This window comes from Scyliorhinus torazame, chromosome 5, assembly GCF_047496885.1.
Source record: "Scyliorhinus torazame isolate Kashiwa2021f chromosome 5, sScyTor2.1, whole genome shotgun sequence".
Lineage (NCBI taxonomy): Eukaryota > Metazoa > Chordata > Chondrichthyes > Carcharhiniformes > Scyliorhinidae > Scyliorhinus > Scyliorhinus torazame.
The window spans coordinates 81520532-81664221 of record NC_092711.1 but is presented as its reverse complement, the minus strand read 5'-3'; the positions used below and the strand labels follow the sequence as shown (position 1 = coordinate 81664221).

The window sequence follows — 143690 nt, the reverse complement described above, 5'->3', positions numbered from 1 at the left end:
ACAGTCCCTCCTCCGGTGCTTCCGCATATTGTCTATCCACCCTCAAAAGTTCTTGCAGCAACCGCTCCCGTTCCTTACTCTCCTGCTTCCCTTTATGTGTCCTTATTGATATCAGCTCCCCCCTAACCACCGCCTTCAACGCCTCCCAGACCACTCCCACCTGAACCTCCCCATTGTCATTGAGTTCCAAGTACTTTTCAATGCATCCCCTCACCCTTAGGCACACCCCCTCATCCGCCATTAGTCCCATGTCCATTCTCCAGGGTGGGCGCCCTCTTGTTTCCTCCCCTATCTCCAAGTCTACCCAGTGTGGGGCATGATCCGAAATGGCTATAGCCGTATATTCCATTCCCCTCACCCTCGGGATCAATGCCCTACCCAACACAAAAAAGTCTATGCGTGAATAGACTTTATGGACATAGGAGAAAAACGAGAACTCCTTACTCCTAGGTCTACTGAATCTCCACGGGTCCACCCCTCCCATCTGCTCCATAAAATCCTTAAGCACCTTGGCTGCTGCCGGCCTCCTACCAGTCCTGGACTTCGACCTATCCAGCCTTGGTTCCAACACCGTGTTAAAGTCTCCCCCCATTATCAGCTTTCCGGTCTCTAGGTCTGGGATGCGTCCTAGCATTCGCCTCATAAAGTTGGCATCGTCCCAGTTCGGGGCATACACATTTACCAAAACAACTATCTCTCCCTGTAATTTGCCACTCACCATCACGTATCTGCCCCCGTTATCCGCCACTATAGTCTTCGCCTCGAACATTACCCGCTTCCCCACTAATATAGCCACTCCCCCTGTTTTTCGCATCCAGCCCCGAATGGAACACCTGCCCCACCCATCCTTTGCGCAACCTAACCTGGTCTATCAGTTTCAGGTGCGTTTCCTGTAGCATAACCACATCTGCTTTAAGTTTCCTAAGGTGTGCGAGTACTCGTGCCCTCTTTATCGGCCCGTTAAGCCCCCTCACGTTCCACGTGATCAGCCGAGTTGGGGGGCTTCCCACCCCCCCCCCCCCTTGCCGGTTAGCCATCATCTTTTTCCAGCTTCTCACCCAGTTCCCACGCAGCTGTATCTCTCCCAGACGGTGCCCTCCCCGCCCATCCTTTCCCGTACCCACTCCCCCCTTTCCCCAGCAGCAGCAACCCAGTAATTCCCCCCTCCCCCCCCTGCTAGACCCCCCGCTAGCGTAATTACTCCCCCCATGTTGCTCCCAGAAGTCAGCAAACTCTGGCTGACCTCGGCTTCCCCCCGTGATCACGGCTCACACCGTGCGACGCCCCCTCCTTCCTGCTTCTCTATTCCCGCCATAATTATCATAACGCGGGAACCAAGCCCGCGCCTCTCCCTCGGTCCCGCCTCCCATGGCCAACGCCCCATCTCCTCTCCCTCCCCACCTCCCCCCATCACCACCTGTGGGAGAAAGAAAAGTTACCATACCGCAGGATTAAAACATAAAACCCCTCTTCGCCCCCCCCCCCCATTCGCCCCACCACATTGTCCAAACGTTCATTTTCATAATCCAATCATTCCAATTTTTCTTCTACAATAAAAGTCCACGCTTCATCCGCCGTTTCAAAGTAGTGGTGCCTCCCTTGATATGTGACCCACAGTCTTGCCGGTTGCAGCATTCCAAATTTTATCTTCTTTTTGTGAAGTACCGCTTTGGCCCGATTAAAGCTCGCCCTCCTTCTCGCCACCTCCGCACTCCAATCTTGATAAACGCGGATCACCGCGTTCTCCCATTTACTACACCGAGTTTTCTTCGCCCATCTAAGGACCATTTCTCTATCCTTAAAATGGAGGAATCTCACCACTATGGCTCTGGGAGTTTCTCCTGCTCTCGATCCTCGCACCATAACTCGGTATGCTCCCTCCACCTCCAACGGACCCGTCGGGGCCTCCGCTCCCATTAACGAGTGCAGCATCGTGCTCACATATGCCCCGACGTCCGCCCCCTCCACACCTTCAGGAAGGCCAAGAATCCTCAAGTTGTTCCTCCTTGCGTTGTTTTCCAGTGCCTCCAACCTCTCCACAGATCGTTTCTGGTGTGCCTCCTGTATCTCCGACTTCACCACCAGGCCCTGTATATCGTTCTCATTCTCTGCTGCTTTCGCCTTCACGACCCGAAGCTCCTGCTCCTGGGTCTTTTGTTCCTCTTTCAGCCCTTCAATCGCCTGTAATATCGGGGCCAACAACTCTTTCTTCATTTCCTTTTTTATCTCCTCCACGCAGCGTTTCAAGAACTCTTGTTGTTCAGGGCCCCATATGAAACTGCCACCTTCCGACGCCATCTTGGTTTCTGCTTGCCTTCCTTGCCGTTGTTCCAAAGGATCCGCTGCAATCCGGCCACTTTCCTCTCCTTTTTCCATCCGTGTCCAGGGGGAACACCCTTCTGGTTTACCGCACGGTGTTTTTAGCCGTTAAAATTGCCGTTGGGGCTCCTATCAAGAGCCCAAAAGTCCGTTCCACCGGGAGCTGCCGAAACGTGCGACTCAGCTGCTCATCGCCGCACCCGGAAGTCATTTGACTTGATTTTTATTCAGAATTTAATTCCTTGTGACTGGATTAGAGTTCATGAACATCAGCAGCAACTGACCCCAATGAACATGTTCCAGTCCAGGATGTGATTAACAGCGAGCTCCAATCACTGAATTTACTTGTGAACTTTCTGGTGCATCAGCAGGTTGGATAACTGAGTGAATCCCCTCCCACACTCAGAGCAGCTGAACGGCTTCTCTCCAGTGTGAACTCGCTGGTGTACAGTGAGGTCAGATGATCGGCTGAATCCACTTACACAGTGAGAGCACCTGAACGGCCTCTCATCAGTGTGAACACGGTGATGGGACATCAGTTCCCCAGAACTCTTATAACACTTCTCACAGTCTGGACATTTAAATGGTCTCTCTCCAGTGTGAACTCGCTGATGTACAGAGAGGTCAGATGATCGTCTGAACCCAGTCCCACAGTGAAAGCACCTGAACGGCCTCTACTCGGTGTGGACACGTTGATGGGACATCAGTTCCCCAGAACTCTTATAACACTTCTCACAGTCTGGACATTTAAATGGTCTCTCCCCAGTGTGAATTCGCTGGTGTCTCAGCAGATTGGAGGAATGAGCAAATCCTTTCCCACACTGCGAACAGGTGAATGGCCTCTCCCCAGCATGAATGTGTTGGTGTGTCTGCAAGTGGTATGAGTGTGTGAATCCCTTCCCGCACTCGAAGCAGGTGAACGGTCTCTCCCCAGTGTGAGTGCGCTGATGGATTTTCAACTTGGACGGATAATCAAATCCCTTCCCACAATCCCCACATTCCCAGGTTTTTCCCCGGTGTGACTGCATTTATGTTTCGAAAGGCCAGATGATCGACTGAAGCCTTGTCCACACACAGAACACGTGTACGGTTTGTCCCCTCTGTGAACGGTGCATCTTCCTTCCATCTTCAAACTCCCATGATGTTTATGTTACAAACGTTTTGGTGAGTGTAGATCATGACGTGATGTTTAGTTTGAATTTCCTGACTGAAGTTCCTTCACTTCTAATACTCTGCGAAAGTGATTCAAAACAGAAAATAGGGAGTGAGAGAGAACGCACAAAAACACAAAGACAGGTTGCGAAATTGAGCTGAATGACATTTGTGGGGCCGGCACTGGGAAAAGGTGACCATGAAAACTGCTGGGTTGTCATAAAAAACAACTGGTTCACCTCTTTGGGAGGAGAGGGGGAGAGTGTGTGTGAGAGAGAGGGCGCTAGTGAGAGAGAGGGCGTGAGTGAGAGCGAGAGAGAGAGGGTGCGAGAGAGAGAGGGTGCGGGACAGAGTGAGAGACAGTGGGTGTGGGACAGAGAGCATTTGGGAGAGAGAGGTAAAGACAGAGAGAGGGAGTGCATGTGTGTGTGTGAGCGAGAGTGTGTAAAAACAGCGAATGGCAATGACCTGAAATGCAAACACTTGCGTTCAAAGGACAATAATGTTCACTTCCTGATGAATCGAGTGAAGCTGTCACATTGTGATGTAAGAGTTTGCTCAAGGTTCCGGTCTGTAAATCCTCTTCTAATACCCTGAAAATGAAATTTACAAAAGGTATCAATGTCAATCCAAAAATGGAATTCAGTAAATAAATTTGTGGTTTGGGTTTGTCGTGCGTAAATTCTCCCTTTCTAACTTCCTGTAAAAGGAGTTTCCCAAATCCACCGGTGTGTGGGGCGGCACGGTGGCACAGCGGTTAACCCTGCTACCTCACAGCACCAGGAACCTGGATTCAATTCCGGCCTTTTGGGTCACTGTCTGTGTGGGTCACTGTCTGCCTGTGTTTGCGTATTTCTTCGGGGTGCTCCAGTTTCCGCCCACAGTCCAAAGGTGGATTGGCCGTGTTAAATTGCCCCTTATGTCCAAAGATATGTTTGTTAGGTGGGGTTACGGGAACAGGGCGGTGGCTTAGGTAGGGTGTTCTTTCAGAGGATCTGTGCAGACTTGATGGGCTGAATGGCATCCTTATGCACTGTCGGGATTCTATGATTGTCAGTCTAGGATAGAAATTCCCAACATTCCCTTCTCCTGCTCCCTAGTCCAGTTCATGCTCCCTGCTGCACGTAAAAAAATTTTTTTTAAAGAGTACCCAATTATTTATTTATGTATTTATTTATTTCCAATTAAGGAGCAATTACTGATACTGCGCAGCTTTAATCACAGCCCGGCCCCACCCTTCATTCACTCCGATTGGTTAGAGGACCAGCTGCGCTTGGTCGGTCCTCCAGTCCCGCCACTCCTCTTCCTATTGGTCCGGAGCCGTTGCCGCTGTCAATCACCCGGGCATTGTGACAGTTCCAGGTGGTGAGAGCCGCCACAGGCTCAGGCTGATTGTCCAATAATTTTTTGAAACTAACTTTAGAGTACCCAATTCACTTTTTCCAATTAAGGGACAATTTAGCGTGGTCAATCCACCTACCTTGCACATGAGGGTGAAACCCACGCAGACACACAGATAATTTGCAAACTCCACACGGACAGTGACCCAGGGCCAAGATTCAAACCCGGGTCCTCAGCGCCGTAGTCCCAGTGCTAACCACTGTACTGCCCTCTCCACGCTTATACTTTGCCCCTCGTCGTCATCAGCAGTCCCTCATTTGAGGATGACGTCTACTCAGGGTCTTGAGTTTTTGCAATGGGTGGACGGAACCACAGATCTTGAGACCATCAGGTATTGGGATCGGAAGAGCAGGATGTATTTCCCTTTCTTTCCATCAATCCACCGCCCCATCATTCAGACATTGGGACTCAAAGGGTCATATAGTTTGGACAAGTTGTCTGCATTCTGAACAATGGGTAACAAGCTCCTCCCACTCATAGAAACGTTGCCCCCGACAAAGATGGGGACCACGCATGCGCCATGGTACACACTCAATCCAATAAAGATGGCGGCCGATAATCCAGGCTGAAAATGAGGGGATTCAGCTCCGCTCAGTACAATCTGAGTCCGGTAAACTCTTGTCAGAGTTTAATGACCCACACAATGTGGTTACGCGGCGTTTCCGACCTTCCCCGCGATCTCACGCACCCTACATATTGTTAACCGCGTCTTACAAATTATGGATGCACAGAAGAAGCCGCTCTCCATCGCCATTACTAATACTGCGCATGCTTCAATATCAGCTGGTCCCGCCCCTCATTCACTCCGATTGGTTGGAGGACTAGCCCCTCTCGGTCGGGCCTCCAGTCCTGCCCCTCCTCTTCCTATTGGTCCGGAGCCGCTGTCAATCACCCGGGCATTGTGACAGTTCCAGATGGTGACAGCCGCCACAGGCTCAGGCTGACTCGCTGATTGTCCAATAATGTTTTTAAAAATAACTTTAGACTACGTGGCCAATCCCCCTACCCTGCACATCTTTGGGTTGTGGGGCAAAACCCACGCAAACACAGGGAGAATGTGCAAACTCCGCATGGACAGTGACCCGGAGCCAGGATGGGACCTGGGCCCTCAGCACCGTGAGGCAGCAGTGCTAACCACTGTGCCACCGTGCTCCTTGATTCTCCAATAATAACAGTGAGAGTCTCAGTAACAATAATAGTGGAGATGGGGCCCAGAGGAGAAACAGCAAAGGATTCACTCACTTTGAGAGCAACAAACACTGTCTGTTCCCCTAACAAGTCAGGCTGCAGTTTGTGAGTGAAAACATCATTGGATCAAATGTAATGATGATACAGTAAGTATCTAGAGAACCAAAACTAAATTTGGTTTTCAAATAATAGTGAAGTAGTCATGGTTTGTTGACCACATAATATAATCCGCTTCTAGTGTGTGTTACTCTGTCCCATTAGACAATAACCTTTTTAAAAAATAAATTTAGTATACCCAATTCATTTTTTTCCAAGGGAAATTTAGTGTGGCCAATCCACCTACTCTGCACATCTTCGGGTTGTGGGGGTGAGACACACACAGACTCTGGGAGAATTTACAAACTCCACACGGACAGTGACCCAGGGCCAGGATCGAACCCGGGACCTTGGCACTGTGAGGCAGCAGTGCCATCGTAGCACAGTGGTTAGCACAGTTGCTTCACAGCTCCAAGGTCCCAGGTTCGATTCCCGTGTTGGGTCAACGTCTGTGCAGAGTCTGCACGTGTCCACATGGGTTTCCACCGACAGCTCCAGTTTCCTCCCACATTCCAAAGATGTGCCGGTTTGGTGGATTGGCCAAGCAAAATTGCCTTTAGTGTCCAAAAAGTTTAGATGGTGTTACTGGGTTACTGGGATAGGGTGGAGGTGTGGGGTTAGATAGCGTGATCGTTCCATGGGCCTGTGCAGACTCGATGGGCCGAATGGCCTCCTTCTGCACTGTAAATTCTATGATTTATGAATGAGCGCTAAGCACTAGGCGGCCACCATGCCGCACCCTTTATTAGACAATAACCTGCCTGTTATTCCAATTCTGGTGTATGTTACCACTGCAGGTCCTGGGCTGATTGGAGTCTGGTACAATAAACAGCCTGGTTCCAGTGCCTCTGAGGTCATTTGGCCTGCATGTAAGCTAACATTAATGGAGACAAAAGGTCCAGTAAATATCCAATTGTAATAGGAGGACAAGGTGTGAAGAAACAATGATATTTTGAGGTTTCTGTGTTGTGGTGAGTGTCACTGGGAGGTGTGTGATAAAATAGGAATGGAAACATGACAGAGAAACGTGTGACTGACTCCACCTGACTGAGAGCTGTTATACCCAAGGGGAGAGCAATGAGGACATGCGGAACTCCAGAGATTTCTGATATTCGAGGTATATCTGTTAGAGGTACTGAAAATATTCAGTTCCTTCTTGTGGTTTTCGAGTTACAGTCACACAGGAAATGTATCCGACAGCTCATCAAAACCAAAGTTTTAATCTTCTCTTTGAGACACGCTGATTGAAAAGGTCAAATGTTAAATCATCAGTTTGAGCAAAATTCAGAATGTCACAAAGATGAGTGAACTGTTCAAATAATCCCATTCACCATAACTCTGCCAATTTACCGTCCACATGAATTTATCCAATTCCCTTTGAAATTTACTGTTAAATCTGCTTCCTGCAGCGTGTCAGTGTGAATTCTAGATCACATCACATCACTGTGTAAAAACAATTCTCCTCAACACCTCCTTGGGTTCTGTTGTAAAATATCATAAATCTCTGTGTCCCCTGGTTACAAACCCTCTTGGGAAACAGTTTCTCCCCATCGACACTATCACAAATCTTTCCTCATTTTAAACACCTCTATTAAATCTCCCCTTCACTTTCCCTGATCTCAGAGGGACAATCCCGGTTTCTCCTGCTCTGAGTCACAAGGACTCGAAACGTTAACTCTGTTTCTCTCTGTACCGATGCTGCCAGAACTGCTGACTTTCCAACATTTCTGTTTTTCTCGCTCTTTTTCCTTCTTCAATCTATCACAAACACTTCATGATTTTGAACACCTCAATTACAAAGGAATGGGAGTGAAATATAGATGGAGAAAGAAAGACTGATAGAAGAACTGAGAGATTTAAAAAAACAGAAAGGTGAGGTGGCAAGAGATAAAAGCTGAGAAATAGAGGAAACAAGTAACACAGAAAGAATGATATAAAATATAAGGGAGCAGGTTATCCGTTCCCAGCTACAGAGAGCAGAGGGAACTCAGTGACTGATTCACAGACACAGCCGGTTCTGTCCGGGAATGGAGACTCTGAACAGAAATAACCGGCTCATTTGTAAATGTGACCACAATGTGATCTGTGTGACTCCACCCTGGCTCTGTGGACAGATATAGGCCGCCTTGACATGTTCTCACCAGATTGTGGTCCCTGGATTTATTTTCTGCTCAGAAGTGAGATGTGTGGTTTGGAACCGGCAGCAGAGAAACAGGAAGTTGTGTTTCCTGAGAATGAAACAGCAGGCGTCAGTTTCATGTTATCACCATGAACAGACTTCCTGCCTGTGATAATCTGAGAGAGAAGAGAATGAGAGACAGGAGAGCAGGTTCACACACCCGAGGATCACTGAGAACGATCAGAATAAGGAGATCACCCAGAAAACGGCCAATAGGAATCTTCAGCTGAACACATCACTCATTCTTAAAGGGACAGTCGGGGCTCTGACACTGCTCAGCTCCCAGTTAAAGGGGCAGGCACAGCTTCGCCCTTTTCTCTGGTATGTTTCTGATTGTTAAAGGCTGGTAGGGGTGAGGTTTATTTAAAAGGACAGAATGTGGGAAGCACACATCAATAAAACTGGGAATTCTTGGACACAAACTGGAGCTCCTTCTTTATCTGGGAATGAAACTATTGTTTAATTCTCTCTGCCGTTACCAGGTTCCTGTGATGTCCTCCAGCTGGTTTTTAATGCAAACTTCCAGCAATCTATTTTAAGTAGGTTTCAATTCAATGAATTCATTGTGACTGTCACACAAACACATTAAAATGTTTTAGACGGATTCCGATGCATTTTCAGCATGGAAACAAACCAGCTGCTTTACATTCAATCAGGAATATCACAGTTTTACACCAATCGCTGATTTGACAGCACAGTGGGCTAAACAGCAAGCGTGTAATGCAGATCAAGGCTAGCAGCGCGGGTGTAATTCCCGTACCGGCCTCCCCGAATAGGTGCTGGAATGTGGCGACTAGGGTCTTTTCACAGGAACTTCATTGAAGCCTACATGTATAAGCAATTATTATTATTACATTTCCAGCATTCACCATTGTTCTTCCCGACTCTGAACACAGTTGTCAAGAAGACTTCTGTTCCATGTCTAGGGGTTCTGAGATTTGGAGGAGAGCGGATGGAACATATTTCTTACACACCTCAGGATTAACCCACACGGGGACTTTGCTGACAGTGAAGAGTGATGAGAAAGACCAAAGTGTCATTTGTCCCTCAGTGTGACCCTGAAGGACTGTGTCCAGGCTGAAGTTCTGTTCCTGCCATATGATCCTTCCCCAGATTGTCCTTTCTCAGCTCCAGACAGGTGATGTTCAACACTCAGGTGGGAAAGACAAAAATCTGCAACAACGTTTCAAACAAAGCTGAATTATTTCACATTTATTCAGAATAATAAACCTCATCAGTCGATTAAGGCAGTCAGAGTGAACATTATTCAGTCCTGGACATGATTAACAGCATCAATGAGGGTATAATCTAAACCTTGTAGTCGCTTGTGAACTCGCTGGTGTGTTAACAGGTGGGATGAGTGAGTAAACCCCTTTCCTCAGACATTGCAGTTGAATGGCTGCTCCCAGTGTGAACCCGATGATGTTCCAGAAGATAAGATAAATGAGAAAATTCCTTCCCACATATGGAGCAAGTGAATGGCCTCTCCCCACTGTGAACTCTCTGGTGTGTGAGCAGGTTGGATGACTGACTGAATCCCTTCCCACACACAGAGCAGGTGAATGGCCTTTCCCCAGTGTGAACTCGCTGGTGATTCAATAGGTTGGATGAACGAGTGAATCCCTTCCCACATACTGAGTAAGTGAACGGCTTCTCCTCACTGTGAACCTGCTGATGTGTCAGAAGGTTGTATGAACGTGTGAATCCCTTCCCACATTCAGAGCAGGTGAACGGTCTATCCCCTGTATGAAGTTGCTGGTGTATCAGAATGTTGGATGTATTAATGAATCCTTTCTCACAGTCAGAGCAGGTGAATGGCCTCTCCCCAGTGTGAATTCTCTGGTGGTTCAGTAGGGCAGATGGACAGCTGAATCCTTTCCCACACACAGAGCAGGTGAATGGTCTCTCCCCAGTGTGACTGCGACGATGAAGTTCCAGTTGTGATGGGTAACTGAATCCCTTCCCACAGTCCACACCTTTCCACAGTTTCTCCATGGTGAGGGGTCTTTATGTCTCTCCCAGTTGAAGCTTTGTCCACACTGGTTTAGGACACTGGGCCAAATCGCTGGCTTTTAAAGCAGACCAAGGCAGGCGAGCAGCATAGTTCAATTCCCGTACCAGCCTCTCGAACAGGCGCCGGAATGTGGCGACTAGGGGCTTTTCACAGTAACTTCATTTGAAGCCTACTTGTGACAATAAGTGACTTTCATTTCATTTTTTCACAAACAAGCATTTAATTTATCCCTGATGTGAATGATGTGATACATTTTTTTGAGGCTGGTTAAAACTCTCTCCACAGTCAGTGGATTGGAAAACTCTCATTGGGGTGAGTCTCGGTGCTTTTGCAGTCACACTGCTGAAACAGAACAAACACTTCTCCTTCCAAATTCAAAGAATGAAGCTATTGAGCACTTAATGAATTGAGTGACTGTCAAATTTCGATGTGATGTTTGGTTTGAGTTTTCTGTTATCCAATCCTCCACTTCCAATATCCTGTAAAAGGAGTTTACAAAAGTCATCACTGTCAATCCAGGGTAGAAATTCTGAACAGACAATTCTAGTTTCGCTGGAACATTTTTCCCTCTCTTGTTTCCTCAAAGTTGTAAATCCCCACCCCACACACTCTCCCTCCTCCCTGGGCTGAAATCCAAACCCATCTCACCATCTGCATAATTTCTTTCCTCCACTCCCAGTTTTCTCCCTCCCTTTCCTCTGCCTGGACTCAGTTCTCCAGCTCCTGTCTGCAGACTGACAATAAAACCAATGGGTCTTATTGGGGGGGTTTGGTAAGAAGTCTTACAACACCAGGTTAAAGTCCAACAGGTTTTTTCGATATCACTAGCTTTCGGAGCGCTGCTCCTTCCAAGGAGTGATATCGAAACAAACCTGTTGGACCTGGTGTTGTAAGACTTCTTACTGTGTAAGACTTCTTACTGTGCTCACCCCAGTCGAACGCCGGCATCTCCACATCATGGATTGGCGGCGGATCTCATTCAGCGTCTGGGAGCTGGACTAACTATCACCGCGGCTGCGCTCAGCCCGGAGCAGCACCGCTCATGCTCCGCACAGAGAGGCGACTTCCGGGGGCGGGACATTCTGATGCCTACTCGTTCAGGCTCCTGTGATGGAGATAGGGCGTATTCATCCGCGCATGGCATTCCGGGTAGACTAATCCGCCATTGTTCCGTTACGTTCCTTAGAGTGATAACTTGGTTCCAGCACTTTTGATACAGTTTGGTGTTTGTACCGAATGGGGCGGCCGCATAGGTGTTTTTCTGTCTGATCGGCCCCTGTAAACGGCTGTCATCTGTTTTGGTGTTGATATGCCGCAGGGCGCATGCGCGGCCGCCATCTTTCTCGGGTGCAGCAGGGCGCATGCATGGCCGTTCTCGACCCGGAAGCCCGAAGAGAGACTCTTGTGAATTTCTCTGCTGGACTGAGAGTGAAATTCCTTTGGAAGCTCCTTTAGAAAGAGGAGGATTTACTAACGGGAATTTCAAACCAAACATCACGTCATTATCCGACAGACTTACTCCATTCACCAGGACCTGAATATCATTGGGAGGTAAAATGGTTTGTCTGTTCTGTCCGTGGATAAAGATTTCAGATAGCAGAGTGACTGGGAAAATTTAAATGACCATTCCAGGGTAAATTTGAGACTAATTACACCGATCACATTGGGGAAGTCAAATAATTAGCTGTTGTACTCTTATGTATGCAGGTAAATTTTAAAATTACCACATTAGCATACTTGGCAGCTAAACTGGGCAAACTGCTGACCTTGTTAGTAGTGAGAGTTACTATCCCGGATTTTGTTAAAGTTTGTTGTTCCTGTTGCATTTCATTCAGCTCACCGTGGCTACAAAGTAGGTATTCAGTCTCATCCCAATTTCCAGATCATGGTCTGTAGCTTTTTAAGTTACATCAATTCAGATGTCTATCTAAATACTTTTTAAATGTTATGAGGGTTTCTGCCATCATTTCAGACAGCATGACACAGGTCCTCACCACCCTCTAAACCTCCTCATCCTTCCCTCTCTGCCTCCTTTTATATGTATCCCTCAACCAAAGGGAATAGGACCTTCCTATCCAATCTATTTAGATCCCTCAGAAATTAAAAAAAATGTAAAGTTATATTTTTTTCCAATCAAGGGCAATTTAATTTGGCCAAGCCACCTACCCTGCATATATTTGGGTTGTGTGGTTGAAACCCACACAGACAATGGGAGAATGTGCAATCTCCTTACAGACTGTGACCCGGGTCCAGGATCGAACCCGGGTCCCCAGCACGCAGGCACACAACCACTGTGCCACCATGATCGCCCAGAATTTTATACTTTTAGAATAATCTTTATCGTTGTCACAAGTAGGCTTACATTAACACTGCAATCAAGTTACTGTGAAAATCCCCCAGTAGTGACACTCTGGCACCTATTTGGGCACAGAGAGAGTATTCAGAATGTCCAATTCACCTAACAAGCACGTCTTTCGGGACTTGTGCGAGGAAACCCATACAGACACTGGAGAACGTGCACACTCCGCACAGACTGTGTCCCAAGTGGGAATTGATTCCGGGACACTGGTGCTGTGAAGCAACAGTGCTAACCACTGCGCTACCATGCCGCCCATAAAACAGTTCAGCTCAATGTTCTCAGATTAAAGAAGCTGAAGCGCCCAACGTGGGTCTAACCCACGGCCCTGGGATTAAGACTCCCATGCTCTACCGACTGAGCTAGCCAGGCTGCTTTTCATAATTTCATTTTGGTTTCCCTTCAGTCTTTTCTGTTCCAAAGAAAACAGCCCCAGTTTATCCAAACTTCCCTCAGAGCAAACATTGTCAATTTCTGGCTGATGTTCGTAAATCCCCTCTGTACTCTTTCTGGTGCAATCTTTCTGTGCACAGGAATCTAGCTCTGGCCTACCTAGTCCTGTCCTGCCATTTATCATGTAATCCCTCCAGTTTTCTTCCTCACTATCAAGTGTTTAATCATTTTTGTGTCACAGGTAAACTTCTTATTCATGTTCCTACATTTACTTTCAAATCAATGATGTCACCAGGAGTGAAGGGGCCAGGACTGATTCCTTTGAAACCGGCACTGGAAACAGCCCTTTTATTTTCTCTATTCTTTATGGGATGTGAGTGTCACGGGCAAATCAGCTTGGTTGCCCATTCCTAATTGCCCTTAAACTGAGTGGCTTGCTGGGCAATTCAGAATAAACCACATTTCAGTGAGTTGGCCAGATCAGGTAATGCTGGTGCAGACTCGATGGGCCGAATGGTTTCCTTCTGCACTGTAGATTCTATGATTCATTGGACATCTTGTCCCATGTGTCCAAAGCTCTGCGGCTCTGTTTAGTCACATGATGACCCAGGGCAGAAACTCCCAACCCTGAGTAGACAACACCCTCAAATCGAGGGACTGCTGATGACAAGAGGGTCAGTGTGCAGCGGGGGGGTGAGCGGTCATCCTGGATCAGGGAGCAGGAGGGGAGAATATGGTGAATTTCTATCCTGGACTGATGGTGATTAATTTTGGAAACTCCTTTTACAGGGGATTAGTAGGGGAGGATTTACACACAGCAAATTCAAACCAGGAGAAATGTTTATCTTTCCTGAAGTTCATTTCTGGACCGACAGTAATGCCTTTGTAAACTTCTTTCACAGGGGATTAGAAAGGGATTCGCAGACAGAAAACTCACAACCAATCCTCACATCAAATTCTAGCACCACTGTTCGAGTTGCCAGGACCTGGAGATTATCAACCTTTGTGTGTAAGCATTGAGTTCAGGTCATTACCACTCACTGCGTAAAATCTTCTCTTTAGATCTTGCTCACAATCATAAATCTGTGTCCCATAATCCTTTTACAATCTGCTAATGAACAGCTTTTCTTTATCTTTTGCTGGGTTCGCTGTTGTCGTTTCCGGTGCCTGGGTCACTGCCGGGTGATCCGTCCGGTTTCATTCCCTTTTCCTGTTTTTGTAGCAGTTGAATGGGCTTGGACCAGTCCATTTTAGGATCCAGTACGCAATGCAGACTTGCTCCAAGAATCAATTGATTTGTATCCAGGTCTGGGATGAGTCCCAACAATTATTTTGCAAATGACACATTGTCCCAGTTAGGGGCAATGACCCACTGACCACCATGTATCTCCCATTACTGTCCGCAATGATCTTAGTGACCGAAAGCGGGACCTGTTTATCGAATAGAATTGCAGCACCTCGCGGGCAGCACGGTGGTGCAATGGTTAGCACTGCTTCATCACGGAGCCGAGGTCCCAGGTTCGATCCTGGCCGTGGGTCACTGCCTGTGGAGTTTGCACATTCTCCCCGTGTTTGTGTGGGTTTCATCCCCACAACCCAAAGATGTACGGGGTAGGTGAATTGGCCACGCTAGATTGCCCCTTAATTTGAAAAAATGAATTGGGTACTCTAAATTTATGAAACAAAATAATTGCAGCACCTTGAGCCCTTCGTCAAAGCCCGAGTGAAACACTTGGCTCACCCCTCCACAGTCTGGTCTGATCTCCAACCCGCAAGTGAGTCTCCTGCAAGAACACCACAGCAGCATTTAGATTCTTAGATTCTTTCGGTGAACGAAAACCCTCCACCTCTTCACAGGTCCACCCAATCCCCTTACGTTCCAGGTGACCAGCTGAATCAGGGTTCTCCCCATCCCCCCATCACGGAATCAGCCATGAGGGACTATCCAGTAAATCTTCAAAATGTACAGGCCAAGAGTCCACCCAAGATGGCCACCACAGACGTATCCATACACTCAGAGTAAAACAAAAACAGTTCTTTAGTCATCTGTCAGCTCACCCGTCTCCCTCCCCAACCCTATGGGTGCGATTCTCCACTCCCACACCTGTTGGGAGAATCGCCTGGGGCGGCGAAATTTCCGGGGACGCCGGTCCGACGCCCTCCCGCGATTCTCCCAAGCGGCGGGAACGGGCCAGTTGGGTTTCGCAGGCCGGAGAATCGCCGGAGAATCGCCGGAGACACCGAAAATGGCGATTCTCCGACAGCCCCCGATTCTGAGGCCTGGATGGGCCGAGCGGCCAGGCCAAAACGGCAGGTTCCCCCCGGCGCCATCCACACCTGGTCGCTACAGTCGTGGGCGGTGCGTGAACGCTGGGGGGGCGGCCTGTGGGGGGCGAGGGGGGATCCTGCACCAGGCTTCACCTGGAATGTGGGGCGGCCCACGATCGGTGCCCACCGATCGTCTGGCCATCCTCTCTGAAGGAGGACCTCCTTCCTTCCGCCGCCCCGCAAGATCCGTCCCCCATCTTCTTGCAGGGTGGATTTGGACAGGACGGCAACCACGCCTGCGCGGGTTGGCGCCGGCCAACCCGCGCATGCGCGGATGACGTCCGTTATGCGGCGCCGGTCGTGTCATCTAATCGGCGCCGCTTTTACGCGGGTGACAAGGCCTCGCGCGGGTAGATGACGCGGCCCCGATACTGGCCCATTGTCAGGGCATGAATCCGTCGTGACCGGGGCCGTTCCGCGCCGTCGTGAACCTCGACGGCGTTCATGACGGCGCGGCCACTTCGGCGTGGGGGTGGCGAATCCCGCCCTATATATCTACATTGTGCTTCATAAAGAAAATCTCACTTCATCCTTAAACAGATTTTATCAGAAAATACCAAAAACTATATAGAGGATAGCACAACACCCATCCCACCCCACAGGAAACGTAGATCTTGTCCAATACAGATAACTGGACTCCAGTCCATGCTTTACAATGAAGGCATTCACCTCCTCCAGTGTCTCAAAATGGTAGTCTTTAGACTCCTATGTAGCCGCAGCTATGCCGGGTATACCCCCCGAATCAAACTCCTTTCCTACACAGAGCAGCCTGAACCTTATTAAAAGCCACTCGCTTCCTCACCAGCTCGGCTCCCACATCCTGGTAAATCCTCACTGAGGGACTCCTTCCCACACTCAGAAGAGCTGAATGGTCTGTTACCGGTGTGACTACGGTGATGAATCTCCAGCTCACATGGGGATCTGAATCCCTTCCCACAGTCTCCACAATTCCATGGTTTCAGCATGCTGCTGGTGTCCTTGTCCCTTTCCACATTTGACGATCAGTTTATGTCTTGTCCCCACAGAGAACATGTGTACAGTCTCTCCCCGCTGTGAATGATGTGATGTATTTTTCAGACTGTGTAACTGGTTAAAGCTCTTTCCACAGTCAGTTCACTGGAACACTCTCATGCGAGTCGTGTGTGTTTCGGGGTTTTTTCAGTCACACTGTTCTTGATACCTTTTCCTACGGACAGAACAGACAAACATTTCTTCTTCCACATTCATAGGCCAATGATATTCAGGTCCTGATGAATGGAGTGACTCTGTTAAATCTTGAGTATCATAGATTACCATAGAATTTACAGTGCAGAAGGAGGCCATTCGGCCCATCGAGTCTGCACCGGCTCTTGGAAAGAGCACCCTACCCAAGGTCAACACCGCCACCCTATCCCCATAACCCAGTAACCCAACCCAACACTAAGGGCAATTTTGGACACTAAGGGCAATTTATCATGGCTAATCCACCTACCTGCACATCTTTGGACTGTGGGAGGAAACCGGAGCACCCGGAGGAAACCCACGCACACACGGGGAGGATGTGCGGACTCCGCACAGACAGTGACCCAAGCCGGAATCGAACCTGGGACCCTGGAGCTGTGAAGCAATTGTGCTATCCACAATGCTACCGTGCTGCCCTTTGTGAAGTTTGATTTGAGTATCCATCTGTAAATTCTCCCCTTGTAATATCCTGTAAAAGGAGTTTACAAAAGACATCATTAGGGGCAGGCACGGTGACTCAGTGGTTAACCGAGAACCCGGGTTTGATCCCGGTTCTGGGTCACTGTCCGTATGGAGTTTGCACATTCTCCCCATGTCTGCGTGGGTCTGGCCCCCACAATCCAAAAATATGTGCCGGGTAGGTGAATTGGCCACGCTAAAATTACTCTTTAATTGGGGAAAAAAAATAATTGGGTCCTCTAAATGTAATTTTTTTCAAATTTAAAAAAAAAAAGTCATCACTGTCAGTCCAGATAGAAATTCTGAACAGACAATTCTTGTTTCAATGTACCATTGTTTCCTCTCTTGTTCCCCCAAAGCTGTAAATCCCAGTCCCACACACTCTCCCTCCTCCCTGGGCTGAAATCCAAACCCATCTCACCATCTGCACCATTTCTTTCCTCCACTCCCAGTTTTCTCCCTCCCTCTCCTCTGCCTGGGTTCAGTTCTCCAGCTCCTGTCTGCAGACTGACAATAGAACCAATGGGCCTTATTGGGGGTTTAGGGCCTCCAGTCGGTGTTTGTGAATCCTCCCACCCACCTCCCAGGGTTTCCTTCCTTCCCAGAGATCAGAGTCCTCATTGATGATTTGAGCCCAAACTGGAGCCACGCTAAATTGCCCCTGAATTGGTAGAAAAAATATTTACGTGAAGGTTCACGGCTCCACAAAGTGTTTCCAACTCCTCCCACCCATCTCCTTAACACAGGCATTGTCAAAGTCGGGGGCCCGACCCGCGGGTGGGTTGTGGGCAGGTATCGGGAGGGTCATGGAGCCGTCCGTCGTGGCGCTCCCGAATGCGCAAATCCGTGCGCAACAGCCGCAGCAGCTGACTTTTAATAATGCCGGCTGCAAGCGGCCTTCAAAATGGCCACAAACATATAAAAACCATGTGGCCGCACTGCGCATGCGTGCTCGCTCACCGGTGCGCATGCTCAGCGTCTTGCACATGAGTTTTACGCACCGATGAGCGGGGCACGCAGGCGCAGTGCGGCCGCATTTTTTTAAGTCTAGTCGCAGCCTTTTGAAGGCCGTTCGCAGCCGGCATTGTTAAAAGCCGGCTGCAAAAAGTTTGGGGAGAATGATGTGATTGGTTGCTTTCTGAACTTTGATGCTGATGAAGTGGAAGTCTCTTACTCAAGAATGGCGAGTGATCCAACGATGGTTTCACCGCAGCTGTAACTTCAACCAAGAATGTCAGCGTTTTTAATCTTGATTTTTAAACATTCCAAAACAAAGTGCCTGCAGGTCGTATTTGGAACCTTTATCAATTAATTGATTGATTTTTAAGTATCTTTTATTTTTTAGCATTTTTAATTGTAATGTTTAGGTGAAATAAGAACATAAGAACTAGGAGCAGGAGTAGGCCATCTGGCCCCTCCAGCCTGCTCCACCATTCAATGAGATCATGGCTGATCTTTTGTGGACTCGGCTCCACTTTCCGGCCCGAACACCATAACCCTTAATCCCTTTATTCTTCAAAAAACAATGTGGTGAAACTCCAATTTCTAGAGGATGAAAACATTTTCAGTTTCTGCATTTTTTTCCTGTTAAACTTTATCAAATAAACCCCTCCCCCCCAAAAAAAACAACAAAGAGCTAGCTGTTGCCAGCGAATTTGCACAATCAGAGATGCAGAAGATTGAAAAAAAAATTTGATGTATTCTAGAAGGGAGGCAGCGAGCAGGTCTTGCCCCCTGAACATTGACATCACGGGCTTTGGACACGATTGCGAATCCTTCATTTTGTCAGCAGCAAACAAGGTAAGAGAAAATGGTGGGTCGCGAAGGTTGGCCGGCGTGGGTCACGAAGATTGGCCGGTTGACAAAAATGGGTCCCCGGAAAAAAAGTTTGAAAAACATTGCCTTAACCGGTTGACGCATTTATTTGACTGACTAAAAGCACGGTGCTTAGCACTGCTGCCTCACAGCGCCTTACCGGCTTCGATCCCGGCCCTGAGTCACTGTCCGTGTGGAGTTTGCACATTCTCCCTGTGTCTGCATGGGTCTCAGCTCCACAACCCAAAGATGTGCAGAGTAGGTGGATTGGCCACGCTAAATTGCACCTTAATTGCAAAAAAAAAATAATTGGTTACTCTAAATCTATTTCAAAAAAGATTGTCTCTTTCCTAATGTTCACAATTAAAGGGGTGGAGGTGGATTGGCCACGCTAAATTGCACCTTAATTGCAAAAAAAAATAATTGGTTACTCTAAATCTATTTCAAAAAAGATTGTCTCTTTCCTAATGTTCACAATTAAAGGGGTGGGTTCCCCAGGAGATGGCTGACTTTTCAGGGCAATTAAATTAATAATGGACAGAGATATCGCAAGTGTTGTTGCATGGTCCAGATTAGATATATTATTTAGTTTGTAATAAAGTAAATGTATTATTATTTCTTGTCTTGTAATATAAGACTGTAGCTACATTATAGATTTCCAGTCATCTCTTCCCTCAGAGGGTTGTTAGTCTTTGGATTTCTCTTCCACAGGGACCAGTTGTATCTGGGGGTCATTGAATATATTGAAGCACAAGTTTGACAGATATTTTATTAACAATGGAGTTAAGGTTATGGGGAACAGGCGAAAATAGAGAGAAAGCTGAGATGAGGAGGGATTTCTTCACTTGTGGATGTGGTGAAGCTTTGGAATTCTCTACCCCAGAGGAATGTGGAGCCTCAGTCATCAGGTATGTTCAAGACAAATATTAACAGGTTTCTAGATATTGAAGATATCGAGGGATATGGGGACCGTGTGGGGAAAATGGTGCTGAGGTAGATCGGCCAAGGATCTCATTGAATGGTTGAGCAGACTCAGTGGGCCGAATGGTCTACTCTTGCTCCTATTCTAATCTCTGTGTCTTGGACAGGAAGCAATGAGCTGATCTATCAATCAACATGAATCAGCACCTTCAGGAGAATTGGGAGGCTGAATATTAGATACAGCAGAGTGAGAATGGAGGGAGATTGTGTGGGATGGAGATTTACAGCTTTTCGAGAACAATAGAGTAAATAATGTCCATTGAAATAGAATTGTCCATTCTGAATTTCTAAACTGTACTAACTGATGACTTTTGTAAATTGTTTTTAAAGGATATTGGAAGAGGAGGAATTATAGACAAATCTCAAACATCACGTCTCGATGTGACAAACTCACTCGATTCCTTCTGATTTGAATATCATCGGGCTCTGGATATCATCGGCAAGAAGGAGAAATGTTTGTCCGATCTGTCGGCTTCAAAAGATTTTAAACGTGCATGTGATTGGAAAAGCACCGAGACCCAAACAACACACACCCGAGTGAGAGAGTTCCAGTGAACTAACTGAGGAAACATCAGTGTGACTGGAAAAGCACCGAGACCCACACAACACACACCCGAGTGAGAGATTTCCAGTGAAATTACTGAAAAGAGCATCAACTATTACACAGCCTGAAAAAACATCACACCATTCAGTGAGGAGAGACTGCACGTGTTCTGTGTATAGACAAGGCTTCCAGTGACTGTCCAATCTGGATAGACACGAGGAGACCCAAAACATGGAGAAACCATGGAAATGTGGGGACTGTGGGAAGGGATACAGATCCCCATATGAGCTGAAGGTTCATCAACGCAGTCACACTGGGGAGAGGCCATTCACCTGCCCTCAGTGTGGGAAAGGATTCATTGATTCATCTGCCCTGCAGAAACATCAGCGAATTCACACTGGGGAGAGGCCATTCATCTGCTCTCAGTGTGGAAAGGGATTCATTTCTTCATCCGCCCTGCGGAAACTCCAGCGGATTCACACTGGGGAGATGCCATTCACCTGCTCTCCGTGTGGGAAGGGATTCCATGATTTATCCAACCTGCGGAAGCATCAGCGAGTTCACACTGGTGAGCGCCCTTTCACCTGCTCTCACTGTGGGCAGGGATTCACTCAGTCATCCAGTCTGCAGACACACCAGCGAGTTCACACAGGGGAGAAGCCATTCACCTGCTCTCAGTGTGGGCACAGATTCAGAGCTTCATCCGCTCTGCTGAAACATCAGCGAATTCACACTGGGGAGAGGACATTCATCTGCTCTCAGTGCGGAAAGGGATTCATTGATTCACCCGCCTTGCAGAAACATCAGCGAATTCACACTGGGGAGAGGCCAGTCACCTGCTCTCAGTGTGGGAAGGGATTCATTGATTCATCCGTCCTGCGGAAACATCAGCGAGTTCACACTGGGGAGAAGCCATTCACCTCCTCTTAGTGTAGGAAGGGATTACAAAAAAGCATAGAAAATAGGAGCAGGAAGAGGCCATTTACCCCTGCCCGCCTACTCTGCCATTCATTATGATCATGGCTTGTCATTCAACTCAATAGCTTAATCCCGCTTTCCCCTCCATATCCTTTGATCAATTGTAAGGGGAATAGACAGGCGGTTCTGCGGACGCAATCGAGACTCCAGGATGGTATGTTGCCTCCCTGGTGCAAGGGTCAAGGATGTCTCGGAGCGGCTGCAGGACATTCTGGGGGGGTGGGGGGGGGGGGGGGAAGGGTGAACAGCCAGCTGTCGTGCACATAGGCACCAACGATATAGGTAAAAAAACGGGACGAGGTCCTACAAGCTGAATTTAGGGAGCTAGGAATTAAACTAAAATGTAGGACCTCAAAGGTAGTAATCTCAGGATTGCTACCAGTGCCACGAGCTAGTCAGAGTAGGAATGTCAGGATAGAGAGGATGAATACGTGGCTCGAGAGATGGTGCAACAGGGAGGGATTCAAATTCCTGGGACATTGGAACCGATTCTGGGGGAGGTGGGACCAGTACAAACCGGACGGTCTGCACCTGGGCAGGACTGGAACCGATGTCCTGCGGGGGGGTGTTTGCTAGAGCTGTTGGGGAGAGTTTAAACTAATGTGGCAGGGGGATGGGAACCAATGCAGGAAGTTGGAAGGTAGTAAAACAGGGTCAGAAATAAAAGGCAGTAAGGGGGAAAGTGTAAGGCAGAGAAGCCATAGTCAAAAATCAAAAAGGGCGACAGTACAAGGTACAGTGACTGAGGGGAGCTCAGTGAATAGGACCAGGAATACTAAAAGAAATAAAACGGGAAGTGAAAATATTAATGGTAAGCGACGCGGCAGGTTGTTACAGGAAGATATGGGTTCGACGACAAGGAAAATTAGGAGAAAGGTTAAGAGGAAATATAACTTAGGAGAGGTTACTGATCGAGTTGTTAAGATTAAGAACAGAGGTAAAAAAGCCAACATAAGTGTACTTTACCTGAATGCTCGTAGTATTCGGATTAAGGTAAATGAGTTGATGGCGCAAATCATCGTGAATGACTATGATTTAGTGGCCATTACTGAAACATGGTTAAAGGATGGTCACGACTGGGAGTTAAATATCCGAGGGTATCAAACTTTTCGGAAGGACAGAGTGGATGGTAAGGGAGGTGGTGTAGCTCTGTTATTTAAGGATGACATCCGGGCAACAGTAAGGGATGACATCGGTGCTATGGAGGATAAGGTTGAATCCATTTGGGTGGAAATCAGGAATAGTAAGGCGAAAAAGTCACTGATAGGAGTAATCTATAGGCCACCAAATAGTAACATTATGGTGGGGCAGGCAATAAACAAAGAAATAACAGATGCATGCAGAAATGGTACAGCAGTTATCATGGGGGATTTTAATCTACATGTTGATTGGTTTAACCAGGTCGGTCATGCAGCCTTGAGGAGGAGTTTATAGAATGTATCCGCGATAGTTTCCTCGAACAGTATGTAATGGAACCTACGAGGGAACAAGCGGTCCTAGATCTGGTCCTGTGTAATGAGACAGGATTGATTCAGGATCTCATAGTTAGGGATCCTCTCGGAAGGAGCGAGCACAATATGGTGGAATTTAAAATACAGATGGAGGGTGAGAAGGTAAAATCAAGCATGAGTGTTTTGTGCTTAAACAAAGGAGATTACAATGGGATGAGAGAAGAACTAGCTAAGGTAGACTGGGAGCAAAGACTTTATGGTGAAACAGTTGAGGAACAGTGGAGAACCTTCCAAGTGATTTTTCAGTGCCCAGCAAAGGTTTATACCAACAAAATGGAAGGACGGTAAAAAGAGGGAAAATCGACCGTGGATATCTAAGGAAATAAGGGAGAGTATCAAATTGAAGGAAAAAACATACAAAGTAGCAAAGATCAGTGGGAGACTAGAGGACTGGGAAATCTTTAGGGGGCAACAGAAAGCTACTAAAAAAGCTATAAAGAAGAGTAAGATAGATTATGAGAGTAAACTTGCTCAGAATATAAAAACAGATAGTAAAAGTTTCTACAAATACATAAAACAAAAAAGAGTGGCTAAGGTAAATATTGGTCCTTTAGAGGATGAGAAGGGAGATTTAATAATGGGAGATGAGGAAATGGCTGAGGAACTGAACAGGTTTTTTGGGTTGGTCTTCACAGTGGAAGACACAAATAACATGCCAGTGACTGATGGAAATGAGGCTATGACAGGTGTGGACCTTGATAGGATTGTTATCACCAAGGAGGTAGTGATGGGCAAGCTAATGGGGCTAAAGGTAGACAAGTCTCCTGGCCCTGATGGAATGCATCCCAGAGTGCTAAAAGAGATGGCTAGGGAAATTGCAAATGCACTAGTGATAATTTACCAAAATTCACTGGACTCTGGGGTGGGCCCGGCGGATTGGAAATTAGCAAACGTGACACCACTGTTTAAAAAAGGAGGTAGGCAGTAAGTGGGTAAATATAGGCCAGTGACCTTAACTTCGGTAGTAGGGAAGATGCTGGAGTCTGTCATCAAGGAAGAAATAGCGAGGCATCTGGATGGAAATTGTCCCATTGGACAGACGCAGCATGGGTTCATAAAGGGCAGGTCGTGCCTAACTAATTTAGTGGAATTTTTTGAGGACATTAACAGTGCAGTAGATAACGGGGAGCCAATGGATGGGGTATATCTGGATTTCCAGAAAGCCTTTGACAAGGTGCCACACAAAAGGTTGTTGCATAAGATAAAGATGCATGGCATTAAGGGGAAAGTAGTAGCATGGATAGAGGATTGGTTAATTAATAGAAAGCAAAGAGTGGGGATTAATGGGTGTTTCTCTGGTTGGCAATCAGTAGCTAGTGGTGTCCCTCAGGGATCAGTGTTGGGCCCACAACTGTTCACAATTTACATAGATAATTTGGAGTTGGGGACCAAGGGCAATGTGTCCAAGTTTGCAGACGACACTAAGATAAGTGGTAAAGCAAAAAGTGCAGAGGATACTGGAAGTCTGCAGAGGGATTTGGATAGGCTAAGTGAATGGGCTAGGGTCTGGCAGATGGAATACAATGTTGACAAATGTGAAATGTGAGGTTATCCATTTTGGTAGGAATAACAGCAAAAGGGATTATTATTTAAATGATAAAATATTAAAACATGCTGCTGTGCAGAGAGACCTGGGTGTGCTAGTGCATGAGTCGCAGAAAGTTGGTTTTCAGGTGCAACCGGTGATTAAGAAGGCAAATGGAATTTTGTCCTTCATTGCTAGAGGGATGGAGTTTAAGACTAGGGAGGTTATGCTGCAATTGTATAAGGTGTTAGTGAGGCCACACCTGGAGTATTGTGTTCAGTTTTGGTCTCCTTACTTGAGAAAGGACGTACTGACACTGGAGGGTGTGCAGAGGAGATTCACTAGGTTAATCCCAGAGCTGAAGGGGTTGGATTATGAGGAGAGGTTGAGTAGACTGGGACTGTACTCGTTGGAATTTAGAAGGATGAGGGGGGATCTTATAGAAACATATAAGATTATGAAGGGAATAGATAGGATAGATGCGGGCAGGTTGTTTCCACTGGCGGGTGAAAGCAGAACTAGGGGGCATAGCCTCAAAATAAGGGGAAGTAGATTTAGGACTGAGTTTAGGAGGAACTTCTTCACCCAAAGGGTTGTGAATCTATGGAATTCCTTGCCCAGTGAAGCAGTAGAGGCTCCTTCATTAAATGTTTTTAAGATAAAGATAGATAGTTTTTTGAAGAATAAAGGGATTAAGGGTTATGGTGTTCGGGCCGGAAAGTGGAGCTGAGTCCACAAAAGATCAGCCATGATCTCATTGAATGGTGGAGCAGGCTCGAGGGGCCAGATGGCCTAATCCTGATTCTAGTTTTTATGTTCTTATGATCCCCTTCGCCCAAAGTGCTATATCTAACTGCTTCTTGAAAACATGCAATGAATTGTCCTCAACTATTTCCTGTGGTAACAAATTCCACTGACTCACCACTCTCTGGTTGAAGAAATCTCTGTCCTAAATGGTCTAGCCCGTATCCTCAGACTGCGAGCTCTGGTTCTGTACACTCCCACCATTGGGAAAATCTTTCCTGTATCTACCCTGTCAAGTCCTGTTAGAATATTATAGGTTTCTCTGAGATCCCCCATTCTTCTGAACTCCAGCGAATACAATCCTAACTGAATCAATCTCTCATACGTCAGTCCCACCATCCCAGGAATGAGTCCGGCAAACCTGCTCTGCACTTCCTCTGGAGCAAGAACATCCTTCCTTAGATAAGGAGACCAAAACTTCACACAATATTCCTGGTTCGGCTTTGCCAAGGCCCTGTATAGAACAAAGAACAATACAGCACAGGAACAGGTCCTTCGGCCCTCCAAGCCTGTACCAGTCACGTGTCCTATCTAGACCAACCGCCTATATCCTTCTATACCTTGTCTGTCTATGTGCCCATCCAGATAAGTCTTAAAGGTCGCTAACATAGCTGCCTCAACCACCTCACTTGGCAGAGCATTCCACTCCACCAGCACCCACTGTGTAAAAAAACTTCCCCCGCACATCTCCACTGAACCTTTCCCCCCTCACCTTGAACTTGTGCCCCCTTGTAATTGTCATTTCCGTACTGGGAAAAAGCCTCCAACTGTTCACCCTATCTGTACCCCTTAATAATTTTATAAACTTCTATCAGGTCGTCCCTCAGCCTTCGTCTCTCTCGGGAGAACAATCCCGTTTATTCAATCTCTCCTCATAGCTAATACCCTCCATACCAGGCAACATCCTGGTAAACCTTTTCTGTACTCTCTCCAAAGCCTTCACGTCCTTCTGGTAGTGCAGTGACCAGAATTGGAACACAGTATTCCAAATGTGGCCTAACCAACATTTTATGTAATTGTAACACAATTTTTGAGCTTTTATGCTTGATACCCCATATCTTCTTCACCACCATTTCCACCTGTGCTGCCACTTTTAAGTATCTGTGGACCTGCACGCCCAGATCTCTCTGTGTCTCGATGCTCCTGATGGTCGGAATCTCCACATCATGAGTGTTAAATGCTCTCAGTTCTGTCTATTATGAATCTTTGTTCCACCTTATCCAGTGCCTCTATTTCCTTTTTCAAAATGGAGATCACCGATGTTGTCAGTGTTCCCAGTGTAGTCTAACCCTGGTTCTAAACAAGTTGAACATTTCCTCCATGCTTTTCAATTCTATCCCTCTGGAATGGAACCCTAGATACGGCCCCACACTTTAACATGTGAAATTCTTAGAGAGGGTGCAGAGGACATTTACAATAATAATAATCTTTATTATTGTCACAAGTGGGCTTACATTAACACTACAATGAAGTTACTGTGAAACTCCCCTAGTCGCCACACTCCGGCGCCTGTTTGGTTACACCGAGGGCAAATTCAGAATCTCCAATTCACCTAACAAGCACATCTTAGGGACTTGTAGTAGGAAACTGGAGCACCTGGAGGAAACCCACGCAGACACGGGGAAAACGTGCAGTCTCCGCACAGACAGTGACCCAAACCAGGAATCGAATCTGCGGATCTGTGCTGTGAAGCAACAGTGCTAACCATTGTGCTAGAATGGCACCAGGGATAAGCGACTCCAGTTAGTTGGAGTGACTGGAGCAGTTTAACTTCTCTCCTGAGATCACAGCATCTGGAGGGTGGGGAATGGGGCCATTCAGCCCTTTGAGACCGTGTCGGCTCTCTGTGGAGGAAGTCAGTCTGCCCATTTCCCCGTTCTATCCCCAAATCCCTGTAGGTTTATTTCTCTCAGTGCCTGTCCAATTTCCGATTGAAATTCTTCCGTCGTCTCTGCATCTCCTACCCTCATAGGCAGTAGGTTCCAGGTTGTTACCACTCGCTTTACATGTACACAAGGCTGCTAGAGCACAGAGGAGTCTATTTGGCCCATTTTCCCCGTGCCAGCTCTTTGTACAGCGACCCATTTAATCCCAGAGTTCAACTATTTTCTTTTCTTTTTTGGAATATATTAAATGACAATCTAAAGAGGCTCGACCACCATTTACAGACTGTATTCCAAATCATAACAACTTGCTGTGTTTTACAACAAATAATTGTGCTTATGCTGTGTCTGGGGTTTCACAGAGTATTCAAACTGTGTCAACGCCATGGTTATTACACAAAATTAAGACTCAGTCTTCATCAATGATTCTGGTGAGGACACCGAGTGTAATGTATCCGAGTTTGCAGACAATTCAAACAAAAGTACATTTCTATAAAACCTCTCACTACCATTGGACCTCCTAAAGTGTTTTAAAGCCAATGGAGTACTTTTGAAACATATTCACTATTGTAATGTAGGAAGCTGTAAGTGCGCATGTGTAATCACATTTAGTTATAAAATTGTCATTTTCATAGTGTATTCACAAGGTCAAGCAAGCCCTTTTATACCTCTAGCATGTGGCTTCCTGCAGCCATTTCACCTTCTGTACCTTTTCTATATTAACTATGTATTGATTTCATAGCAAAAAAACAATAATTATATTCATGATTATTCAGTAGTGAACATTGATCATCATTAGTGAATTGGTGTATTAGGTAATTATATTGCAAAGACTAGATCTTTATTTTAAAAAATAAACGATCAACCAAAATATTTCCAGAAACTGCAGAGCTATCAGAATTTGTTTGAAAAAATAAATTACTCAATAATTTTGAGAAGTTACGAGATGTGGTGATAAGCCTGCATATAATATTACATGTACTCAGCAGTGTGACCTCCCACCAGTAGATGGTGTCAGGCATCAGTCAGGTGACATCCAGCTACCAGCAGAAGGTTGTAAAGTGTGCACAAGGCCAGTTGCACATAAGGGTAGTTCCAAGAGTGTCGAATCTAACTCTGTGATAACTTGGTCTGTATAGCATTCTGATCATTACCTTACCACGTGTACATTAATAAATCATCATTCTGGCTAAGTCACCAGCAATTCTGTAGTGTCATTGAAAGAATAGATCATAGAACACAACACTAAACATCATATTCTGCCAAGACTATGTGGGCTAGGCATTGGAGGAATGGTATTGTTACTGGGCGAGTAATCCAGAGACCCAGGTTAATGCTCTGGGGATCTGAGATCGAATCTGCCTGTGACACATGGTGAAATTGAATAACAGTATCAAAATAAAAGTCTGATGATAACATTCTTGATTGTTGTAAAAACTCATCTGGTTCACTAATGTCCTTCATCAAATCTGCTCTCCTTATGTGGCCTGGCCTACACGTGACCCCAGATCTACAGCAATGTTGTGGTTGATTTGGAAGTGCCCCTTGAAATAGCCTCACAAGACGCACAGTTCAAGGGCAATTGGAATGAGCAGTAAATGCTGGCCCAGCCAGTGACGCCCACCTCCCATGAATGAATAATTTTTAAGAAGACTTTTCAATTTGAAGACGAGTAAGAAACTCTCTGATTGGATTTGATTTATTGTCACGTGTACCGAGGTACAGTGAAAAGTATTGTTCTGTGTACAGTCCAGACAGATCGTTCCATACATGAAAAAACAAAGTGCGGATCTTGGCAGTTTGCTCAGTTCACAAAATAATTTAATGGCTTTGTAGGCACAGATTAATATTTTAATCACCATCCAAAACATACCTAATGGTAATGTTGCTCATATAGACAGACACAAACGATACTGTAACTGAATTCGAGGAAATAGCAGAGATTTAACTGAACCATCTTTTTGAACAATTCGGCCTTAATGACAGAGAAACAGGAAAAGCCACTCACGGAGATGAGGAAATCCAGGCTCAGTGCGGATTTGCTGTCACCCCTCCTTTCTTGTACATGAACGGGACTGAGGCTGCAGAATGTTTCACAGCAAAACACAGAGGGGTCAAATATAAGCAACACCTAATTCTCAATTCTCTTCCATTTAATTATATTTGACTTTGTTCAAAAGCTGTCTGAGGTCAAACTGAACAAAGATTCATGGGATTTGTATTACCCAGTGAAACGCTTTCTTTTCTTGGTCAGTCATGTTTGCAATTTAATTCAATGGTGTATATTTCAGAGTTATTCAGGGTGAAGACTTGAGAGCTATTCAATTCAAAATGAAGTCATATATAACAAATAAATATACTGAGGTTCAACATTGAATAATGAGACAAATATTGAGTAAAATTGGTGGAAATCTTCTGTAGGAAGATAAGAATGATGCATTAATGATTGAACAGAGAGCATTATTCCGTTAGATTTTACTGAACAAATGCTGAAGTTTAATATAAGTTCTATATCTTCTGGCCTTACAAGTTGAGACATCTGTTTTAAAGGAACAGCTGTCTTCATATAATAAGTGACCTGGCCCCTCAGCTGAACCATTGAAAGCTGCAGCAAGACTGTGCAGTTGAATGTTGCACAGGGCCATTGGGTCCTGTGCTGCCAGCTGTTTCTGTAGCGTAGAAGTTATCACATTCACCTAACGTGCAAAAGGTGCTCCGAAAGCCAGTGATTCTGAACAAACCTGTTGGACTTTAACTTCTTACTGTGCCCATCCCAGCCCAACACCGACATCTCCACATCATAAATTAGAAGCATTTAATGCTTCTGCCAATTTCTAATCAGACTCGATGAACCGAATGGCCTCCTTCTGCACTGTCTGTTCTATGTCCTATATGTAGAAGAATTCAATGATGCAAAATCGTACTTTGAATGCGAGTCTTTGCAAGTAATTAAGTCTTCACAGGTCAAAACGGTGCACCAGGAAGCATACCCTATGCTCCTTTGACCCAATTCTTACTAAACTGTTCAAAATCTAACTTCCACAATCATAGAATTTACAGTGCAGAACAGACCATTCGGCACATCAAGTCTGCACTGGCCTTTGGAAAGAGCACCCTTCTCAAGCCCACACCTCCACCCTATCCCCATAACCCTGGCACCCCACTTAACCCTTTTGGCCACGAAGAGCAATTTAGCATGGCCACTCCACCAAACCTGCACATCTTTGGACTGTGGGAGAAAACCAGAGCACCCGGAGTAAACCCACGCAGACACGAGGAGAACGTGCAGACTCCGCACAGACAGTGACACAAGCTGGGAATCGAACCTGGGACAGTGGAGCTGTGAAACAACTGTGCTAACCCTGGTTTATTGGATTCAAATTCAAATACAAGTCATAATGAAGCATTTGCCGTGGTGGGGTTTGAACCTGCATTCTCCGAGAACTGTGCTGGGTCTCAGGATTACTCATCCAGTGACAATACCACTACACCATCACCTCCCCATTCAAGTGCTTTGCAGAGCTCGTCCGGGATATGAACACGGATCCACTCGCATTTTGGAAACCCCCCCAAGCGAAAATCATACCCCAGGGTTTCCATGGTGTCTCCATGGAGTCAGTGTCTTTGTCCGTTTCCTCTTTAGACAATCAAGTGAAGCTTGGTCCTCACACAGAACACGTGTATGGTTTCTCCCCTTAGTGAATAGTGTGGTGTTTTTTCAGGCTGTAACTGGTTAAAGCTCTTTCCACAGTCAGTTCACTGGAACACACTCACTCAGAGGCGTGTGTGTCTCGGTGCTTTTCCAGTCACACTGCTGTTTGAAATATTTTCCCACAAACAGAACAAACATTTTTCATTCCAGTTTATAGTCTGAGGATATTCCGGTCCACACCAACCGAGTGACACTGTCGGATCTTAATGTGATATTTGGTTTGTGTTTCCTGTCTGAAAATCCTCCCTCGTGCCCTGGAAAAGGAGTTTACAAAGGGCACACTGTCAGTACGGGATAGAATTTCAGAACAGACAATTCCAGTTTCTGCGGAACATTTCTTTTCTCTCTTCTGTCCCCAAAGCTGTAAATCCCCGTCCCACACACTCTCCCTCCTCCCTGGGGCTGAAATCCAAATAAAGTATTAGATCATTATTTCTGTATCCTTTTACCAAAGTTAAAAAGTCACTTCATTCATGACTTGTGACAGACATTAATCTGAATGACCCTGACTGAGCAGACAGAATAACAGATATGAACCTTGTGTCCAGAACTGACTGTGTGGAGATTTGATGAGCAATCACGAAGGTTGTTTCTCCAAATCTTCCAGGGTTTCCTTCGTTCTTCCTCTCCCTCTCGAAGTAAGTTATACCGGATATCAAACTCAGGCCAATTCTGATTCTCTTCCTGCTGACTAAATAACTTCAATCAAATATGGAGAAGACTGAATCCACTGTTCGGTCCCTGCTCCAACCTCCATTCCTGACATACCGACTCTACCCCTCTCCCTGGCAACAGTCTGAGACTTAGCCAGTCTCTTTGTAAACTTGGTTTCATACTGATACAATGAGCTTCTGACCTCATTCGACAATTCCATTACACACCTGGCTGCTCTCCCACATTCTGCCTCTGGAAACTTCAAGCGATCCAAAAGTCTGCTACCCATGTCTTAATTCACAGCAAGTTCCTTTCCCCTATGATCCCTGTGCTCCGAGACTTGCATTCACTCCCAGTCAATTCTCACCCTTGTTTTCAAACCCCTCCATGGCCTCGTCTCTCCCTGTGTCTGTCATCTCCTCCAGCCCCACAACCCCCTGAGATATCTGCACAGCTCTGATCCTGGACTCTTGCACACCCCCGATTCCAATAACTCCGCCATGGTTTTAAGTTCCCTCGGCCCCAAGCACTGAATTCTCTCCCGAAACCTCCCCGTTTCCACCTCACTCACCTCCTTTAAGACTCTCTTTAAAACTCACCTCTTTGACCAAGTTTTTGGTCACCTGCCCTAATATCTCCTTTTGTGTCTGGGTGTCTCACTTTGTTTTATAATGTTCCTGTGAGGTTGACTGGGATGATTTATGATGTTAAAGGTGTTATATAAATAGAAGTTGTTGTTGTTGACTGTAACCCTGACCTCCTGTTTTACATCCCATTGGTTTCACAACAAACTCTATCTCTGATGTTTTGCCCCCTGCGGGTTTGCAGCCTCTATAAAGACGGCGGCCGTTAACTCAGGCCTGTCACCAGGAGCAGGCCGCAGCTGTCCCCCCGCTCGATGCAAACCCGGGCCCGGAAACTTCTTATTGGGGTTTGGAACCTCCACCGGGTTGCAGTGAAACCTCCCGGCCAAGTCCAGCATCGACACTGCGCATGCTCCAGCTCACAATGCCCAGGGAGTGATTGACGGCAGCTCTGGACCAATAGGAAGAGAGGGGTAGGCCTGGAGGACCGAGTGGTTGCAGCGGGCCCTCCAACCATTCGGAGTGAATGAGGGGCGGGGCTGAGCCCGGTCGCCCACGTGGTCTAGAGCATGCGTAGTGCTGATCACAGCTCAGGATTCATGCGAGCGGTGGAATTTTTCAGCCGGTCAAATCCCGGGCGGTGAGTCCTGCGGGAGGAATGAGGCCGGAGGCCGGAGGCCGGTGGGTGGGTCGGGAGACCTCATAACCACTCCGTGTAGGCCCCACACTCCAAACACGAAGCTCGGACACGGCAGTTCAACCGGTGAAAGCTGCTCGGGCTTTTCCCTGAGACAGGCCCGGGTGGGCGAAGAGAGCCCCGGCTTTGCTCCGCCTCCCATTCACTCTGATTGGCTGGAGGACGAGAAGCTCATGATCGGTCACACAGACCCGCCTCCTCTTCCTATTGGTCCGAACCCGCTTTCAATCAGTCCCCGGGCATTGTGACCTGGAGCAAATCCTTCACGATCATTATGTGGAGATGCCGGCGTTGGACTGGGGTGAGCTCAGAGTCTTACACCAGGTTAAAGTCCAACAGGTTTGTTTCGATGTCACTAGCTTTCGGAGCGCTGCTCCCTCCTCATGTGAAGGAGCTGGCATTGTCGGCTCCCTGGTTTGCAGCTGCGGGGCTTCTCCCTCCCTCCTGGGAACAGGCCCAGGTTAACGGGCACCATCCTGCTTCAGACACTGGAGGATGGTTCACATCAGAGGATGGGGGAGGGAGGATAATAAATAAGAGCTTACACTTGCATTCAAATCAATGAGGACTCTGATCTCTGGCAAGGAAGGAAACCCTGGCAGGTGGGCGGGGAGGATTCACAAACACCCGCTGGAGGCCCCAAATCCTCAATAAGATCCATTGATTTTATTGTCAGTCTGCAGACAGGAGCTGGAGAACTGCACCCAGGCAGAGGAGAGGGAGGGAGAAAACTGGGAGTGGAGGAAAGAAATGGGAGTGCTGATGGTGAGATGGGTTTGGATTTAAGCCAAGGGAGGAGGGAGAGTGTGTGGGACCGGGATTTCCAGCTTTGGGGGAACGAGAGAAAAAAATGTTCCAGAGAAACTAGAATTGCCTGTTCAGAATTTCTATCCTGGACTGACAGTGATGGTTTTTGTAAACTCCTTTTACAGGGGGTTAGAATTGGAGAATTTGCACACAAACTGAACCCAACGGCTCTTTGCAAATTCTATACTGCATTGGCAGTGATGACTTTTGTAACATGAGATATTACAGCTCTCAGGAAAGATTAAATGGAGAGGGGCGATGTGAAATAGTGACCATCAATAAACAACAAGTCATAAATACAAGATAGTTATGAATAAATCCAAGGGGACAATACAGACAAAATTATTTTCAGAATGTGCAACTCATTACCATGCAAAGGAGTTGAGGAAAGTGCTGAGATGTTTTCAAAAGGAAACGGGACAAGCACATGAGAGAAAATGGAATCGAAAATCAGCTGAAAGGCTGAGATGTGATAGGTGGGACAGTCGGAGATGTGTGCCGAGTATGGACAGCAGCAGAATCTGTGACAAAATGGCCTGCTTGTGTCTTATATATTCACAGGAATTGAATGTAATCTCCTTTTACAGAATATTTGCAGATGCAAACATCATGTTGAGATCTGACAGAGTCACTTGATACATCAGGATCGGCCTTTCAACGTGGAAGGAAAAATGTTTGTCTGTTTTGTCTTTTGGAAAATATTTCAAAAATCACTGTGATTGGAAAAGCACCGAGACACAGACATCTAAGTAATTTTCCACAGGTAGCTGGAACTGAGCTTTAACCAATCACACAGGATGAAATTAAATTGCAGCATTTCCATCAGGGAGACACCGTACTCCGGCTTCAACTGATGATCCAAGTTGGAGAGACATAAGGACATTCGCACCAAAGGAATCAAGAAGCAGCAAAAGGACATTCAGCCCCGTGAGCCTGTTCCGCCATTTAATAACATCACGGCTGATCTGATAGTGACTTCAAATCTGCATCCCACTTACACCTGATAACTTGTCGATAACCATGGAGAAACCGTGGAAATGTGGGGACTGTGCGATGGGATTCAATTACCCGTCTGAATTGGAAACTCATCAACGTATTCACACTGGGGAAAGGCCGTTTACCTGCTCCGTGTGTGGGAAGGGATTCACTCGGTCATCATACCTCCTGACACACCAACTTGTTCATACTGATCAGAGACCGTTTAAATGTGCTGACTGTGGAAAGAGCTTTAAACGCAGAAAGGATTTACTGACACATCAACACACTCACAATGGGGAGAGGCCATTCGCCTGCTCCGTGTGTGGGAAGGGATTCACTCTGTCATCCCACCTCCTGACACACCAACTTGTTCATACTGATCAGAGACCTTTTAAATGTGCTGACTGTGGAAAGAGCTTTAAAAGCAGAAAGGATTTACTGGTACATCAACGCACTCACACTGGGGAGAGGCCGTTCAACTGCTCGGTGTGTGGGAAGGGATTCACTCGGTCATCAAACCTCCTGACACACCAACTTGTTCACACTGATCAGAGACCGTTTAAATGTGCTGACTGTGAGAAGAGCTTTAAAAGCAGAAATAATTTACTGTTACATCAACGCACTCACACCGGGGAGAGGCCATTCACCTGTTTGGAATGTGGGAAGGGATTTAATGCTTCGTCAAACCTCCGGGCTCACCATCAGGTTCACTCTGACCAGAGACCTTTTAAATGTGCTGACTGCGGAAAGAGCTTTAAAAGCAGAAAGGATTTACTGATACATCAACACACTCACACTGGGGAGAGGCCATTCACCTGTTTGGAATGTGGGAAGGGATTTAATGCTTCGTCAAATCTCCGTGCTCACCATCAGGTTCACTCTGACCAGAGACCTTTTAAATGTGCTGACTGTGAGAAGAGCTTTAAAAGCAGAAATGATTTACTGACACATCAACGCACACATACTGGGGAGAGGCCATTCACCTGCTCCGTGTGTGGGAAGGGATTCACTCGATCATTCCACCTCCTGAGACACCAACTTGTTCATACTGATCAGAGACATTTTAAATGTGCTGACTGTGAGAAGAGCTTTAAAAGCAGAAATGATTTACTGACACATCAACGCACTCACACTGGGGAGAGGCCGTTCACCTGCTCCGTGTGTGGGGAGGGATTCACTCGATTATCATTCCTCCTGAGCCACCAACTCCTTCATACTGATCAGAGACCTTTTAAATGTTCTGACTGTGAGAAGAGTTTTAAAAGGAAAAGCAATTTGCTGAAACACCAACGCACTCACACTGGGGAAAGAGGCCATTCATCTGCTCCGTGTGTGAGAAGAGATTCACATGTTCATCCCAGCTTCTGCAACACCAGCGAGTTCTCACTGGACAGAAATCGTACACTTGACCCGTGTGTGACAAGAAATTCACTCGGTCATCCCACCTGACGAGACACCAACTTGTTCACACTGATCAGAGACCTTTTAACTGTTCTGACTGTAAAAAGAGATTTAAAAGAAAATGAAGTCTGCGGAAACACCAGCGAGTTCACACTGAAACAGAATCATAGCATTTACAGTGCAGAAGGAGGGCATTCGGCCCATCGAGTGCACCGGCCCTTGCAAAGAGCACCTTACTTAAGCCCATACCTCCAACCTAACCCATAACCCCACCTCACCTTTTTGGACACTGAGGGCAATTTAGCATTGCCAATCCACCTAATCTGCACATCTTTGGACTGTGGGAGGAAACCGGAGCACCCGGAGGAAACCCACGCAGACACTGGGGCAACGCGCAGACTCCGCACAGACAGTGACCCAAGCCGGGAATCAAACCTGGGACCCTGGAGCTGTGAGGCAACAGTGCTAACCACTGTGCTACTGTGTCGCCCACATGAGGGAGTGGCACTGGGGAGAGGCTGTTTAACTGTTCCGTGTGTGGAAGGAGATTCACTCAGTCAAACAACCTGCACAGACATCAGCAAGTTCACAGGCAACAGCGGGGTTTGGATTCAGCTGTTGTTGCTGCTGTTAGTCACATCCGGGACTGAATGATGCCTGGACGTCTGTTTCCAGTGGGGCTCCACAGTTTCCGGTACATATCAATGATTTAGACTTAAATGTATGCACCAGGATTACACAAAAGTTGCTGATGTGTTTTAGACGATGAGGGAGAAAACCATGGACTGGGTCAGGTGGACAGAAAAGTGGTGAATGGAAATTTAGATAATGAGGGGTTAGGAACCCACTTCAGTTAACTCCTGATAAAAATAAGGTCACTTCAGGAAAATGGAAAAAGCTGATTGGTGGGGAAGCTTCAAATAATCCTTTTTTACAAAGAAAAAAAAATTCTGAATACCCAATTATTATTGTTTTTTTTCCAATTAAGGGGCAATTTAGCCTGGCCCATCCAGCTAACCTGCACTTCTTTGGGTTGTGGGGGTGAAACCCATGCAGACATGCGGAGAATGTGCAAACTCAACACCGACAGTGACCCAGGGCCGGGATTCAAACCCGGGTCCTCAGCGCTGTAGTCCCAGTGCTAACCACTGCTCCACGTGCTTCCCTAGCTACAAATAATTTGAATAACTTTATTGAACAGTTCTCAAATGGAAAGGCACTTAACCACATTAAAACTAAGGATCTGCAATCGATGTTTGATCTGGCAAATCATAGTTAGGGCAAGATTATAAACAGAGGGCATTCATTTAAAGTGATTAGAAAAAGAAACAATGCTGAACAAGGCTAGGAGAGTGGGCAAAGAAGTGGCAGGTGGAATACAATGTGGAAAAGTGTGAGGTTATGCACTTTGGAAGGAGAAATAGAGGCATAGACTATTTTCTAAATGGGGAAATGCTGAGGAAATCACAAGCACAAAGGGACTTGGGAGTCCTTGTTCAAGATTCTCTTCAGGTTAATGTGCAATATCCCTTTCCATACCCCCAAACCTCTTAACGCAATGGCCAACGGTGGTTTTGCGATGGCCAACGGCTCAATCGCGAGTGCAAACAGCAGGAGAAAACATAGGACATCCCTGCCTAGTCCCACGGTGGAGAGAAAAGTATCTCGAGCTGATGTTTTTTGTGCAGACACTGGCCCCGGCTCCTTATACAGTAGCTTTACCCAGTCCACAAATCGTGGACCAATCCCAAACCGCTCCAGAACTGCTATCAAGTGTCCCCATTCTACTCGGTCAAACGCTTTCTCGGCGTTCAATGCCACAACCACCTCTGTTTCCTTCCCTTCCGCTGGTGCCATTACCACGTTCAATACCCTCTTAACGTTTGAAAAGAGCTGCTTCCCTCACACAAACCCCGTCTGATATTCACCTATCACCTGCCAGTACCTTCGCTAATACCTTTGCGTTCACATTTAAAAGTGATATGGGCCTAAACAACCCACACTCCGTCGGATCCTTATCTTTTGAAGCAACAGGGAAACCGATGCCTGCCCCAAGGTTTGTGGTATCACCCCCTTCCCTATCGCCTCCTCAAATATCTCCATCATCAGGGGTGCCAGCTTATCCTGCAGACACACCAGCGAGTTCACACTGGGGAGAAGCCATTCACCTGCTCTTAGTGTGGGAAGGGATTACATAGAAACATAGAAAATAGGAGCAGGAAGAGACCATTTGACACTTTGCGCCTGCTCCGCCATTCATTATGATCATGGCTTATCATCCAACTTAATAGCTTAATCCCGATTTCCCCTCCATATCCTTTGATTCCCTTCGCTCTAAGTGCTATATCTAACTGTTTCCTGAAAACATACAATGTATTGGCCTCAACTATTTCCCGTGGTAACAAATTCCACAGGCTCACCACTCTCTGATGAAGAAATTACTCATCTCTGCCTAAATGGTCTAGCCCGTATCCTCAGACTGCGCCCTCTGGTTCTGTACACTCCCACCATCGGGAAAATCTTTCCTGCATCTACCCTGTCAAGTCCTGTTAGAATATTATAGGTTTCTATGAGATTCCCCCATTCTTCTAAACTCCAGCGAATACAATGGTAACTGATTCAATCTCTCATACATCAGCCCCACCAACCCAGGAATCAGTCTGGTAAACCTGCTCTGCACTTCCTCGAGAGCAAGAACATCCTTCCTCAAGATAAGGAGACCAAAACTGCACACAATATTAAAGGTATGGCCTCGCCAAGGCCCTGTATAATGACAGCAAGATAATCCGCTCGCAATGAAGGCTCGCACATCATTTGCCTTCTTTACCGCCTGCTGTAGCTGCACGCTTTCCTTCAGTGACTGGTGTACCAGGATACCCAGGTGTCGTTGCACATTGCCCTCTCCTAATTTATGACAATTCAGATAGTAGCCTGCCTTCTCGTTTTGCTACCAAACTGGATAACCTCGCATTTCTCCAAATTATACTGATTCTGCCATTCATTTGCCCACTCACTCAACTTGTGCAAATCACACTGAAGGATCTCTGCAACCTCCTCACAGCTCAACCACCCAAGCAACTTGTGTCATCTGCAAATTTGGATATGTTGCATTTTGTTCCTTCGTCTAAATCGTTAGGTGATGCAGTGGTTAGCACTGCGGTCTCACAGAGCTGAGGACCAGTGTTCAATCCTGACCCCAGGTCATTGTTCATGTGGAGACACGTTCTCCAAGTGTCTGCGTGGGTGTCACCCACATAACTCAAAGATGTTTACCTCTATTTGCGCGATTCACTCTGTTATGCCGTCTGCAGTCACACCAGGGAGTTCATACTGGGGAGAGGCCGTTCACCTGCTCTCAATGTGCGAAGGGGTTTTGTAATTCATCGCACTTCCTGAGACACCAACAATTTCACAGCTGATTACAGGGATTGGATTCTGCTGTTATTATTTGTGTTCTCAATTACATCCAGGACTGCATTTTGTTCATTCTGTTGGTCAATGGGGATGGTCAGAGGGTTTCTTTCTGCTGGACTGGCTGGTCTCATGGCTTCGTCTCCAATGGTCTGATTCTCTCTGAGCCTTCTTGCAAATATCTGGTTTCACATTTCACAAGGATCAAAGATTGAAAAGATGTTTGGAGGTTATAAGATGTTTCATTACCATTTCTGTTTGGAAACCCCCAAAATCATGCCACATTGCCATGAAGATGGGCTGTGGTGGTTACATGGTTCTTTTGTTTAATTTATCTTGGTGCTTCTCACAGAAGAAAATGATTAGGGTATGAGGGGCAAGTTGTCTGAGATGCACTGGGAAACTACATTAAATAGTATGGTGGGAGACAGGCAATCACTAATATTTCTGGAATTATTACAGATTTAGACGGGGATCGGTTTGCTCACTTGGCTGGATGGCTGGTTCGTGCTGAGTGACACCAACGGCACAGGTTAAATTCCCATACCGGCTGAGGTTAGCCATGGTCTGTGTCAGTATTTATACTCCACATGATCCTCCACCCCCCCCCCCCCCCCCCCCCCCCCCAATCAGCATCTCCTTCTATTCCTTTCTCCCTCATGTATGTATCTAGCTTCACAATGGATTCATGCTGTTCATTTCAACCACTCGCTGTGGTCGTGAGTTCCTCATTCTCACCACTCACTGGGTAAAGAGGTTTCTGTTGAAATACCTATTGGATTATTGAATCCCTTCATAATCTTAAAGATTCCATCAGGTCACCCATCAGTCTTCTCTTTTCCAGAAAAAAGCAGCCCCAGCCTTTCCTGAGTGTTAAATGCTCTCAGTTCTGTATATTATGAATCTGTTGCACCGTATCCAGTGCCTCTATTTCCTTTTTCTAAATGGGGATCATCAATGTTGACAGAGCTCCCAGTGTAGTTGAACCATCGTTTTAAACAAGTTGAACATCTCCTCCATACTTTTCAATTCTATCCCTCTGGAATGGAACCCTATATATGGGCTCCACACTTTAGGAAAGATGTGAAGTTCTTAGAGACGGTGTCGAGGACATTTACAAGAATGACACCAGAGATGAGGGACTCCAGTTAGTTGGAGTGACTGGAGCAGCTGAATTTCTCTCCTGAGATCACAGCATCTGGAGGGTGGGGAATGGGGCCATTCAGCCCTTTGGGACCCTGTCGGCTCCCTGTGGAGGAAGCCAGTCTGTCCATTGCCCCGTTCTTTCCCCGAATCCCTGTGGGTTTATTTCTCTCAGTGCCTGTCTAATTTCCTATTGAAATCCTTCCGTCATCTCTGCATCTCCTACCTCATAGGCAGTAGGTTCCAGGTTGTTACCACTCCCTTAACATGTACACAAGGCTGCTAGAGCACAGAGGAGTCTATTTGGCCCATTTTTCCCGTGCCAGCTCTTTGTACAGCGACCCATTTAATCCCAGAGTTCGGCTATTTTGGACGTTACAGTCCAATGAGATTCCAGCACCATTTATAGACAGTACATTCCAAATCACAACAACTCGCTGTGTTTTACAACAAATAATTGTGCATATGGTGTATCTGGAGGTTCACAGAGTATTCAAAATGGTGTCATTGACGTGGTTATTGCATCAAATTAAGACTTTATTAATAAATTGGTGAGGACACCAAGTGTAATATATCCTCATTTGCAGACAATTAGAACAAATGTACATTTCTATAAAACCTCTCACTACCACTGGACCTCCTAAAGTGTTTTAAAGCCAATGGCGTACTTTTGAAACATATTCACTGCTGTAATGTAGGAAGCTGTAAGTACGCATGTGTAATCACATTTAGTTTTAAAATTGTTATTTTCATTGTAAAAAAACATTTAGAGTACCCAATTCATTTTTTCGCATTAAGGAACAATTTAGCGTGGCCAATCCACCTACCCTGCACATCTTTGGGTTGTGGGGGTGAAATCAACAAAACCATGGGAAGAATGTGCAAACTCCACACGGCAGTGACCCAGGGTCAGGAGCGAACCTAGAACATCTGCGCCATGAGGCAGCAGTGCTATCCATTGCGCAGCTTTGCTGCCCGTAAATTGTTATTTTCATCGTGTACTCACTGGCCTTAGTAATAAGGTCAAGGAAGCCCTTTTATACCTCTAACATGTGCCTTTCTGCAGCCATTTCGCCTTCTGTACTTTTTCTATATTAACTATGTATTGATTTCATCGCAAAAAAACAATAATTAAATTCAAGTTTATTCAATAGTGACTATTGATTATGATTAGTGAATTGGTGTATTAGGTAATTATATTGCAAAGACTAGATCTTTATTTTAAAAAATAACACGATCAACCAAAATGTTTCCAGAAACTGCAGAGCTATCAGAATTTGTTTGAAAAAATAAATTACTCGATAAATTTGAGAAGTTATGAGATGTGGTGATAAGCCTGTATATAATATTACATGTACTCAGCAGTGTGACCTCCCACCAGTAGTTGGCGTCAGGCATCAGTCAAGTGACATCCGGCTACCAGCAGAAGGTTGTCAGGCATACACGAGGCCAGTCGCACAGCAGGGTAGTTCCAACAGAGTCTAATGTAACTCTGTGATAACTTAGTCTGTATAGCATTCTGATCATTACCTTACCACGTGTACATTAATAAATCATCATTCTGGCTAATTCACCAGCAGTTCTGCAGAATCATTGCAAGACAAGATCACAGAACACAACACGAGACACCATATTCTGTCAAGAATATGTGGGCTCGGCATTGGAGTAATGGTATTGTTACTGGGTGAATAATCCAGAGACCCAGGTTAATGCTCTGGGGATCTGGGATTGAATCTGCCTATGACAGATGCTGAAATTGATTAAAAGTCTTGAATTAAAAGTCTAATGATAACACTCTTGATTGTTGTGAAAACTCACTAATGTCCTTCAAGAAATCTGCTCTCCTTATGTGGCCTGGCCTACACGTGACTCCAGATCCACAGCAATGTTGTGGTTGACTTGAATGTGCCCTCTGAAATAGCCTCACAAGACACGCAGTTCAAGGCCCATTGGAATGAGCAGTAAATGCTGGCCCAGCCAGTGACGCCCACCTCCCATGAATGAATAATTTTTAAGAAAACTCATTGTTCAATCTGAAGACTACTACGAAACTGTCTCTTTGATTGGATCGGTTTGTTGTCACGTGTACCGAGGTACAGTGAAAAGTATTGTTCTGTGTACAGTCCAAATAGATTGTTCCATACATGAAAAAACAAAGTGCGGATCTTGGCAGTTTGTTCAATTCACAAAAGAATTTAATGGCTTTGTAGATGTAGATTAATATTTTAATATTGTACAAAACATATCTACTTGTAATGTATGCTCATATAGACAGACACAAACGATACTGTAACTGAATTCGAGGAAATGACAGAGATTTAACTGAACCACATTTTTGAAAGATTCGGCCTTTAATGATAAACAGGAAAATCCACTCAGGGAGATGAGGAAATCCAGGCTCAGTGCGGATTTGCTGTCACCCCTCCTTTCTTATACATGAACGGGATTTAGGCTGCAGAATGTTTCACACCAAAACACAGAGGGGTCAAATATAAGCAACTCATAATTCTCAATTCTCTTCCATTTAACTATATTTGACTTTGTTCAAAAGCTGACTGTGGTCAAACTTAACAAAGATTCATGGGATTTCTGTTACCCAGTGAAACGCTTTCTTTTCTTGGTCAGTCATGTTTGCAATTCAATGGTGTATATTTCAGAGTTATTCAGGGTGAAGACTCGGGCTATTCAATTCAAAATGAAGTCATATATAACAAATAAATATACTGAGGTTCAACATTGAATAATGAAACAAAATATTGAGTAAAATTGGGGGAAATTTTCTGTAGGAAGATAAGAATGATGCATTAATGATTGAACAGAGAGCATTATTCCGTTAGATGGTTACTGAACAAATGCTAAAGTTCAATATCAGTTTTATATCTTACGGTCTTACAAGTTGAGACGTCTGTTTTAAAGAAACAGTTGTCTTCATGTAATCAGTGACACGGCCTCTCAGCTGAACCATTAGAACATGGAACATACAGTGCAGAAGGAGGCCATTCGACCCATCGAATCTGCACCGACCCTCTTAAACCCTCACTTCCACCCTATCCTATAACCCAATAACCCCTCACCTTTGTGGACATTAAGGGCAATTTAGCATGGCCAATCCACCTAACCTGCACATCTTTGGACTGTGGGAGGAAACCGGAGCACCCGGAGGAAACCCACGCAGACACGGGGAAAACATGCATACTCCGCACAAACAGTGACTCAACAGGGAATCGAACCTGGGACCCTGGCGCTGTGAAGCCACAGTGCTAGCCACATGTGCTGCCCATTGAAAGCTGCAACAAGACTGTGCAGTTGAATGTTGCACAGGTCCATTGGGTCCTGTGCTGCCAGCTCTTTAGAGTACGGGTTATCACAGTCACCTAACACGTGAAAGGTCCCCGGTTTGAAACTGGCAGAAGCATTAAATGCTTCACATTTAGTCTGAGGAAAAATTTCCACAACATCCGCTTGTCCCTGAATATTACCTGAATCTCGTATTTGAGAGGAATAGGAGGTTTGGTCTTACATCAGCCACAAAAATTGCTTCAGCAAAGTCTGAAGTGTTGCATTTTCAAGAAGCAGTGAGATGATAAAGATTTTCCTGCTTTGACACAGTTCCAATATTAGCAGTTTGTTCAACCAAAACAGAATTTAATGTCTTTACAGATGCAGATGAACATAATAACTGTCTCTATCATGTCTAGCTGTAACATAAAAGCAACTTACTGCGGATGCTTCAATCGGAAACAAAAGTAGAAAATACTGGACAATCTCAGCAGGTCTGACAGCCTCTGTGGAGCGAGATGGCAGCTGTCGTTCCGGGTCTGGTTGACTCTTTGTCAAAGCTGGAGAACTGGAAATAGGGTCAGATTTAGACTATTGTGGGTGGGTGGTGAATGGGACAGGGGGCAAGGGGTTCATGGAGATGTGGGGCTGGATAGAGGGCCAGCGATAGGTGGAGAATGACTTGGACAGAAAGAAAAGGGGAATGTAAATGGGGGTTATAAAGGCTAAGAACAGTACTGATAGAGGCACGTTAAGAGATTAGAACCTGAACGGCAGAATAAAAGTAAGCAGTGAGTGAAAGGAAGACTAGGAACAGGGAGCAGATTGTCGAAAGGGGGACAATGGTGGGGGAAAAACAGATCGATGGAAGAAATGAAAATAAGTTGCTGGAAATAAACATGTGGGGAAGGTAGAGGAGAGTAATAAATGACATGGCCTCTCAGCCTAACCATCAGAAGCTGCAGCAAGACACTGCAGTTGAACATAGCACAGGTCCATTGGCTGCTCCGCTGCTGCCTGTTTCTGTAGTGTAGTGGTTATCATGTTTTTTTTTCACTTCATCTAACTCGCGAAAGGTCCTCCATTCAAAACTGGGCAGGAACATTGAATACTTCTTGCTTAGTTTGTGGGAAGTTTGGAGAACATGCGTTTGTTTCTGCATGTCATCTGAATCCCATGTATTAGATATATATTTGGCCTCCTCGGCCTCAAACTTCATTCAGAGAAGGCGGAGGTAGTGAATATTGAAGAAGCAAAGATCAGAAAAAGATGATCGCATTTTGACACAGTTCGGATATTCTCAGTTTGTTCAGTCCATTACAGAATTTAGTGGATTTATGGATGTAGATTAACATTTTTAATCACCATCTGAAACATATCTAATGGTAATGTGTGCTCACACAGACAGAGACAAATGATACTCTAACTGAATTAGAGGAAATAGCAGAGATTTAACTAAAACACCTTTTGAAAATCTGGCTTTGTGTTAGAGAAACAGGAAAAGCCACTCAGGGAGATGAGGAAATCCAGGCTCAGTGCGGATTTGCTGTCACCCCTCCTTTCTTATACATGAACTGGATTTAGGCTGCGGAATGTTTCCTACCCAGAACAAAGAGGGTCAAATATAATAAACGTATAATTCTTTAATCTCCTACCTGTGAAGATATTTGATTGTGTTTAAAAACTGATGTGGCCAATCTCAAATGAACTCAACAGAATTTATATTACCCAGTGACTCAATTTATTTTCTTTGTCAGTCATGTTTGCAATTCAATGTTGTATATTTCAGAGAGTCTCAATTTCAGATGAGGACATAAATATCAAATAATATCAAGTTTTGAGTAATGCAACAAATACTGAGTAAAATTGTTTGATGTTGATACTTCCGGTTGCGGCAAGGATGAGCTAGCCGCACGTTTCGGCAGCTCCAGCTCCGACGGACCTTCGGGCTCTTTTAAGAGCCCCAACGGGGACATTACTGGCCGAAAAACCCGGTGGGAAGGGAGTCCCCCCCCCCGAACGACGGAGGAAAAACCGGCGGCTGCAGCCCGAAGAATCTGCAACCAGAAGGTCAGAGGGAGTGGAACAAAATGGCGGCGGAGGGATCGCAGGTGACATGGGGGCCTGAGCAGGACGAGGTTGTGAGACGGTGCGTGGATCTGCTGAAGAAGGAGGTAATGACCCCGATGTTACAGGCAATTGAGGGGCTTAAAGAGACTTTGAAGACCCAGGAGACTGAGCCTCGCGTGATGGAGCAGAAGGTATCAGGTATTGAGGACGACGTCCTGGGCCTGGCGGTTAAGACTCAGACGCACGAGGCACTTCATAAAAAGTGTGCTGACAGGATTGAGGCCCTTGAAAATGGAGCGCGAAGGAAGAACCTTAGGATACTATGCCTCCCTGAGGGCGTGGAAGGAGTGGACTGTGGAGCGTACGCAAGTAAGATGCTGAGCTCACTGATGGGTGCTGAGGCCCCTGCGGGCCCCATGGAGGTGGAATGGGCAAATCGGATCCCGGCGAGAAGACCAAAAGCGGGAGAACCACCGAGGGCGATAATCGTGTGATTCTACCGCCTTAAGGACAGAGAAGAGGTCCTGAGATGGGCTAAAAAGGTGCGGAGTAGCAGATGGGAGAATGCTGTGGTAAGGATATACCAGGACGAGTGCAGAGGTGGCGAGAAGGAGGGCGAGCTTTAACCGAGCCAAAGAGGTTTTGCACGAAAGGAAGGTGAAGTTTGGGATGCTGCAGCGGGCAAGACTATGGGTCACGTATCAGGAGAGACACTATTATTTTGAGACGGCGGAGGAAGCATGGTCCTTCATCAATGAAGAGAAACTGGACTGGAACTGAGGGACTGATGCTGCAGGGAATTGTTATTGTTATTGTTTTTGTTAATGTTATGGTGAAAGTGAATCGAGAAGTAAACAGGGAAGGGGGGGGGACACTGGGGAAATGTGGGCGCCGGTGAGGGGGGAAAGGCGGGACATAGTCGAAGAATAGGGAAGGGAGGGGGAGGGGAAAGGGAGCTGCGCCATAAGAGGCGGGTTAGGTAAAGGGATGTTCCCGCGCCAGAAAGAATAAGGCGGGAAAACAGGCGCAAGGCGGATGGGAGTTCCCTCACACCGGGGGGGCCGAGGAGTGAGCAGGAGTAGCCGGGGTCAGTTGAAGTCAGCTGACTTACGGAAGTGATATGGGGGGAGCAATCAAGCTAGATAGGGATCTAGCAGGGGGGGGGGGGGAGAGGGGGGGGAGGGGACAACTGGGTTGCTGCTGCGGAAATCCAAAAGGAAATGGCTAAAGGGTGGGTGGTTGGGGGCGGAGTGCGACGCTGGGGGAGCGAGCGGGAGCGCGGAGGCGGGATATGGGACTGGCCTAGAGAAGGTAATGGCTAGTCGACACGGGAGGGGGGCAGGTAGCCCCCCAGTGAGGCTGATCACGTGGAACGTGAGAGGCCTGAATGGACCGATAAAAAGGGTCTGGCTCGCGCATTTGAAAGGATTAAGGGCAGACGTGGCTATGCTCCAAGAGACGCACCTAAAGGTGGCGGACCAAGCTAGGCTAAGGAAAGGATGGGTGGGACAGGTGTTCCACTCAGGACTGGACGCCAAGAACAGAGGGGTGGCCATTTTGGTGGGGAAACGGGTAGCATTTGCAGCAAAGAACATCGTAGAGACAGTGGAGGTAGATATGTAATGGTGAGTGGTAGGCTGGAGGGAATGGAGGTCGTGTTGGTTAATGTGTATGCCCCAAATTGGGACGATGCGGGGTTCATGAGACGGATGCTGGGGCGTATACCGGACCTGGAGGTAGGAAATTTGATTTTAGGAGGGGACTTCAACACGGTGCTGGACCCGGGGCTAGATAGATCCAGCTCAAGGACCGGAAGAAGGCCGGCAGCGGCCAAGATACTTAAGGGGCTTATGGACCAAATGGGGGGAGTGGATCCATGGCGATTTCTTAGACCCAGGGCTAGGGAGTATTCCTTCTTCTCCCATGTCCATAAAGTGTACTCCCGGATAGATTTTTTTGTTTTAGGAAGGTCGTTGATCTCTAGGGTGGAAGAGGCTGAATACTCAGCCATAGCGGTTTCGGACCATGCCCCACATTGGGTGGACCTGGAATTAGGAGAGGAAAGGGAGCAGAGAGCACTCTGGCGATTAGATGTGGGACTGATGGCGGATGAGGGAGTGTGTGCAAGAGTGAGGGGGTGTATTGAGAGATACCTGGAGGTCAATGACGACGGCGAGGTCCCTGTGGGAGTGGTATGGGAAGCACTAAAAGCGGTGGTCAGAGGAGAGCTGATTTCTATTGGGGCCCACAAAAGGAAAACAGAGGCCAAGGAAAGGGATAGACTACTGGGGGAGATTTTAAGGGTGGACAGGGAATTTGCAGAGACCCCGGAGGAGGAGCTGTACAGGGAGAGGAGACGACTCCAGACCGAGTTTGACCTTCTGACCACCAGAAAGGCGGAGTTACTGTGGAGGAAGGCACAGGGGAGGAGGTATGAATATGGGGAAAGGGCTAGTCGCCTGTTGGCGCACCAACTGCGAAAGAGGGCAGCAGCGAGGGAGATAGGAGGAATTAGGGATGAAAGGGGAGACACTGAGCGAAGGGCAGGAAAGATAAACAAGGTGTTTAAGACCTTTTGTGAGGAACTGTATAGGTCTCAGCCCCCAGAGAGACAGGAGGGGATGCGGCAGTTCCTGGACCAATTGAGGTTCCCGAAAGTGAAGGAGCAGGAGGTGGCAGGCCTGGGGGCACCGATTGAGGTGGATGAGGTTATTAAGGGACTGGGAAGCATGCAAGCAGGGAAGGCCCCGGGGCCGGACGGGTTCCCGGTAGAATACTACAGAAAATATGTGGACTTGGCCCCGTTGTTGGCGAGGATGTTCAATGAGGCCAGGGAAGGGGGGACTCTACCCCCGACGATGTCGGAGGGGACGATATCGCTAATGTTGAAGAGGGACAAAGATCCGTTGCAGTGCGGGTCCTATAGACCTATTTCACTATTGAACGTGGACGCCAAATTGCTGGCAAAGGTGCTGGCATCGAGGATAGAGGACTGTGTCCCGGGGTGGTGCACGAAGACCAGACTGGGTTCGTAAAAGGGAGACAACTGAATGTTAACGTGCGACGACTATTAGGGGTGATAATGATGCCCTCAGTGGAGGGGGAGGCAGAGATAGTGGCGGCAATGGACGTAGAGAAGGCATTTGATAGGGTGGAGTGGGAGTATTTATGGGAAGTGTTAAGGAGGTTTGCGTTTGGGAACGGGTTTATTCGCTGGGTTAGGCTACTTTATGGGGCGCCAACGGCAAGCGTAGTTACAGGTCGACATAGATCGGAGTATTTCCGATTATATAGGGGAACAAGACAGGGATGCCCGCTGTCTCCATTGTTGTTTGCATTGGCAATCGAACCTCTGGTCATGGCGTTTGAGAGACTCCAGGAAATGGAGAGGGGTGACTAGAGGGGGAGAAGAACACCGAGTCTCGTTATACGCGGATGACCGATTGTTATACGTGTCGGACCCAGCGGGGGGGATGATAGAGGTTATGCAAATTTTGAGGGGGTTCGGGGATTTCTCGGGGTATAGGCTAAACATGGGGAAGAGTGAATTATTTGTGATACATCCAGGGGACCAGAGTAGAGAGATAGAAGGCTTGCCTCTAAGGAAAGTGGAAAGAAACTTCCGATACCTGGGGATTCAGATCGCTAGGAGCTGGGGAACCTTGCACAGACTTAATCTGACACGGCTGGTAGAACAAATGGAGGAGGACTTTAAGAGGTGGGACATGCAGCCTTTATCGCTGGCGGGCAGGGTGCAAGCAATTAAGATGATGGTCCTCCCGAGGTTCTTATTTGTATTCCAATGTCCCTATTTTAATCACCAGGACCTTTTTTAATAAAATAGATAGGAGCATTACGAGCTTTGTGTGGGCAGGGAAAGTTCCGAGAGTAAGGAGAGGGTTCCTTCAGCGTAGTAGGGACAGAGGAGGACTGGCACTACCGAACTTGGGAGATTATTATTGGGCCGCCAATGTGGCAATGATACGTAGATGGATGATGGAGGTTGAGGGAGCGGCGTGGAAAAGGCTGGAGAGAAGGTCCTGTAAAGGGACGAGTCTAGAGGCGCTGGTGACGGCGCCGCTACCGCTCTCACCTAAAAAGTACACCACGAACCCGGTGGTGGCAGCAACACTTAACATATGGGGACAGTGGAGGCGACAGAGAGGGGTGCGGGGAGCCCTGGTGGGATCCCCTGTCAGGAACAACCATAGGTTCGCCCCAGGAAGAATGGATGGAGGATTTCAGAGTTGGTACCAGTTGGGAATTAGGAAGGTGGGAGATTTATTCATAGATGGGACTTTTGCGAGTTTGGGAGCATTGGAAGAAAAGTATAAGTTACCCCGGGGAAATTTCATGAGATACATGCAGGTGAGGGCGTTTACTAGACAACAGGTGAGGGAATTTCCGCGGCTCCCGACACAGGAGATACAGGACAGGGTGCTTTCAGGGGTGTGGGTCGGAGAGGGCAAGGTGTCAGAGATATACCGAGAGATGCGGGAGGAGGGGGAGGAGTCAGTGGGCGAACTAAAAGGAAAGTGGGAAGAAGAATTAGGGGAGGAGATAGAGGAGGGTATGTGGGCTGATGCCCTAAGCAGGGTAAATTCCTCTTCCTCATGCGCCAGGCTTAGCCTGATTCAATTTAAGGTGCTACAGAGAGCACACATAACGGGAGCAAGATTGAGCAGGTTCTTTGGAGTGGAGGACAAATGTGGGAGGTGTGGCGGTAGCCCGGCAAACCACGCACATATGTTTTGGGAGTGCCCGGCACTGGAAGGATATTGGAAGGGAGTGACGGGAGTGATCTTGCAGGTGGTGAAGGCCCGGGTCAAACCTAGCTGGGGGTTAGCTATATTTGGAGTTGCGGAAGAGCCGGGAGTGCAGGAGGCGAAAGAGGCCAATGTCGTGGCCTTTGCGTCCCTCGTAGCCCGGCGCAGGATCCTACTCATGTGGAAGGAGATGAAACCCCCCGGACTGGAGGCCTGGGTAAACGATATGGCGGGGTTTATTAAACTGGAGCAGATAAAGTTTGCCCTGAGAGGATCGGCTCAAGGGTTCACCAGGCGATGGCAGCCATTTCTCGACTACCTAGGGGAACGTTAGAGGGAAGACAGATGACCAGCAGCAGCAACCGAGAGAGAGAGGGGGGGGGGGGGGAGGTTTAGTTGAATATAGGTCAATTGAGATTGAGGTTTTGTTATTTGTGTATTATTATTATTATTATTATTGTTAAAAAGTTAAAAATTTCTGTTTTGTTATTGTTATCGTTTCGTTTGTTTTGTAAGCGGGAAAAATGTTGTTCAGGGAAAAAAATTTCAACAAAATATTTTTTTTTTTTTTAAATTGTTTGATGTTTTTCGAAGGAATGTAAGAATTATATTATTACTGGACGAGAGGAAATATTTGCTGGGTGGATATTTCTACATTTCATAATTCATTTGAAATCTAATAAAGTAAAATAATTCAGCAAAGTGATCTCTAGAGGGCTTTGTTAAGCTTCACAAATCCTTTCCCTCTCTAATAGACAGACTCTGTAAACAGGATGGAGATCAAATGTAATTAGATTCTGTTATCAACTCAGAAATAATGACAAGATGCTTCAGTAGAAAAATTCAATATGAAACCAATTGCATGATTACATAATGTTTATATCGTAAACTACACCATCTTCAGGTCCAAATCTTCTGATCATTGGACCAGGGGAAGGTTCTCGTTAAATCAAACTGAGCAAGGATTCTGCAGAAACTCCTTCTTCAAAAGCAAATTGGAAGAATAATTGGAATAGAGAAACTTCAAGATCACAGAAAGAGAGATGGACATTGAGTCTAATCAATTTGCTCTTTTTCAATCTATATTTTTATTCGACTTTTATCATTTTTACAGATAACACAACAGATTTTCAAAACACCAGTACAATGGGCTCATAGACAATCAGCTGTTTTTTCAGTGTACTGGTTATCACGTTCCCCACACAGCAAATGTCCCATATTATTATTATTCGAAACATTGTTGACGTTACTCATCTAAATTTGCAGCTAGGTTGTATCATTGTTATTTGTTGTTCAATAGCTAAACACACCCGCAAAGTTCCAAATGATACCCTGCAAAATCCTCTGTGATGGAGAATGGCAGGAATCGCAGACAGAGTTCACCCGTGTTAGTTGTGAATGGTTTTCTAATGTGCTGTGGAATTTTATGATTCTAATGTCAGATCAATTTCTCCGCCAATAAACTAATTTTCAGTCAAATTGTACTCACGCAATAGAAGGTTCGTCAGTGCAATAAGGGCGCACTGTTTACTATTCTCGGTCAATGCACTAAGCGCTGGTCCCTGGTTCTGTTGTGCAGTGATTATCATGTTTGCTTAAAGGCCCTCGGTTTAAAACCGCACAGAAACATTATCAAACCCCATTCATTTCCGTGTGGGGAAAAATTACATGATTGACATTTTCATTATTCATTTACACCCTCCTGAATTGCCCTTAAATTGAGTTGCTGGGTTGATCTGCCGTGTGGAACCCCGATCCCCAGAGCTTCAGCCTGGTTCTCTGCTTTACTAGTCTTGATGTGGAGATGCTGGCATTGGACTGGGGTGGGCACAGTAAGAAGTTTTACAACACCAGGTTAAAGTCCAACAGGTTTGTGTCAAATCACTAGTTTTCGGAGCGCAGCTCCTTCCTCAGGTGAATGAAGAGGCGGGTCCCACAACCACATATATAGACAGCACGGTAGCATTGTGGATAGCACAATTGCTTCACAGCTCCAGGGTCACAGGTTCGATTCCGGCTTGGGTCACTGTCTGTGCGGAGTCTGCACATCCTCCCTGTGTGTGCGTGGGTTTCCTCCGGGTGCTCTGGTTTCCTCCCACAGTCCAAAGATGTGCATGTTAGGTGGATTGGCCATGATAAATTGCCCTTAGTGTCCCAAATTGCCCTTAGTGTTGGGTGAGGTTACTGGGTTATGGGGATAGGGTGGAAGTGTTGACCTTCGGTAGGGTGCTCTTTCCAAGAGCCAGTGCAGACTCGATGGGCCAAATGGCCTCCTTCTGCACTGCAAATTCTATGATTGCTATGAAATTCAATGATGCAAGATGCACTTTGAATGAGTCTTTGCAGGTAATTAAGTCTTTACAGGTCCAGACGGTGCAACTGAAGAGATGGATAATCACAGGTTAAAGAGGTGTGAATTGTCTCAAGCCAGCACAGTTGATAGGATTTCGCAAACCCAGGCCAGATGGTGGGGGGGGGGGGGGGGGGGGGGGGGGATGTAATGCAACATGAATCCAAGATCCCGGTTGAGGCTGTACCCATGCATGTGGAACTTGGCTATCAGTTTCTGCTTGGCGATACTGCGTTGCCGCACGTCCTGTAGGCTGCCTACCTAAGCCCACACCTCCACCCTATCCCCATAACCCAGTAACCCCACCTAACCTTTTTGGACACTAAGGCAATTTAGCATGGCCAATCCACCTAACCTGCACATCTTTGGACTCATGTCTGTGCTATCAGTAAGACTGCCCGTTTCCACCTACGTTTCATTATCCGGCCTCTCTCCTGTGTCTGTGCGGCTGGGGCTGAAACCTCGGTCATGCCTTCGTCACCTCCCGAGTCGACAATTCCGTTACAACACCTGGCTGCTCTCCTACTTTCTACCTCTGTAAACCTAAAGCCATCCAAATTTCTGCTACCCATGTCTTAATTCACAGCAAATTCCTTTCCCCTATGATCCCTGTGCTCCGAGACTTGCATTCGCTCCCATTCAATTCTCACCCTTGTTTTCAAATCCCTCCATGGCCTCATCTCTCCCTGTGTCTGTCATCTCCTCCAGCTCCACAGACCCCTGAGATATCTGTCGAGCTCTGATCCTGGACTCTTGTACACCCCCGAATCTAATTACCCCACCATGAATCTGACTGCGATTCCTGGCGGAGTTCCATCGTTCCCAAGCACCGAATTCTCTCCCTAAACCTCCCCGTCTCCACCTCACTTACCTCCTTCCAGACCCTTTAAAACTCACCTCTTGGACCAAGTTTTTGGTCACCTGCCCTAAATCTCCTTTTGTGTCTGGGTGTCTCACTTTGTTTTATAATGTTCCTGTGAAGTTGACTGGGATGATTTATGATGTTAAAGGTGTTATATAAATAGAAGTTGTTGTTGTTGACTGTAACCCTGACCTCCTGTTTTACATCCCATTGGTTTCACAACAAACTCTATCTCTGATGTTTTGCCCCCTGCGGGTTTGCAGCCTCTGTAAAGACGGCGGCCGTTAACTCAGGCCTGTCACCGGGAACAGGCCGCAGCTGTCCCGCCGCTCGATGCAAACCCGGGCCCGGAAACTTCTTCTTGGGGTTTGGAGCCTCCACCGGGTTTCAGTGAAACCTCCTGGCCGAGTCCAGCATCGGCACTGCGCATGCTCCAGCTCACAATGCACAGGGTGTGATTGACGGCGGTTCTGGACCAATAGGAAGAAAGGGGCGTGCTGGAGGAGCGACTGGTCCTCCACCCAATCGCGGAGAATGAGGGGCGGGGCTGGGCCCGGTGTCGCCCACGTGACGTGGAGCATGCGCAGTGTCGGTGACAGTTCAGGATTCAGGCGGTCGGGTGGAAATCTTGAGCCGGTCAGATCCCGCTCGGTGAGTCATGAGGGAGGGACAGAGCCAGTGGATGGGTCGGGAGGCTTCATAAACACTCCGTGTCGGCCCCAAGCCCAGAATATGAAGCTCGGATGCGGCAGTTGAACCGGCGAAAGCTGCTCGGACTTTTCCCCGAGACAGGCCCGAGTGGACGAAGTGTGCGGCGGGGCGCATGCGTAGTGAGCGAAAGCCCGGGATTTGCCCCACCTCCCATTCACTCTGATTGGTTGGAGGACTAGCCCCTCTCCGTCGGTCCTCTAGCTCCGCCCCCTCTCACTGTTGCTCCGAACGCGCCGTCAATCAGTCCCCGGGCATTGTGACCTGGAGCAAACCCTTCACAATTATGATGTGGAGATGCCGGCGTTGGACTGGGGTGAGCTCAGTAAGAAGTCTGACAACACCAGGTTAAAGTATAACAGGTTTGTGCTTTCAGAGCGTAGCTCCTTCTGGAGCAGGGCAGCACAGTTGCGTCACAGCTCCAGGGTCCCAGGTTCGATTCCCTGCTGGGTCACTGTCTGTGCAGAGTCTGCACGTTCTCCCTGTGTCTGCGTGGGTTTCCTCCGGGTGCTCCGGTTTCCTCCCACAGTCCAAAGATGTGGGGGTTAGGTGGATTGTCCATGCTAAATTGCCCTTAGTGTCCAGAAAGTTTAAATAGGGGTTACAGGGATAGGGTAGAGACGTGGGCTTGAGTAGGGTGCTCTATGTAAGGGCCGGTGGAGTCTCGATGGGCCGAAAGGCCTCCTCCTGCACTGTAAATTCTATGATTGTCAGCTCCCTGGTTTGCAGCTGCAGGGCATCTCCCTCCCGGGAACAGGCCCAGGTTAATGGGCACCATCCTGCTTCAGACACTGGAGGATGGTTCACATCAGAGGATGGGGTATGGGGACAATAAATAAGAGCTTACACTTTGCACTCAAATCAATGAGGACTCTGATCTCTGGGAAGGAAGTAAACCCTGGCAGGTGGAAGGGGAGGATTCACAAACACCCGCTGGAGGCCCCAAACCCACAATAAGACCCATTGTTTTTCATAGAATTTACAGTGCAGAAGGAGGCCATTCGGCCCATCGAGTCTGCACCGGCTCTTGGAAAGAGCACCCTACCCAAGGTCAACACCTCCACCCTATCCCCATAACCCAGTAACCCCACCCAACACTAAGGGCAATTTTGGACACAAAGGGCAATTTATCATGGCCAATCCACCTAACCTGCACATCTTTGGACTGTGGGAGGAAACCGGAGCACCCGGAGGAAACCCACACACACACGGGGAGGATGTGCAGACTCCGCACAGACAGTGACCCAAGCCGGAATCGAACCTGGGACCCTGGAGCTGTGAAGCAATTGTGCTATCCACAAGGCTACCGTGCTGCCTTTTTATTGTCAGTTTTTATTGTCAGTCTGCAGACAGGGGCTGGTGAATTGAACCCAGACAGAGGAGAGGGAAGGAGAAAGCTGGGAGTGGAGGAATGAAATGGTGCAGATGGGTTTGGATTTCAGCCCAGGGAGGAGGAAGAGTGTGTGGGACAGGGATTTTCAGCTTTGGGGAACAAGAGGGGGACAATTGTTCCAGAGAAACTAGAATTGTCTGTTTAGAATTTCTATCCAGGACTGACAGTGATGACTTTTGTAAACTCCTTTCACAGGGGGTTAGAAGGAGAGAATTTACACTCAACAAACTCAATCCAACAGAAAGGTTTATCTCTTTGTGATTTCTGTCCTGCATTGACAGTGATGACTTCTGTAAAATGACAGATTTTAGCTCTCAGAAAGGAATAAATGGAGTGGGCATTTATTCTATCGTAAACAAGGAATAAACATTGAGTCATAAATACAAGACAGCTACAAATAAATCAAAGGGGGCAATACTGACAAATTTATTCATCACAGGTTTAGAATGTGTTATTCATTACATAGAAATGAGCTGAGGAAAGTGCTGAGATGTTTTCAAAAGGAAACTGGACAAGCACATGAGAGAAAATGGAATCGAAAATCAGCTGAAAGTCTGAGAATTGATAGGTGTGACAGTCGAGGATGAGTGCCGAGTATGGACAGCAGCAGAATCTGTGACAAAATGGCCTGTTTGTGTCTTATATATTCACAGTATTTCAATGTAATCTCCTTTTACAGAATATTTGCAGATGCAAACATCATGTTGAGATCTGACAGAGTCACTTGATTCATCAGGACCGGCCTTTCAACGTGGAAGGAGAAATGTTTGTCTGTTTTGTCTTTGGGAAAACATTCAAAAATCACTGTGATTGGAAAAGCACCGAGACACAGACATCGAAGTAATTTTCCACAGTTAGCTGGACTGAGCTTTAACCAATCACACAGCATGAAATTAAATTGCAACATTTACATCAGGGAGACACCGTACTCAGGCTTCAACTGATGATCCAAGTTGAAGAGACATAAGGACATTCGCACCAAAGGAATCAAGAAGCAGCAATTGGACATTCAGCCTCGTGAGCCTGTTCCACCATTTAATAACATCACGGCTGATCTGATAGTGACTTCAAATCTGCATCCCACCGTCACCTGATAACCTGTCAATAACCATGGAGAAACCGTGGAAATGTAGGGACTGTGGGATAGGATGTAATTACCCGTCTGAATTGGAAACTCATCGACGTATTCACACTGGGGAAAGGCCATTCACCTGCTTTGTGTGTGAGAAGGGATTCACTAAGCTATCCAACCTCATCACACACCAGCATGTTCATACTGACCAGAGACTGTTTAAATGTGCTGACTGTGAGAAGAGCTTTAAAAGCAGAAATGATTTACTGATACATCAACGCACTCACACTGGGGAGAGGCCATTCACCTGCTCCGTGTGTGGGAAGGGATTCACTCAGTCATCACACCTCCTGAAACACCAACTTGTTCACAGTGATCAGAGACCTTTTAAATGTGCTGACTGTGAGAAGAGCTTTAAAAGCAGAATTAATTTACTGATACATCAACGCACTCACACTGGGGAGAGGCTGTTCATCTGCTCCGTGTGTGGGAAGGGATTCACTCAGTCATCACAACTCCTGACACACCAACTTGTTCACACTAATCAGAGACCTTTTAAATGTGCTGACTGTGCGAAGAACTTTAAAAGCAGAAAGGATTTACTGATACATCAACGCACTCACACTGGGGAGAGGCCGTTCACCTGCTCTGTGTGTGGGAAAGGATTCACTTGTTCCTCCCACTTTCTGAAACACCAACTTGTTCACACTGATCAGAGACCATTTATATGTGCCGACTGTGAAAAAAGCTTTAAAAGCAGAATGGATTTACTGATACATCAACGCACTCACACCGGTGAAAGGCCATTCACGTGTCTGGAATGTGGGAAGGGATTTAATGCTTTATCAAATCTCCAGACTCACCATCAGGTTCATTCTAATCAGAGACCTTTTAAATGTGCTGACTGTGAGAAGAACTTTAAAAGCAGAAAGTATTTACTGATACATCAACGCACTCACACTGGGGAGAGGCCATTCACCTGCTCCGTGTGTGGGAAGGGATTCACTCAGTCATCTCATCTCATGACACATCAACTTGTTCATACTGATCAGAGACCGTTTAAATGTTCTGACTGTGAGAAGAGCTTTAAAAGTAAAAGCTGTTTACTGATACATCAACGCACTCACACTGGGGAGAGGCCATTCTCCTGCTCCCTATGTGGGAAGGGATTTACTCGTTCATCCCAGATTCTGAGACACCAGCGAGTTCACACTGGGCAGAGACCGTACACTTGCCCCGTATGTGAGAAGAAATTCACTCAGTCATCCCACCTGACTAGACACCAACTTGTTCACACTGGTCAGAAACTTTTTAAATGTTCTGACTGTGAAAAAATATTTAAAAGTAAACCAAATCTGCAGAGACACCAGCGAGTTCACACTGAAACAGAATCATAGCATTTACAGTGCAGGAGGGCATTTGGCCCATCGAGTGCACCGGCCCTTGGACTTAAGCACCCGACTTAAGCCCATACCTCCAACCTAACCCATAACCCCACCTCACCTTTTTGGACATTTAAGGGCAATTTAGCATGGCCAATCCACCTAATCTACACATTTTTGGACTGTGGAAACCGGAGCACAGAGGAAACCCACGCAGACACTGGGACAACATGCAGACTCCGCACAGACAGTGACCCAAGGGGAATCAAACCTGGGACCATGGAGCTGTGAAGCAGCAGTGCTAACCACTGTGCTACCGTGTGGCCCACACGTGGGAGTCGTACTGGGGAGAGGCTGTTTAACTGTTCCGTGTGTGGGAGGAGATTCACTCAGTCAAACAACCTGCACAGGCATCAGCAAGTTCACAGACAACAGCAGGGTTTCGATTCAGTTGTTGTTGCTGCTGTTAGTCACATCTGGGACTCAATGATGCCTGGACGTCTGTTTCCTGGGGGGCTCTACAGTTTTCCGGTCTATATCAATGATTTAGACTTAAATGTATGCACCAGGATTATACAAATGTTGCTCATATGTTTTAGTGAATGAGGGAGAAAGCCATGGACTGGGTCAGGTGGACAGAAAAGTGCTAAATGGAATTCAATCTGGAGCAGTGGGAGATAATGAATTTGGATGGGTAAACAAGGCAAGGGAATGACCAATAAATAGGATGATGCTGAGAAGTATTGGGAAACAGAGAGACCTTGGACTGCATATCCACAGACCGCTGAAGGTGGCTGGACAGGTAGATCAGGTGGTCCAGAAGGCATTTGGGACACTTTCCTTGTTTCAGGACCAGAATATAGAGCAGGGAGATTATGTTCAAACTTCATTAAAAACTCGTCAGTGCACAGCTAGAGGACTGAGCACAGGTCTGGTTACTGCAGGAATCAACTATAAATTAAAACCAAATTCATGAAATAGCTTAAAACTGAAATTAATTATATAATTACGGTCAGTGTTCAATAAATCAAATCTAGGGATGAAGAGGAAGCTAAATAACAAACGATTGAACAGTGACGCAATCTGAATTTTTCAGTGAATAAAAATCTGAGGCATTTAGATAATGGGAGAGGTCAGGAAAACACTTCAGTTAACTTCCTATAAAAATAAGGTGACTTCAGGATAATGGAAAACACTAATTGGTGAGTATCTGCTGAATCTTTATTTGTTTTATTCTGAAGTTTATTGACTCAAGTCAGTTAATAATGAAATAAATAAAGATATGACAGCACATCCCAGCCCTGTGGAATACACATCCAGTTCCATGTGGGAAAACCAGGACACTTCCATTATGCTGGAAACATCAGCTGGAGCAGCAGCAAGCAAAGGGGATTGGTCCAGAGGTATTTTTGTGACCAGAAGACTGTTTCCAGCGGAGTTCTGGATTGTTCAGGACAGGATTCCATGCTTTGTGTGTTATATATTAATGATTTAGACTTCAACAAAGGGTCATGGTTGAGACATTTGCAGTGTTGTGGTTAACAGTGAGGAATAAAGTTGTAGACTACAGGAAGATATCAGTAGACTGATCAGCTGGGCAGCAACGAAGCAAATGGAGATCAATCTGGAGGAGTGTGAGGTAATAAATACACTTGTGCTTCATGTATAAGAAACATAGATCCTTCTCTACTGTGGTATTCTGCAGTCTCTCTATTTAAATTAACTTCACTTTTTCCCCAAATTATACTTTGCCAAATATCTCCCACTGACGAAAGTATGATCTTTCTACAGGCTGTGTAACTGGGTGAATCTCTTTTCACAGTCAGTTCACTGGAACACTCTTACTTGGGTGTGTGTGTATCGGCACTTTTCCAGTCACAATAATATTTGAAATCTTTTCCCATGGGCAGAATAGACTTAACATTACTCCTTCCACATTCAACGTCTGTAACATTCTGATCCTAATGAATCGAATAACTGTTAGCCATAAAGGCAGCACGGTAGCACAGTGGGTAACACTGTTGCTTCACCGTGCCAGGGTCCCGTGTTTGATTCCCGCTTGGGTCACCGTCTGTGTGGAGTCTGCATGTTCTCCCTGTGTCTGCATAGGTTTCCTCCGGGCGCTCCGGTTTCCTCCCACAAGTCCCAAAATACGTGCTTGTTAGGTTAATTGACATTCTGAATTCTCCCTCTGTGTACCCGGAAAGGCACCGGGTGAGTGTGGTGACGAGGAGCTTTTCACAGTAACTTCATTGCAGTGTTAATGTAAGCCTACTTGTGGCACTAATAAAGATTATTAACTCATTGACCCATCTCCACCATTCCTTTCCTCCACTCCCAGTTTTCTCCCATCCTCTACTCTGGTTTGGATCAATTCTAACCTCTGTACAGAGTGAAGTTAACGACTCAATCATTTTCTCCCCTAGTCACTGAAGCCCCACCCACTTCCTGTTCCCTCACCATGATGGCCGTACATGAGCTCTGCTACTCCTCAGGGAGTCACCATGATGTGGAGATGCCGGTGTTGGACTGGGGTGAGCACAGTAAGAAGTCTCACAACACCAGGTTAAAGTCCCAACAGGTTTGTTTCGAATCACTAGCTTTTGGAGCACTGCTCCTTCCTCAGGTGAACGAAGAGGTAGGTTCCAGAAACATATATATAGACAAAGTCAAAGATGCAGGACGATACTTTGAATACTTTGTCTATATATATGTTTCTGGAACCTACCTCTTCGTTCACCTGAGGAAGGTGCAGTGCTCCGAAAGTTAGTGATTCGAAACAAACCTGTTGGGCTTTAACCTGGTGTTGTAAGACTTCTTACTGTACTTCCTGAATCAAGATGGCAGTCATTAGCCTGTGACTGTTCCCAGGAAAAAGCCCCAGACCAGCCGATTTGGGACCAGCAGGTTTTTATTCTCACCTTGTGGCCATCAGCAGGTTTTATTTGGAGACCCAATTCCCTGCGGATCTGTCACCCTCACAATGTGTGATTGACGGCAGCTCCCGACCAATAGGAAGAGGGGGCGGGTCTGGAGCACCGACCGGGAGCGGCTGGTCCTCCAACCAATCGGAGTGAATGAGGGGCGGGGCCCGCTGTGATTGAAGCATGCGCAGTGTGGGTAATGGCGTCGGGGAGCGGCTTATTCAGCTCCGAAATTGGTAAGTACGGAGGGAGCGAGGAATCGCGTGAATCTACGGAAACGCTGCGTGAATATGTTGTGTAAGCCACAAATCTCCGAAAAGAGCTTACTGGACCACCCAGTTTGCAGCGAGCGGGGCTGCAGGCCCAGGTTATCGGCCTCCATCTTTAATAGATGTCATGTGCATCAGGGCGCATGCGTGATCGCCATCTTTGTAGCGGGCAAATGTCCAGTGACTGGTTTATTTTTATGAAAATGCTCCACCCAAAGCAGAAGAAAAATCGTACAACATTGTAGATAACCAATACCAACTCCCCTCTGCTCCCCACTAGGAGGAGCTTGTTACCCATTGATCAGACTGGAGACAACTTGTCCATCAAACTGCATTAGCCTTTGAATCCCAATGTCTTACCGATGCAGCGCAGTGGCAGAGAAGAAAAAAACGGGGTGGCACAGTGGATGTCACTACTGCTCACAGTGCTAGAACCCGGGTTCAAATCCGACCTTGGGTGACTGCGTGGAGTTTGCACGTTCTCCCCATGTCTGCGTGGGTTTCCTCAGAGTGCTCTGATTTCCTCCCACAGTCCCTTTCACTTTCTCTCTACTCCAATAGAGGTGAACCAGTTGGGTTTCTATGCCAATCCAGCAGTTCTCATGGTTACATTTTCCTGTTTCCCACAAATTACCAGATTGATTCAGATCAATTTCACAACCTGCCTTTGTGTTTTTGTGGGTTCTCTCTCACTCCCTTTTTTCTGTTTTAAATCCATTTCACAGGGTATTATAAGAGGAGGCTTTGCAATTGGGGAACTGACATCGAACATGATATCAGAATCTGATGGAGCCAGCCAATTTATTGTAACCTGAACATCATTGGATTTTGAACATGAATGGAAAAAGCACCGATCACAGTGGGGGGAAATTGTACCATGTGTCCTGTGTGTGGACAAGATTTCAGCCAATCATCTGGATTTTCGGAACATAATTGCAGTCGTGACGGAGATGCCATGGAAATGTGGGGACTGTGAGAAGGGATTCAATTACCCATGCCAGTTGGAAACTCATCAACGCAGTCACACTGGGGAGAGGCCATTCACTGCTCCCAGTGTGGGAAAGGATTTGCTCACATATTCACTCTGCTGAGACACCAGCAAATTCACACTCAGGAGAGGCCATACACGTGCTCTGTGTGTGGGTTGGGATTCAATTGGTGAACTAACCTAGCATTACATCAGCGGGTTCACACTGGGGAGAAGCCGTTCACCTGCTCCCAGTGTGGGAAGAGATTTGCTCACTCATATACCCTGCGGACACACGAGAAGAGTTCACACTGGGGAGAGGCCATTCATCTGCTCCCAGTGTGGGAAGGGATTCACTCACTCAGCCAATCTGCTGAGACACCAGCGAGTTCACACTGGGGAGAGGCCATTCATCTGCTCCCAGTGTGGGAAGGGTTTCATAGAATTTACAGTGCAGAAGGAGGCCATTCGGCCCAGCGAGTGTGCACCGGCTCTTGGAAAGAGCACCCGACCCAAGGTCAACACCTCCACCCTATCCCCATAACCCAGTAACCCCACCCAACACTAAGGGCAATTTTGGACACTAAGGGCAATTTATCATGGCCAATCCACCTAACCTGCACATCTTTGGACTGTGGGAGGAAACCGGAGCACCCAGAGGAAACCCACGCACACACGGGGAGGATGTGCAGACTCCGCACAGACAGTGACCCAAGCCGGAATCGAACCTGGGACCCTGGAGTTGTGAAGCAATTGTGCTATCCACAATGCTACCGTGCTGCTCAATCATCCCACCTACTTGATTGTTTCACACAATCATCCCACCTACTTGCACATCGATACATTCACACTGGGGAGAGGCCATTCACCTACTCCATGTGTGGGAAGGATTCAGTCAGTCCTCCAACCTGCTGAAACACCAATAAATTCACAAGTAACTGTTGTAATTGGATTATGCTGTTAATCATATTCAGGATTGAACCATGTTCATTTGAGTCTGTTTCTGCTGAATTGAAAAATAACTCCAGCTCAGTTATAGGTGTTAATGTAGTTGGTCTTGGAAAGAGAGGATTTGCAGTTAGGAAACACAAACTAAACATCGCATCAGCATCTAACACTCACCAAATCTATCGTAAACTGAATATCATCGGATTTTGAACTTGGAAGGAAAAAGCACCGTTCACAGTGGGGAGAAACCGTACACGTGTTGTGTGTGTGGACGAAGCTTCAGTCGGTCATCTGGCCTTTCGAAACATAAATGCAGTCACACTAGGGAGAACCCATGGGAAGGCGGGGACTGTGGGAAGGCATTTGATTAGCCATTCCAGCCGGTAGTTCATCAGTGCACTCATGCTGGGAGATGCTTTTCACGTGCTCTGAGTATGGAAAGGGATTCACACACTCATACCACTTGTAAACACACCAACATGTTCACATGGGGGAGAGGCTGTTCATCTTCTCCCTATGTAGGATGGGATTTGCTCATTCCTCCAATCTGCTGAGACACCACTGAGTTCACACTGGGGGAGACCATTTAAATGCCCAGACTGTGAAGAGTGTTATAAAGATTCTGGGGAACTGATGTCCCATTAACATATTCACACTGAAGAGAGAGACCATTCAGATGCTCTCACTGTATCACAGAATTTACAGTTCAGAAGTAAGCCATTTGGCCCATCGAGTCGGCACCCGACTTAAGCCTGTACCTCCACCCTAATCCCGTAAACCAGTAACCCCACCTAAACCTTTTAGACAGTAAGGGCAATTCAAAATGGCCAATCCACCTAACCTGCACATCTTTGGACTATGGGAGGAAACCGGAGCACCCGGAGGAAACACACGCAAATACAGGGAGAATGTGCCGACTCCGTACAGACAGTGACCCAAGCCGAAAATCGAACCTGGGACCCTGGAGCTGTGAAGCAACAGTGCTGACCACTGTGCTACCGTGCCGCCCAATCGGCAGCTTACCACTCAAAGAACAGGGTTCAGACAATCGTCTCACCTCACTGTACAGCAGCGTCTTCACACAGGGGAGAGGCCATTCACCTGCTCCCAGTATGGGAGGGGATTCACTCAGATTCCAACCTACTGATGCACCAGCAAGTTCACAAGTAACTTCACTGATTGGATTGTTTTGGGCATCACAGCCTGGACTGAACCATAGGCATTGGGGTCTGTTTCTCCCACAAGTCCCGAAGGACGTGCTTGTTACACGAATTGGACATTCTGAATTCTCGCTCAGTGTAGCTGAACAGGCACCGGAATGTGGCGACTAGGAGATTTTCACAGTAACTTCATTGCAGTGTTAATATAAGCCTACTTGTGACAAGAACAAAGATTATTATTATTATGATGATGATGTTCTTAAACTCCAACCCTATTGTAAGAAATTTAATTCTGAATAAAATTCAAGTCAAATCAGTTTGTGTTACTCATAGTTAATCAATGGGCGGCTCATTAGCACAGAGTTAGCACTGTGGCTTCACAGCGCCAGGGATTCGGGTTTAATTCCTGGCTTGGGTCACTGTGCGGAGTCTGCACGATCTCTCCGTACCTTTGTGGGTTTGCTTCAGGTGCTCCAGTTTCCTCCCACAAGTCCCGAAAGACGTGCTTGTTAGGTGAATTGGACATCCTGAATTCTCCCTCAGTGTACCAAAACAGGCGCCGGAGTGCGGCGACTAGGTGCTTTTCACAGTAACTTCATTGCAGTGTTAATGTAAGCCTATTTGTGACAATAATAAAGATTATCATTATTATGACTGTGGAATTAATTGGAGGAATCTTCCAAAGAGCCAGCACTGGTACAATGGGCCAAATAGTTTTCATTTGTGCTGTATCGTTCCATAGAATAATTAATATTCAATGGGAACAGCAGTAAGCCATTCAGCCTTTCAAGCATGCTCCTCCATTTACTAAAAAAATGTCTGATCCAACACTAAGTCCACTTTCCTGCCTTCTCTCCATAACCCTGATTTCCATAAATTATTAAAAACCTATTGATCTCAGCCCTGAAAATGTTCAAGGACGCGGCCTCCAAAGCTTCCTGGCAGCACGGTAACACAAGTGTTTAGCACTGTGGCTTCACAGCGCCATGGTCCCAGGTTCGATTCCCTGCTGGGTCACTGTCTGTGCGGAGTCTGCACGTTCTCCCCGTGCCTGCGTGGGTTTCCTCCGGGTGCTCCGTTTTCCTCCCACAGTCCAAAGACGTGCAGGTTAGGTGGATTGGCCATGATAAATTGCCCTTTGTGACCAAAAAAGGTTAGGAGTTATTGGGTTACGGGGATGGGTGGAAGTGAGGGCTTAAGTGGGTCAGTGCAGACTCAATGGGCCGAATGGCCTCCTTCTGCACTGTATGTTCTCTGTTCTCTCACATAATTCTTTGGGAGACAAAATTCTTCCTCAAATCCTCTTATTCTGCAACTATGTCCTCTGGTCCTACATCTACCATCAGTGGAAACATCCATCCAATATTTACCCTGTCTAACCCTCTAAAAATCTTATATGTTTCAATCATATCACCTCTCGTACTTATGCACTCCTAGGAGTACAGACCCAACTTGTTTAATCTTTCCTCATGGAAATTCCTCCATGTCCGGGATCATTGCAGTGAATCTCCTCTGTACTGCCTCCAATTATATTATATCTTTCCTTAAATGAGGGGACCAAATCTCTCTTGACATAAGCACCAGCATCACATTTGCCTTCCCTATTTCCTTCTGCTCCTCTATGCTAGCTTTCTGAGCTTCATGAACAAGAACCCCAAGTTCCTTTGGGCTACAGCTTTCTGCAGTCTCACCATTTAAACAAGAACCCGCCTTCTCATTCATTCTTCCAAAATGAACAATCTCACATTTTCCCTCATTGTATTGCAGTTCAGCATCAGTAAATAGAGAAGGAGAGGAACCAGTGACTGTGGGATTGACGCACAGACTTAGCACCCTGAGAGGAGTCAGGGAAAAGTTGGAAAAATTTCAAAAAACTTATCATGTACTGACAGGAAAATAAAGGTTTTTTAGTAATGGCATACAACAGCGCAGATATTCACAAGAATGTATGTGTTGTATTTATTAATTTCTTTGAATTGCGTAACAAAATTGGTTTTCTTCTGTTTGGATGCTTCAATGGCGTTGCTGTTACCCAGCATTCCCTGCGGGTGTGAATGTGCCCTATTCACACTGCGGGAGGTCAGTGCGCAGGCGCAGTGCTGAACTCCGCGGAACATGCGCAGTGTCACCTTGCCCAGAGGCGGGTGAGTACGGGAGAGGTTTTTTTATAAATGTTTTTATTAAAGCTTTTTCCAACCAATTTTTTTACATAACAAAAATAAACGAGAATTATTAAACAAACAAGGTGGGTGTTGTCTTTATACAAAGCAAAATTCACATTATATCCACAATTCCCCCCCACCTGAGTCCTCCTGCCCCCCCCCCCCCCCGGGATGCAGCTGCTGCTGACACTGCTCCCCTAGAAAGTCAAGGAAAGGTTGCCACCGCCGAGAGAACCCCATCAAAGACCCTCTCAAGGCGAACTTTATTCGCTCCAGGCTGAGGAACCCCGCCATATTGCTAACCCTGGTCTCCACACTCGGGGGTTTTGAGTGCCTGCACATTAGCAAGATCCATCTCCGGGCTACCAGGGAGGCAAAGGCTAATACCTCAGCCTCTTTCGCCTCCTGCACTCCCGGATCCTCTGACACCCCAAATATCGCTATTGTTGGGCTCACCTTCACCCGAGTGTCCTAGATCCTGGACATCGCCCTCGCAAAGCCCTGCCAGAATTCTTTAAGCGCCGGGCATGCCCAAAACATATGGGCATGGTTCGCCGGACTCCCTGCACATCTTGCGCTCCTGTCCTCCACCCCAAAGAACTTACTCATTCTCGCCGTCGTCATGTGAGCCCGATACACCACCTTAAAATGAATTAAGCTGAGCCTGGCACATAATGAGGAGGAATTTACCCTGCCCAGGGCATCAGCCCACAGGCCCTCATCCAGATCCATTCCCAGCTCCTCCTCCCACTTGCCCTTCAACTCCTCCACTGAGGCATCCTCAGCCTCCTGCAGCTCCTGATATATGTCCGACACCTTCCCCTCCCCTACCCAGATGCCAGACACAACCCTGTCCTGTATCCTACGTGGGGGCAGCAGCGGAAATGTCCCCACCTGCTTTTTAAGAAAGTCCCGAACCTGGAGGTACCTGAACGCATTCCCCAGGGGCAGGCCGAACTTCTCCTCCAGCGCCTGCACACTGGGGAAAGTCCCGTCTATAAACATGTCCCCCATTCTCCTAATGCCTGCCCTATACCAGTCTTGGAACCCCCCATCTATACTACCCGGAGCAAATCTGTGGTTATTCCGTATCGGGGTCCACACTGAGGCCCCCTCCTCCTGCCTGTGCCTCCTTCACTGTCCCCAAATCCTCAGTGCCGCCGTCACCACCGGACTTGTGGTGTATCACGCCGGTGAGAACGGCAGCGGCACCATGACTAGTGCCCCTCAGCTGGTGCCTCTGCATGACGCCGCCTCCAGCTGCCCCCTCCTCCATCATCAACTTTCTAATCATGGCCACATTGGCCGCCCAATAATCGCTGTAGAAGTTCGGCTGAGCCAGTCCTCCCCCTCCCCCTCCCCACAAATGCCCTTTTAACTCGCAGGGTTTTATTCGCCCACACAAATCCCATAACAATCCTATTCACCTGCTTAAAAAAGGACTTGGGGATGAAACTGGGGAGGCATTGAAAAACGAACAGGAACCTGGGGAGACCCGTCATCTTGCGGGAGAGGTTTTTGTTAATGGGAGAGAGTGGGCGGGGCGGAGGGAGGAATGGAGCCGGGAGGTGAGGGTGGGTAGGGAGCGGAGGTTTCAGAAACACCTGGTGTAGGCCCCAAGACCAAATATGACCCCGCAAGTCCGGAGTTTGTAGATCGGAGGGTTTTTCCTGAGAATAGGCCCAGATTTGAAGACCATCTTGTTTCAGCAGGAGCAGTGCGCACGCGGGACTATTTGTTTTACGTAATGGAGTGGGCGGGGCTTCAGGGTCCCAGTGACCAGAAGAGAAAAGTTTTGACTCGTTGATCTAAATCTGCTAATGGATGAGAAATGCCTCAATGAGTAAATAACGGCTGATTATAGAAGGGTAACTGAGGTGGCGGAATGGATGTGGAGGCTCCATAAACACCCTGTGGAGATGGCAGAATAAGAATCTAATGTTTAATCCAGGCGGGGCAACATCCGGGAGACTGCACATGACATCAGGGGGGAGTGGGAGGAGGAGAAAATGTTGTGAATTTCTCTTCTAGACTGACAGGAATGGATTCTGGAAACTCTTTTTACTGGAGGTTAGAAGGGGAGGATTTACACACAGCAAACTCAAATCAAGAGAAATGTTTTTCTCTTCTGAATTTTTAATCCTGGACTGACAGTGATGACTTTTTACAGGACATTAGGAAAGCAGAATTTTAAGGTGAATAACTCACCCAAGATTCACTTCAAAACCTGAGAGAAACTCAGTTTATTAGTACCTGAATGTAAGTGTTTCTGTTTTATTTGGGTTCAAGATTTAAACATCTGTGTAGCTGGAAATAGGGTGGAGCAAGATTTGCAAACAAGGATGTAGCTTAACCGGGACCCAATGTAGATCAGTGAGCACAGGGGTGATGAGTGAGTGAGTGGGATTCAGTTCAGGGGGCATGGCAGCAGAAATTTGTATGAACTCAAGTTTGGCAGGTTCCCTACCCTGAACAACATAATTGAACCAGTTTGTTTTTTTACAACATTCAGCAGTTTTTATGGTCACTTTTTCCTTGTGCCGGTCCCACACATCACCAGATTCAGTTGGCTCAGTTTCACAACCTGCCTTTGTCTCTTTGTAGGTTTGCACTTACACCTTTTTCTGGTTTTAATCAATTTCACAGAGTATGAGAAAGGGACAAATTTGCAGTTGGGAAACTCGAACTAGGTATCATATCAGGATCTGATTGAGTCACCCAATTTATCGTAACCTGAATATCTTTGGATTTTGAATATGGAAGGAGAAAGCACCATTCGCAGTTGGGAGAAACTAAACACATGCTCTGCGTGTGGACGAGACTTCAGCCAATCATCTGACCTCTTGAACCACAAGTGCAGACACAACGGGGAGAAAGCATGGACATGTGGGGACTGTGAGAGGGGATTCAATTATCCAGTTGAGCTGGAAACTCATCGGCGCAGTCACACTGGGGAGAGACCGTTCACCTGCTCCACGTGTGGGAAGGGATTCACTCTGTCTTGCAACCTGTTGGCTCACCAGCGTGTTCACTCTGAAGAGAGACCTTTTAAATACCCAGACTGTGGGAATTGCTATAAAAGTTCTGGCAAACTGTTGCGCCACCAACATATTCACAGTAATGAGAGACCTCAGGTGCTCTGACTGTGCGACTGGGTTCAGGCAATTATCTGATCTCACTGTACACCAGCGAATTCACACTGGAGAGAAGCCGTTTACCTGCAAAAAGTGTGAGAAGGGATTCAGTTGGTCGTCACGCCTGCTGACACACCAGCATGTTCACACTGGAGAGAGACCATTCTCCTGCACTGTTTGTGGGAAGGGATTCACTAATTCTTCCGCCCTGCTGAAACACCAGCGAGTGCACACTGGGGAAAGGCCATTCACCTGTTGTGTGTGGGAAGGGATTCACTGGATCAACCGACCTGCTGGAACACCAGCGTATTCACAGCGGGGATAGACCATTTGGCTGCTCCACGTGTGGGAAGAGATTCACTCAGTCATCAACCCTGCTGACACACCAGCGAGTTCACACTGGGGAGAAGCCATTCAACTGCTCCAGATGTCACAAGAGATTTGCTCACTCATCTACCCTGCTGAGACACCAGCGAGCTCACAAGTAACTACTTTGATAGAACTTTGCTGTTTATCCATTTGGGTGTGTTTCTAAAGAAAAGCAAGTCCAGCCCCGTTATAGGATTAATATTCCGGATTAAAGTCAAATCAGTTAGATGTTTTTAATATCTCCAACACAAGTTAGTTCCTTTTGAAGGGATCTCCCTCTCTTCTGTATCCCCTATCCTCACCTCCAAAAAGAGGAGCTTGAAGTTCTTTGAGGATATAATAAGCAGGGTGGATAAAGGGAACCAGTAGATGTGGTTTGCCCAAGACCGGAAGAAACGACAGAGAGTTGTGAACACCGCCCAATCCATCACGCGAACCCGCCTTCCATCTATTGACTCTATCTACACCTCCTGCTGCATTGAGAAAGCAGACAGCATAATCAAAGACCCCTCCCATCTGTGTTTTTCTTTCGTCCATCGGGCAGGAGACACAAAAGTCTGAGAAAAAGCACTAACAGGTTCAAAAACAGCTTCTTCCCCGCTGTTACGACTACTGAATGACCCTCTTATGGACTGAACTGATCTCTTCACAAATCTTCTCATCCGATGCCTGTGCCTATGTATTTACATTGTGTATTTATGCATGTCCTATGTTTTTTCATGCATGGAACGATCTGTCTGGACTGAAGGCAGAACAATACGTTTTACTGTACCTCAGTACACGTGACAATAAAACAAGTTCAATTTAGATTTCCAGAGGCATTCAGTAATAATAATGATCACCTTTTATTGTCACAAGTATGAAGTTACTGTGAAAAGCCCCTGATCGCAACATTCCGGCGCCTGTTCGGGTAAGCTGGTATGGGAATTGAACCCGTAAGGTACTACATACAAGGTTATTGCACACGATAAGGACTTATAGTGTTGGGGATGATTTTTTAGCATGGATAGAGGCTTGGATAACTAACAGAAAAGAGTGAGTTGGGATAAATGGGTCATTTTCAAATTGGCACATTAACTAATGGACTGCCCCTGGGATCAGTGTTGGGGCCACAACTATTTAGATCAATATAAATTACTTAGAACCATAGAATTCCTACAGTGTAGAAGGAGGCAATTCAGCCCATCGAGTCTGCACCTAGCAGCAGAGGGCAGTAGAGCAGAGCTGCTGATTGGCCGTTGCAGGGGAAATTTGCATACGTCCGTGTGCTCACCCTAACTTGGAGGTGGTTTGTGGAGGAGCTCTTGTCAAGTGACACTTAAACCCAAAACATTTCTTCAGTGTTTCCCTCCGTACCCCCTCCTCTAACCAAAAATAACCAACCGCTGTAAGGATCAAGAGGAAGACTCGAGGGCAGGTAGAAGTGGAAAATTGAACCGTGACATCACAGCCTGCAGGTAAGGGATTGGCTGGTGATTGGTAAGTAGTTTTTATTTATTTTCCCTCATGTGTTATCGTGCGGGGCGCAGAGGTTGCTGAGTGAGTGCTTGCTGAGAAGGGGAGTGAATAACAGGTAAGCTCTTTCTTTCTTTTTTTTTATCTAGAGGGGATGACAGGGAAGGTAGTGCAATGTTCCTCCTGTTTGAGGTGAGGGACGCCGTTAGTTCCCTGCTGATTTCATCTGTGGGAAGTGCACCCATCTCCAGCTCCTCAGAAACTGCGTTAGGGAACTGGAGTTGGATGAACTTCGGATCATTCGGGAGGCAGAGGTGGTCATAGATAGAAGCTTCAGGATGTAGTTACTCCGAAGAATAAAGATAGATGGGTGATGGTGAGAGGGGCTGGGAGGAAGCAGTCAATACAGGGATCCCCTGTGGCCGTTCCCCTTAGTAACAAGTATACCACTTTGGATACTGTTGGGGGGGGGGGGGGACTTACCAGGGTTAAGCCATAGGGTACAGGTCTCTCGCACAGAGTCTGTCCCTGTTGCTCAGCAGGGAAGAGGGGAGAGGAGTAGAGCATTAGTCATTGGCGACTCCATAGTTAGGGGGATAGATAGGAGATTCTGTGGGAACGAGAGAGACTCATGGTTGGTGTGTTGCCTCCCAGGTGCCAGGGTGCGTGATGTCTCGGATCGTGTTTTCGGGATCCTTAAGGGGGAAGGGGAGCAGCCCCAAGTCATGGTCCACATAGGTACCAACGACATAGGTAGGAAAAGGGATAGGGATGTAAGGCAGGAATTCAGGGAGCTAGGGTGGAAACTTAGATCAAGGACAAACAGAGTTATTATCTCTGGGTTGTTACCCATGCCACATGATAGCGAGACGAGGAATAGGGAGAGAGAGGAGTTCAACACGTGGCTACAGGGATGGTGCAGGAGGGAGGGGTTTCAGATTTCTGGATAATTGGGGCTCATTCTGGGGTCAGTGAGACCTCTACAAACGGGATGGTCTGCACCTGGACCAGATGTGTACCAATATCCTGGGGGGGAAATTTGCTAATGCTCTTCGGGAGGGTTTAAACTAGTTCAGCAGGGGCTTGGGAACCTGAATTGTAGCTCCAGTATACCGGAGGTTGAGAGTAGTGAGGTCATGAGTAGGGTTTCAAAGTTGCAGGAGTGTACCGGCAGGCAGGAAGGTGGTTTAAAGTGTGTCTTCTTCAATGCCAGGAGCATCCGGAATAAGGTGGGTGAACTTGCGGCATGGGTTGGTACCTGGGACTTCGATGTTGTGGCCATTTCGGAGACATGGATAGAGCAGGGACAGGAATGGTTGTTGCAGGTGTCGAGGTTTAGATATTTCAGTAAGCTCAGGGAAGGTGGTAAAAGAGGGGGAGGGATGGCATTGTTAGTCAAGGACAGTATGGTGGCAGAAAGGACGTTTGATGAGGACTAGTCTACTGAGGTAGTATGGGCTGAGGTTAGAAACAGGAAAGGAGAGGTCACCCTGTTAGGGGTTTTCTATAGGCCTCCGAAAAGTTCCAGAGATGTAGAGGAAAGGATTGCAAAGATGATTCTGGACAGGAGCGAAAGCAACAGGGTAGTTGTTATGGGGGACTTTAACTTTCCAAATATTGACTGGAAACTCTATAGTTCGAGTACTTTAGATGGGTCTGTTTTTGTCCAATGTTTGCAGGAGGGTTTCCTGACACAGTATGTAGATAGGCCAATGAGAGGCAAGGCTATATTGGATTTGGTACTGGGTAATAAACCAGGACAGGTGTTAGATTTGGAAGTAGGTGAGCACTTTGGTGATAGTGACCACAATTCGATTAAGTTTACTTTCGTGATGGAAAGGGAAAGGTATATACCACAGGGCAAGAGTTATATCTGGGGAAAGGCAATTATGATGCGATGAGGCAAGACTTAGGATACATCGGATGGAGATGAAAACTGCAGGGGATGGGCACAATGGAAATGTGGAGCTTGTTGAAGGAACAGCTACTGCGTGTCCTTGATAAGTATGTACCTGTCAGGCAGGGAGGAAGTGGTTGAGTGAGGGAACCGTGGTTTACTAAAGCAGTCGAAACACTTGTCAAGAGGAAGTAGACTTATGTAAAGATGAGACATGAATGTTCAGTTAGGGTGCTCGAGAGTTACAAGTTAGCTAGGAAGGACCTAAAGAGAGAGCTAAGAAGAGCCAGGAGAGGACATGAGAAGTCTTTGGCAGGTAGGATCAAGGATAACCCTAAAGCCTTCTATAGATATGTCAGGAATAAAAGAATGACTAGGGTAAGAGTAGGGCCAGTCAAAGACAGTAGTGGGAAGTTGTGCTTGGAGTCCGAGGAGATAGGAGAGGTACTAAATGAATATTTTTCGTCAGTATTCACACAGGAAAAAGACAATGTTGTCGAGGAGAATACTGAGATTCAGGATACTAGACTAGAAGGGCTTGAGGTTCATAAGGAGGAGGTGTTAGCAATTCTGGAAAGTGTGAAAATAGGTAAGTCACCTGGGCCGGATGGGATTTATCCTAGGATTCTCTGGGAAGCTAGGGAGGAGATTGCTGAGCCTTTGGCCTTGATCATTAAGTCATCTTTGTCTGCAGGATTAGTGCCAGAAGACGGGAGGATAGAAAATGTTGTCCCCTTGTTCAAGAAGGGGAGTAGACATAACCCCGGTAACTATAGACCAGTGAGCCTTACTTCTGTTGTGGGCAAAATCTTGGAAAGGTTTATAAGAGATAGGATGTATAATCATCTGGAAAGGAATAATATGATTAGAGATAGTCAACACGGTTTTGTGAAGGGTAGGTCGTGCCTCACAAACCTTATAGAGTTCTTTGAGAAGGTGACCAAACAGGTGGATGAGGGTAAAGCAGTTGATGTGGTGTATATGGATTTCGGTGGGCCCCGATCGCGGGCCAGGCCACCGTGGGGGCACCTCCCGGGGCCAGATCCCCCCTGCCCCCCCCAAGAACCCCGGAGGGCGCCCACGCCGCCAGGTCCTGCCGGTAAGGACCTACTCCAATTTACGCCGGCGGGACTGGCAAAAAACGGGCGGGACTTCGGCCCATTGTGGACCGGAGAATTATGGCAGCCCCAGGGCCCATTGAGTCGCGCCGGTCCCCGCCATTCTCCGAGGCGGGCGGCGCGATTCACGCCGGGCTGAATTTTGGGGTGCCGAATAATTTGGAGGACGGTGGGGGTTGGATTCACGGCGACCCCCGGCGATTCTCCGACCCGGAGGGGGGGGGTCGGAGAATCCCGCCCCTAATTTATAGATTCCAATTTAAAAGATTTAATATGTACACAGTCTTTGGTATTTGAGCTATCTCATCTGCTAAAAGTAAACTAAAAAAATACTCAACACAAATGAAATTTAAAAATCGCTTATTATCACAAGTAGGCTTCAATGAAGTTACTGTGAAAAGCCCCTAGTCGCCAGATTCCGGCGGCTGTTTGGGGAGGCTGGTACGGGAATTGAACCGTGCTGCTGGCCTGCCTTGGTCTGCTTTCAAAGCCAGCGATTTAGCCCTGTGCTAAACAGCCCCTTGTACAGACGGGAATGTGATTGCGTGACTACATCACTTAATTAAGGAGTCAGTGAAAGTGGAAAAGGAGACCATGGAAACCAAAAATTAACTCCTGAAAATCAGAGAGCATCTCTCGAGAAAATCTCAAGAAGAGCCATTGAAAAAATATATTTTGAGCCCTGGAGTCGGATCTTTCAGATGCTGAATTGTAGATTTTACACCAAAGATTTATTTAAAATAGAAGCAAAAGTTCAGAAATTTATTCTAAACAGGTTTCTGCTGAGAGTTCCTGGATTAAGGGGAAAGATCACAGATGGTGCTTTTAAAAATAGACACTGGTAGCCCCCACAATAAATGACATTTTCAGCAGATTAAGTTCCAGCGGTTATAGGGGTTAACATCAGCAAGTACAAAATATTGTCATATGATCAATACTAAACAACAGCAACAACAGCAGAATCCAACCCCTGCAGTCATTTATGAACTTGCTGATGTCTCTGGAGACATCGTGACTGAGTGAATCCCTTCCCACACACACACAGCAGTTGAATGGTCTCTTAGTGTGAGTGCGTTGGTGTGTCAGCAAGTTGAAAGACTTCACGAATCCATTCCCACACACTGAGCAGGTAAACGGTTTCTCCCCAGTGTGAGTGCGCTGTTAAGCAGTGAGGTTGGACGACCGATTGAATCCCTTCCCACACACGGAGCATGTGAATGGTCTCTCCGCAGTGTGAGTGTGTTGGTGAGCAGTGAGGTTGGATGACTGCCTGAAACTCTTTCCACAGGAGGTGCAGCCGAATGGTTTCTCTTCAGTGTGAATTTGCTGGTGTCTCAGAAGGGTGGGGTAAAACTGTGAATCCCTTCCCACACACAAAGCAAGTAAACGGTCTTTCCCCAGTATGGAGCCGCTGGTGTACAAGGAGGGAGGATGCCTGTCTGAAACTCTTTCCACAGGAAGTGCAGCTGAATGGTTTCTCCTTAATGTGAACTCGCTGGTGTGACAGCAAGTGGGATGATCCAGTGAATCCCTTCCCACACACAGAGCAGGTGAATGGCCGCTCACCTCTATGAACACGCTGGTGTGACAGCAGGTGGAATGACTGAGTGAATCCCTTCCCACAGTCGGAGCAGGCGAACGGCCTCTCCCCAGTGTGAGTGCGTTGATGTACAGTGAGTGCTGAAGAATGCCTGAACCTCTTTCCACAGGAGGTGCAGATGAATAGCTTTTCCTCAGTGTGAATCCACTGGTGAGACCAAAGGCCAGATGACTGAATGAATCCCTCCCCACACACACAGCAGGTGAATGGCCTCTCCCCAGTGTGACTGCGCCAATGGTTTTCCAGCAGGGAAGGGTAACTGAATCCCTCACATTTCCACGGTCTCTCCATGGTGCAGTGTCCTTGTGTCTCTCCAAGTTGGATGATCGCTTGAAGTCTTCTCCACATACAGGACACATGTATGGTTTCTCCCCAATGTGAATGGTCGTGATGTTTCTTCAGGCTGTGTAACTGGTTAAAGCTCTTTCCTCAGTCAGTTCACTGGAACACTCTCACTCAGGTGTGTTTGTCTCAATATCTTTCCAGTCACACTGATGTTTAAAAGTGTTTCTCACAGACAGAAGAGACAATCGTTTCTCCTTCAACATTCAAAGTCTGAGGATTTTCAGGTCCTGATGAATTGAGTGACTGTCAGATGATGTTTAGTTTCAGTCTCACATCTGTAAATCCTCCTTTCTAATATCCTGTAAAAGGAATTTACAAACGTCATCACTGTCAGTGGAGCATATAAATTCTGAACAGACAATTCTAGTTTCTCTGGAACATTTTTTCCTCTCTTGTTCCCCCAAAGCTGTAAATCCCCCTCCCACACACTCTCCCTCCTCCCTGGGCTGAAATCCAAACCCATCTCCCCATCTGCACCATTTCTTTCCTCCACTCCCAGTTTTCTCCCTCCCCCTCCTCTGCCTGGGTTCAGTTCTCCAGCTCCTGTCTGCAGACTGACAATAAAATCAATTATTTTCTTTGTCAATTATTCTTTTTGTCTACTATGTATGGACTGTGTACGTTCCCTTGGCCACAGAAAAATACTTTTCACTGTTCTTCGGTACATGTGACAATAAATCAACCAATCAGCCGTGTGAATCATCAACAAGATGCACTGCAGTAACTCACCAAGGTTCCTTAGACAGCACCTTCCAAACCCACAACCACTACCATCTAGAAGGACATGAGCAACAGATACCGGGAACCCCATCACCTGGAGGTTCACCAAGTCATTCAGCACCCTGACATTAAAATATATCACCGCTCCTTCACTGTCGCTGGGGCAACATCCTGGAACTACGTCACTGACAGCACAGTGGGTGTACCTACACCTCAAGGACAGCAGTGGTTCAAGAAGGCAACTCACCATCACCTTCTGATGGGAAACTCGGAATGGGTAATAAATGCTGGCCTAGCCAGCGACGCCCACATCCCGCCAAAAATTGAATAAAAAATATATATCTGCTGCTCCTGTCCTAGGTGGTAGTGGCTGCATGCCTGAGTGTGTGGGTGTGTCAGTCAATGTGTGCGGGGAGTGTCTGGTGTGTTCTTGATGTAAGGGTATCTGCTGATTAGATGGGAGTGGTTGTTGGTTTGGAAGGTGCTGTTCCCTGTTTCTGTAGTGTAGTGATTATCATGTTTGCTTAAAGGCCCTCGGTTTAAAACTACACAGAAACATTATCAAACCCCATTCATTTCTGTGTGTGGAAAAGTTACGCGATTGACATTTTCAGTATTCATTTACACCCATCCTGAATTGCCCTTGAATTGGGTTGCTGAGTTGATCAGCCGTGTGGAACCCCGATCCCCAGGGCTTCAGCCTGGTTCTCTGCTTTACTAGTCTAGATGTGGAGATGCCAGCATTGGACTGGGGTGAGCACAGTAAGAAGTATTACAACACCAAGTTAAAGTCCAACAGGTTTGTGTCGAATCACATGCTTTCGGAGCGCAGCTCCATCCTCAGGTGAATGAAGAGGTGGGTTCCACAACCACATGTATAGACAAATTCAATGATGCAAGATGATACTTTGAATGCAAATCTTTGCAGGTAATTAAATCTTTACAGGTCCAGACGGTGCAACTGGAGAGAGGGATAATCACAGATTAAAGAGATGTGAATTGTCTCAAGCGAGAACAGTTGGTAGGATTTCGCAAGCCCAGGCCAGATTGTGGGGGGTGAATGTAATACAACATGAATCCAAGGTCTCGGTTGAGGCTGTACCCATGCGTGCGGAACTTGGCTATCAGTTTCTGCTTGGCGATACTGCATTGCTGCACGTCCTGAAGGCTGCCTACCTGAGCCCACACCTCCACCCTATCCCCATAACCCAGTCACCCCACCTAACCTTTTTGGACACTAAGGCAATTTAGCATGGCTAATCCACCGAACCTGCACATCTTTGGACTCATGTCTGTGCTATCACTAAGACTGCCCGTTTCCACCTACATTACATTATCCGGCCTCTCTCTTGTGTCTGTGTGCCTGGGCTGAAACCTCGGTCATGCCTTTGTCACCTCCCGATTCGACAATTCCATTACACACCTGGCTCCCCCACATTCTACCTCTGTAAACTTAAATCCATCCAAATGTCTGCTACCCATGTCTTAATTCACAGCAAGTTCCTTTCCCCTATGATCCCTGTGCTCCGAGACTTGCATTCGCTCCCAGTCAATTCTCACCCTTGTTTTCAAATCCCTCCATGGCCTCATCTCTCCCTGGGTCTGTCATCTCCTCCAGCCCCACAACCCCCTGGGATATCTGCACAGCTCTGATCCTGGACTCTTGCACACCCCCGATTCCAATAACTCCGCCATGGTTTTAAGTTCCCTCGGCCCCAAGCACTGAATTCCCTCCCTAAACCTCCCTGTCTCCACCTCACTTACCTTCTTTCAGACTCTCTTTAAAACTCACCTCTTTGACCTCCTTTTGTTTCTGGGTGCCTCACTTTGTTTTATAATGTTCCTGTGAAGTTGACTGGGATGATTTATGATGTTAAAGGTGTTATATAAATAGAAGTTGTTGTTGTTGACTGTAACCCTGACCTCCTGTTTTACATCCCATTGGTTTCACAACAAACTCTATCTCTGATGTTTTGCCCCCTGCGGGTTTGCAGCCTCTATAAAGACCGCGGCGGTTAACTCAGGCCTATCACCGGGAGCAGGCCGCAGCTGCCCCGCCGCTCGATGCAAACCCGGGCCCGGAAACTTCTTATTGGGGTTTGGAGCCTACACCGGAGATCGGTGAAACCTCCCGTCCGAGAGCAGCATCGGCACTGCGCATGCTCCAGCTCACAATGCCCAGGGAGTGATTGACGGCAGCTCTGGGCCAGTAGGAAGAGAGAGGTGGGCCTGGAGGACCGAGTAGTTGCAGTGGGTCCTCCAACCAATTGGAGTGAATGAAGGGCGGGGCTGAGCCGGGTCTCCGACGTAAGGTGGAGCATGCGCAGTACCGATGACAACTCAGGATTCAGGCGGGAGGTTGGAAATCCTGAGCCGGTCAAATTCGATCAGGTGAGTCATGAGGGAGGGATGGAGCCGGCGGATGGGTCTGGAGGCTTCATAAACACTCCATGCAGCCCGAAGCCCCGAATACGAAGGTCGATACAGCAGTTCATCCAACGAAAGCTGCTCGGGCTTTTCCCCGAGACAGGCCCGAGTGGCCGGGCGCATGCGGACGGAGCGAGAGCCCTGGCGTTGCCCCCTCTTCCTATTGGTCCGAACCCGCCGTCAATCAGTCCCCGGGCATTGTGAGCTGGAGCAAACCCTTCCCAATCATTGTCAGCTCCCTGGTTTGCAGCTGCGGAGCTTCTCCCTCCCGGGAACAGGCCCAGGTTAACGGGCACCATCCTGCTTCAGACACTGGAGGATGGTTCGCATCATAGAACATATAGAACATAGAACAATACAGCGCAGTACAGGCCCTTCGGCCCACGATGTTGCACCGAAACAAAAGCCATCTAACCTACACTATGCCATTATCATCCATATGTTTATCCAATAAACTTTTAAATGCCCTCAATGTTGGCGAGTTCACTACTGTAGCAGGTAGGGCATTCCACGGCCTCACTACTCTTTGCGTAAAGAACCTACCTCTGTCCTATATCTATTACCCCTCAGTTTAAAGCTATGTCCCCTCGTGCTAGCCATATCCATCCGCGGGAGAAGGCTCTCACTGTCCACCCTATCCAACCCCCTGATCATTTTGTATGCCTCTATTAAGTCTCCTCTTAACCTTCTTCTCTCCAACGAAAACAACCTCAAGTCCATCAGCCTTTCCTCATAAGATTTTCCCTCCATACCAGGCAACATCCTGGTAAATCTCCTCTGCACCCGCTCCAAAGCCTCCACGTCCTTCCTATAATGCGGTGACCAGAACTGTACGCAATACTCCAAATGCGGCCGTACCAGAGTTCTGTACAGCTGCAACATGACCTCCCGACTCCGGAACTCAATCCCTCTACCAATAAAGGCCAACACTCCATAGGCCTTCTTCACAACCCTATCAACCTGGGTGGCAACTTTCAGGGATCTATGTACATGGACACCTAGATCCCTCTGCTCATCCACACTTTCAAGAACTTTACCATTAGCCAAATATTCCGCATTCCTGTTATTCCTTCCAAAGTGAATCACCTCACACTTCTCTACATTAAACTCCATTTGCCACCTCTCAGCCCAGCTCTGCAGCTTATCTATATCCCTCTGTAACCTGCTACATCCTTCCACACTATCGACAACACCACCAACTTTAGTATCGTCTGCAAATTTACTCACCCACCCTTCTGCGCCTTCCTCTAGGTCATTGATAAAAATGACAAACAGCAACGGCCCCAGAACAGATCCTTGTGGTACTCCACTTGTGACTGTACTCCATTCTGAACATTTCCCATCAACCACCACCCTCTGTCTTCTTTCAGCTAGCCAATTTCTGATCCACATCTCTAAATCACCCTCAATCCCCAGCCTCCGTATTTTTTGCAATAGCCTACCGTGGGGAACCTTATCAAACGCTTTGCTGAAATCCATATACACCACATCAACTGCTCTACCCTCGTCTACCTGTTCAGTCACCTTCTCAAAGAACTCAATAAGGTTTGTGAGGCATGACCTACCCTTCACAAAGCCATGCTGACTATCCCTGATCATATTATTCCTATCTAGATGATTATAAATCTTGTCTCTTATAATCCCCTCCAAGACTTTACCCACTACAGACGTGAGGCTCACCGGTCTATAGTTGCCGGGGTTGTCTCTGCTCCCCTTTTTGAACAAAGGGACCACATTTGCTGTCCTCCAGTCCTCTGGCACTATTCCTGTAGCCAATGATGACATAAAAATCAAAGCCAAAGGTCCAGCAATCTCTTCCCTGGCCTCCCATAGAATCCTAGGATAAATCCCATCAGGTCCCGGGGACTTATCTATTTTCAGCCTGTCCAGAATTGCCAACACCTCTTCCCTACGCACCTCAATGCCATCTATTCTATTAGCCTGGGGCTCAGCATTCAGAGGATGGGAAAGAGGGGGGATAATATTTTATTGTCAGTCTGCAGACAGGAGCTGGAGAACTGAACCCAGGCAGAGGAGAGGGAGGGAGAAAACTGGGAGTGGAGGAAAGAGATGGTGAGATGGGTTTGGATTTCAGCCCAGGGAGGAGGGAGAGTGCGTGGGACGGGGATTTAGAGCTTTGGGGGAACAAGAGAGGAAAAAATGTTCCAGAGAAACTAGAATTGCCTGTTCAGAATTTCTATCCTGGACTGACAGTGATGGCTTTTGTAAACTCCTTTCACAGGGGGTTAGAATTGGAGAATTTGCACACAACAAACTGAACCCAACAGAAAGGTTTGTCTCTTTGCGAATACTATCCTGCATTGACAGTGATTACTTTTATAACATGAGAGATTACAGCTCTCAGGAAAGATTAAATGGAGTGGGGCCCTTTTTCTATCGACAACAACAAATGAAGCAGTGACATGCTATAAATCTTTTAAATTATCAGTACTGTGGAGAGGGGCGATGTGAGAGAGTGACCATTAATAAACAAGTCATAAATACGGACAAATTTATTTATCACAGGTTCAGAATGTGCAACTCATTACCATGGAAAGGAGTTGAGGAAGGTGCTGAGATGTTTTCAAAATGCAACGGGACAAGCACATGAGAGAAAATGGAATCGATAATCAGCTGAAAGGCTGAGATTTGATAGGTGTGACTGTCAGAGATGTGTGCCGAGTATTGACAGCAGCAGAATCTGACAGAATGGCCTGTTTGTGTCTTATATATTCACAGTAATTCAATGTAATCGCCTTTTACAGAATATTTGCAGATGCAAACATCATGTCGAGATCTGACAGTCACTTGATTCATCAGGACCGGCCTTTCAACGTGGAAGGAGAAATGTTTGTCTCTTTTGACTTTCGGAAAAAATGTCAAAAATCACTGTCATTGGAAAAGCACCGAGACACAGACATCTAAGTAATTTTCCACAGTTAGCTGGAACTGAGCTCTAACCAATCACACAGCATGAAATTAAATTGCAGCATTTACATTAGGGAGACACCATACTCAGGCTTCAACTGATGATCCAAGTTGGAGAGACATAAGGCCATTCGCACCAAAGGAATCAAGAAGCAGCAATAGGACATTCAGCCACGTGAGCCTGTTCCACCATTTAATAACTTCACGGCTGATCTGACAGTGACCTCAAATCTGCATCCCACCTACACCTGATCACTTGTTGATAACTATGATGAAACCGTGGACATGTGGGGACTGTGGGATGGGATTCAATTATCCTTCTGAATTGGAAACTCATCGACGTATTCACACTGGGGAAAGGCCGTTCACCTGCTCCATGTGTGGGAAGGGATTCACTCGGTCATCCCACCTCCTGACACACTAACTTGTTCATACTGATCAGAGACCTTTTAAATGTGCTGACTGTGGAAAGAGCTTTAAAAGCAGAAAGGATTTACTGTTGCATCAACGCACTCACACTGGGGAGAGGCCGTTCATCTGTTTGGAATGTGGGAAGGGATTTAATGATTTGTCAAACCTCCGGATTCACCATCAGATTCACTCTGACCAGAGCCCGTTTAAATGTGCTGACTGTGAAAAGAGCTTTAAACACAGAAAGGATTTACTGACACATCAACGCACTCACACCAGGGAGAGGCCATTCACCTGCTCCATGTGTGGGAAGGGATTCACTCGGTCATCAATCCTCCTGAGACACCAACTTGTTCATACTGATCAGAAACCTTTTAAATGTGCTGACTGTGAGAAGAGCTTTAAAAGTAAAATGAATTTACTGAGACACCAACGCACTCACACTGGGGAGAGGCCATTCACCTGCTCCGTGTGTGGGACGGGATTCACTCAGTCATCAGTCCTCCTGAGACACCAACTTGTTCATACTGATCAGAGATCTTTTAAATGTTCCGACTGTGAGAAGAGCTTTAAAAGTAAACTGAATCTGCTGAAACACCAGCGAGTTCACACTGAAACAGAATCATAGAATATACAGTGCCAAAGGAGGGCATTTGGCCCATCGAGTGCACCGGCCCTTGCAAAAAGCACCTTACTTAAGCCCATACCTCCAACCTAACCCATAACCCCACCTCACCTTTTTGGACAGAAAGGGCAATTTAGCATGGCCAATCCATCTAACCTGCACATCTTTGGACTGTGGGGGGAAACCGGAGCACCCGGAGGAAACCCACGCAGACACTGGGACAACGCGCAGACTCCGCACAGACAGTGACCCAAGCAGGGAATCAAACCAGGGACCCTGGAGCTGTGAAGCAACAGTGCTAACCACTGAGCTACTGTGTCACCCAAAAGTGGGAGCGGTACTTGGGAGAGGTTGTTCAACTGCTCCGTGTGTGGGAGGAGATTCACTCAGTCAAACAACCTGCACAGGCATCAGCAAGTTCCCAGGCAACAGCAGGGTTTGGATTCAGACGTTGTTGCTGCTGTTAGTCACATCTAGGACTGAATGATGCCTGGACGTCTGTTTCCAGTGGGGCTCCACAGTTTCCGGTATATATCAATGATTTAGACTTAAATGTATGCACCAGGATTATACAAAAGTTGCTGATGTGTTTCAGACAATGAGGGAGAAAGCCATGGGCTGGGTCAGGTGGACAGAAAGGTGGGAAATTGAAATTTAGATAATGAGAGGTTAGGAACACACTTCAGTTAACTCCCGATAAAAATAAGGTCACTTCAGGATAATGGAAAAAACTGGGGGAACTACAAATAATCCTTTAAAAAAAAAAAAATTCAGAGTACCCAATTATTATTATTTTTCTCCAATTAAGGGGTATTTTAGCCTGGCCAATCCACCTAACCTGCACATCTTTGGGTTGTGGGGGTGAAACCCATGCAGACATGGGGAGAATGTGCAAACTCCACACGGACAGTGACCCAGGGCCGGGATTCAAACCCGGGTTCTCAGCGCTGTAGTCCCAGTGCTAACCACTGCTCCACGTGCTGTCCTAGCTACAAATAATTCTAATAACTTTATTGAACAGTTCTCAAATGGAAAGGCACTTGACCACATTAAAACTAAGGATCTGCAATAGACGTTTGATCCAGCAAGTCATATTTAGGGCAAGATTATAAATGGAGGGCATCCATTTCAAGTGATTATAATAAACAATGCTGAACAAGGCTAGGAGAGTGGGCAAAGAAGTGGCAGATGGAATACAATGTGGAAAAGTGTGAGGTTATGGACTTTCGAAGCAGGCATAGACTATTTTCTAAATGGTGAAATGCTGAGGAAATCACAAGCACGAAGGGACTTGGGAGACCTTGTTCAAGATTCTCTTCAGGTTAACGTGCAGGGTCAGTCGGCAGTTAGGAAGGCAAATTCAATGTATTTGTGTCGAGTGGGCTAGAATACAAGACAAGGGATGTACCTCTGAGGCTATATAAGGCTCTGATCTGACCCATTTGGAGTATTATGAGCCGTTTTGGGCCCGTATCTAAGTAAGGATGTGCTGGCCGTGGAAAGGGTCCAGAGGAGGTTTACAAGAATGATCCCTGGAATGAAGAGCGTGTCGTATGAGGAACGGTTGAGGACTCTGGGTCTGTACTCGTTGGAGTTTAGAAGGATATGGGGGGATCTTATTAAAACTTACAGGATACTGCGAGGCCTGGGTAGAGAGGACATGGAGAAGATGTTTCCACTTGTAGGGAAAACTAGAAGCAGAGGACACAATCTCAGACCAAAGGGCGATCCTTTAAAACAGAGTAAGAAGTCTTACAACACCAGGTTAAAATCCAACAGGTTTGTTTCGACTCACTAGCTTTAGGGGCACAGTTCCTTCCTCAGGTGATGAGGAGGAATTAAAACAGATGAGGAGGAATTTCTTCAGTCAGAGGGTGGTGAATCTGTGGAACTCTTTGCCACAGAATGCCGTGGAGGCCAAATCACTGAGTGTCTTGAAGACAGAGATAGATAGGTTCTTGATTAATAAGGGGATCAAGGGTTATGGGGAGAAAGCAGGAGAATGGAGATGGGAAAAATATCAGCCATGATTTACTGGCGGAGCAGATTCGATGGGCCGTGTGTCCTAATTCTGCTCCTATGTCTTATGATGTGAAGAAAACCATTCTGTGCTGCATGTGGGATCATGAATGCACTGCTCGAAAATGTGGTGGAAGCAGATTCAATTGATGCCTTGAAAAGAGAATTGGACAACTATCTGTTACTGTCAGATCAGCCATGAGGTTATTAAATGGTGGAGCAGACTGGGCTGAATAGCCAACTCCAGCTCCTTGCTCATCTGTTCGTATCTTTTGAGGAGAAAAATATCTGCAGAGTTCAGGGCCAAGGACAGGGGATTGTGACTGTTGCAGAAAGTTGGCACAGATACAATTTGTTGAGTGCCTTTGTTTTGTGCTGTCACCTTTCTATGTCACTGTGTTATGAGGGAAATGCAGTGCACCAATGCAAGAGAGGCAGATTGCTCCCTCGATATGGATTGGATTTGTTTATTGTCACGTGCACCGAAGTACAGTGAAAAGTATTATTCTGCGAGCAGCTCAAACAGATCATTTTGTACATGAAAAGAAAGTAAACTAAAAAGAAAATACATAATAGGGCAACCCAAGGTACACAATGTAAATATATAGACAAAGGCATTGGTTGAAGCATACAGGAGTGTAGTATTAATCAGGTCAGTCCATAAGAGGGTCGTTTCTGAGTGGTAATAGCGGGGAAGAAGCTGTTTAGAATCTGTTTCTGCGTGTTCTCAGACTTTTGTGTCTCCTGCTGATGGAAGAAGTTGGAAGAGTGAGTAAGCTGGGTGGGAGGGGTCATTGATTATGCTGCCCGCTTTCCCAAGACAGCGGGAGGTGTGGATAGAATCAATGGATGGGAGGCAGGTTTGTGTGATGGACTGGGCTGTGTTCACTACTCTCTGAAGTTTCTTCCGGTCTTGGACCAAGCAGTTGCTATACCAGGCAGTGATGCAGCCAGATAGGATGCTTTCTATGGTGCATCTGTAAAAGTTGGGAAGAGTCAGTGCGGACATGCCAAACTTAGTTTCCTGAAGAAGTATAGGTGCTGTTGTGCTTTCTTGGTGGTAGTGTCGATGTGCATGGACCAGGACAGATATTTGGTGATGGAAACCCTGTGCCCCCGTGCAGGAGAGGCTGGTTGTTGGGCAGTGTGAGCTGATCATGGCTTGATAAAGACTAAGGCAGGTGTCAAGACCCTTGGAGTGAAAACAGGTCTGGAGGGAGTGGGGCAAAAAACCTGGGGAGTTGCATTTTGCATGAATCGTGAGTGTGACCCAGTCACAATTATGAACAGTAAACAAATCTATCACTGATTTGATGCGATGATTTACCGTGTCCCAGGTGTTGTAAATACTGTACATACTGTAGATCAGCCTGCTTGTGCCCATGTCTAAGTGATATCTTATCAGAATAATGTGCTTCTGTATTAAATAAAGTATCCAAACCTCTCATTGTGCTTCATGCCCAGCATCTTGCCTAATTGTGGATCTTCTGTTTTGCTGACTGGGAAATAGAATCTTCCTGTTTACTAATTGCTCTATGGCGGCTGTGTTACCCAGAATCCCCCGCGCTGCAGAAAGTTCCCGATCAGTGAGTGTACGAGGCCCGTGCACAGGTGCAGTGTGGGTGTGTGCTCTGAGCATGCTCAGTGTCAGTCATGGTGAGAGAGTGAGGAGGAGCTGGGTTGAACACAACAGTGAGCTGCACCCCTGTGAGAAGGGCATCTCCCAGTCTCTGTTTGACTCTCCTACAGCTTCCTATCTTGGTTGAGTTGGACACGGAATTCTCATCATTTGAGCTGGAAAAGGCCATTGATTGCTGAGCAAGCAGAAAGCACCCGGCAAGGATGGAATTCCAGCTGAACTGCTCACACACAGACAGTCCCATCGACTGTCACACCTTCCTGCCCTCCTCTTTTGGGCTGTGAGACTGGTCCACAGAACATGTGTGATGCAATAAAAACAGCAGTGACAGAGGAGACAGCATCAACCACAGGGACATCTCACTCCCTAGAGTCAGGGGAAGACCTTCACTTGGCTGATGTTTAAAAGATTCATCTACTTGCAGACTGAGTGTATCCAGAAGCACAGTGCGGTCTCTGTGCTGACAGATCTACAGTGAACATGATCTCCACATACCAGCTACAAGGGAAGAGAACAATTGGGATTTGATCTAAAGTGTCAGTGCTGCGAAAGTGAAATGTTCTAATTACTGAGTGAAAGTAAACCTTTCAGTGCGAATCACAATTTACTGGTCCAATTGGAAAAGACACCAAAACGTTTCAATCTCTGAAGATAAACTTCAGCATTGAAATTATGTTTCAGAGCTCACAAGTTGTGGGAAGCTTTGTGAATGTTTCCTCTTCCCTTTTGTAAACAAGCAGCAAAGTTAACCTTTTCTCTGACAGCACGGCAACAATTTGAAATACAGATTGACTTTTAAAGATTTGGCTTCACCCCATTTGTTGGGGTCATATTTCCGGCCGTGAGAATCATCGCGGGTGGGATGGAAATTTGCTGGAACATTTTTTTATAATCCTAATCTTTATTGTCACAAGTAGTCTTACATTAACACTGCAATGAAGTTACAGTGAAAAGCCCCCAGTCAGCACATTCCGGAGCCTGTTCAGGTACACAGAGGGAGAATTCAGAATTGTCATGTGAGAGTACCTTTAAGAACCTGGTGTTTATCAAATAGCTGCAGTGAAGATGGACAGCCCAGCTCCACCCACACTCTGATATCACTGCAGCTATTTGATAAAATATATTTCACCCCCACAACCCAAAAATATGTGCAGGTTAGGTGGATTGGCCACGCTAAATTGCCCCTTAATTGGAAAAAATGAATTGGGTACTCTAAATTTATAAAAGAACAAAGAAGGGTAGCAAGGAGAGAGACGGGAGGAATGGCCAAAGCGCAGGTGAGTGCGAGACGATACTGGCAGCGAAGTCCGCCTGGGAGAAGCAAGTGACAACACCAACACCAGACCCATCGAGTATTGCCCTCTGTAATTGTTTCTCCGGCACCCAAGTGTATATCTACCTCCCCAGTCTCCCCCCCCCCCCCGCCCCCCCCCCCCCCCCCCCCCACCACACACACACACACACACAAACAGATGCCTACTTCGGTGCTATAAATAATTTTGCCAATTGTACAGAGTTGCTGCTGTTGAGCTGGTGCATAATACTCGACCAGTTACTTCATTTGATTTTTTATTTCTTTTTTATTGTTACTTTTTTTTGTGATATGTTTGTGTGCCCTTCTCTTCTATGTATATGTACATATATATATATATCATATTCTGTGTACATAACGCCAAATATACTTTGTTCAAAAACCCAATAAAAAAAAGAAGGGTAGCATGGATAATTCAGGTAATTATACGTCAGTGGCAGGAAATTATGGGAGAGAATCCTTTTGAGAAAAGATTTATTCCCACTTGGAAATAAGTGGACATATTAGCGAGAGGCAACATGGTTTTATGAAGGCGAGGTCGTGTCTCACTAACTTGATCGAGTTTTTGAGGAAGGGACAAAGATAATTGATGAGTGGAGGGCAGTGGAATTTGTCTACAAGGACTACATGGGCAGCACGTTAGCACAAGTGGCTAGCACTGTGGCTTCACAGCGCCAAGGTCCCAGGTTAGATTTCCCGCTGGGTCACTGTGCGGAGTCTGCACGCTCTCCCCGTGTCTGGGTGGGTTTCCTCCGGGTGCTCCGGTTTCTTCCCACAGTCCAAGACATGCAGGTTAGGTGGATTGGCCATGCTAAATTGCCCTTAGTGTCCAAAAAAAAAAGGTGAGGAGGGGTTATTGGGATAGGGTGGAAATGAGGGCTTAATTTGTCGGTTATGGGGATAGGGTGGAAGTGAGGGCTTAAGTGGGTCGGTTACGGGGATAGGGTGGAAGTGAGGGCTTAAGTGGGTCTGTGCGGACTCGATGGGCTGAATGGCCTCCTTCTGCACTGTATGTTCTATGTTCAGTAAGGTCTTTGTAAGGTCCCTCATGGCAGACTGGTACAAAAGGTGAAGTCACACTGGATCAGAGGTGAGCTGGCAAGATGGATACAGAACTGGCTCAGTCAGAGAAGACAGAGGGTAGCAGTGCACGGGTACGTTTCTGATGGAGAGCTGTGACTAGTGGCGTGCCTCAGGGATCAGTGCTGGGATCTTTGCTGTTTGTAATATATATTAATGTTTTGGAGGAAAATGTAACTGGTTTGATTAGTGAGTTTGCAGGTGACACAAAGATTAGTAGAATTATGGACCGCGATGAGGACCGTTAGAGGATACAGCAGGATATAGATTGGTTGGAGACTTGGGCGGAAAGTTGGCAGATGGAATTTAATCCGGACAAACGTGAGGTAATGCATTTTGGAAGGTCTAATACAGATGGGAAATATACAGTAAATGGCAGAACCCTCAAGAGTATTGATAGGCAGAGGGATCTGGGTGTACAGGTACACAGGTCACTGAAAGTGGAAGCACAGGTGGAGAAGGTAGTCAAAAAGGCATATGACATGCTACCTTCGTCGGCCGGGGCATTGAGTTTAAAAATTGGCAAATCATGTTGCAGCTTTATAGAACCTTAGTTAGGCCGCACTTGGAATATGGAGTTCAATTCTGGTCGCCAGACTACCAGAAGGATGGGAAGCCTTTGGAGAGGATACAGAAAAGATTTACCAGCGTGTTGTCTGGTAGAGAGGGATTAGCTGTGAGGAGCGGTTGGAGAAACTTGGTTTGTTCTCACTGGAATGACGGAGGTTGAGGTGCGATCTGATCGAAGTCTGCAAGATTATGAGGGGCATGGACAGAATGGATAGTCAGAAGTTTTTTCTCAGAGTGAAAGAGTCAATTGCTAGGGAACATAGGTTTAAGGTGCGAGGGGCAAGCTTTGAAGAAGATGTACGAGGCACATTTGTTTACACACAGGGTGGTGGGAGCCTGGAACTCGCTGCCGGGGGAGGTAGTGGAAGCAGGGATGATAGTGACTTTTAAGGAGCGTCTTGAAAAATACAAGAATAGGATGGGAATAGCAGGATACGGTCCCCGGAAGGGTAAGGGCTTTTAGTTCAGACGAGCAGCATGGTTGGTGCAGGCTTGGAGGGCCGAATGGCCTGTTCCTGTGCTGTACTTTTCTTTGTTCTTTGTGACCATCAAACTGCATTACCGTTGACCTGGGTAATTTGACAACCATGACCCTGGTTTGTAGAGACCCAGGTGCCTGATTAATGAAGCAGAACAGCAGCAGAGGAAAGAATATTAAGCAAATTCTGCTCTCTGGATCCCACTGTCTGATGGGATGTCCTGCCCCATGTGTCCAAAAATCTGCAGCTCTGTTCAGTCTCATGAAGACCCAGGGCAGAAACACACAAACCTGAGAAGACGCCATCCTTGAATCGAGCGACTGCTGATGACAACAAGAGTCAATGTGCAGCAGGGAGCAGGAGCGGCCATCCTGGAGCAGGAGCGGTCATCCTGAACCAGGGAGCAGGAGCAGTCATCCTGGACCAGGGAGCAGGAGCGGTCATCCTGGACCAGGGAGCAGGAGCGGTCACCCTGGACCAGGGAGCAGGAGCAGTCATCCTGGACCAGGGAGCAGGAGCGGTCACCCTGGACCAGGGAGCAGGAGCAGTCATCCTGGACCAGGGAACAGGAGTGGTCATCTTGGACCAGGGAGCAGGAGCGGTCATCCTGGACCAGGGAGGAGTGGTCATCCTGGACCAGGGAGCAGGTGCGGTCATCCTGGACCAGGGAGCAGCAGTGGTCATCCTGAACCAGGGAGCAGGAGCAGTCATCCTGGACCAGGGAGCAGGAGCGGTCATCCTGGACCAGGGAGCAGGAGCGGTCATCTTGGACCAGGGAGCAGGAGCGGTCATCCTGGACCAGGGAGGAGTGGTCGTCCTGGACCAGGGAGCAGGTGCGGTCATCCTGGACCAGGGAGTAGGAGCGGTCATCCTGGACCAGGGTGCACGAGGGGTCATCCTGGACCAGGGTGCACGAGGGGTCATCCTGGACCAGGGAGCAGGAGCGGCCATCCTGGACCAGGGAGCAGGAACGGTCATCCTGGACCAGGGAGCAGGAGCGGTCATCCTGGACCAGGGAGCAGGAGCGGTCAGCCTTGACCAGGGAGCAGGAGTGGTCTTCCTGGACCACGGAGCAGGAGCGGTCAACTTGACCAGGGAGCAGGAGTGGTCATCCTGGACAAGGGAGCAGGAGCGGTCATGCTGGACCAGGGAGCACGAGGGGTCATCCTGGACCAGGGAGCAGGAGCGGCCATCCTGGACCAGGGAGCAGGGGAGTCATCCTGGACCAGGGAGCAGGAGCGGTCATCTTGGACCAGGGAGCAGGAGCGGTCTTCCTGGACCAGGGAGCAGGAGCGGCCAGCCTGGACCAGGGAGCAGGAGCGGTCATCCTGGACCAGGGAGCAGGAGCGGTCATCCTGGACCAGGGAGCAGGAACGGTCATCCTGGACCAGGGTGCAGGAGCGGTCATCCTGGACCAGGGAGCAAGAGCGGTCATCCTGGCCCAGGGAGCAGGAGCGGTCATCCTGGACAATGGACCAGGGAGCAGGAGCGGTCATCCTGGACCAGGGAGCATGAGCGGTCATCCTGGAGCAGGGAGCAGGTGGAGAGAATGCTGTGGATTTCTATCCTACACTGTGTAAAGGGGAAATAAATAGTACATGTTAAGGTAATAATATGATTTAAGAATGAGGTTTCAGACTGAATAAAACAACAGATACGGGGTTACAGATTGTTACTAAGATTCTAATTGACCTTTGTAAAACTGAACGCACAAGTCAGCAGCATTTGCAGCTTTGTTCTCGCAAGGACAGCGAGCTTCAATAACAAGGAACAGGAGGTAACGGCTGTCTCAGTAACAGATAGGGACAGTGGACAATAACAAGATAAGCGGTGCCTGCAAGGGTAGGTGAGAGTGCGTGTTTATATATACCAGATTGAAACTTTAAACAGTGACTGTGCATGTGTTCAGAAAGTTAGAACTGTGCCACTTTGTGTAAACAATAAAATTAGTTCAGCGAGAATGCTTGTTGGCTACATCTCGTAAATCTGCTCTGATGCTCCTGTGAATCATTTGTTCGGAGAAGTTAACTGTGACAGGTGATGGTTTCTGTACATTTGCAGGATACTGGAAGTGGAGGATTGACAGACGGAAACTCAAACCAGACATCACATCGCGATCTGACAGAGTCACTCGATTCATCAGAACCTGAATTCCAGCAGCATCTGGGTGTGGAAGGTAAAAGGTTTGTCTGTTCTGTCTGTGAGGGAAGATTTCAGGTCTCAGAGTGACTGGAAAAGCCCCGAGATTCACAAACCCTGGTTAGACCAAACCTGGAGAACTGTGTTCAGCTCTGGGCAACAAACCTGAGGAAGGACAGAATGTAGCACAGATTTACCCGAGTGATATCTGAACGCCCAGAGTTAAATTACAAGGTACAATTACAGGAAAGGCTGTGTGGACTGTGCACATTCTCCCGAGTCTGCGTGGGTTTCCTCCGGGTGCTCCGGTTACCTCCCACAAAAATGTGTAGGTTAGGTGGATTGGCCGTGCTAAATTGTCCCTTTGTGTACAAAAGGCGAGGTAGTGTTATGGGAATAGGGTGGGAAAGTAGGCCTCGGTAGGGTGATCTTTCAGAGGGTCAGTATAGACTCGATGGACCGAATGGGCTCCTTCTGCACTGTAAGGATTTAAGGATTTCTTGGAAAGAGCCATAGAGTCAGAATGGTACAGAGGAGGCCATTCCACCCATTGAACCATGCCAGCTCACTACAGCAATCCAGTCAATCCCATTCTCCTGCTCTATCCCGTGTCCTTGCAGCTTTATTTCCCTCCAGTGTCTCTCCAATGTCCTTCAAAATTATTCATCGTGTCTATTTCCACCCCTTCATGGCAGCAGGTTTTGGGTCATTATCACTCACTGTGTAAAAATATTCTCCCCCACATCCCCCTCTATTTCTTATCCAAAAATGTAAATCTCTGTCCCAGATTGTTTCGTTTACCTTATCCAAACCAGTCAGAATCTTGAGAACCTGAATGAAATCTCCCCTCAGCTTCTTTTGCTCAAACTATTCTGGTAAATCTGCAACTTCTCAGAATCTTCACTTCCTTCCTAAAGTCTGGTTACCGGATCCGGACACAATACTCGAGATGTGACCTAACCAGAGCTTTATAAAGATTCAGCATAACTTCCCGGTTTTTCTATCAGTATTCCTGCTTATGAAGCTCAACACCCCATTTGCTTTACTAACTAATCTCTCAATATATCTTGCAGATATACAAAATCCTTTTCCTTCACCTCAAACCTCTATCTCTCTCCTTTCGTAGAGGCCAGAGTCCTGTGTAGGTCCAGATCAGGTGGCAGGTTCCCTCCCTGAAGGATATTGGTGAACCAGTTGAGTTTTCACAATAATCCAGTAACTTTCATCATCACTTCTTCCTAGTCTCCGGTCGCACGGTGGTTCGCACTGCTGCTTTATGGTGATGGAGGCTGAAGGTTTGAAAGATTTGTCAAACTTCTGGTCAAGTTGCCCTTCGGGGAGGAAACCTTCCACCTGGTCTCTGAAAGGAGAGAGATAGAGGCGGGAGGTGAAGGAAAAGGATTTTGTATATCTGCAAGATATATTGAGAGAGTAGATAGAAAAGCAAATGGGGTGTTGTGGCGCAGCCACAGGCTCAGCCTGATTGGCTGATTCTTGGCGGCATTTTGTGTTTGCGAATTAGAGCTGGAGATGGATGGTCAGTTCCCCTCTGTCCGGGGTGGGGGGGATGGTCAATTCCCCTCTGTCCGGGGTGGGGGGTGTCAGTTCCCCTCTGTCCGGGGTGGGGGTGGGGGGGTCAGTTCCCCTCTGTCCGGGGTGGGGGGGATGGTCAATTCACCTCTGTCCGGGGTGGGGGGTGTCAGTTCCCCTCTGTCCGGGGTGGGGGGGGGGGTCAGTTCCCCTCTGTCCTGTGTGGGGGGGGGTGGTCAGTTCCCCTCTGTCCGGGGGTGGGGGGATGGTCAGTTCCCCTCTGTCCAGGGTGGGGGGGGGGGATGGTCAGTTCCCCTCTGTCCAGGGTGGGGGGGGGGGGATGGTCAGTTCCCCTCTGTCCAGGGTGGGGGGGGGGGGGGGGATGGTCAGTTCACCTCTGTCCAGGGTGGGGGGGGGGGATGGTCAGTTCCCCTCTGTCCTGGGAGCGGGGGTATGGTCAGTTCCCCTCTGTCCTGGGTGGGTGGGGGATGGTCAGTTCCCCTCTGTCCAGGGTGGGGGGGGGATGGTCAGTTCCCCTCTGTCCAGGGTGGGTGGGGGATGGTCAGTTCCCCTCTATCCTGGGAGCGGGGGTATGGTCAGTTCCCCTCTGTCCGGGGGTGGGGGGATGGTCAGTTCCCCTCTGTCCAGGGTGGGGGGGGGGATGGTCAGTTCCCCTCTGTCCAGGGTGGGGGGGGGATGGTCAGTTCCCCTCTGTCCAGGGTGGGGGGGGGGGGGATGGTCAGTTCCCCTCTGTCCAGGGTGGGGGGGGGGGATGGTCAGTTCCCCTCTGTCCAGGGTGGGGGGGGGGGGGGGTGGTCAGTTCCCCTCTGTCCAGGGAGCAGGGGTATGGTCAGTTCCCCTCTGTCCAGGGTGGGTGGGGGATGGTCAGTTCCCCTCTGTCCTGGGAGCAGGGGTATGGTCAGTTCCCCTCTGTCCTGTGTGGGGGGGATGGTCAGTTCCCCTCTGTCCGGGGGTGGGGGGGGGGGGGATGGTCAGTTCCCCTCTGTCCAGGGTGGGGGGTGGGGATGGTCAGTTCCCCTCTGTCCAGGGTGGGGGGGGGGGATGGTCAGTTCCCCTCTGTCCAGGGTGGGGGGGTGATGGTCAGTTCCCCTCTGTCCAGGGTGGGGGGGGGATGGTCAGTTCCCCTCTGTCCAGGGTGGGTGGGGGATGGTCAGTTCCCCTCTATCCTGGGAGCGGGGGTATGGTCAGTTCCCCTCTGTCCTGTGTGGGGGGGATGGTCAGTTCCCCTCTGTCCAGGGTGGGGGGGGGGATGGTCAGTTCCCCTCTGTCCAGGGTGGGGTGGGGGATGGTCAGTTCCCCTCTGTCCAGGGTGGGGGGTGGGGATGGTCAGTTCCCCTCTGTCCAGGGTGGGGGGGGGGGGATGGTCAGTTCCCCTCTGTCCAGGGTGGGGGGGGGGGATGGTCAGTTCCCCTCTGTCCAGGGTGGGTGGGGGATGGTCAGTTCCCCTCTGTCCAGGGTGGGTGGGGGATGGTCAGTTCCCCTCTATCCTGGGAGCGGGGGGATGGTCAGTTCCCCTCTGTCCTGGGTGGGGGGGGGTGGTCAGTTCTCCTCTGTCCAGGGGCGGGGGGATGGTCAGTTCCCCTCTGTCTGGGGTGGGGGGGGGGTGGTCAGTTCCCCTCTGTCCTGGGAGCGGGGGGATGGGCAGTTCCCCTCTGTCCTGGGTGGGGGGGGGTGGTCAGTTCTCCTCTGTCCAGGGGCGGGGGGATGGTCAGTTCCCCTCTGTCTGGGGTGGGGGGGGGGTGGTCAGTTCCCCTCTGTCCTGGGAGCGGGGGGATGGGCAGTTCCCCTCTGTCCTGTGTGGGGGGGGGGATGGTCAGTTCCCCTATGTCCAGGGGTGGGGGGATGGTCAGTTCCCCTCTGTCCAGGGTGGGGGGGGGATGGTCAGTTCCTCTCTGTCCTGGGAGCGGGGGGATGGTCAGTTCCCCTCTGTCCTGGGTGGGTGGGGGGAATGGTCAGTTCCCCTCTGTCCGGGGTGTGGAGGATGGTCAGTTCCCCTCTGTCCAGGGTGGGGGTGGAGGGGAGATGGTCAGTTCCCCTCTGTCCTGGAAGGGGGGGAATGGTCAGTTCCCCACTGTCCTGGGTGGGGGGGGGGGGGGGATGGTCAGTTCCCCTCAGTCCAGGGTGGGGGGTGGTCAGTTCCCCTCTGTCTGGGGTGGGGGGGGGTGGTGGATGGTCAGTTCCCCTCTGTCCGGGGGTGGGGGGGATTCAAACTCATTACCCAGTGTGCTGTTGATCACCTTTACTTTACATGAGAAATTCCCGCTTCGATCCCGCCTGGAAACTTTGTGTTTAAAATTGTTACTGATAAGGAACTAACAGTGAGTTTAGTTTCATGTTGGACAGGGTGAGAGTTCATGTGTTTCATTCTTGAAAAACTCCTTCTTCACCTTTAAACAGGGAACAGTAGGGTGGCACGTGGCGCAGTGGTTAGCACTGGGACTATGGCGCATGAGGACCCGATTTCAAATCCCGGCCCTGGGTCACTGTCCGTGTGGAGTCTGCACATTCTCCCCATGTCTGCGTGGGTTTCACCCCCACAACCCAAAGATGCGCAGGTTAGGTGGATTGGTCACGCTAACTTGCCCATTAATTGGAAAAAAAATAATTGGGTATTCTAAATTTATTTTAAAAACAGGGAACAGTGAGAGAAACCTGATCCACAGTGACCCAAAAACCAGATACTGTAGATGCTGGAAATCCGACCTCAAAACAGAAAATAGTCGAAACACGGAGCAGGTCAAACAACATCTGTGCAGAGGACCAGAGTGAATGCTTCAGGCCGGTGACCTTTTATCCAAACTGGAAGAATTTGGAAATTGAATAGTTTATCAACAAGTACAGAGGCCGGGAAAGAGAGGGGGAGACGAACGTGATAAATATAAGAAACGGTCATACTTCATAGTTTGTATTTTGCAGTAATATTATGAAAAGCTAGGTTAAATGTTTACAGACATGATGTCTGCGAGAGATTGATTATCTCACTTCTAATTCTGTGACTTTTGCAGGGGAAGTTTAATATGGACACGGTAGGGCAGCACGGTGGCGCAGTGGGTTAGCACTGTGGCCTCATGGCACCAAGTTCCCAGGTTCGATCCCAGCTCTGGGTCACTGTCCATGTGGAGTTTGCACATTCTCCCCGTGTTTGTGTGGGTTTCGCCCCCACAACCCAACGATGTGCAGGGTAGTGGATTGGCCACGCTAAACTGCCCCTTAATTGGAAAAATGAATTGGGTACTCTAAATTAAAAAAAATAATAATAAGGACTTGGAGAATCCACACTGAGTAAAGAACTAGATTCATTTACAATACGGTATATACACTGCCTGCTCGCTCCCTCCCGGGTTCCTCTCATGGTTGGTCCCTTACCGACCATTTTACCGTTTGTAGCGAGAGAGCTAATGTAATGGTGTCACAGTTTGAGCCTGGCTAAACAAGTCAAGAGACCATAATTACAAAAGATAAGGCAGCAGAATTAGGCCATTTGATCATGGCTGATATGTATCTCATCCCCATTCACCTGCTTTCTCCCTGTAATACCTGATCCCCTTATTAATCAAGTACCTATCTATCTCTATCTTAAAAACACTCAGTGACTGACATCACGTGGTGGCACATGGTTAGCACTACTACCTCACAGTGCCAGGGACCCAGGTTAATTCCAGCCTTGGGTCACTGTCTGTGTGGAGTTTGCACTTTCTCCCCGTGTCTGCGTGGGTTTCTTCCGGATGCTCCACTTTCCTCCCACAGTCCAAAGATGTGCAGGTTAGGTGGATTGCCCATGCTAAATTGCCTTCGGTGTCCGGGGATGTGTTGGTTAGGTGGGGTTAAGGGGATAGGGCGGGAGAGTGGCTCTGAGTAGGGTGCTCTTTCAGAGGGTCGGTGTGCATACTTGATGGGGCAAATGGCGTCTTTCTGCACTATCAAGTTCGATGTTTATGTGACTTGGCCTCCACAGTCTTCTTCAGCGAAGAGTTCCACAGGTTCACCACCCTCAGGCTGAAGAAATTCCTCCTCCCCTCAGTTTTAAATGATCGTCCCTTCAGTCTGAGGCTATGCCCTCGGGTTCTAATCTCTCCTACCAGTGGAAACATTTTCTCCACGTCCACTCTATCTGGGTATTCTGTAAGTTTCAATGAGATTCCCATTCACCCTTCTAAACTCCATCGAGTACAGACCCAGAGTCCTCAATCGCTCCTCATATGACAAATCTTTCATTCCAGGGATCATTCTTGTGATCCTCCTCCAGACACCCTCCAAGGCCAGTACATCCTTCCTTAGACACGGGGCCCAAAACTGCTCACAATACTCAAAATGTGGTCTGATGAGAGCCATGGCAGTACACCCCTGCACTTGTATTGTAGCTCTCTTAAAATGAATGCGAACATTGCATTTGCCTTTCTAACTGCCGACTTTCCTTTATTTGTTCTTGGGATGTGGGTGTCGCTGGCTGAGCCGGCATTTTCTGCCCATCCCTAATTGCCCTTGAACTGAGTGGCTTGCTGGGCCATTTCAGAGGGGGCAGTTTGGGAGGATGTGAGGCTGAAGTGATTAAATGACAGAGGGGATAATGGTGCAAGACAAAACTGGGAGACAATGATATAAGTAAATAAACTAATAGGATAAGAGAAGAAATAAAAGACAGGTCCAGGTGAGGTATAAATGGCAACAGCAGAACCGTTACCAGCACCAACTGTCTGAAAATATCGGAGTGATGATTATAATCTGAAATTACTGAAATGAATGTTGTGTCTGGAAGGTCAGAAATTGCCTGATCAAGGATGAGGTTCTGTTCCTCGAGTTTCCTTTGAGCTTTATTGGAGCAGTGCAGGAGGCCGAGGACAGAGTGGGAATGGGGCGGGGAATTAAAATATTAAATGATCAGAAGCTCAGGATTATGCTTGCTGACTGAATGGTGATGTTCCACAGTCATCCAATCCAGATTTAATCTCCTCAGTGTAGGGGAGACCAAATCGTGAGCAGTGAATACACAATACTGGAAAGCAAGAAGTACAAGTAAATCACTGTCACCTGGAAAGTGTGTTTGGAATCCTGGAATATGGGAAGGATGGCGATGAACTGTTAGTTGGTTGTGTCTGCATGGAAATGACTGACCGTGATGTTCATGAAAACACAAGAAATGGGAGTGGATGCAGACCATACGGCTCATCGAGCCTCTGCATTTCTTGCTGGGTGTAACCTGCCCGTTCAGGCTTCATTCCGATAAACTTTCCTGTATCTTCCTCAGTCCTTCTAGGTCCATCAAATGATATGGAGACATTAGCTCAACAATCCTATGAATTAAACTTTAGTCTGGCCCAGTGTCACCGAGCTGAAATCCAGTCTTTCTCTGACACATTATTCTTAATGTCATCACTGACAGGTTAAGAATGAAAAAGCCAACTTTTTAGCAGTAAGGGGAAGAGGCAAGTTTGTAGATACAGAATCACAGAATCTACAGTGCAGAAGGAGGCCGTTTGGCGCATCGAGTCTGCACCGGCCTTAGCACCCTACCTAACCCCACACTTCCACCCTATCCCCACACTTCCACCCTATCCCCGTAACCCCACCTTCCCTTAACTTTTTTGGATGCTAAGGGCAATTTAGCATAGCCAATCCACATATCCCTGCACATCTTTGGATTGTGGAAGGAAACTGGAGCACCCGATGGAAACCCACGCAGACACGGGGAGAACGTGCAGACTCTGCACAGACAGTGACCCCAAGCCGGAATCGACCCTGGTGCTGTCAAGCCATTGTGCTAACCATTGTGCTACCGTGCTGCCCGATGTTCTACAGTGTCACAGACTGGCTCGTTGGATCTTATTCTGTCCCATCGTACATTCAGCTAATAGTAAAATGTGTAAAATACTGCAACATACAGGCATTTGAGGACAACAGTGAGTTTGCTGCTCAGATTAGTTCAAGTCTCCATATTGTAAAATGGATCTAGAAGGACTGGAGAAGATGTAACAGATGTTACAGATAGTAAAAGTTTCTACAAATATATTTTTAAAAAAGAGTGGCTGAGGTAAATATTGGTCCATTAGAGGATGAGAAGGAGATTTAATAATGGGAGATGAGGAAATGGCTGAGGAACTGAACAGGTTTTTTGGGTCGGTCTTCACAGTGGAAGACACAAATAACATGCCAGTGACTGATGGAAATGAGGCTATGACAGGTGAGGACCTTGAGACGATTGTGATCACCAAGGAGGTAGTGATGGGCAAGCTAATGGGGCTAAAGGTAGACAAGTCTCCTGGACCTGATGGAATGCATCCCAGAGTGCTAAAAGAGATGGCTAGGGAAATTGCAAATGCACTAGTGATAATTTACCAAAATTCACTAGACTCTGGGGTGGTCCTGGCGGATTGGAAATGAGCAAACGTGACACCACTGTTTTAAAAAGGAGGTAGGCAGAAAGCGGGTAATTATAGGTCAGTGAGCTTAACTTCGGTAGTAGGGAAGATGCTGGAATCTGTCATCAAGGAAGAAATAGCGAGGCATCTGGATGGAAATTGTCCCATTGGGCAGGCGCAGCATGGGTTCATAAAGGGTAGGTCATGCCTAACTAATTTAGTGGAATTTTTTGAGGACAATACCAGAGAGGTAGATAACGGGGAGCCAATGGATGTGGTATATCTGGATTTCCAGAAAGCCTTTGACATGGTGCCACACAAAAGGTTGCTGCATAAGATAAAGATGCATGGCATTAAGGGGAAAGTAGTCGCATGGATAGAGGATTGGTTAGTTAATAGAAAGCAAAGAGTGGGGATTAATGGGTGTTTCTCTGGTTGGCAATCAATAGCTCGTGGTGTCCCTCAGGGATCAGTGTTGGGCTCACAATTGTTCACAATTTACATAGATGATTTGGAGTTGGGGACCAAGGGCAATGTGTCCAAGTTTGCAGACGACACTAAGATGAGTGGGAAAGCAAAAAGTGCAGAGGATACCAGAAGTCTGCAGAGGGATTTGGATAGGTTAAGTGAATGGGCTTGTGTCTGGCAGATGGCATACAATGTTGACAAATGTGAGGTTATCCATTTTGGTAGGAATAACAGCAAAAGGGATTATTATTTAAATGATAAAATATTAAAACATGCTGCTGTGCAGAGAGACCTGGGTGTGCTAGTGCATGAGTCGCAAAAAGTTGGTTTACAGGTGCAACAGGTGATTAAGAAGGCGAACGGAATTTTGTCCTTCATTGCTAGAGGGATGGAGTTTAAGACTAGGGAGGTTATGCTGCAATTGTATAAGGTGTTAGTGAGGCCACAGCTGGAGTATTGTGTTCAGTTTTGGTCTCCTTACTTGAGAAAGGACATACTGGCACTGGAGGGTGTGCAGAGGAGATTCACTCGGTTAATCCCAGATCTGAAGGGGTTGGATTACGAGGAGAGGTTGAGTAGACTGGGACTGTACTCGCTGGAATTTAGAAGGATGAGGGGGGATCTTATAGAAACATATAAGATTATGAAAGGAATAGATAGGATAGATGCGGGCAGGTTGTTTCCACTGGCGGGTGAAAGCAGAACTAGGGGGCATAGCCTCAAAATAAGGGGAAGTAGATTTAGGACTGAGTTCAGGAGGAACTTCTTCACCCAAAGGGTTGTGAATCTATGGAATTCCTTGCCCAGTGAAGCAGTAGAGGCTCCTTCATTAAATGTTTTTAAGATAAAGATAGATAGTTTTTTGAAGAATAAAGGGATTAAGGGTTATGGTGTTCGGGCCGGAAAGTGGAGCTGAGTCCACAAAAGATCAGCCATGATCTCATTGAATGGTGGAGCAGGCTCGAGGGGCCAGATGGCCTACTCCTGCTTCTAGTTCTTATCATGGCCAATCCACCTAACCTGCACATCTTTGGACTGTGGGAGGAAACCGGAGCACCCAGAGGAAACCCACGCTACACACGGGGAAGATGTGCAGACTCCGCACAGACAGTGACCCAAGCCGGAATCGAACCTGGGACCCTGGAGCTGTGAATCAACAGTGCTAACCACTGTGCTGACCATTGTGACAGGGGGATAGTGTGGGAAAACGGTGCTGAGGTAGGTCAGCCAATGATCCCATTGAATGGTTCAGGCTCGATGGGCCGAATGGCCGACTGCAGTTCATATTTGTTGTGATCTCCTGGACAGGAAGCTGTGAGCTTCGATCTGTCAATCAACATGAATCCGCACCTGAAGGGGAATTGCAAGGGTGAATATTAGATACCGCAGAGTGATAATGGAGGGAGAGTATGTGGGATGGAGCTTTACAGCTTTCGTGGAATAAGAGAGGACAAATGTTCCATAGAAACGAGAATTGTCTGTTCTAAGTTTTGATCCTGTACTAACAGTGATGAATTTTGTAAATTGTTTTTACAGGATATTAGATGAGGAGGAATTACAGACAGAAATCTCAAACATTACGTCTCGATCTGACAGAGTCACTCGATTCCTTGGAACCTGAACATCATCGGCCTTTGAATCTAGAAGGAGAAATGTTTACCCGAACTGTCAGCTAATGATTTCAAACATCAGTGTGACTGGAAAAGCACCGAGACCCACACAACACACACCCGAGTGAGAGTGTTCCAGTGAACTGACTGTGGAAACATCAGTGTGACTGGAAAAGCACCGAGACCCACACAACACACATCCGAGTGAGAGTGTTCCAGTGAACTGACTGTGGAAACATCAGTGTGACTGGAAAAGCACCGAGACCCACACAACACACAACCAAGTGAGAGAGTACATAGACTCCCAGAATTTGGCCCATCGAGTCTGCACCGGCCCTTGGAAAGATCACCCTGCCTAAGCCCACACCTCCACCCTATCACCATAACCCAATAACCCCACCCAACCTTTTCCGAAACTAAGGGCAATTTATCACAGCCAATCCACCTAACCTGCACGTCTTTGGACTGTGGGAGGAAACCGGAGCACCCGGAGGAAACCCACGCTGACACGGGGAGAACGTGCAGACTCCGCACAGACAGTTCCAGTGAACTTACTGTGTAAAGAACTTTAACCAGTTACACAGCCTGAATAAACATAACATTCACAGCAGGGAGAGACCATACCCATGTTGTGTCTGTGGAAGAGGCTTCAATTGATCATCCAACCTGAAGAGCCACGGGGAGACCCTAGACATGGGGAAACCGTGGAAATGTGGGGACTGTGGCAAGGCATTCCGAGCCCCATCAGAGCTGGAGACTCATCGACGCAGTCACACTGGGGAGAGGCCGTTCACCTGCTCTCAGTGTGGGAAGGGATTCAGTCAATTATCCGCCCTGAAGACACACCAGCGAGTTCACACTGGGGAGAGGCCGTTCACCTGCTCTCAGTGTGGGAAGGGATTCACTCAGTCATCCGGCCTGCGGTCACACCAGCGAGTTCACACTGGGGAGAGGCCATTCACCTGCTCTCAGTGTGGGAAGGGATTCCGTGATTCATCAACCCTGCAGAGACATCAGCGAATTCTCACTGGGAAGAGGCCATTCACCTGTTCTCAGTGTGGGAAGGGATTCACTCAGTCATCCGGCCTGCAGACACACCAGCGAATTCTCACTGGGAAGAGGCCATTCACCTGTTCTCAGTGTGGGAAGGGATTCACTCAGTCATCCGCCCTGCAGACACACCAGCGATTTCACACTGGGGAGAGGCCATTCACCTGCTCTCAGTGTGGGAAGAGATTCCGTGATTCATCATCCCTGCGGAGACACCGGCGAGTTCACACTGGGGAGAGGCCATTCATCTGTTCTCAGTGTGGGAAAGGATTTGCTCAGTTATCTTACCTGCGGACACACCAGCGAATTCACACTGGGGAGAGGCCGTTCACCTGCTCTCAGTGTGGGAAAGGGTTCCGTGATTCATCCAACCTGCGGAGACACCAGCGAGTTCACACTGGGGAGAGACCGTCCACCTCTCAATGTGAGACGGGATTGCATGTTTAATCGCATCTGCTGTGACACCAACAATTTCACAATTGATTACAGGGGTTGGATTCTGCGGTTATTGTTTCTGCTCTACACCCAGGACTGCATTTTGTTCATTCTGACAGGTGGTCAGTGGGGATGGTCGGAGGGTTTCTTTCTGCTGGACAGGCCGGTCTCATCACTTTGCCTCCAGTGGGCTGATGCTCTCTGAGCCTTGTTGCTAATCCCTGGCTTCAAATTGCACAAGGATCACAGTGTGAAAGGGGGTTTGGATGTTTGAAGGTATTTACTTTCAATTTCTGTTTGGAACCCCCCCCCCCCCCCCCCCCCAAGCCATGTTGCCATGGAGATGGGCCCTGGTGGTTACATGTTTTTTTTGTTTAATTTATCTGGGTGTTCCTCACAGAGGAAAACTATCACAGTGTGAGGGGCAATTTGTCTGGGGTGGTCTGGGAAACTGATTGGTACAGATAATACCTAATATTTAAGGAATTATTACACATTTATCAGGGGGTTTGTTAGCTCAGTTGACTGGACGACTGGTTTGTGATGCAGAGCAAGGCCAACAGTGAGGATTCAACTCCCGTACTGGCTGAGTTTATTCATGAAGACCCCACCTTCTCAACCAGGCCCCTCGCCTGAGGTGTGCTGACCCTCGGGTTAAATCACCTCCAGTCAGCTCTCTCTCTGTCAAAGGGGAGAGCAGCCTATGGTCCTCTGGGATTTTTGCAACTTTTATTTCACACATATACAACAAATATAGATTCCTTTAAGGAACAAAATTCCAACAGGAAAAGTGATGTAACCGTGGCGAACAAGAAAAGTTAAAGATTCCATGAGATCCATTAGAATTCAGCAAAGGAGGACCAAGAGACTGATGAGAGCAAACTGGCGAGAAACATAAAAAATGACTGGAAAAGCTTCTACGGGAATGTGAAAAGGAAAAGATTAGCGAAGGCCAATGTGGGTCCATTCCAGGCAGAGACAGGAGAGTTTATTTATTTTTTTGAAAATATATTCATTGAAGTTTTTTTAACAGAACATAACAATTTTTCCCCTTACAAACAATAAACCCCCCCCCCACCCGTAACAAAATAACACAAAATCACCCTGAGCAAGATATATACATGGTAAGATGATATATTTACATAGCTTTATACACTGGCTCTTGCCCATTCGTGCCAGTTTCCCCCACCCTCCATGTTATTTCCCGCTCATCCGTCCCCTCAAGCAGTCTCTCGTTACCCCCCTCCCCCCCCCAGGGTTGCTGCTGCTGCTGACCGACCTTCCTCTAACGCTCCGCGCGGTAGTCTAGGAACGGTTGCCACCGCCTGTAGAACCCCTGCGCAGACCCCCTTAAGGCAAACTTAATCCTCTCCAACTTTATGAACCCAGCCATGTCATTTGTCCAGGCCTCCACGCTCGGGGGCTTTGCCTCCTTCCACATTAGCAAGATCCTTCGCCGGGTTACCAGGGACGCAAAGGCCAGAATGCCGGCCTCCACTACTCTAAATATTGCTAGCCCCCAGCTTGGCTTGACCCGGACTTTCACCACCTGAGATATTGCTCCCGCCACTCCTCTCCAGAACCCCTCCAGTGCCGGACATGTCCAGAACATGTGGACATGGTTCGCCGGGCTCCCTGAACATCTTACGCATCTGTCCTCTACCCCAAAGAACCTACTCAACCTCACCCCCGTCAGGTGCGCTCTGCAAACCACCTTAAATTGTATCAGGCTAAGCCTGGCACATGAGGAGCACTAATTAACCCTACCCAGGGCGTCCGCCCACAAACCTTCCTCGATCTCCTCCGCCAGCTCCTCCTCCCATTTACCCTTCAACTCTTCTGCTAGCGCTTCCCCCTCTTCTTTCATCTCTTGGTGTATTGCCGAAACCTTGCCCTCCCCGACCCATACACCCGAAATCACCCTGTCTTGAACTTCTTGTGCCGGGAGCAGCGAGAATTCCCTGACCTGTCGCCTCACAAAAGCCCTCACCTGCATATATCTGAATGCATTTCCCGGGGGTAGCTCAAACTTCTCCTCCAGTGCCCCTAGGCTCGCAAATGTCCCGTCGATGAACAGGTCCCCCATTCTTCTAATCCCCGCCCGGTGCCAGCCCTGGAACCCCCCGTCCATCTTCCCCGGGACAAACCGGTGGTTACTCCTAATCGGGGACCACACCGAGGCTCCCATTGCACCCCTATGCCGTCTCCACTGGCCCCAGATACTTAACGTTGCCGCCACCACCGGACTCGTGGTGTACTTCGATGGCTGGAGCGGCAGCAGTGCCGTCACCAGCGCCCCCAAGCTCGTTCCTTTGCAGGACGCCATCTCCATCCTCTTCCATGCCGCCCCCTCTCCCTCCATAACCCACTTGCGGATCATCGCCACGTTTGCTGCCCAGTAGTAGCTCCCTAGGTTTGGCAGCGCCAGCCCTCCTCGGTCCCTACTGCGCTCCAGGAACCCTCTCCTTATCCTCAGGGTCTTGTTCGCCCACACAAACCCCATAATACTCCTACCTACTCTATTGAAAAAGCCCTTGGTAATCAAGATGGGGAGGCACTGGAACACAAACAAAAACCTCGGAAGGACCACCATTTTGACTGACTGCACTCTACCCGCCGACGAGAGTGGCAACATGTCCCATCTTTTCAAGTCCACCTCCATTTGGTCCACCAACCACGTCAGATTCAGTTTGTGTAGGGCCCCCCAGCTCCTGGCTATCTGCATCCCTCGATACCGAAAACTCCCCTCCGCCCTCCTCAGCGGTAGGTCCCCTATCCATCTTTCTTGGTCCCCTGCCTGTAATACAAAAAGCTCGCTCTTCCCTACATTGAGCTTATAGCCCGAGAACTCCCTAAACTCCCTCAAAGTCTGCATGACCTCCACCATCCCCTCCATTGGGTCCGCCACGTACAGCAGCAGGTCGTCCGCATATAGCGACACCCGATGCTCTTCTCCCCCGTGGACCACCCCCTTCCATTTATTGGACTCCCTCAGTGATATGGCCAAGGGTTCGATCGCCAATGCAAACAACGGGGGGACAGAGGGCACCCCTGCCTCGTTCCTCGGTACAGCCGAAAGTACTCCGACCTCCGCCGGTTCGTCACCACACTTGCCACCGGGGCGCTGTAGAGAAGCCTAACCCAGCTAATAAACCCTCCCCCGAACCCAAATCTGTGCAACACCTCCCAGAGGTACTCCCACTCTACTCGGTCAAAGGCCTTTTCCGCGTCCATGGCTGCCACTATCTCCGCCTCTCCCTCCTCCGATGGCATCATTATCACGTTTAAGAGCCGCCGCACATTCGTATTTAGTTGCCTGCCCTTTACAAATCCCGTCTGGTCCTCATGTATCATCCCCAGCACACGGTCCTCAATCCTCGTGGCCAGCACTTTTGCCAATAGCTTAGCGTCCACATTAAGGAGCGAAATCGGCCTATACGATCCACATTGCTGTGGGTCCTTGTCTCGCTTCAGAATCATGGAAATTGTCGCCTCCGACATTGTTGGGGGCAGGGTCCCCTGCTCTCTTGCCTCGTTAAAGGTCCTCACTAATAGCGGGGCCAACAGGTCCGCATACTTTCTATAGAACTCCACCGGGAACCCGTCCGGCCCCGGGGCCTTCCCCGCCTGCATGCTCCCCAAGCCCTTACTCAGCTCCTCCAACCCGATTGGTGCCCCCAGACCAGCCACCTCTTGCTCCTCCACCCTCAGGAACCGCAGTTGGTCCAGGAATCTTACCATCCCCTCTTACCCCCCCCGGGGGCTGGGATCTGTACAGCTCTTCGTAGAAGGCCTTGAATACCTTGTTTATTTCCGTTGCACTCTGGGCCATGACTCTCCCACCATCTTTGACTTCCCCTATTTCCCTCTCTGCCGCCCTCTTGCGGAGCTGGTGTGCCAGCATCCAACTGGCCTTTTCCCCACACTCGTAGGTCGCCCACTGCGCCTTCCTCCACTGTGCCTCCGCCTTCCCCGTGGTCAACAGGTCAAACTCCATCTGGAGCCGTCGTCTTTCCCCAAGTAATCTTTCCTCCGGGGCCTCTGCGTATCTCCTGTCCACTCGCAAAATCTCCCCCGCTAACCTCTTCCTTTCCCTGCCCTCTGTCTTCTCTCTATGGGCCCTGATGGAGATTAGCTCTCCCCTGATCACCGCCTTCAGCGCCTCCCACACCACCCCCACTCGCACCTCCCCGTTGTCATTGGCCTCCAGGTACCTTTCAATACACCCCTTACCTTACCACACACCACCTCATCTGCCAACAGTCCCACATCCAACCACCACAGCGGGCGCTGGTCCCTCTCCTCTCCCAGCCCCACTTCCACCCAGTGCGGGGCATGGTCCGAAACGGCTATGGCCGAATACTCCATCCCCTCCACCCTCGGGATAAGTACCCTGCCCAGCACAAAGAAGTCTATCCGGGAGTATGCCTTGTGCACGTGGGAGAAGAAAGAAAATTCTCTGGCCTGCGGTCTTGCAAACCTCCATGGGTCCACTCCCCCCATCTGGTCCATAAACCCCCTGAGCACCCTGGCCGCTGCCGGCCTCTCCCCGTCCTTGATCTGGAGCGGTCTAGTACTGGATCCAGCACTGTATTAAAGTCCCCTCCCATTATCAGTCCTCCTACCTCCAGGTCCAGGATGCGCTCCAACATGCGCTTCATAAATCCAGCATCATCCCAGTTCGGGGCTCCGCTCTTTCTTGGCCCATTTCAGGACCCTCTCTCTGTCTGTAAACCGGTGAAATCTCACCACCATCGCCCTTGGCGGCTCATTTGCCTTGGGCTTCCTCGCCAGCACCAACAACCCCGGGGGGGGGGGCCTCCGCGCCCATCAGCGCCCCGATCATTGTGCCCGCATATGCCGCGGCGTCGGCCCCCTCCACTCCTTCTGGGAGACCCAGGATCCTCAAGTTATTTCTCCTCGACCTGTTCTCCAGGTCTTCGAGTCTTCCCGCCCACGTCTTTTGTAGCGCCTCGTGCCGCTCCACTCTCACCGCCAGGCCCAAGAACCCGTCCTCATTTTCACTCACTTTGTCCTGCATCTCCTGGATCTTCACCTCATGGGCTTTCTGGGTTGCCCCAAGTCCTTCAATTATTGCCAGCATAGGCGCCACCATCTCCTTGCGCAGCTCCTCGAAGCAGCGCTTGATGAATTCTTGCATCTCTTCTTTGTCCCCAGCCGCAGCCATTTTGTTTGTTTGGGGCAGCACGGTAACATTGTTGGGGCAGCACGGTAGCATTGTGGATAGCACAATTGCTTCACAGCTCCAGGGTCCCACGTTCGATTCCGGCTTGGATCACTGTCTGTGCGGAGTCTGCACATTCTCCCCGTGTGTGCGTGTGTTTCCTCCGGGTGCTCCGGTTTCTTCCCACAGTCCAAAGATGTGCAGGTTAGGTGGATTGGCTATGATAAATTGCCCTTAGTGTCCAAAATTGCACTTAGTGTTGGGTGGGGTTACTGGGTTATGGGGATAGGGTGGAGGTGTTGACCTTGGGTAGGATGCTCTTTCCAAGAGCCGGTGCAGACTCGATGGGCCGAATGGCCTCCTTCTGCACTGTAAATTCTATGATAATGGAGTTTTACTCTTCTCCCGCTGCTCCAGTGCCGTTTTTTTGGCCGTTTCGCTGCGGGTCCGGTCCATACAGGTTAGTGGGGGACCTCTCTCCTCTCTTCCCCACGGGTTGGCTGTGTGAAAAGTTCCGTTGCGGCTCTTCTATCGAGCCCGAAAGTCCGTCTTCGCGGGAGCTGCTGACTCGTGCGGCTTAGCTCCGCATAGCCGCAACCGGAAGTCGACAGGAGAGTTTATAATGGGGAGTAAGGAAATGGCAGAGAAACTAAACAATGTGTGTCTGACTTCACAGAGGAAGATACAGAAATTGGCCCCAAAACACCAGAGAACCAAGGGACTGGCAGAGATTAGTATTGGTGAAAAAGTAGCACTGGAGAAATTAATGGGGTTGAAAGGGAATAAATCCCCAAAAGCTGATGATCTACATCCCAGAGTTGAACGAGGTGGCTGGAGAGATCTCTATTCCTCATTCTAAATTCTCCTGACTCTATCTGGAACGGACAAACATTGCCTTTTTACGTAGCCACAGCAGCTTTTACAGTCCATTTTTATGTATTTTGCCAGTTCACATTCTATTCTATTCTCCCTTTTGTTTCTCAGTGTCTTGGTTGAAGAACGGAAGTAAATCCTCAGGAATGAATCATCACTTTGGACAGGTTCTGAGACAATTAAATTCCAGGACAGAGTAACTATGATGGTGGAGTGTGATTTTAGATAGTGTAAAAGGGCAAAGTTTATAGTTTACTGTGTAGGTTTCCAAGTTAAAGTAGCTTCTAGTGCGTTTGTTTGTTGTATTAAAACTTATAAAACTTGAAGTCCCGTTGTGTGATCCTTTAATTTATTTACTGGGAATTTGATTTTTTTCTAAGAAGTTGCTGACCTTTATGGGGGTCCAAATCCACAAGTTTTGTCTTCCTATTTGACCCTCGGGCACCTTTCTGTCTCTATTGCTCGTGTCGGTGACAGCCAGGTGATGAAGCTGAGAGCTGACTTTCGCTGAATTTAGCTGAGAATAACGGGGCCTGTTCCCCAGTAGGGGAACTGCCATTGGCGTCGCTAATAGAAACAGGAAGGTGCTGGACGCCTGACTGAAATGAAATGAAATGAAAATCGCTTATTGTCACAGGTAGGCTTCAAATGAGGTTACTGTGAAAAGCCCCTAGTCGCCACATTCCGGCATCTGTTCGGGGAGGCTGGTACGGGAATTGAACCATGCTGCTGGCCTGCCTTGGTCTGCTTTAAAAGCCAGCGATTTAGCCCTGTGCTAAACTGGAAACTGGACCTCCAACCAATCAGGTTTTGTGGGGGGAGGGGGTGGGGGGGAGAATCCCAGGGGCTGACGATGATGTGACCCCCAGGGTTCAGTGCCCCTGTGTCGAAAGCAGGGAGTCACGGGAACAGGCTACAGAGGAGCCAAAGGGAAACCATTTGGGACCAGAACATTGTGAACATCCTGTTACTCTGGTTGTCTTTGATCCTCAAGTAATTTTCTGTTAGTTTTTTTTTAACCATGTTCTGTTTCGTCAATAAACTTTTAACAGAAAAATATTTGAATTTGTTGAACTTTTCCTGATTAAATTTGTTCACTTTCGGGAGAGTGGGTGAGAGGGGTTGACAGGCTCTTTAACAGAAAGTGAGTCCCTCTAAGGTAATTGGCAAAGGAGCCAGAGGGGTGGAGGAGATTTTAATTTTCTTTTGATACAGTGTTTGAAAATGGGTTTAGGGAATCAATTGCGCTTGACTAATTTATCAAGGTTCTCTGAGGAAGTAACAAGGGATGTCAATAAAGGGGAACCTGTAGATGTGCTTTATCTGGATTATCTGGGGCTGTTTAGCACAGGGCCAAATTGCTGGCTTTAAAAGCAGACCAAGGCATGCCAGCAGCACGGTTCAATTCCCGTAACAGCCTCCCCGAACAGGCGCCGGAATGTGACGACTAGGGGCTTTTCACAGTAACTTCGTTGAAGCCTACTTGTGACAATAAGCGATTTCCATTTCCATTCCAGAAGGTATTTCCCAAGGTGCCCCATCAAAGGTTATTACACAAAATAAGAGCTCGTGGTTTGGGGGCAACATATCAGCATGGATAGAGGATTGGTTAGCGAACAGGAAGCAGCCAGTCGGTATAAATGGGTCATTTCTGGATGGGTAAGATGTGACAAGTGGAATGTCACCAGGATCAGTGCTGGGCTCCCAACCATTTACAATCTATATGAATGTGTTGGATGACGGGATTGAATGTCTGGCGGCTAAAATTTCTGATGCCTCAAAGACCGGTAGGAAAGTAATTTGTGAAGTGGATTTAAGGACTCTGCAAAGTACTACAAATTGGTTAAATGAGTGGGCAAAAAACTGATAAAGCTGGACCATAACTTAAGAAAATGTCGATTGTCCACTTTGTCAGGAAGTATTAAATAAAACAATATTATTTAAATGGAGAGAGATTGCAGAAATCTGAGTTACAGAGGGATCGGGGGTGCCTGATCCCAAGTTAGTCTGCAGGTAAAGCCAGTTATTAGGAAGGTCAATGGAATATTATTGTTATTGCAAAGGAAATCTAATATAAATGTAGGGATGTTTTGCTGCAGTTGTATAGAGTCAAGAGAGGTTTACAGCATGAAAACAGGCCCTTCGGCCCAACTTGTCCATGCCGCCCAGTGTTTACCACTGAGTTAGTCCCAATTGCCCGCATTTGGCCCATATCCCTCTATACCCAACATTCCCGCCTCTACTTATGCCTCTGGCAGCTCGTTCCAGATACTCGCCACCCTCTGTGTGAAAAACATTTCCCCTCTGGCCCCTTTTATATCTCTCCCCTCTTACCTTAAACCTATGCCCTCTAGTTTTATACTCCCTTACATTTGGGAAAAGATGTTGACTATCTACCTCACTTATGCCCCTCATTATTTTACAGACCTCTATAAGATCACGCCTACGCTCCAGGGCAATAAGTCCTGGTTGCATCCGAGTAAATCTTTTCTGCATTCATTCTAGTTGAATTATATCCTTTCTATAATAGGACCAGAACTGTACACAGTGCTCCAAGTGTCGCCTTACTAATGTCTTGTACAACTTCAGCAAGACGTCCCAACTCCTGTATTCAATGTTCTGACCAATGAAACCAAATATGCCGAATGCCTTCTTCACCACCCTGTCCACCTGTGACTCCACTTTCAAGGAGCTATGAACCTGTACTCCTAGATCTCTTTGTCCTATAACTCTCCCCAACTCCCTCCCATTCACTGAGTAGGTCCTGCCCCGATTCGATCGATCAACCAAAATGTATCACCTCACATTTATCTAAATTAAACTCCCATCTGCCGTTCATTGGCCCAATTGATCAAGTTCCGTTGCAATCCTAGATAACCTTCTCTGGTCATTATGCCACCAACCTTGGTACCATTTGCAAACTTACTAACCATGCCTCCTACATTCTCATCCAAATCATTAATATAAATAACAAATAACAGTGGACCCAGCACTGATCCCTGAGGCACACCGCTGGTCACCGGCCTCCAGTTTGAAAAACAATCCTCTACAACCACCCTTTGTCTTCTGTCGCCAAGCCAATTTTGTAGCCAATTGGCTACCTCACCCTGGATCCCGTGAGATTTAACCTTGTGGAACAACCTACCATGCAGTACCTTGACAAAGGCTTTGCTAAAGTCCATGACAACATCGTCGACTGCACTGCCCTCATCTACCTTGTTGGTTCCCCCTTTAAAAAAACTCAACCAAATTTGTGAGACATTATTTTCCACTCAGAAAGCCATGTTAACTATCCCTAATCAGTCCTTGCCTCTCTAAATGCCAGTAGATCCTGTCTCTCAGAATACCTTCTCACAACTTACTCACCACGGATGCTAGGCTCACCGGTCTGTAGTTCTCAGACTTTTCCCTCTGGCCTTTGTTAAACAAAGGCACATTTGTTACCCTCCAATCTTCGGGCACCTCACCTGTGGCTGTCGACAATTCAAATATCTCTGCTAGGGGACCCGCAATTTCACCCCTAACCTCCCACACGTCCTGGGATACATTTCATCAGTTTCCGGGGATTTATCTATCTGGATGCGCGTTAAGCTTGATCTAACCCCATTCCCCCACTCCACTTTGTGGGTAATCTGCAATCCCAAAACCAAATTTTAACAGTCCCAGCTCGCCATACCTTCCATTCTGTCTCTGCTAGCCTTGGCATCTAGGGATGGTTTGATAACCTGCCTGTGTATCTGCACCTGGCAGTGTTTGATGATCGAGAGGAACTGGAGCTTTACTCTGTATCTAACCCTGTGTTGTACCTGTCCTGGGAGTGGTTGATTGGAGAGGCAGCTTTACTCTGTATCTAACCCTGTACTGTACCTGTCCTGGAAGTGTTTGATGGGGTCAGTGTATAAGGAGATTTCTTCTGAATCTAACCCCGTGCTGCACCTGGCCTGGGAGTGTTTGATGGCGACAGTGCAGAGGAGAATATACGTTGTATCTGACCTTGTGCTATACTTGGGCAGCACGGTAGCATTGTGGATAGCACAATTGCTTCAAAGCTCCAGGGTCCCAGGTTTGATTCCGGCTTGGGACAGTCTGTGCGGAGTCTGCACATCCTCCCCATGTGTGCGTGGGTTTCCTCTGGGTGCTCCGGTTTCCTCCCACAGTCCAAAGATGTGCAGGTTAGGTGGATTGGCCATGATAAATTGCCCTTAGTGTCCAAAATTGCCCTTGTGTTGGGTGGGGTTACTGGGTTATGGGGATAGGGTGGAGGTGTTGACCTTGGGTAGGGTGCTCTTTCCAAGAGCCGGTGCAGACTCGATGGGCCGAATGGCCTCCTTCTGCACTGTAAATTCTATGATACCTATTATGGGAGTGTTTGATGGGGACAGCATCGAGGGAGATTTACTCTGTATCTAACACCATTTTGTATCAGCCTTGGGAGTGTTTCATGGGGCAATGTAGAGGGAGCTGTGCTGCAACGGATTGGAGAATGGTTCAAGCTGGCACTTGGTACTCAGATTTTCCAGTAGACTCCCTTCGCTTTAAAAATAACATTTCATTCAGAGATCAGAGAAACCATCACCGGTTCCTCCACTGTTTCTCCCCCTCCCCCCCCCCCCCCCCCCCCCCCCCCCCCCACCGCAGACAGCTCACCGTGGAAACACTGATAAAACATTCCTTCACTGCAGATAGGTCACTGTAGAAACGCTGATAAGACATTCCTTCACTGCAGACAGGTCACCGTGGAAACGCTGATAAGACATTCCATTCCACAGAATCGACTCATTGGAAACTCTAATCGGATTGGGGAGAGGACAGAGTTTGTCTGTTATTAACCTCAACATAAACTTAAACCAGAGTGAATAGTGGAACAGATTGAATTCTAATGTGTGATGTTTATAGCTAACAGTAATGGAATTATCAGAAATAATAGAATTAACAGGCAGGGTAGTTTAGGGAAAATGAGGAAATTACTGAAGAAACGTAACTGCTGGGAACCAAGCATGTGTCCTTGTAAATCACAGATTAGAGAAATTCCTGCTGTCTTTTCCTCACTTGCTGCATGAACTGTGTTCCGTACTGGCCACCAAACCTCAGGAAAGGTACATTGCACTTGATAACAGTCCAGTACAGATTGACCATGGTGAAGTGAGGCTGGTTAGCTGAGTGAATCCCTTCCCACACACGGAGAACATTAACGGTCACTCCTCAGTGTGAACAGGTCGGTGAATCTCCAGGTCTGATTAAATCTATTCCACAATCCCCAGATTTCCAAGATTTCTCCCCAGCGTGACTACATATCGTTCGAAAGGTCAGATCATCGGCTAAAACATCATCTACATTCAGACCACGTGAACTGTTTCTCCACACATTGAACAGGGCTCTATTGCTTCTATGGTTAAAGGCTGACGGTGTTCATGGCCATGGAGGGATTTGACAACACGAATGCAAATTTTATAATGGAGGCTTTGCTTAATCAGACCCAATGTAGGTCAGTGAGCACAGCGGTGATGGTGAACAGGACTTGGTGTGAGAAAATACACGGCCAGCAGAGTTTTGGATAAGCTCACGTTTCCATGTGGGGTGAATATGAGAGGCTGGACAGGAATGTATTCGAATCACCAAGTCTAAAGGTAACAGGGGCATGGATGAGGTTTCAGCAGCAGTTGGGGTGGGGTTGGAGACAGGTGACATTATGGAGACTGAAATATCTGGTATTAGTGATGGTGTGGATTTGGGGTCAGAAACTCATCTTGGGTCAAATCTGACACGGAGATTGTGCAGTGTTGTTCAGCCTCAGACAGTTTCCAGGGAGAGGGATGGACTCGGGAGTTAGGGAACGGAATTTCTAATGGTGACTGAAGACAATGGCTTTGGTCTTCCAAATTTTTAATTGGAGGAAATTTCTGCTCATCCAGTACTGGATGTGGGATAAGCAGTTTGATAATTTAGTAACAGTGGAGGAATGGGGAGGGATGGGGGTGAGGTAGAGCTGGGTGTTGTCAGTGTACATGTGAAAACTAACACTTTTGGATGATGTCACCTCGTGGCAGCATTTAAACGGTCTCGCTTCAGTGTGAACTCTTTGATGGGACACCTGATCCCGAGAACTTTTAAAGCACTTCCTGCATTTAAAAGGTCTCTCATTGTGAATCTGCTGGTGTGTCAGCAGTTGGGATGAATGAGTGAATCCCTTCCCACACTCGGGCCGGTGAAAGGCCTTTCCCCAGTGTGAACTCGCTGGTGCATCAACAGGCTGTATGACTGAGTGAATCCACGCCCACACTCGGGGCAGGTGAAAGGCTTCTCCCCAATATGAATGTGTTGATGGGTTGCCAGGTCAGATGGGTAAATGAACGCTTTGTCGCAGTTCCCACATTTCCATGGTTTCTCCCGGCTGTGACTGCGCTTGTGCTTTGACAGGCCAGATAATCGCCTGAAGCTTCGTCCACACACAGAACACGTGTACGGTTTCTCTCCACTGTGAACTGTGCTTTTTCCTTCCATGTTCAAAATCTGATGATATTCAGATTACGATCAGTTACACGACTGTCAGATTTTGATTGGTGCTTGGTTGCAGTTTTTCAATTGCACATCCTTCCCTGCTAATACCCTGTGAAATTGATTTAAAACAGTAAAAAGGGAGTGAGAAAGATCCCACAGAAACACAAAGGCAGGTTGTGAAATTGAGCTGTATCAATCTGGTAACTTGTGGGGCCGGCACTGGGAAAAAGTGACCACGGAAACTGTTGAACCTTTCGTGAAAAGTGAACCAGTTTGTTAATGTCCTTCAGGGAAGGGAACCTGCCACACGGCCTGAGACTACACAAAACTTGGGCCTCTGCAAGAACACAAGAAATAGGAGCAGAAGTAGACCATTCGGCCCATCGAACCTGCTCTGCCTTGAACACGATTGTGGCTGATCTCAGTCTTAATTCCTCTTTCCCGTTAGCTCTCTATGTCCTTTCACTTCCTGAGAGACCAAAAATCTCACCATCTCAGCCTTAAATATATATTCACTGATGCTCACAGTAACTTCATTGCAGTGTTAATGTAAGCCTACAATAATGATTATTGTTATTATCATCCACAACCCTCTGGGCTAGAGAATTTTATGTGAGAAACAGAGTGAGAGAGAAAGAGAGTGAGTAGTGGGAGAGAGAGAGAGAATCAAAAAGGTTGATGGAAGGGAGAGTGAGAACGGAGTGAGGGTAACAGGAAGCAATGGACCAACAACTGAATCACAATTTGACAAAATCTCCTGAACCCTTAACCTCCACCACCTGGATGGAACAGGACAGCAGATGTATGTGAAGATCACCACCTGCAAGTTCCTTTCCAAGACACACACTGTTGAACTTGTCTGACATCCAGGACTGGATGAGCAGAACTTTCCTCCATTTAAATATTGACAAGACTGAACCCATTCCCTTCCTGTCCCCTCTACAAACTTCACTCCCTTGTCACCAATTCCATCCCTGTCCAATGTCTGAGGCTGAAGCTGACTGTTCACAACCTTAGTGAAATATTTCACCCCTAGATAAGCTCTTGACCACATATCCACACTGTCACCAAGATTGCTGATTTCCACCTCAGTAACACAGCTCGACTCCACCTTAGTCTCTGTTCATCTGCTGCAGAAACCATCATCCATTCTTCTGTTACCACTTAACCAAATTATTCCAACGCACTCGCAGCCGGACTGCAACATTAAACAACCCCCTCCATCCCATCCCAAACTCTGCTACCCATGTGCTTACTCACACCAGCCCCTGTGCCCACTGATCTGCAAACACTTCCTTTTAAAAGGCACAAAAAGTTTAAATTTTTCATTGTTTACTCCATGGTAATGATCATCCTGATCTCTGTAATCTCCTCCACACACACCCCTTTGAGATCTCTGCACTCATTTAATTCCAGCCACTTGAGCAGTCCTGATTTTAATCTCTCCACCATTACTGTGTTCCCAAGGCCTCAATTTCCTCTTCAAAAAACTCTCCGACTCACTTTCCTCCGTTAAGATTCTCCTTAAAATCTAATATCTCCTCATGTGGCTCAGTGTCAATTGTTATTTTGTAACGTTTCTCTGAAAGTCTTCAAAGTTTTATTCCGTTCAAGTCACAATATAAATTCGAATTATTGTCACTGCCCTGGACATATATTCTGCCCCATAAATAGGAATTTGTAACTCAGAGTGAAGCAGTTTGCTGGACATTCTGTCATGAAGAAACGTTTCAAAAATGTTGCCCCCAACAATGATGGCCACTGAGCCTGCGCTCTGCTGCTCGTGCCCCAATAAAGATGGTGGGTCCGCATACGCACTGCTGCTGGTGATCCAAAGAAGGATGCCGAGGGCGCATGCGGACTACTGCTAGTGCGCCAAAGAAGGATGCCGAGGGCGCATGCGCACTACTGCTAGTGATCCAAAGGATGCCAAGGGCGCATCCCCACTGCTGCCACGAACCCAATATTGAGATGGCGCATGCGCACGTCTGCCAGAGCCAAATAAAGATGGCGTTAGCTTAATCTTGTCTGTAACAAAGCTGCAGCTCGCGCTCAGATCCCCAGGTACCGGTAGGTTATTTTTCCGGATTTTTGGTCTATATAACATGTACACGAAGCGTGCCTAACGACCCTCCTGATTCATCTCTCTCTCCGTCCCGCCATTCCCACCTTCACAGATTGTGGATCCGAGATAGAACCTTTTGCTGCCTCGCCATTAATCACATTGCGCGCGCTTCACTCAGCCCAGTCCCGCCGCCTCATTCGCGCTGATTGGTTGGAGGACCAGTCGCTCTCGACCGGTCCTCCGGATCTGTCCACTCTTCGCCTATTGGTTCGGTGCTGCCGTCAATCACCCCGCGCATTGTGATGTGTCAGGTGAGAGGTCAGTGTCGGGGAGGGGGACGGACGGGGTTACAAACCTCAGAGCGGCCCCAGAGCCGAACAATGAACATTCTCCACTCTCACTGTCGCTTCCGGCTTCTCTCCACAAACAACCTCACAGAGACCAGGGGGGGGGGGAGAGAGACACTGACCCAGTGACCATGTCACTGCATTAGAGGAAAAGACTAATGGCACCCCTCCTGTTCAAAAAGGCAGAAAGTAGGAAAATAGTTAGTTTAATGCCTGTTGTTGGGAAACTGCTGGAATCCTCACATCCGCTTAAAAGTACCTGGATGAAGACTGGCACATCATAACATTCAGGGCTATGGGCCAAGTGCTGGCAAATGGGATTAGGTAGGTGGGTCAGATTTTGATGTGTTGATGCAAACTCGATGGATCAAAGTGCCTCTTCTGCACTTTTGCTGATAATACAAAGTTTGGTGGCATCGTAGACAGCATTGATGACAACATAAAACTGTAAGAAGATAATGATAATATTAATAATAATTACTTATTGTCACAAGTAAGCTTCAATGAAGTTACTGTGAAAAGTCCCTAGTCACCACATTCCGGCGGCTGTTCGGGGAGGCCGCTGCAGGAATTGAACCTGTGCTGCTGGCATTGTTCTGCATTACAAGCCAGCTATTTAGCCCACTGTGCTAAACCAGCCCCTATTGACAGATATTGACAGACAAGGTGAATGGCCAAGATTGTGGCAATGTAAACAAGTGTGAGGTTATCTGTTTTGAACCAAAAAAGATTAGAGCTGAGTACTTTTTAAATGGAAAGAGGTTAAATACAGTGGGTGCCCAAAGAGACTTGGGGTTCATGGATAGAATCTACAGCACGCAAACAGGCCCTTCGGCCCAAACTGGTCCATGCTAACCAAAAGGTCCATCTAAGCTAACCCAATATCCCTCTGAACCTTTCCTATCCATGTATCTGTCCAAATGCCTTTTCAATGTTGCCAATGCCCCTGCCTCAACCACTTCCTCCGGCAGCTCATTCCACATACGTACCACCCTCTGTGTAAAACCGTTGCTCCTTAGGTTCCCATTAATTCTTTCCCCTCTTAACTTAAACCAAAGTCCTTTAGTTCTCAATTCCCCAACCCTGAGAAAAAGACAGAGCATTCACCCTATCCATGCCTCTCATGATCTTATACATCTCGATAAGATCACCCCTCAGTCTCCTACGCTCCAAAGAAACAGGTCCTGGCCTGTCCAATCTCTCCCTATAACTCAGTCCCTTGAGTCCTGGCAATATCCTTGTAAATCTCTTCTGCACTCTCTCCAATTTAATAACATCTTTCCTATAGCAAAGCAACCAAAACTGAACACAATACTCCAGGTGCGACCTCACCAACGTCCTGTACAACTGCAACATAACTTCCCAACTTCTATACTCAATGCCCTGACTGATGAAGGCCAAAAGCCTTCTTCACTGCCCTATACACCTGTGACTCCACCTTTAGAGAACCGTGCACCCGAACTCCAAGGTCCCTCTGTTCCATGGTATTCCCTCAGGCCCTACCATTCAATGTGAAAGTCCTACCTTGATTTGACTTTCCGAAATGCAACTCCTCACACTTACTGTATTGAACTCCATTTGCCATTTCTTGGCCCACTTCCCCAGCAGATCAAGATCCAGCTGCAATTTTTAATAACCTTCCTCACTGTCTACAATATCACCTATTTTAGTGTCATCTGCAAACTTACTGATCAAGCCTTGTACTTTCTCATCCAAGTCATTGATATAGATAACATTCAGCAATCTCTTAGTTACAAATCTCCTGGTTACTTATCTCCGAGTTACTAATCTAGTTACAACCCGACTTAGTTAATTACTCTAATGTCACGTTTCAGTTTTTGCCCCCAGTCCAGATACCCAACAGGTAAGTTATTTATACTTACTGATGGCAGCAGGGTGGCGCAGTGAGTAGCACTGCTGCCTCACGGTGCTGAGGTCCCAGGTTCGATCCCGGCTCTGGCTCACTGTCCATGTGAAGTTTGCACATTCTCCCCGTGTTTGTGTCGGTTTTGCCCCCACAACCCAAAAGGATGTGCAGGGTAGGTGGATTGGCCACGCTAAATTGCCATTTAATTGGAAAAATGAATTGGGTACTCTAAATTTGAAAAAAAAAAATTATAGTTACTATTCCGAAGCTCCACCTTTCTGATTCGCACCAACTCCGCTCCCTGCCGACTAGGCCATGAATCCCTGAGGTAAGTTATTTATATTTACTGTTCCGAAGCTAATCCTCCCCGGATTCACATCAACTCTGCTCCCTGCTGACTAGGCCATTAATCCCCGAGGTTATTTATACTTACTATTTCGAAGCTGCTCTTTCCCGGATTCGTACCAACTCCGCTCCCTGCCGGCTAGGCCGTGAATCCCTGAGGTAAGTTATTTATATTTCCTGTTCTGAAGCTCCTCCTCCCTGGATTCGCCCCAACTCCGCTCCCTGCCGGCTAGGCCGTGAATCCCTGAGGTAAGTTATTTATATTTACTGTTCCAAAGCTCCTCTCCCCGAGTTCACACCAACTCCGCTCCCTGCGTTGGCGAGGTTCATAGCTGGGTGGCTGGAAAACCATTAGGACAGTAACTGTCCTGTAAGGTAATGAATCCTTTTGCTTCCCATTTGGCCGAGGAAGGCGGTGTGTCACAAGGATGGATGTGTTGACCGATTAATGGCTGGAGGATGGGGGCAGGTCATGTGATCAAACCTCCAGGAATACATTCAATCAAGTTGATGAGGAGAGAATGTTGTGAATTTTTATACTAAACTGACAGTGAGGTTTCTGTAAATTGACAGGATAATGGAAGTGGAGGTTGAACTGACTGGAAAAGCAAACCAAACGTCACATCGCGATCTGACAGAATCACTCGATTCACCAGAACCTGAATTTCAGCAGCATCTGGGTGTGGAAGGTAAAAGGTTTGTCTGTTCTGTCTGTGAGGGTAGAGTTAAGGTCTCAGTGTGACTGGAAAAGCCCCGAGATTCACAAACCCTGGTTAGACCAAACGTGGAGAACTGTGTTCAGTTCTGGGCAACAAACCTGAGGAAGGATAGAATGGCCTCGGAGGGAGTGTAGCACCGATTTACCTGAGTGATATCTGAATACCCCGGGGTTAAATTACAAAACTAGATGACACAAGAGTCAGAGACATGATGGTACAGAGAATGGCATTCGGCCCATTGAGTCCATGCTAGCTCTCTGGAGCAATCCAGTCAGTGCCATTCTCCTCTCTCCCTGTATCCTCGCAGGTTATTTCCCCTCAGATGTCTATCCAATTTCCTGTTGAAATCAAATCATTCATTGTGTCTATTTTCAAACTCCCTCATAGGCAGGTCATTGCCACTCGCTGTGTAAAAACATATATCTCATATCACCTCATATCTCCTGTACCTTTGACATACAAACTCGGAACAGGCCACTCGGCCCCTCGAGCCTGTTCAGCATTCAATAAGATTGCGGCTGATCTCATTCTAACCTCAACTCCACATTCCTGCCTACCCCCGATAACCTTTCACCCCCCTTGCTCATCATGAATCTATCCAGCTCTGCCTTAAAAATATTCAAGGACTCTGCTTCCACTGCCTTTTAAGGACGTGAGTTCCAAAGTCTTACAACCGTCGAGAATGAAAAATCCTCATCTCCATCTGAAATGGGCGACCGCTCACTTTGCAACAGTGACACCCTCGTTCTTGATTCTCCCACAAGAGGAAACATCCTCTCTACATCCACCCTGTCAAAACCCCTCAGGATCTTATATCGTTCAATCCAGGCTTTATCCAAAACTTTAAATCTGTGTCCCAGCTGCTTGTACGATCGGTGAATGAAAACAGTTTCTTTGTCCACCCGATGGAAACCTGGCGTAATCTTGTGTCCCTGAATGAAATCTCCCCTCAACCTCCTTTGCTGGAACCATTCTGGTAAATCTCCTCTGCACCTTCTCAAGAACCTTCACATTCTTCCTGAAGAGTGGTGACCAGAGCTTTATAAAGATTCATAGAATAGAATTAGAACCATAGAATTCCATCAGTGCAGAAGGGGGCCATTCGAGTCTCCACTGATTCTCTGAAAGGTCATCCTGCCTCGGCCCACACCCCTACCCTGTCCCTGTAACCCCATAGCCCCACCTAACCTGCACAACCCTGGACACTTAAGGGGCAATTTATCAAGGCCAATCCACCTAACTTTCCCTTTGGACTTTTGGAGGAAACCTGAGCACCGGGTGGAAGCCCACACAGACACGGGGAGAAAGTACAAACTCCACACAGTCACCAAGGCCGGAATTGAACCCGGGTCCTTGGCGCTGTGAGGCAGCAGTACTAATCACTGTGCCACCAGAAACATAGTTTTGGCAACAATATTACTGTTGATAAAGCTCAAGATCGAATTTGCTTTGCCAACTACTCTCTTGATATGTCTTGTAGACATACAAAATCCCTCTTCACCTCTTTCTCTCCTCCCAGAGGCCAGTTGGGTTTTTATGACAATGCAGTAGTTTTCATGGTCACTTTTTCCCAGTGCCGGCCCCACAAATGACCAGATTCATTCAGCTCAATTTCACAACCTGCCTTTGTGTTTTTGTGGGTTCTCTCTCACTCCCTATTTTCTGTTTTGAATCCGTTTCACAGGGTGTTCGAAGGGGACGCTTCAAAGTCCGGAAACTCAAACCAAGCATCACATCAGGATCTGACAGAGTCCTCAATTTATCATTGCTGAATATCATCGGATTTTGAACATGGAAGGAAAAAGCATCATTCACAGTGGGGAGAAACCATACATGTGTTGTGTGTGTGGACGAGGATTCAGTCAATCATCAGGCTTCATGAAACACCAATGCAGTCACACTGAGAACAAATCCTGGAAATGTGCGGACTGTGGGAAAGGATTCACTTCCCCATCCAAGCTGGAAACTCATCGACGCAGCCACACTGGAGAGAGACCATTCACCTGTTCCAAGTGTGGGAAGGGATTCACTAAGTTATCCCACCTGCTGAGACACCAGCGAATTCACACTGGGGAGAGACCATTCACCTGCTGCAAGTGTGAGAAGGGATTCACTGACTCATCGGCCCTGCAGACACACCAGCGAATTCACACTGGGGAGAGACCATTCACCTGCTCCCAGTGTGGGAAGGGATTCACTCAGTCATCCAGTCTGTCCACACACCAGCGAGTTCACTCTAGGGAGAGACCATTCACCTGCTCAGAGTGTGGGAAAGGATTTAGTAATTTGTCCAACCTGCTGAGACACCAGCGAGTTCACACTGATGAGAGACCATTTCAATGTCCAGACTGCGGGAGGTGCTATAAAGGTTCTGGGGATCTGATGCGCCATCAACGTGTTCACATTGACGAGAGTCCGTTCAGGTGCTCTCACTGTGGGACTGGTTTCAGGCACTCATCTAACCTCACTGTACATCAGCGAATTCACACTGGGGAGAGGCCATACACCTGCTCCAAGTGTGGGAAGGGATTCACTCAGTCATCTGACCTGCAGAAGCACCAGCGAGTTCACACTGGGGCGAGGCCATTCACCTGCTCCGAGTGCGGGAAGAGATTCACTCTGTCATCCAACCTGCAGAAGCACCAGCGAGTTCACACTGGGGAGAGGCCATTCACCTGCTCCCAGTGTGGGAAGGGATTCACTCAGTCATCCCACCTGCTGAGTCACCAAATAGGCCATAAGTAACCACAGTGAATGGGTTTTGCTGTTAACTCACATTCAGGACTGAACCATGTTCATTTGGGTCTTTTTCTGCTGATAACAAACTCCAGCCCATTTACAGGGGCTAATATTCTGGCTAAAAATCAAAATAAATTAAGTCTGTGTGAAATGCACAGTGAGTTGAAACTTTTTAATATCTCTGACACAAATTAGTTCCTTTTGAAGTCCTCTCGCTCTCCCCTGTCTCTTCCATCCTCATCTCCACCTGTGAGGCGCTCATGGAACTTCTTTGTGACTGAGATTGAGTGAATCCGATCAGCTGCCTCTGCTGCTTCCCTCCTATTGGAGGGGAATTTCTGTGTTTTACAATGTATACCGAATTATAGAACAGTACAGCACAGAACAGGCCCTTCGGCCCTCAATGTTGTGCCGAGCTTTGTCCGAAACCAAGATCAAGCTATCCCACTCCCTGCCATTCTGGTGTGCTCCATGTGCCTATCCAATAGCCGCTTGAAAGTTCCTAAAGTGTCCGACTCCACTGTCACAACAGGCAGTCCATTCCACACCCTAACCACTCTCTGATTAAAGAACCTACCTCGGACATCCCTCCTATACCTCCCACCACGAACCTTATAGTTATGCCCCCTTGTAACAGCTACACCCACCCGAGGAAATAGTCTCTGAACGTCCACTCTATCCCCCTCATCATCTTATAAACTTCTATTAAGTCGCCTCTCATCCTCCTTCGCTCCAATGAGAAAACCCTAGCTCCCTCAACCTTTCCTCAAAAGACCTACCCTCCAATCCAGGCAGCATCCTCGTAAATCTCCTTTGCCCCCTTTCCAATGCTTCCACATCCTTCCTACAATGAGGTGACCAGAACTGCACACAATACTCCAAATGTGGTCTCACCAGAGTCCTGTACAGTTGCAGCATAAACCCACGGCTCTTAAACTCAAGCCCCCTTCTTCACGGCTCTATCCACTTGAGTGGCAACCTTCAGAGATCTGTGGACATTAACCCCAAGATCTCTCTGTTCCTCCACATTCCTCAGAACCCTGCCGTTGACCCTGTAATCTGCATTCAAATTTGTCCTACCAAAATGAATCACCTCGCACTTATCAGGGTTAAACTCCATGTGCCATTTTTCGGCCCAGCTCTGCATACTATCATTGTTTCTTTGCAGCCGACAACAGCCCTCCACCTCATCCACTACTCCACCAATCTTGGTGTCATCAGCAAATTTACTGACCCACCCTTCAACCCCCTCCTCCAAGTCATTTATAAAGACCACAAATAGCAGAGGACCCAGCACTGATCCCTGTGGTACACCGGTGGTAACTGGTCTCCAGTCTGAAAATGTTCCATCCACCACCATCCTCTGTCTTATATGTGATAGCCAGTTACTTATCCAATTGGCCAAATTTCCCTCTATTCCACACCTCCTTACTTTCTTCATGAGCCGACCATGGGGAACCTTATCAAACGCCTTACTGAAATCCATGTATACAACATCAACTGCTCTACGCTCATCTGCACACTTAGTTACCTCCTCAAATAATTCAATCAAATTTGTGAGGCAAGACTTACCCTTCACAAATCCTTATTGACTATCCCAGATTAAGCTGCATCTTTCCAAATGGTCATTAATCCTATCCCTCAGGGCCTTTTCCATTAACTTACCGACCAACGAAGTAAGACCAACTGGCCTATAATTACCAGGGTCATTCCTATTCCCTTTTTTGAACAGAGGAACAACATTTGCCACTCTCCAGTCCTCTGGCACTATCCCCATGGACAGCGAGAACCCAAAGATTAGAGCCAAAGGCTCTGCAATCTCATCCCTTGCCTCCCAAAGAATCCTAGGATATATCCCATCTGACCCAGGGGACTTGTCAATCCTCAGGTTTTTCAAAATTGCTAATACATCTTCCCTTAGAACATCTACCTCCTCCATCCGACCCGCCTGTATCACACTCTCGTCCTCAAAAACATAGCCTCTCTCCTTGGTGAACACTGAAGCAAAGTATTCATTCAACGCCTCTCCTATCTCTTCTGACTCCCTGCACAAGTTCCCACTACTGTCCTTGACTGTGCTAACCACTAGGCTACCGTGCTGCCCAGGTTAGATGTTTCATTACCATTTCTGTTTTAAAACCCCCAAAATCATGCCACATTGCCATGAAGATGGGCTGTGGTGGTTACACGGTTCTTTTGTTTAATTTATCTCAGTGCTTCTCACAGAAGAAAACTATCAGGGTATGAGGGGCAAGTTGTCTGAGGTACACTGGGAAACTACATTAAATAGTGTGGTGGGAGACAGGCAATCACTTATATTTAAGGAATTATTACAGATTTACACTGGGATCGGTTAGCTCTGTTGGCTGGATGGCTGGTTTGTGCGGAGTGACACCAACAGCACAAGTTAAATTCCCATAATGGCTGAGGTTAGCCATGGTCGGTGTCAGTATTTATGCTCCACATGATCCTCCACCCACCCCTCTATATCTCCCCATCAGCATCTCCTATTCTTTCTCCCTCGTGTATGTATCTAGCATTACGTTCAATGGATTCATGCTGTTCACCTCACCCACTCGCTGTGGAGTGAGTTCCACATTCTCGCCACTCGCTGGGTAAAGAGGTTTCTACTGAAATTCCTGTTGGATTATTGAAAGACTTCCATCAGGTCACCCATCAGTCTTCTCTTTTCCAGAAAAAAGCAGCCCCAACCTTTTCCTGAGTGTTAAATGCTCTCAGTTCTGTATATTATGAATCTTTGTTGCACCTTATCCAGTGCCTCTATTTCCTTTTTCTAAATGGAGATCACCAATGTTGACAGAGCTCCCAGTGTAGTCTAACCCTGATTCTAAACAAGTTGAACATTTCCTCCGTGCTTTTCAATTCTATCCCTCTAGAAGGGAACCCTATATATTGGCCCCACACTGTAGGAAAGATGTGAAGTTCTTCGAAGGGTGTAGAGGACATTAACAATAATAATCTTTATTGTCACTAATAGGCTTACATTAACAGTGCAATGAAGTTACTGTGAAAATCCCCCAGTCGCCACACTCCGGCACCTGTTCAGGTACATCAAGGGAGAATTCAAAATGTCCAATTCACCTAACCTGCACATTTTTCAGGACTTGTGGGAGGAAACTGGAGCACCCGGAGAAAACCCACCCAGACACTGGTAGAACGTGCAGACTCCGCACAAGCAGTGACCCAAACCGGGAATCAAACCTGGGACCTGGTGCTGTGAAGCATTAGTGCTAACCATTGTGCTAGAATGGCACCAGAGTTGAGGGACTCCAGTTAGTTGGAGTGACTGGAGCAGCTGAATTTCTCTCCTGAGATCACAGCATCTAGAGGGTGGGGAATGGGGCCATTCAGCCCTTTGAGACCGTGTCGGCTCCCTGTGGAGCAAGCCAGTCTGTCCATTGCCACATTCTTTCCCCGAATCCCTGTGGGTTTATTTCTCTCAGTGTCTGTCCAATTTCCGATTGAAATCCTTCCGCCATCTCTGCATCTCCCACCCTCATAGGCAGTAGGTTCCAGGTCGTTACCACTCGCTTTACATGTGCATAAGGCTCCTCGAGCACAGAGGAGTCTATTTGGCCCATTTTCCCTATGCCAGCTCTTTGTACAGTGACCCATTTAATCCCAGAGTTCAACGATTTTGTTTTCTTATTCAGAATGAATCAAATTATCTTTTGGAAGTTACAGTCCAATGAGATTCCAGCACCATTTATAGACAGTGTAAATCACAACAACTCGCTGTATTTTACGATAAATAATAGTGCATTTGGTGTGTCTGGAATTTCACAGAGTTTTCAAAATGGTGTCAATGTTGTGGTTATCACACAAAATTAAGACTCAACCTTTATTAATGATTCTGGTGAGGACACCGAGTGTAATGTATCCGAGTTTGCGAACAATTAGAACAAGTGTACATTTCTATAAAACCTCTCACTACCACTGGACCTCCTGAAGTGTTTGAAAGCCAATGGAGTACTTTTGAAATATATTCACTGTTGTAATGTAGGAAACTGTAAGGACGGATGTGTGATCACATTTAGTTATAAAATTGTCATTTTCGTAGTGTATTCACTGTCATTTGTAACAAGGTCAAGGAAACCCTTTTATCCCTCTAACATGTGGTTTCCTGCAGCCATTTCACCTTCTGTACCTTTTCTATATTAACTATGCATTGATTTCATTATAGTCATGATTATTCAGTAGTGAACATTGATTATCATAAGTGAATTGGTATGTTAGGTAATTATATTGCAAAGACTAGATATTTATTTTTTTAAATAGCACGATCAACCAAAATGTTTCCAGAAACTGCAGAGCTATCAGAATTTGTTTGAAAAAAATAAATTACTCGATAATTTTAGAAGTTACGAGATGTGGTGATAAGCCTGGAATTAATATTACATGTAGTCAGCAGTGTGACCTCCCACCAGTAGGTGGCGTCCGGCATCAGTCAAGTGACATCCGGCTACCAACAGAAGGTTGTGGCTTACACGAGGACAGTCGCACAACAATATAGTTCCAAGAGTGTCTTGTGGGAACATGGGGAGAATGTACAAATTCCACGCGGACAGTGACCCAGAGGTGGGATCGAACCTGGGACCTCGGTGCTGTGAAGCAGCAATGCTAATGACTAAGCCACTGTGCTGCCCTGTATTGTTAATGGCCGAGTAATCCAGAGAGCGAGGTTACTGCTCTGGGGATCTGGGATAGAATCTGCCTTTGACAGATGGTGAAATTGAAATTAATAAAAGTCGCGAATTAAAAATCTGATGATAACATTGTCAATTGTTGTAAAAACCCATCTGGTTCACTAATGTCCTTCAGGAAATCTGCTCTCCTTATGTGGCCTGGCCTACACATGACTCCAGATCCACAGCAATGTTGTGGTTGATTTGTAAGTGCCCTCTGAAATAGCCTCACAAGAGTTCAAGGGCAATTGGAATGAGCAGTAAATGCTGGCCCAGCCAGTGACGCCCACCTCCCATAAATGAATAATTTTTAAGAAGTCTCTTTTCAATTTGAAGACGAGTAAGAAACTGTCTCTTTGATTGGATTGGATTTATTGTCACGTGTACCGAGTACAGTGAAAAGTATTGTTCTGTGTACAGTCCAGACAGATTGTTCCATACACAAAAAAACAAAGTGCGGATCTTGGCAGTTTGCTCAGTTCACAAAAAAATTTAATGACTTTGTAGACGCAGATTAAAATTTTAATCAGCATCCAAAACATATCTAGACAGCTCATATAGACAGACACAAACGATACTGTAACTGAATTAGAGGAAATGGCAGAGATTTAACTGAACCACATTTTTGAAAGATTCGGCCTTAATGATGGAGAAACAGGAAAAGCCACTCAGGGAGATGAGGAACTCCAGGCTCAGTGCGGATTTGCTGTCACCCCTCCTTTCTTATACATGAACGGGATTTAGGCTGCAGAACGTTTAACAGCAAAACACAGGGGTCAAATATAAGCAACACATAATTCTCAATTCTCGTCCATTTAACTATATTTGACTGTGTTTAAAAGCTGACTGAGATTCATGGGATTTGTATTGCCCAGTGAAAAGCCTTCTTTTCTTGGTCAGCCATGTTTGCAATTCAATGGTGCATATTTCAGAGTTATTCAGAGTGAAGACGCGAGAGCTATTCAATTCAAAATGAAGTCATTTATAACAAATCAATCTCCTGATGTTCAACGTTGAATAACGAAACAAATATTGAGTAGAATTGATGGAAATTTTCCGTCGGAAGATAAGAATGATGCATTAATGATTGAACAGAGAGCATTGTTCCGTTAGATATTTGCTGAACAAATGCTAAAGTTCAACACAAGTTTTATAGCTTATGGTCTGACAAGTTGAGACATCTGTTTTAAAGGAACAGCTGTCTTCATGTAATCAGTGACCTGGCCTCCCAGCCAAACCATTGAAAGCTGCTGCAAGACTGTGCAATTGAGCGTTGCATAGGGTGATTGGGTACTGTGCTGCCAGCTGTTCCTGCAGCGCAGATGTTATCACATTCACCTAATGCACAAAAGGTGCATGGTTCGAAACTGGCAGAAGCATTAAATGCTTCTCATTTATGATGTGGAGATGCTGGCGTTGGACAGGGGTGGGCACAGTAAGAAGTCTTACAACACCAGCTTAAAGTCCAACAGGTTTGTTTCGAATCACTAGCTTTCGAAGAGGTGTGAATTGTCTCAAGCCAGGGCAGTTGGTAGGATTTTGCAAGCCCAGGCCAGATGGTAAGGGGTGAATAATGTGACGTGAATCCAAGGTCCCGGTGGAGGCCATACCCGTGTGCGGAACTTGGCCACTAGTTTCTGCTCGGCGATTCTGCATTGTCGCGCGTCCTGAAGGCCGCCTTGGAGAACGCTTACCTGAAGATCAGAGGCTGAATGCCCTTGACTGCTGAAGAGTTCCCGACAGGAAGGGAACACTCCTGCCTGGCGATTGTTGTGCGATGTCTGTTCATCCGTTGTCGCAGCGTCTGCATGGTCTTGCCAATGCACCACGCCTCGAGACATCCTTTCCTGCAGCCTATGAGGTAGACATCGCTGGCCGAGTCGCACGAGTATGTACCGCATACATGGTGGGTTGTGTTCTTACGTGTAATGGTGGTACCCATGTCAATGATCTGGCACGTCATGCAGATATTGCCATGGCAGGGTTGTGTGGTGTCGTGGTCGCTGTTCTTCTGAAGGCTGGATAGTTTGCTGCAATCAATGGTCAGTTTGAGTTTGCGCAGTTGTTTGAAGGAAAGTAGTAGGGGTGTGGGGATGGCCTTGGCAAGATGTTCGTCTTCATCGATGACGTGCTGAAGGCTGCGAAGAAAATGTAGTTTTTCCCCTCCAGGGAATTCATCAGGCGAATGAGGCTCCGGGAGTTCTTCCACAGACCCCAAGAGGCCTACAGCAAACTCAATGAGACAACCAATGAACCGGAATAGCAGACCGAGAGATCTGTGGGACTGGAAGATCCAGCGAGCAGGGAGGACTGGAAAACCCCACCCATTGAAACAATCCGATCAGCTGATTCTGCTGCTCGTCTTCCATGAAACCATTCAGTAAAACTGCCTCGAAAGTCCTTTCTTTTCCAAATTCTGAACTCGCCTCTTTCCCCGTTAAATCCCATCATGCTCTCTCAGCGCTCATCTTGTCTGTGTGACTTACCCTTTGCTCCGATTCTCACGATACTGTTGAACATCCAATTTCCACAATCATAGAATTTACAGTGCAGAAGTAGGTCATTCGGTCCATCGAGTCTGCACTGGCCCTTGGAAAGAGCACCCAACCCAAGCCCACACCTCCATCCTATCCACGTAACCCAGTAACCTCAGTTAACCCTTTTGGACACTAAGGGCAATTTAGCATAGCCACTCTACCTAACCTGCACATCTTTGGACTGTGGGAGAAAACCGGAGCACCCGGAAGAAACCCACGCAGACACGGGGAGAATGTGCAGACTCCGCACAGACAGTGACCCAAGCCAGGAACTGAACCTGGGACCCTGGAGCTGTGAAGCAGCTTGCTAACCACTGTGCTACCGTGCTGCCCCTGATTGGATCCAAGTTGAAATACAAGCCTTAATGAAGTATTTGCCATGGTGGGGTTTGAACCCGCATTCTCAGAGAATTGTGCTGGGTCTCAGGATTACTCATCCAGTGACAATACCACTACACCATCACCTCCCCAGTCAAGCGCTTTGCAGAGCTCGTCTGGGATATGAACCCGGGACCTCTCGCATTTTGGAAACCCCCGAAGCGAAAATCATACCCCACAGTTTCCACGGCATCTCCATGGAGTCAGTGTCTTTGTCCGTTTCCTCTTCAGACAATTAAGTGAAGCTTGGTCCTCACACAGAACACGTGTATGGTTTCCCCCCTCAGTGAATGGTGTGTTTTTTCAGGCTGTAACTGGTTAAAGCTCTTTCCACAGTCAGTTCACTGGAACACTCTCACTCAGGTGCGTGTGTGTCTCGGTACTTTACCAGTCACACTGATCTGATGTTTGAAATATTTTCCCACAAACATTTTTCATTCCACATTTATAGTCTGAGGATATTCAGGTCCTGATCAATTGAGTGACACTGTCAGATCTTAATGTGATATTTGGTTTGTGTTTCATGTCTGAAAACGCTTTCCTAATGCCCTGTAAAAGGAGTTTACAAAGGTCACATTATCAGCACAGGATAGAAATTCAGAAGAGTTAATTCCAGTTTCTGGGGAACATATTTTCTCTCTTCTGTCCCCAAAGCTGTAAATCCCCGTCCCACACACTCTCCCTCCTCCCTGGGGCTGAAATCCAAATAAAATATGAGATCATTATTTCTGTATCCTTTTACCAAATTTATATAATTAGAGATAAGAATCTGCTTTATAAGTCACTTCATCCATGACTTGTGACAGACATTAATCTGAATCACCCTGACTGAGCAGACAGAATAACAGATGTTAACCTTGTGTCCAGAACTGACTGTGTGGAGATTTGATGAGCCATCGTGAATGTCGTTTCTCCAAATCTTCCAGGGTTTCCTTTGTTCTTCCTCTCCCTCTCGAACTAAATTATACCGGATATCAGACTCAGGGTCCATTCTGGTTCTCTTCCTGCTGACTAAATAACTTCAATCAAATATGGAGAAGACTGAATCCACTGTTCGGTCCCTGCTCCAATCTCCAATCCTCGCATACCGATTCCATCCCTCTCCCTGGCAACAGTCTGAGACTTAGCCAGTCTCTTTGTAAACTTGGTTTCACACTTCATCCAATATGAGCTTCTGACCTCATAGAATTTACAGTGCAGAAGGAGGCCATTCCGCCCATCGAGTCTGCACCGGCCTTTGGAAAGAGCACCCTGGCTAAGCCCACACCTCCACCTATCCCCGTAACCCCCTAACCATTTTAGATACGAAGGCAATTTACCATCATCATCTCCCGATTCGACTATTCCATTACATACCTGGCTGCTCTCCCACATTCTACCTCGGTAAACTTAAAGCCTTCCAAAAGTCTGCTACCCATGTCTTAATTCACAGCCAGTTCCTTTCCCCTATGATCCCTGTGCTCCGAGACATGCATTCGCTCCCAGTCAATTCTCACCCTTGTTTTCAAACCCCTCCATGGCCTCATCTCTCCCTGTGTCTGTCATCTCCTCCAGCCCCACAACCCCCTGAGATATCTGCTCTGATCCTGGACTCTTGTGCACTTCCGATTCTAATTACTCCACCATGGTTTTAAGTTCCCTCGGTCCCAAGCACTGAATTCTCTCCCTAAACCGCCCCGTCTCCACCTCACTTACCTCCTTTTAGATGTTCATTAAAACTCACCTCTCTGACCAAGTTTTTGGTCAATTGTCCTAATATCTCCTTTTGTGTCTGGGAGTCTCACTTTGTTTTATAATGTTCCTGTGAAGTTGACTGGGATGATTTTTAAAAAAAATATATATTTTATTGAAAATTTTTGGCCAACCATCACAGTACATTGTGTATCCTTTACACAGTAATATAACAATATAAATAACAATGGCCAGTTTTATAAACAAGAAATAAATAGTATATAACAAAAACGAAAACTAAAACTAAAACTAAATGGCAACTGCCTTGTCCCAGATAAATACTCTCCAAAAATATGATTTATCAGTCCAATATACAATTATCTATAACAACAACCTATACATATTATACATATATATTAACATCCCTGAGAGTCCTTCTGGTTCCTCCCCCACCCCCCCCCCGCCCCGCCCCCCTGGGCTGCTGCTGCTGTCTTCTTCTTTTCCATTCCCTCTATCTTTCTGTGAGGTATTCGACGAATGGTTGCCACCGCCTGGTGAACCCTTGAGCCGATCCCCTTAGGAAAAACTTAATCCGTTCCAGCTTTATAAACCCTGCCATGTCGTTTATCCAGGTCTCCACCCCGGGGGCTTGGCTTCCTTCCACATCAACAATATCCTGCGCCAGGCTACTAGGGATGCAAAGGCCAAAACATCAGCCTCTCTCGCCTCCTGCACTCCCGGCTCTTCTGCAACCCCAAATATAGCCAAACGCCAGCTTGGTTCGACCTGGACCCCCACTACTTTCGAAAGCACCTTTGTCACCCCCACCCAAAACCCCTGTAGTGCCGGACATGACCAGAACATGTGGGTATGATTCGCTGGGCTTCTCGAGCATCTCGCACACCTATCCTCTACCCCCAAAAATTTACTGAGCCGTGCTCCAGTCATATGCGCCCTGTGTAACACCTTAAATTGTATCAGGCTTAGCCTGGCACATGAGGACGATGAGTTTACCCTACTTAGGTCATCAGCCCACAGCCCCTCCTCAATCTCCTCCCCCAGCTCTTCTTCCCGTTTCCCTTTCAGCTCATCTACCATAATCTCCCCCTTGTCCCTCATTTCCCTATATATATCTGACACCTTACCGTCCCCCACCCATGTCTTTGAGATCACTCTGTCCTGCACCTCCTGCGTCGGGAGCTGCGGGAATTCCCTAACCTGTTGCCTCGCAAAAGCCCTCAGTTGCATATACCGGAATGCATTCCCTTGGGGCAACCCATATTTCTCGGTCAGCGCTCCCAGACTTGCAAACGTCCCATCCACAAACAGATCTTTCAATTGTGTTACTCCTGCTCTTTGCCATGTTCCAAATCCCCCATCCATTCTCCCCGGGGCAAACCTATGATTATTTCTTATCGGGGACCCCACCGAGGCTCCCGTCTTTCCCCTATGCCGTCTCCACTGCCCCCAAATTTTCAAAGTGGCCACCACCACCGGGCTTGTGGTGTATTTCTTCGGTGAGAACGGCAATGGCGCCGTCACCATAGCTTGTAGGCTAGTCCCCCTACAGGACGCCCTCTCCAATCTCTTCCACGCCGCTCCCTCTACTTCTCCCATCCACTTACATACCATTGAGATATTGGCGGCCCAGTAGTACTCACTTAGGCTCGGTAGTGCCAGCCCCCCCCCCCCCCCCTATCCCTACTACGCTGTAAAAATCCCTTCCTCACTCTCGGGGTCTTCCCGGCCCACACAAAACTCATGATACTCTTCTCAATCCTTTTGAAAAAAGCCTTCGTGATCACCACCGGGAGGCACTGAAACACAAAGAGGAATCTCGGGAGGACTACCATTTTAACCGCCTGCACCCTCCCTGCCAATGACAGGGATACCATGTCCCATCTCTTAAAGTCCTCCTCCATCTGTTCCACCAACCGCGTTAAATTTAACCTATGCAATGTACCCCAATTCTTGGCTATCTGGATCCCCAAGTAACGAAAGTCCCTTGTTACCTTCCTCAGCGGTAAGTCCTCTATTTCTCTGCTCTGCTCCCCTGGATGCACCACAAACAACTCACTTTTCCCCATGTTCAGTTTATATCCTGAGAATTCTCCAAACTCCCGAAGTATCCGCATTATCTCTGGCATCCCCTCCGCCGGGTCCGCTACATACAACAACAAATCGTCCGCACACAGAGATACCCGGTGTTCTTCTCCTCCTCTGAGTACTCCCCTCCACTTCCTGGAACCCCTCAATGCTATTGCCAGGGGCTCAATGGCCAGCGCAAACAATAATGGGGACAGAGGGCATCCCTGCCTTGTCCCTCTATGGAGCCGAAAGTACGCAGATCCCCGTCCATTCGTGACCACACTCGCCATCGGGGCCCTATACAACAGCTGTACCCATCTAATATACTCATCTCCAAAACCAAATCTCCTCAGCAACTCCCACAAATAATCCCATTCCACTCTATCAAATGCTTTCTCGGCATCCATCGCCACCACTATCTCCGCTTCCCCCTCTGGTGGGGGCATCATCATTACCCCTAGCAGCCTCCGTATATTCGTATTCAGCTGTCTCCCCTTCACAAACCCAGTTTGGTCCTCATGGACCACCCCCGGGACACAATCCTCTATCCTCATTGCCATTACCTTGGCCAGAATCTTAGCGTCTACATTTAGGAGGGAAATAGGTCTATAGGACCCGCATTGCAGCGGGTCTTTTTCCTTCTTTAGGAGAAGCAATATCGTTGCCTCTGACATAGTCGGGGGCAGCTGTCCCCTTTCCTTTGCCTCATTAAAGGTTCTCATCAGTAGCTGGGCGAACAAGTCCACATATTTCCTGTAAAATTCAACTGGAAATCCATCCGGTCCCGGAGCCTTCCCCACCTGCATGCTCCTAATTCCTTTCACTACTTCCTCTATTTCGATCTGTGCTCCCAGTCCCACACACACCTGCTCCTCCACCTTAGGAAATTCCAGCCGGTCCAGAAAGCCCATCATTCTCTCCCTCCCATCCGGGGGCTGAGCTTCGTATAATCTTTTATAGAATGCCTTGAACACTCCATTCACTCTCTCCGCTCCCCACTCCATCTCTCCTTCCTCATCCCTCACTCCCCCTATTTCCCTCGCTGCTCCCCTTTTCCTCAATTGGTGGGCCAGCAACCTGCTCGCCTTTTCCCCATACTCGTACTGTACACCCTGTGCCTTCCTCCACTGTGCCTCCGCAGTACCCGTTGTCAGCAAATCAAATTTTACGTATAGCCTTTGCCTTTCCCTGTACAGTCCCTCCTCCGGTGCCTCCGCATATTGCCTGTCCACCCTCAGAAGTTCTTGCAGCAACCGCTCCCGTTCCCTACTCTCCTGCTTTCCTTTATGTGCCCTTATTGATATCAGCTCCCCTCTAACCACTGCCTTCAGCGCCTCCCAGACCACTCCCAACTGGACCTCCCCATTATCATTGAGTTCCAAGTACTTTTCAATGCACCCCCTCACCCTTAGGCACACCCCCTCATCCGCCATTAGTCCCATGTCCATTCTCCAGGGTGGACGCCCTTCTGTTTCCTCCCCTATCTCCAAGTCCACCCAATGTGGAGTGTGATCCGAAATGGCTATAGCCGTATATTCCGTTCCCCTCACCTTCGGGATCAACGCCCTTCCCAAAGCAAAAAAGTCTATTCACGAATAAACTTTGTGGACATAGGAGAAAAACAAAAACTCCTTACTCCTAGGTCTGCTAAATCTCCACGGGTCTACCCCTCCCATCTGCTCCATAAAATCTTGAAGCACCTTGGCTGCTGCCGGCCTCCTTCCAGTCCTGGACCTCGACCTGTCCAGCCCTGGTTCCAGCACCGTATTAAAATCTCCCCCCATTACCAACTTTCCCACCTCTAGGTCCGGGATGCGTCCTAGCATGCGCCTCATAAAATTGGCATCATCCCAGTTCGGGGCATATACGTTTACCAAGACCACCGTCTCCCCCTGTAATTTGCCACTCACCATCACGTATCTGCCCCCGCTATCCGCCACTATGGTCTTTGCCTCAAACATTACCCGCTTCCCCACTAGTATAGCCACCCCCCTGTTTTTCGCATCTAGCCCCGAATGAAACACCTGCCCCACCCATCCTTTGCGTAGTCCAACCTGGTCTATCAGTTTCAAGTGCGTCTCCTGTAACATAACCACGTCTGCCTTAAGTTTCTTAAGGTGTGCGAGTACCCGTGCCCTCTTTATCGGCCCGTTCAGCCCTCTCACATTCCACGTGATCAACCGGGTTGGGGGGCTTTTTACCCCCCCCTTGTCGATTAGCCATCCCTTTTTCCAGCTCCTCACCCGTTCCCACGCAGCTGTGTCCCCCCCAGGCGGTGCCCCCCCGCCCACCCCACCCCATACCAGCTCCCCCCTCTCCCCAGCAGCAGCAACCCAATAACTCCCCCCTCCCACCCCCCCCCCGCTAGATCCCCCACTAGCGTAGTTACACCCCCCATGTTGCTCCCAGAAGTCAGCAAACTCTGGCCGACCTCGGCTTCCCCCCGTGACCTCGGCTCGCACCGTGCGACGCCCCCTCCTTCCTGCTTCCCTATTCCCGCCATGATTATCATAGCGCGGGAACAAAGCCCGCGCTTCCCCCTTGGCCCCGCCCCCAATGGCCAACGCCCCATCTCCTCCACCTCCCTTCCTCCCCCCACCACCACCTGTGGAAGAGAGAAAAGTTACCGCATCGCAGGATTAATAACATAAAATTCCTCTTTCCCCCCTTTTTCCCCCCCTCTTCGCCCCCCATACTCGCCCCACCACTTTGTTTCAAACGTTCTTTTTTAATAACCCGCTTATTCCAATTTTTCTTCCACAACAAAAGTCCACGCCTCATCCGCCGTCTCAAAGTAGTGGTGCCTCCCTTGATATGTGACCCACAGTCTTGCCGGTTGCAGCATTCCGAATTTTATCTTCTTTTTGTGAAGCACCGCCTTGGCCCGATTAAAGCTCGCCCTCCTTCTCGCCACCTCCGCACTCCAGTCTTGGTATACGCGGATCACCGCGTTCTCCCACTTACTGCTCCGAGTTTTCTTTGCCCATCTAAGGACCATCTCTCTGTCCTTAAAACGGAGGAATCTCACCACTATGGCTCTAGGAATTTCTCCTGCTCTCGGTCCTCGCGCCATCACTTGGTATGCTCACTCCACCTCCAGCGGACCCGCCAGGGCCTCCGCTCCCATTAACGAGTGCAGCATCGTGCTCACATATGCCCCGACGTCCGCTCCTTCTGCACCTTCAGGAAAACCAAGAATCCTCAGGTTGTTCCTCCTTGCGTTCTTCTCCAGTGCCTCCAACCTTTCCACACATCGTTTCTGATGTGCCTCATGCATCTCCGTCTTCACCACCAGGCCCTGTATATCGTCCTCGTACTCGGCAGCCTTTGCCTTCACGACCCGAAGCTCCCGCTCCTGGGTCTTTTGCTCATCCTTTAGCCCTTCGATCGCCTGTAATACCGGGGCCAACAGCTCCTTCTTCATTTCCTTTTTAAGTTCTTCCACACAGCATTTCAAGAACTCTTGTTGTTCAGGGCCCCATGTTAAACTGCCACCTTCCGACGCCATCTTGCTTTGTGCTTGCCTTCCTTGCCGCTGCTCTAAAGGATCCACCGCAATCCGGCCACTTTCCTCTCCTTTTTCCATCCGTATCCAGGGTGGATTCCCTTCTGGTTTACTGCACAGTGTTTTTAGCCGTTAAAATTGCCGTTGGGGCTCCTATTAAGAGCCCAAAAGTCCGTTCCACCGGGAGCTGCCGAAACGTGCGACTTAGCTGGTCATCGCCGCACCCGGAAGCCGACTGGGATGATTTATGATGTTAAAGGTGTTATATAAATAGAAGTTGTTGTTGTTGACTGTAACCCTGACCTCCTGTTTTACAATATCGCATTGGTTTCACAACAAACTCTATCTCTGATGTTTTGCCCCCTGCGGGTTTGCAGCCTCTATAAAGACGGCGGCCATTAACTCAGGCCTGTCACCGGGAGCAGGCCGCAGCTGTCCCCCCGCTCGATGCAAACCCGGGCCCGGAAACTTCTTATTGGGGTTTGGAACCTCCCGGCCGAGTCCAGCATCGGCACTGCGCATGCTCCAGCTCACAATGGGTGATGTTTAAAAGATTCATCTCCTTGCAGACTGAGTGTGTCCAGAAGCACAGTGCGGTTTCTGTGCTGATCGATCTACAGTGAACATGATCTTCTCCACACACCAGTTACAAGGGAAGAGAACAATTGGGATTTGATCTAAAGTGTCAGTGCTGAGAAAGTGAAATGTTCTAATTACTGAGTGAAAGTAAACCTTTCATTGTGAATCACAATTTACTGGTCCAATTGGAAAAGGCACCAAAACGTTTCGATCTCTGAAGATAAACTTCAGCCTTGAAGTTATGTTTCGGAGCTCACAAGCTGTGGGAACCTTTGTGAATGTATCCTCTTCCCTTTTGTGAACAAGCAGAGAAGTTAACCCTTTCCCCTGACAGCACGGCAACAATTTGAAATAAAGACTTTGACTTTTAAAGATTTGCCTTCATCCCATTTGCTGGGGTCATATTTCCGGCCGTGAGAATCTTCGCGGGTGGGTTGGAAATTTGCCGGAATATTTGTTTTTATAATCCTAATTTTTATTGTCGCAAGTAGTCTTACATTAACACTGCAATGAAGTTCCTGTGAAAAGTCCCTGGTCAGCACATTCCGGAGCCTGTTCAGGTACAGAGAGGGAGAATTCAGAATTGTCATGTGAGAGTACCTTTAAGAACTGGGTGTTTATCAAATAGCTGTAGTGGATCTACCTTTAAGAACTGGGTGTTTATCAAATAGCTGCAGTGACGACAGACAGCCCAGCTCCATCCACACTCTGATATCACTGCAGCTATTTGATAAACACCCATTTCTTAAAGGTACACACACTACAGCTATTTGATGTGGCGACTAGGGGCTTTTCACAGTAACTTCATTGCAGTGTTAATGTATGCCTACTTGTGACAATAAAGATTATTATATTATAAAGGGACAATTTAGCGTGATCAATCCACCTAACCTGCACATCTTTGGACGGTGGAAGAAAACTGGAGCACCCGGAGGAAACCCACACAACCTCTGGAGTTAGTTGTGAACTTGTGGGTGGTCAGTAGGTTGGCAAACTTAATGATTCCCTCTCCGCACTGAGAGCAGATGAACAGCCTCTCCACAGTGTGAAGTCGCTGGTGTCTCAGCAGTGTGGATGACTGAATGAACCTTTTCCCACACTCTGAGCAGGTGAATAGCCTCTCCCCTGTGTGAACTCTCTGGTGTCTCTGCAGGGTGGATGACTGCATGAATCCCTCTCCACACTCTGAACAGGTGAATGGTTTCTCTCCACTGTGCGTACGCTGGTGTACAGTGAGATGCGAGAATCGTCTAAAGCCTGTCCCACAGTGTGAGCACCTGAATGGTCTGTCCTCGGTGTGAATACGTTGATGGTACATAAGTTCCTGGGAAGTTTTAAAACACTTCCCACTATTTGGACATTTGAAAGGTTTGTCATCAGTGTGAACCTGCTGGTGTGTCATCAGGTTGGCTGAAAAAATGAAACCCTTCCCACACACGGATCAGGTGAATGGTCTCTCCCCAGTGTGACTGCGCCGATGTGTCAGCAGGTCGGATGACTGAGTGAATCCCTTTCCACACACAGAGCAGGTGAATGGTCTCTCCCCAGTGTGAACTCGCTGGTGTGTCAACAGGTTGGATGACTGAGTGAATCCCTTTCCACAATTGGAGCAGGTGAATGGACTCTCTCCGGTGTGAGTGCGCTGGTGTGTCAGCAGTGTGGATGATTTCGTAAATCCTTTCCATTAGCACTCTTTCCCCTTGACTTCTGTGGCCATTAGCACCCGGTTTCCCTGGGTTTCTGTGCCTTTGACTCATCTTTCAGTCTTACTCCACAGTATAAATATTTCCCACTATCTCTGTCTGTTCGCTTTGACAAAGAGTTATCGGACTTGAAACATTAGCTATTTTCTCTCCCTATAGATGATGCCAGACCTGCTGAGATTTTCCAGCATTTTCTCTTTTGCGTGCTGTTAGGTAATTCTGTCATTCTGAATTCTCCCTCTGTGTACCCGAACAGGCGCCGGAATGTGGTGACTAGGGGATTTTCACAGTAACTTAATTGCAGTGTTAATGTAAGCCTACTTGTGACAATAAAGATTAATTTTAAAAAGTGTTGCAAATCTTGCAATAGGCCTGTAGTTTGATTTGTCGGACCCAACGAGTCCTGACTCAGGGATAACCAGAGATAAAAGTAGAAAATGCCAGAAATACTAAGCACATTTGGGAGCATCTTTCAATTGAGCAACCGAGTTAAGTACGACGGTCTGTGCACTGATGCAGTGTAGGTCTGATGGAAAGTCATAGTCCTGAATTCTGAACTACGTTGGGTTCTGCACAGACACAATGTTTCTCATGCCACAGACACTACCAGATCTGGTGAAATTCCAGAGTTTTCTGTTCTCATTTCAGGTTAACAACACTTTTTTTTCTCTAACTGTGGATGTTTGATCGTATAGAACTTATCAGAAGAGTTTCCTGGTCAGTAGAAAGGACAAAGACAGTATATATTCCCATCAGCTACTTTGTAAAATTATTATTTTCTCTATTTTTCAAGATTGACAATTGCTGGTCTGGTAAAATTGCTGACTTATGGAAATTTCTGAACTGCTTAAAATCAAACATAGGCTAACAGCTCACGCCTCCTGGAATGTAACACCGTTGGCATCGTATAAATGTTCCAGCCAAGTCAACATAACGGTTCAACAAACCAGATGCCTGCCTCAGCCAGCTATGACAGTCAGATGTTTGTGACTGCTATTCACCAATCTGGGGTTTATGGTCCGATCACTACCTTCTCCAAAGCACAATAGCTTCAATCAGGGGCCTTATTCGCCGAATCATTCAATGAGAAACAACCTGTCACATGACCGAGGATTGAGCTGTCTGAATTCCTTTAATTATACAGCTTTTGGATCTTTTGTCAGTCTTAATACTAACAATAATCTTTATTAGAGTCACAGGTAGGCTTGCATTCACACTGCAATGAAGTTACTGTGAAAAGCCCCGAGTCACCACACTACGTTGCCTGTTCGGGTACACTGAGCGAGAATTAAAAATGTCCAA

At 47.5% G+C, this 143690-nt stretch overlaps 4 protein-coding genes, 4 long non-coding RNA genes and 1 other non-coding gene across 16 annotated transcripts; 6 read left to right on the top strand and 3 right to left on the bottom strand.

Moving 5' to 3' along the window:
- Positions 1-11624: 11624 nt before the first annotated feature.
- Positions 11625-21631, top strand: LOC140418640 (uncharacterized). 2 transcript variants are annotated; one of them, XR_011945192.1, is made up of 4 exons: positions 11625-11900; positions 14001-14107; positions 18813-18906; positions 19633-20226. It is a non-coding gene; the product is annotated as an uncharacterized lncRNA (long non-coding RNA). The 2 variants fall into 2 exon arrangements; XR_011945191.1 differs by lacking the exon at positions 19633-20226 and adding an exon at positions 20233-21631 and having other exon boundaries at positions 11628-11900.
- trnak-cuu (transfer RNA lysine (anticodon CUU)) lies at positions 13007-13077 on the bottom strand. Its single transcript has one exon. It is a non-coding gene; the product is annotated as a tRNA-Lys (tRNA).
- A 7315-nt stretch (positions 21632-28946) lies between the features above and the next one.
- Positions 28947-32872, bottom strand: LOC140418641 (uncharacterized). Its single transcript, XR_011945193.1, has 2 exons — positions 32113-32872; positions 28947-31113 (listed from the first exon to the last, which is right to left on the bottom strand). It is a non-coding gene; the product is annotated as an uncharacterized lncRNA (long non-coding RNA).
- Positions 32678-41685, top strand: LOC140418637 (uncharacterized). The gene is made up of 2 exons (XM_072502193.1): positions 32678-32737; positions 34189-41685. The coding sequence occupies exon 2, from the start codon at positions 34622-34624 to the stop codon at positions 36026-36028; it is 1407 nt and encodes a 468-aa protein (XP_072358294.1). The 5' UTR covers positions 32678-32737; positions 34189-34621; the 3' UTR covers positions 36029-41685.
- Positions 41686-54455: 12770 nt separating this feature from the next.
- On the top strand, positions 54456-60724 carry LOC140418638 (uncharacterized). 3 transcript variants are annotated; one of them, XM_072502196.1, is made up of 2 exons: positions 54456-54512; positions 56642-60724. In XM_072502196.1, the coding sequence occupies exon 2, from the start codon at positions 57073-57075 to the stop codon at positions 58429-58431; it is 1359 nt and encodes a 452-aa protein (XP_072358297.1). In that variant the 5' UTR covers positions 54456-54512; positions 56642-57072; the 3' UTR covers positions 58432-60724. The 3 variants fall into 3 exon arrangements, with proteins under 3 accessions (XP_072358297.1, XP_072358298.1, XP_072358295.1); XM_072502197.1 differs by lacking the exon at positions 54456-54512 and adding an exon at positions 54527-54885; XM_072502194.1 differs by lacking the exon at positions 54456-54512 and adding an exon at positions 54527-54931.
- A 463-nt stretch (positions 60725-61187) lies between these two features.
- Positions 61188-65000, top strand: LOC140418636 (uncharacterized). The gene is made up of 2 exons (XR_011945190.1): positions 61188-61576; positions 62335-65000. It is a non-coding gene; the product is annotated as an uncharacterized lncRNA (long non-coding RNA).
- A 6175-nt stretch (positions 65001-71175) lies between these two features.
- On the bottom strand, positions 71176-79732 carry LOC140418635 (uncharacterized). Its single transcript, XR_011945189.1, has 2 exons — positions 79277-79732; positions 71176-77063 (listed from the first exon to the last, which is right to left on the bottom strand). It is a non-coding gene; the product is annotated as an uncharacterized lncRNA (long non-coding RNA).
- Positions 79733-79795: 63 nt separating this feature from the next.
- LOC140418628 (uncharacterized) lies at positions 79796-104890 on the top strand. Of its 3 annotated transcripts, XM_072502185.1 has the most exons (3): positions 79820-79875; positions 93036-93150; positions 103025-104890. In XM_072502185.1, the coding sequence occupies exon 3, from the start codon at positions 103792-103794 to the stop codon at positions 104593-104595; it is 804 nt and encodes a 267-aa protein (XP_072358286.1). In that variant the 5' UTR covers positions 79820-79875; positions 93036-93150; positions 103025-103791; the 3' UTR covers positions 104596-104890. The 3 variants fall into 3 exon arrangements, 1 of the variants encoding a protein (XP_072358286.1); XR_011945180.1 differs by lacking the exons at positions 93036-93150; positions 103025-104890 and adding an exon at positions 82438-87341 and having other exon boundaries at positions 79796-79875; XR_011945181.1 differs by lacking the exons at positions 93036-93150; positions 103025-104890 and adding an exon at positions 82677-87341 and having other exon boundaries at positions 79800-79875.
- Positions 104891-119140: 14250 nt separating this feature from the next.
- LOC140418624 (uncharacterized) lies at positions 119141-125372 on the top strand. 3 transcript variants are annotated; one of them, XM_072502165.1, is made up of 3 exons: positions 119141-119209; positions 122337-122452; positions 124167-125372. In XM_072502165.1, exon 3 carries the CDS (start codon positions 124274-124276, stop codon positions 125225-125227), a length of 954 nt encoding a protein of 317 aa, XP_072358266.1. In that variant the 5' UTR covers positions 119141-119209; positions 122337-122452; positions 124167-124273; the 3' UTR covers positions 125228-125372. The 3 variants fall into 3 exon arrangements, with proteins under 3 accessions (XP_072358266.1, XP_072358268.1, XP_072358267.1); XM_072502167.1 differs by having other exon boundaries at positions 122337-122459; XM_072502166.1 differs by lacking the exon at positions 119141-119209 and adding an exon at positions 119679-119875.
- The last annotated feature ends 18318 nt before the right edge of the window (positions 125373-143690 follow it).

Coding starts and splice junctions, on each gene's coding strand:
- LOC140418637 (XM_072502193.1), top strand. CDS start 34,622: ATGGAGAAACCGTGGAAATGTGGGGACTGTGCGATGGGATTCAATTAC.
- LOC140418638 (XM_072502196.1), top strand. CDS start 57,073: ATGGAGAAACCGTGGAAATGTAGGGACTGTGGGATAGGATGTAATTAC.
- LOC140418628 (XM_072502185.1), top strand. CDS start 103,792: ATGGGGAAACCGTGGAAATGTGGGGACTGTGGCAAGGCATTCCGAGCC.
- LOC140418624 (XM_072502165.1), top strand. CDS start 124,274: ATGGAAGGAAAAAGCATCATTCACAGTGGGGAGAAACCATACATGTGT.